The sequence below is a fragment of the Sphaeramia orbicularis genome, chromosome 4 (assembly GCF_902148855.1).
Source record: "Sphaeramia orbicularis chromosome 4, fSphaOr1.1, whole genome shotgun sequence".
NCBI classification, from domain to species: domain Eukaryota; kingdom Metazoa; phylum Chordata; class Actinopteri; order Kurtiformes; family Apogonidae; genus Sphaeramia; species Sphaeramia orbicularis.
Genome location: NC_043960.1, coordinates 33348615 through 33492793, shown reverse-complemented (window position 1 = coordinate 33492793; position 144179 = coordinate 33348615). Strand labels below are relative to the sequence as shown.

The 144179-nt window shown below is 36.5% G+C and overlaps 1 protein-coding gene across 1 annotated transcript; it reads left to right on the top strand.

Annotated features, from left to right (window-relative positions):
* The first annotated feature begins 26607 nt into the window (after positions 1 to 26607).
* Positions 26608 to 134231, top strand: LOC115418706 (uncharacterized). Its single transcript, XM_030133262.1, has 5 exons — positions 26608 to 26869; positions 37089 to 37210; positions 42239 to 42286; positions 124787 to 124992; positions 133763 to 134231. The coding sequence occupies exons 1-5, from the start codon at positions 26812 to 26814 to the stop codon at positions 133992 to 133994; spliced, it is 666 nt and encodes a 221-aa protein (XP_029989122.1). The 5' UTR covers positions 26608 to 26811; the 3' UTR covers positions 133995 to 134231.
* The last annotated feature ends 9948 nt before the right edge of the window (positions 134232 to 144179 follow it).

The window sequence follows — 144179 nt, the reverse complement described above, 5'->3', positions numbered from 1 at the left end:
TCACTTTGTGCAGTAATCTACACCTGGCTTTTCTGCCTCCGTCCAGAATAATATACATTATATGGACAAAATGTCATCTAAAATTAAAGTTTATTTGCAACATTGTACAGCAAATTTTTACATGATCAAAAACAAATTAATTTTAGCAAAAAAAGTCTCCATTTTGATTCTGCGGTCGTCAGAAATTTGTGATGTTAAAATGGAGTCACGAGCCAAAAAAGTTTGGAAACCACAGGATTAGTGCTTCTGAAGATATTTAGCATTTTATGTCAGTAGATGCTTTTGGTCACCGGTGGATGTTTAGGACTGAAGGTTAACAAAACTTAACCTGTTAAACCTTGGGCCATTTGTTTCTAGTGGGAATCATTTCAATGTAACACAAAACAATGGATTAGCTAATAGCAGACATTTCATTCGCATAAAACCAAGTTATGATGAGAAAATAGCAAAGGTAAGACAACATTCATAACCATGGCTTCATAATATGACCTTTATTATTGCTCTTCTTTGTCTCGTTCGGTGAGTTTTAACAGTAGAGACGTTTAATACTTGTACTGTTGGATCTGCTTAGTGTTAGCTTAGCGCTGCAAACTTTATCTCATTGGTCTGTTGTTTTATTAAATGATTCATGACATGCGCTGGTCTCAGACTATTAGCTTGGTTTAGATATTTGTCCATTTAAGTGCTTGTTGTTTGCGTTGTGTTCTGTTTTCTGACAATTAGTTTTGTTGAGCTTTTAACTGATGTTCCTCTGGTTATGTGGATGTATAGCATATATTGCTACAAGCATTGTGTAGCATTACCATGGCAACACAGATGGAACTGTGGCCGCCGGGAGCAGCTGGGTTTTCAGAGGCTACATTTCACTTCTTATCAATTTAAGTTGTTTAATAATTACAAAGAGGTAAAACTGGTGCTTTTTAAGAAACGCTTTCAGTCCATAATGGTAGAAAAAAAAGTTACCGTAGCTGATTTTATTACAATTCTTACACACAAAGCAGAGAGAACACAAAATATAAAGGAGTGATATTTCCGCCTGTTTTGTTCACAGCTGTTGTTTTCACACTCACAGTACTTCTGTTAATGCTAGAAGGCAAACTGTTACAGACAAGTTAAATAAAAGCTGTCTGCATATAGCTTCACTCTTTATTTTACTCTAAATATTACTTTTGCGGTTTCGGAAAAAAAAAAAACATTTGCAGTATTTCAAATATTTATTAAATATTGTACTCTGAATTTATTCTCTTTTAGAAATAAGGATTTGGACATTGTAGAGAGATTGAATACAGATTCTTTAATAATGAACCAGGCTGATAATTGTAGATGGAAGTCAAATTATAATGATGCACATGGGTCAGATCAAGGGAAAGTGAACATGTGCTAATGCTAATGGTTTTAATCCTGCCAAAGACACTGAACCAGTAAACATTCAGTATGTGTTCACTGGAGTTGAGACACCAGCACCATCCTCCTCAACCAGAACCAGTCTACTGAAGTTAACAAGGGCTGATTTCAAGAATGTGCTGCAGAAATTCAGATGTTTATAAGGTTAAAATCATGAGATTGAACATGAACAATTAAAAGCTATGTGAACCGTTCACATGTTGTATGATAAATATTTGAAATGATCAGTAATGCTGTCAGATAAATGTTTGGAACATGAAACATAGTTGGAAGCTTGATGCTTTGTTACTGTATATTGTTTATTATTTTATCAAAATTATGAACAAAATATATTTGTTATTGTTATATTTGCTTTCTATACATAATAAATAAAAGTGATAAAGGATTTGTGAAATTTTATTCAGTATTCAAGTCCTCCATTAAATGTTGGCCATTAGACCTGCAGCTATGTGACCAAAGGGCATTGTGACTACGTACCTGAGTGTTTTCATGCTAATTCATAAGGCAATCAATATTTTACCACAAAAATTGGCAGTCTTGTAGATAAACATATCATCTAAAATACCAATGTCCATTTAGAACAATAGTTGAACAGAAACAGCATGTTATTCACTTGCGTGTAAACCCTAAAAAGTAGATGTACTTTTTCAGCTGCTACGTGACTGAGCAGGTTTTTTTGTAATTTTCAATTAATGAAGCACCCAGGCAAATGATCATACATACCATTTTAAAGTACTTGTTAATACTTACACAGAAATATAAAATAAAGTTATTTGTGTCATGTAGTTAAAAAGTTACAGGTCATTGAACAGCAACTTTGCGCCTACGTGACCGCTTGATCTGACCCATGTGTCCTGGTGAACCTAACTGTACTCAGACTCTCTAAACAGTAGATGACCTTGTGGTCTGAAACTCATGTAGTGATACTATTAAAGAGGTTGTATGTAGAATTGATCTTCCAAACTCTCAACAGCAGGGGAAGTCAGATACCAGAACACATTTGCGGTCACCAAAACCACCAATGAATTAACACTGAATCCACAGACTCACCTCGTAAAGCTCATTGTTTACACACACACACGTGTGTTATGGAATCAATAGTTTTACCTCTTCAAAGTAAAACTCATCTGATAGTTTACATTATATAGCTCTGTTAGCTTAGCTCTGTTTTTAGACAGAAAATCTGCAACTTAGCAATGATAACTAGAAAAGCATTCGGAGAGTGCAGGCCACCGCCAAGGCAGATCAGTCCCCCCCCCGAATCACCACCAAAATTTAATCATTTGTTCCTTGTGCCAGTATCAACATTTCCTGAAAATTCCATCCAAATCTGTCTACAAGTTTTTGAGTTATCTTGCTAACAGACAGACAGAAGGACAGACAGACAGACAGACAAACAGACAAACCCCAATGAAAACATAACCTCCACTGTTCCTTGGTGGAGGTAATAACATTACATAATCTATATTATAAAAGCCAAGTGGCCTCTGTGTGTGTGTATGTGTGTCTAGAGATTCACAAAAAAAACAGAGAGAGCTGACTCCTGCAGTTTGTCATACTTATGTATTTTTCACCACAGAAAAAAATAGCGAAAACAGCAAGTTGATAGGACCAATATTTTTGGAGATATTAGTAATTTTGGAATTAGCCTTACAATCACATTGCTATACCCAGAATGCTTTGGCGGTGACTGCTGGACAAATGCGGTACAGCATGCATGAATACACAACAGCATACAAACTACCAAATCTAGAACCTGTGGATCCCCACAAGTCAACGCACTAGTGCGTTTATACCTTCAAAAGCTTCATAATCAAACTCACCTGTGTAAAAAAAAAAAAAAAGGTGTGATTTCAGCATTAAACTCCATTTTTCATTTAGAGCTGTGTCCAGTGGTGAAAACTACAACAGTGCTTCTACCTTGTATCACATTGTCACTTTCTTCTATTCTAAAAGTTGTTTCTTAGTGGTTCTTATCCCATCTCATCACTTTCTGACTCTTTAGTCTCACCATGGGAGACCGGCAGAGTGACTCACTACTCCCTCTAGTGGTCGCATAAATCTGTTAGTGTAAATACCCTGTTGTACATAAAGTTGGAATTTTTTTTCCAGACATCCCTGTTTTTATTCCGATTTATACAAATCAGTAATAACCTTTGACCAGGTTCAGCGTTTACATACTGAGTCCCAGTTACACTTTATCTATCAAGAATAAATCACATTGTTACAATCACTTCATGAGAAGACAATTTATTCCATATAATTTATTCCAGCTTCATGGCTGCTTTTACTGTATAAAAAATATATTCATTCATGTAGGGATGCACCGATACCACTTTTTTCCAGACCGAGTACGAGTACTTACATTTGAGTACTTGCCGATACCAAGTACCGATACGTGTACTTAATAATCCCATTCCAGTTCTTAGTTCCTTTTGTAAATGTGCTTTATTGTCGTTGTCATTAGTCTGACTGGAAAAAAGTGCTGCTACTGACATTTAATGTGTTGGAATGAGCGTTTCTCAATTAATCCACCAGGGGGCGCCACTCTTTAAATACCCATACTGGACAAATACCACGAAGGAGAGTAAAGTTTTTTGAGAAGAAGAAGAAGAAAGTTAAGTCATAACAAACATGGAGACGACAGAGGCAACACTAATGTGTTACTAATATTGCAGCGTTTTCACTGGTAAGGTTTAACAGCTTAGCTTCAGCAGGAAGAGAAAAGAGAAATGAGTGATAAGTTTCGTTTTCACTTCCGCTTGCGGGGGTCCACACTACTCCATACTCCCGCTGGTATTCTCATTCTGGGTATGCATCTGCCAACACCTGGAAAACGGACGGAATGTATGCAGAGGACAGACAGAACGCTGCGTCCGTATCTGTCTGTGTCTGTAACGTTACTTGCAGTCAGCCTTACTTTTATCACCGTCATTTATTTTGAAAAATCTCCACACTCTTCACACTCCCCACACATTATTCCACCGCTGCATACCTGCTGCACTGAACTGTGAATGTTACACGGCTGTAAGTGGTATCGGTGCATTTGTATCGGATATCTTTTACGAGTACGAGTACACACACTGAGTATCGGAGCCGATACCGATACAAGTATCGGTATCGGCGCATCCCTACATTCATGGCATCTTTGGCATAACTCCAGAGCTCTTTATTCTAAACACTATCATGGTAATTTTAGGCCATTTTTACATTTTAAAATACATTTATACTGTACAAATACTACATATATCCCCTTTTGAAAGTGTTACGCTTAAATTAAAAGATCATAATCAGGGAAAAAAAAATTAAATATTAATTATTTATCCAGGGAAAATGGATAATTTAGCAGGAATTACACTTGTACTGCAATTCTGTGTGACTGGTGCTATAAAAATTCCATCGTTTATTGCATCAGTACTGTCTGCAAAGCCCTGCACAACTCTTTTGCAAATGCTAAATTGTATGTTAAATGAAAGTTCCATATAAAAAGATTTAGTTGGTAGAGGAGGAAAAAAAGCACATGTGAAGTAATTCTGTGACTACTTGGTCAATGGATTACCATTCTGCTCTATTTTTTATGACAGCTAATTAGGCAGGTTTTATAACCAGGTTTACTTAACTCTGTCATATGAGGATAAATTACCATTTTGCACATCTCACTTAATCATTTTAATTACCACAGGCAATTTATCAGGCTGTCTTCAGGGTATGAATAATTGGAAAGATTATTAGTTGAGAGTTTATGCTGTATATATCAGGATATACGGTACATTCTGTATCTAATATTGGATGGTATATTTTGAGGTGACACGAAGGGGAATATGGAGTGTGAGTTTTTATTACAGTACATATCACAGCCCATCATTTCTTGGTTTCATCATTGACAAGAGACTTCAGTTCAATCCAATTCGCAGGGAATGTCCGCTCTTACATAGATGATCAGCGATACAAGGCTATCTGTTATTATGCAGGTTTACACATTTTAATGCTTGTGTGCATTGGGAGTGTGTTTGGGAGGGGGTGGCCCTTTGCTGACTTTGTCTTGACATTCATTCCCACACTATATCAGCAGTGAAAGGGGGATGCATCAGACGCCCCCTCCAAACAGATCAAAGAGGGGTGTGCCACGCTGCTGTGGGCTTACTTGAGAGACTACCAACATGAAAATACCACATCCCAGTCCTCAGTGGGGGGTCGGGCTGTAATTGTGTCTTGTCAGACCTCCAAAGTCCCTCTCACAGCTTCGTACCTGACATTTTCCTCCAACAAATTTATTTTTCATTCTTTGGTATTTTGGCAGCAGGGCCACTTGTGACCAAATTTAGCTCTTTCCACTCACCATGTGCACCGCAAGCCAGTGATAATAGTAAGCAAAAATTGCACTATGGAAAAGAAAACGTTAGCCCTACAAAGAAAAGGTCACATCGAGTCACTGATGAACGAGCAAATGCATCAATGTTATATTTATGATTGAATGGTTGCTGAAAACTATATTCCAAAATACAAGAATTTTCACCTGTACATTTTCACCTGTACTGCACGAATGCATCACGTTTATTCAAAAAGATAATGTGTTTAATGAAAATGGAGATTAAACAGACACCATGTACTGTACTGTCCTTCCAAACACATGCAGTGATTTTTACATTTCTTGTCTGTTTTGTTTTATCAGATTTAACAAAAAGGTGCAACATCCTTTTCTTTGTTCCTTCATTTAGCAAAAGTCATTTATCTACATATTTTATCCTTGTTGAGGTAAAGTCAATGCATTTTACCTGTTGGCATTCTTAAATGGATGCAGGAGATCTCATAGTCAGGACACGGTTCTAGTCTTTATTGACATTTCTCAGCAAGTAATCAGATCACTTTGACATTTTGTACAAACACTCATGAGCTCTAGAGGTTGTATCCCAATGTTTTCACCGCCATTGTCATTATTATCATTTACAATTATGATGCTGATGAGAAAAATGCATTAATTTGACTCAGTAGCAGTAATATTTTAGATGACCCATTAACCCTTTTATCGGGCAAGTGACTATTTTTGGTAATTTCCGCAAACATTAACCCATTAAGACCCAGTGTTACTTTTGTGTCTGTTCCAAAATATTATTTCCTCCGTATTTAACCCTTCCTAAGTGATTTATCACCATTTACTTTAATGTTATCCTCTATATTTTGTATATTTTCTGTTAAAATCAGGTATTTTCTTATATTTAATTTACTGATCATATAAATGTTCATTAAAGTTCAGATTAAAGTTGCAGGTTATTGTATCAGAAACAGAAAAAAATGAAGAAAAAGTGATTTTTTTCAGTAAAATCTACCATTAACTGAACATAAACCCAGTGTGTCCATCCACTGTCACTGATCCAACTCCATGGGTTTTACTGGTGAAGCAATGTTGTAGAAGATGACAGTGTTTCCACTGTAATTACAGAGCCTCTGAATGTCCAAATGGGTCATATTGTTGACCATGAAAAGATGAATAACTGTATTTTACACCAATTATTTGAACATATTTATTGGTTTAGTGGTTCAGAAGTTATTTAACATTTTAGATCAGTAGATGGTTTTGGTTGTCAGTGGCTGTTTGGGCCTTTATGGGTTAAATATGGAGCCAATCCCGTGCCTTAGTGAGGTCAAGAAGCATGTTGGTTTTTATAACACTATACAGAGATTCAGAGAGATTTTATAGAAATTTTGAAGCTGTAAATAGTGAATATGAGTTATTTTTGTCAGTTTATAACCTTATAATAGTTCTTTTATTGCATGTGTTTGCTCTTTAGCAAGTGACTGCTGGGCTGTTTTATGGCAAGTGGAGGGAGACTGTTGTCACGCCAACCGATGAGGAGGTAGATGTCCAATAACCCACAAAGGTTGAAACTTTGAATTTCAGAGTATTTCAATGAGTGCCCTATAAAGGGTTAAGTATTATCACTATAAGGACAAAATTGTACTGTCTTTTCATGTACATTTTACCAAATACCTTTAAAAGTAGTGACATTTTGCTTATTTGTTAATGTTAGCATGCTTACACACAGAACTATGATGCTGGATATTGTAAACATACCTGCTAAATATACCTCTAGCATCACTGTTTCATTGTCCTTTCACAACCTTACAGAACAATTAACATAATTATCAGGTGTTGTTCCACTCTTTTCTATAAATTTGGTGCACCTCATTTATTCATCGCTTCAGTCTGCTAAATCAGGAACTGTTAACACACATGAGATTCACAGCATTACCTCACAGTTTCCATCTCCCATTGTGCAGGAACACTGATCATCCAGAATCCAAGGAAGAAAAGTGCCTTGCGTCCGAAAGTGCAGTTTTTTTCCCTTGTAATACAACCTTGTAATAAGTAAACATGTAAGCAGACATTGATCAGAATATGTATTATTGTCATTGTCCAAGTTAAAGCTGTAATAGATAACATTTCCAAGGTAAATATGTAAAAATTACTAGTATTATGGTTTGACTGAGAGAACCCGAGTTGCAGAAATGCATCAAATATTGTATAATAATAATCATCATCATCAAACTGATTTACATAATAAAACCAAGAATTGACATTGGTTCATGACACTTCCATGGACTACTAACAGTTACAGTTTAAAGGCTGGTTTATGCTTGCCGCATGAACGTGACATGCGGAAAATAGACGCGGGGAGTCGGCACAAGAGTATGCATGGTGCTTTTATACTCTGGGTGGCTCCACGCAGTGTCTGATCCCAGACTGCAGGGGGCAGTGTGCCACAAACGCACATCTATCACAGTAAAAAAACTAGAGAAGAAGAAAACCTCCTCCGAACTTACCTCCTCCAGAGGGAAATTTGTGTCTGTTTCCCTGTGTTTCGTAAAATTCGAGAGCCAGCTCAACTCTCTCAGAATCTGTGGGACGTTTGGGCTCCCCCCTGGGTCTCCACTTCTCCCTTTGGCGGTCTTTTTTGTCTTCACATATCTGTCCTGAATGTTTTTCCAGGGTTTTTTTTGCCCATTCCTCCTCTTTGCTGACTGTAGCAGCAATTTCCCTCCATGAACTGTTCACCACACGGCTGTCACGGTGGTCCTGGTGTGACAAATCATACAAGTGCCTGTACTTCTGTACTTCTACCACCAGGAGCTCCTGAATGTCGGCCATGTTGTTCGCGCATCTCTTACAAATTCTGAATGTCAGCCATGTTGTCTGTGCGTCTCTTACAAATTTTCTGAGTGCGCGAAGCGGAACGTTTCCGCTTAAGATGAGCCGCGCGAAGGGGCGTGGGTGTGAATATGACGTGAATGTCGGCCATGTTGTCCGCACATCTCTTACAAATTTTCTGAGCGCACGAAGCAGAAAGTTTCCGCTTAAGATGAGCTGCACGAAGGGGCGTGGGTGTGAAAATGACATTAATTGGCCGCATGAAGCTGCGCGGAGCTTGCTGACGCAGTAAGCATAAAACAGCCTTAACACAACGGCTAGTATCATACATACATCATCTTCTAGCTCTGCCTTTTCAGTGACATCAAATGATGGCTTGTGATGATTGGATGGAAAACAATGGATAGTCTGCAAGAATTTATGAGTCTACCTCTGCCTGACCTGCTACAGTGACCACTGATACAGACAAATATATCATATGGTCTCAATCTTGCATAAAATGTTAATGAGTCTATAAAGGAGCTGTAAAAAAACTGGGCTGCTTATAATAAACAGTGTCTAGTGTTTAATACTCTATATGACTACACATAAAGAATATACTTCAGAATAACAGAAATCAAGATGTAGATGTGAACAGGCATAAACAAAAGCTGTGCAGACATAATGGTGTCTACAGTGTAGATTATCTGAGACTGCTCTGTACTACACCTCTGACTTAGTGCTCCTTTAAATCTAACCATGCTAACACGCTCTATGTTACGGAGAGAAGTGAAGATTAGCATATGACATGACAGATTACATTAAATCATGTCTGCGCCGTACTTTATGACATTAGCCTCTTAGCCCAGGCATACAGATGCATGCAAATGCTCCCCCAAACCCTCTTATTTAAATCTGCTGCATGACATGGCACCTTTGATATGATTATTAGTCATCTAAGCGACTTGACTTCACCGTCATCAGATAGGAGATGTCAGCGAAGGTGAGAAATGATGGCCACTTTGAACATGAACCTTGACAGGCTGCGCTGAAACACTGAAAAGCAAAGAAAAGGCGACTGACTGAAAATGATATTTAACAAAGGATGGACATATGATTATTTATTTATTTTTAACATTGCATGATTTCCTTAAAAACATTTGGTATTTTTTTAACCAAAAAACTCATTTACTGTCTTGTGAAATATAAAAGAGGAGCGTGGTTGAGGATGCTGTTGTTCTTTTCATGCTGTCCAACTCATTAGTAACAGAAGTCAGTCTGTCTCAGTCATAACTGCCGCCCAGATGGCTCTCCAATCTGCCCCATGTAAAGAGTGAATCATCATAATCACATATAATCTGTTGTTTAACACATGGTTTTTCTTCAATTTTTTAAAATTATACACTACAGTAATACATAAATCACGCTCTTCCTTTTTTAGATCCCGAAGCAAGACAGAGATTGTGAGTTATCACAAGGTCTGAACGACTGTAATGGTCTTGATATTTCAACCTCCTTTCAATTGTCAGTCACATCCAGTGTTTGCATATAGCGGTACCCATGGTTTCCTACTCTTTGGGGAGGTAGGGACTGTAGATACTTCTCTCCAATTATTCCCAGTGTCATCGGAGAAGCCCCCAACACCACTTCAGTGTCTTGTCTGTGCTCTGTGGTCTTTAATCTTAATTATAAAGCTATCATTACAGCATGAACCCTGGGCTGCCAACAGTGGAGCCCTGGGCTCATCTGCTCCAAATCAATCAAACTAAGTTCTGCACTGGAGGACTTTTTCTCTTTTTTCAATCAGGTCATTTTGATTCTCCCTAAACTCATTTTCATAATTATGCTTGTCCTTTTTTCTAATGGAGTAAAAAAAAAAAAGCTCTACCTCCTGAAGCTTTACATGTTCAATTCTGAATATTTAAACTGTGTTGCAACCTTGAACATCTGACCTTGCTTTAAGAACACTGTGACAATAACTGTTTTTATATTTTTAGCATCAAGCAGTGCCTCAGCGAATGATTCGAATGATCAGAATTTGTCTCCTACAGAGCTTGTTAATAAAAGCTTGTTAATAGAGGAGGATGTGACGAGTACAAAATAACTTCAGCAGTTTATTGTTTATGAGAAGGTGTTAGATATGGAATTATGTGTGCGAAACGCCCTCCTTCACACTCAAATTGTCAGCTTCTGCTGTAAATCAAGGCAGTAAAATTGGATGACAGAGAGAAACTTGGCAGCAGCCAATGACAAATTCTCTCTATCTCGAGTGCAGCTGACATCTTAAAGCTGTGATCAAGTGAAATAATCAAAGTCAGTCAGTATTTCATTGAGAAAGTACGTTATGTCTACATGCTGGATGGGGTGAAGGGGGTCAGGTGATTTATCTACAATGATACAAAAAGAGGGGTTTAGAATAGTTTGAAGCCAGCTTGGCTTTGGCCTTTTTGTAGCAGTTGTCACATAAACATCTACCACATTGGCTTTAAGATGCTTCAGTGTGCTGCCTACTCTTCCATAGGCCTGTGTGATGTGAGGGAACTCTCCGATATGTAATAACATTGTCCAGTATTGCAATGATGATATGTAATATAATAAATGGAGCAAATAATGTGCTTATTAGCTATGTATGTCCTATGTCTATACCACTAACCTGCATGTGTATATGTGCAGATTCATTCATTGCATTGTCCTCTGTAATGTGTTCAGCTTTTACATGTTCATGTCACGATGAATGAAAACATGATTTATCAGTCAGCATCAGTATTTACAAGGAACAAAACAAAGCTTGCGTATAATGTAATACTGCTTCAGTGATTTTTAGATCACATTTCAGTGGTTCGTTATCAGAGGTGTGAGCAAAAGTGTTGGCTCCAGAGCAGGGGTCTCAAACTCATTTTCTCCAGCCTTATTTAGAATCATAACAAGTCAGTTAAATAAAAAAACAAACTATCAAACCAGAAGTATGAGCTGAATTAACATCCGCTATCTCAGTTATCACAATTTTCAAATCGAGTTTCAAATCAATCAGACTTTAATAGTGATAAAAACTGATTTGGGGGACCAATGAACAGACAAACAAACCATCCTATAGAGATACATGAACACATTTAACCCCTTGTTGCAAATTTGCATCAAACCATTTCCATTACAGAATCAGCGAGATTGCGTATGTATTCCCCCAATTCCAATTTGGTTATATTCCATACGTATCTAGTCAGGACACTGAAAATAATTTTATGGCATCAGTAAAACCATCTCCATCTCCTGAGATGGTAAATCTGTTTGATTGCATTTTCATTATTGACCATTATGCCTGTTGTTGCAAATTTGCATCATAACCAAATTTATCTATAAATCTATTTTATGTGTTATAGTCAAATTAATGATCTACTTAATTTAGCATCTGGTTGAAAGCAAAAACACACAGACTTTTTTTAAATGGACTTTTACTATCTATCTATCTATCTATCTATCTATCTATCTATCTATCTATCTATCTATCTATCTATCTATCTATCTATCTATCTATCTATCTATCTATCTATCTATCTATCTATCTATCTATCTATCAGCGCTGCCACTAATGATGATTTTAATAATTGAGTAATCTGTAGATTATTTTAATAACTAATCAGATCATTGGATAAACACAGAAGACTCAATTTTCAAAGATCAATATTTAACCCAAAGCACTATAGGCTGCAGACAAGTCACTAATGATTACATCCCCGCAATAGCTTCGGGTTTAGTTAGCGAACACTAGCCCGCTACCTAGACTTGTTATGACTAGAGACTACCAAACTATAGTCTTCAACCAGCTCCGGTTATAGGCTATCAAACTAGCGTTGTATGTATTAGTTCTAGTCAACAACAGGTAATGTTAGTCTGGTGGCCTGATAAACGGAGATGGATGGAAATGTTAGAATTACGGCAATAGTGTCTAACTAGCAGGCTAAAGTAATCACAACATGTAGGTTATCTTAAGCTAGGTTTACATTATGTTACCAGTGGCCACAGCAGCCCCGTTTGCTCGAAACGTAGTGTGCTGTGGGAATTTGGCCATTTTTTTCTCCATATTCAAGTTTTGTTACATAAGTGGTGCACTACGTTTGGGCCAAACGGGGCTGCCCGGCATCCAAAGCCTCAGCCATTCTGCTCTGTGTTTTCCTCTGTTACGCTACACAGCATGCAGCCATACCTCAATACTAACGTGCTCAAGACCCAATGAATTGACTGCTGAATTTGTTGCCAACTGTTAAGAATCGATTTGGATCGATTTAATCGATTCGTTGTTGCAGTACTACTATCTATACATATATATACAGTGGGGCAAAAAAGTATTTAGTCAGCCACTGATTTTACAAGTTCTCCTACTTAGAAAGATGAGAGGTCTGTAATTTTCATCAGAGGTACACTTCAACTATGAGAGACAAAATGAGAAAAAAAAATCCAGGAAATCACATTGTAGGATTTTTAAACAATTTATTTGTAAATTATGGTGAAAAATAAGTATTTGGTCACCCACAAACAAGCAAGATTTCTGGCTCTCACAGACCTGTAACTTCTTCTTTTAGAAGCTCTTCTGTCCTCCACTCGTTACCTGTATTAATGGCACCTGTTTGAACTGGTTATCTGTATAAAAGACACCTGTCCACAGCCTCAAACAGTCAGACTCCAAACTCAACCATGGCCAAGACCAAAGAGCTGTCCAAGGACACCAGGAAGAAAATTGTAGACCTGCACCAGGCTGGGAAGAGTGAATCTACAATAGACAAGCAGGTTGGTGTGAATAAATCAGCTGTGGGAGCAATTGTAAAAAAAATGGAAGACATACAAGACCATTGATAATCTCCCTCGATCTGGGGCCCCACGCAAGATCTCATCCCGTGGGATCAAAATGATCATGAGAACGGTGAGCAAAAATCCCAGAACTACACGGAGGGACCTGATCAATGACCTGCAGAGAGCTGGGACCAAAGTAACAAAGGCTACCATCAGTAACACACTAATCCTGCAGTGCCAGGTGTGTCCCCCTGCTTAAGCCAGTACATGTCCAGGCCCATCTGAAGTTTGCCAGAGAGCATATGGATGATCCAGAAGAGGATTGGGAGAATATCATGTGGTCAGATGAAACCAAAATAGAACTTTCTGGTAAAAACTCAACTCGTCGTGTTTGGAGGAAGAAGAATGCTGAGTTGCATCCCAAGAACACCATACCTACTGTGAAGCATGGGGGTGGAAACCTCATCCTTTGGGGCTGTTTTTCTACAAAGGGGACAGGACGACTGATCCGTGTTGAGGGAAGAATGAATGGGGCCATGTATTGTGAGATTTTAAGCCAAAACCTCCTTCCATCAGTGAGAGCATTTAAGATGGAACATGGCTGGGTCTTCCAGCATGACAATGATCCTAAATACACCGCTCAGGCAATGAAGGAGTGGCTCCGTCAAAAGCATTTCAAGGTCCTGGAGTGGCCTAGCCAGTCTCCAGACCTCAACCCCATAGAAAATTTGTGGAGGGAGTTGAAAGTCCATGTTGCCTAGCGACAGCCCCAAAACATCAATGCTCTAGAGGAGATCTGCATGGAGGAATGGGCCAAAATACCAGCTACAGTGTGTGCAAACCTGGTGAAGACTTACAGGAAACGTTTGACCTCTGTCATTGCCAACAAAGGTTATGTTACAAAGTATTGAGTTGAACTTTTGTTGTTGACCAAATACTTATTTTCCACCATAATTTACAAATAAATTGTTTAAAAATCCTACAATGTGATTTCCTGAATTTTTTTTTCTCATTTTGTCTCTCATAGTTGAAGTGTACCTCTGATGAAAATTACAGACCTCTCTCATCTTTCTAAGTAGGAGAACTTGCAAAATCAGTGGCTGACTAAATACTTTTTTGCCCCACTGTGTGTGTGTATATATATATATATATATATATATATATATATATATATATATATATATATATATATATATATATATATATATGTATGGTTGAATATTTTTTATTAATAATATGGTCACAATCATAAGTTTTCATTTAAATAGTTCATGTTAAGTCACTATCGATCAACAAATGAGTTCATATGATGGTGAATGAGCCTTTGACAATATTATGTGTAAGTTCTTGCATTTACAGTTTTATGAGTTTGGTGTCTGTGGTAACAGTTAGACAAACAGTACCGATGTGTGTTCCATTACTCAGACTGATCTGGACTGACCTCAGTACCCAGTGTGGTACATCAGACTGTTACAGTGCTTCCCACACATAGTCTTTATGTGGCCATATAGGCTTTATTATTAACAAACACTTACTGTGGCCAACATGACTTGGATCCCATCACTCACACCTTTCATTTAAGGGAGTTTTTAGTCTTTGAGTAGTGAATCCCTTCGTTGCCCTGTGATGAGTAGTTCCACTGGTAAATTAACAAACAAGTAACCTAATCAAGACCCGTGGTGCTCTGGTATTGTTGCGTGGAGGAGGGATTCTGATATAGACTTCAGCTCCTCTAGTCGTCTCACCGTAGGAACACTTCGGTTTGGTCCGGTGTAGCTCCAGGAAAGCCACACAAAAGAAAAGAACACCCACAGCAGGCTGTTCTGTTCATACTGAATGAGTGGAAAGAGTCATTCTTTCTGAGTTGAACTTCTATATATGGAATTTTCTTATATATTTTGGATTCCCCTTATTGAACTTGTGTGTGGTCTGCTCTGAAATAGATACAAAGAAATTGCTTGAATGAGGAAGTATATTCAGAACATAAGGGCATAGCTTAATGGCAGGAGAAAAAAAAAACACATTACTGAGTGATGCATCCAGGTCCTTCTCATAAAACCTTCATACACATAAGAGATATGAATGCACTTGAAATGGACTAAAAAAACCTGTACTGAGAACAGGCTGTACACAGATAGACTTTAACTCTGCAGTAATCACTGTAACTACAATGTAGTTTTGATCACAGGTTAAAAAAAACAACAACATACAAGCAGGCACAGTATGACAGACGAATGATGACGTCAAACAAGTTATCTCTGCTAAGAACATGGACTCAAAAAAAAAAAAAATTCACTGATTAAATATAATGGCTAAACTATGGCTAATTCACCAACCAAGTTTTGGTAGAGGAATTACATGACATGTTTGATTAACTTGGTTATTTCTAACTTTGGTTTGGTGATATAAAGAAGACAGCAGATATAAAAGTGTCCATTTTGGTTGATTTTAGATGTTTTTAGTGAATAGTTTTCACAAAATAGTTGCTTATTGAGAGAATGTAACCATTTTCTTCCAAAGGAATCTTTTGTCTTTATGTAGTACATTTTTTTAATTTAACTCAAACACTAAATAAAGAACAGACATGTAAAACACCATCAAAAATGTAAAAGGTACTAACAGTATGCAACAATTTTCCTTAAAAGCATCTCAAAACACAACCCGATTTAATCAATTAGAAAAACAACTACATCAGATTTGTCTTTTTCCCTTTCATTTCGAATGACTTTCAATGTATTTACAGACACCAGCTCCTAGCTAACTTTAAGCTAATGTTGTGCATATTTTAAATAACACAAAGCTGTGATACATTGTGTTATGTAGCTCTACACATATTTTGTTCATAAGAAATGATAGATGCTTATAACATGCATTTAGTGTTGCACAGTTCTACATACAGTAAACATCCAAAACAGCAAAAGGCTTCCTGGGTGTTTATTGGAGTGCTGTTAGCTATCTATACAGCAAGTTCTCAAACACTAGTGAAGACACAGTAGAAGGTTTTTAGTACTCTGGACACAATTTGGATGAAAATACAGAAGTCACTGAATCAGGGTTAAAGCAAGTATATTTATATGCAAAGATATATGGATACAACAGACCACACTTCCATAGACTGCTTGTTGCTGCCTCCTAAATACAGAAATGTGATGGTTTTTAGGCTCTAGGCCAACACCATGAAAGGTCAATTGTTACGTCAGTGGCTGGTTTTACATTTCACTTATGCATGCATTATCTTTTTTTTTACAGTGACGGTATATTGATCTCTACAGGTGATATGTTAAAATGAGAACCTTAACATGTTTCCTTGGCAAAACAGTGTGCTGCATGGGACATCACGTCTCCTTCTACAGATGTGGGTCATTTCAAGACCATAGACAACAACAACCACACAAAATAATCAGAATTAAGCATTAAAACCTGAATGTAGTCTGTAGTTAATCTTGTAACTTGGAGTAACCAAGTGACACTGTCGAAAAGGGCAAAATTATGGCTCATTTTTCTAAAAAAAAAAAAAAAAAAAAAGTCTAATGTTTTTGGTTTAGTATTGAATGAGAAAAAGAGTGGCCTCGGTGGATGTCTGCACTTTCCGTGTGATATTCAACTTTTTCAAAATGCATTATGCATAAATCTGTATCTGCTGTAAAATCCTGATAACTACAGTACCCATAAAAAGGAATACAGTTTAACAGATACTCTGAACTTGTGAACTTTTAGTCTGTGGAGTAGAAACTGAAGGGAACTGCACAAAGACAACCTGTGAGTCACATCATTCATCATTAAATACGATCAAAGAGTAGATGAATTGAGCTTTTCTTCTTCAGAATGTGCAGGTACTGTATTGCTCTTCACTGTCCATGCCATTGAGTCACTGCACAAAAGCAAAAAGAGCCTGACAAGTGAGCAGAAGACACAGAGGATTACCTGGAGTTCATAGGTCAGATTTCTTTAATGCGCAAACCCTCCAAAATACCTTTTATTACTGTCTGGGAGAAAGCGAAAGCCTTTTTTTTTAATGCGATAGAACTGAGCGCCTCATTGGTTTTAAAATATGCAAAGAAGTACATGCTAACATTAACCACTGCCTACATTATTTATCCTCCTGAAAAGTGTTTTATCAGCACTAGGCCTGCTTTACTTTACTTTAACATATTCAAATTAGAGCAGAACTTAAATATCTACTGAGTAAGAAAGCACAGCCTCTTACATTTCGTTTTTAAAAATTAAGTAATTCTCAAATGTTTGGTTAAAAATAGTTGGGTTTCTTGTAAATTCTGTGGAACTGCAATTTTTTAGAGGAAATGCTGCAGGCTTCACTAACCGCAATAATCAATAATACGTTCTTCAGTGCAGCTCAGATACTTTTAAAAACTGATGATTGTTCAACTTCTGTTCGCAGTTTAATGACATGTTCATTTGGATTAAAGCAGAGGGTTCTCAACATTTAGGAACTTAACTTCTCTAATCGTTATTTCTGTCAACCCTTTGGTACAACTGTCTCACAATGGTCCTCTAAATAGTGCAACAGCCCCTGGTTACTGATCTAAAATGTTTAATAACTTCTGAACCACTAATTCTGTCAATACGTGTAAATAATTCAGGTAAAATGTAGTTTCTCGGCTTTTCATGGTCATCAGATGTGACCCATTTGGACGTTCAGAGACTCTGTAGTGAACGTGGAAACACCGTCATCTTCTGCAACATCGATTCACCATTAAAACCTGACAGTTGTTATAGACACTTCTGTTATGTTCAGTTAATGATATATTTTCTTCAGTTTTCTCTTCTTTGATACGATAACCCTTGAATTAACTCTAGTGTTTTCATGAACATCTACATGATCAGTAAATTACATATAGAAAAATACCTTATTTGCACTGAAACATACAAAATGTAGATGGATAATATTGTAATAAATGGCGATAACTCACTTAGAAAAGATTAAATTTAATTTCGGTAACACTTTTTCACTGCCACATGAATAGTTCTAGGTTTAAAAGCTTTAAGAATGTTTGAAATATAGGATGTACTCCGACTAATAGTGAGTGTCACAATGTAACGGCTTCAATGTTCAAGGAAAAAATGACGTTAGTAGTAAGTGCGTCACTGGATCAACCACATAACATGTAGGCGTTTATGAAGGAGTTACACAGTAAAAAACAGACTGTCAATTTAACTCTTAGAGAGTTGAATTTAACTCTTTGTCAGATAACATTTGGTCCCACTCCAAATTAGAGTAAAATTTATTCTATGGGCAGTGTCAAATTTTAATTCTACTCTATTCATTGTAAAAATTAATAATGAAATATGGAAAAATATTTAACACTATGGTGTTTTCACCATGTTAGAGTAATATGATTACACTTTATAGAGCTATTTTTACTCCAAATTTAGTTTAGAAATGACTTCAGAATGTTTTAATATTTATTTCTCTGCAGTGTTATTTTCAACATCAGTTTGCACCTTACGCTAATATTGTAACAATGCAGAATTGCAGGGGTTCTCAAGGTGGGGGTCTCAAAGGGTTAAATTTCATTCCATGGGTTTCAGTCACCCTAAGACAAGTTTTTCCATAATAAAGACAAAGCTGTCTTCAGTAGCAATTCTAAAGTAGCTTCACAGCGACAATCAGTTTCATCATTGTTCTGCCTGCAGGTTTGACTAATGGTGTCACATTAACTAAAAAAAAAAAACATAAAAAGGCCAATAAACATTGTAAAAGTGAAATATCAACTTAAAAGAACATGAACACAACCCCCCCCTTGAACTCCTGCACATAAAATAGAACACAATGCATAAAATGTCCAGTACCCACAATGCAATACGGCAGACTGGCACTAATCATCACTCTGAAGTTGAATTTTACACTGCATCTATGTAAAACTTTACATTGACTTTTAACTCTACTGTTAGAGCTGGTTTACTCTCCATAGAGCTATAAATTCTCCATCTAGGTTAAAACAGCTTGACTCTGAAATATTGACACTGCATTTTGTACTGTGTAGCTGTTCATCAAGCACAGGGATGGAGTACATGAAAACCAGGAAAAGCAAGAAATACTGTCACTAATAAGAATCTCTGGCAATGGTGAAGGCCGACAGTGTCTATTTAGATAATAAATGATTTAATTTTGAACTCTGACTATTGATTATTTGTGACAGCCTCTTTCTTTTCCTATTTTTCAAAACAACATCAATGTTCTGCATAATCATCGCAGTATTATCACTGTAATGACTAACCAACATAATTACCAGATTACTTTGTGCCTCAGTAGCTGTGTTTTGTGTGTAATTCCACTTGAAGCATTCACACCAGGAGTACCAAACTATGAAACGTTTCTATGAACTGAACCCATAATCATCTTGTAAAGGACAAGAAAAGCTCAATGTTGCTTCAAAATGCATTATCAGAGCTCAGAGTCCAACCTGCGAAAAAGGCGTGTTCAGAGTGAGAAAGGTTCACGGACAAAATATGTAACACCATGAGGTCATAAACTAACACATTAATCTTTTACCATTTACTTTGCGTCCATTTCTTAGTCTTTGGTCCTTGATTCTTCCCCCGATGTGGACTTTATTTACATGGCAGGAGATTTTAGAGGGAGAGGGAAAAGCTTTTACTGTGGTTTACATTGGCCATGTATCATTGGGCTTACTAAAAACCAAAGAGCTGTTCCTAGCTTTTTAGCACTCAATCTTTTCCCCCAGCTCTTTATTCACTAACACCCATCACAAATTTGGTCTGGTATGTGACTGCTAATTTATCCTTTCAATGTATGATATCCTGTCATCTCCTCATTTGTCCCTGAGTGTTTCTAATCTGAGATAATCCCAGTAAAATCCTTTGATTGTGTGTTTGGACCTGATCCATCTCTAAAGAAGCAATTTAATGGGCTTCATGGCACTTGGTGTAAAGTCATTTATCTAGTGGATTGGATGTGAATGCTTGTTTTAATAAGTGCTCTTCATGAATAGTAGGAGACGTGCCATTTAATTAGGCAGAGTGTAGACCTATCCCATCCCCACATCTCCAAGGGTTTTTATTTTTTTATGCTTTATTTTGAGGACGTATTGTATCGAAGGTATGGAAATCTCCATATTTTTCGTGTGTATAAAACAGGCTGTTTGATAATTTCATTTCAGAGAATGCATTAGTATTAACTAGGACTGGACAACAGTAATAAAATGAACAAAAATCACAACATTTAATTGAAGGAAAAGCTATTTTGAGCCGGATATGTGACAATCCTGTAGGATCAAAACAGTCTGCTGCACCAAAATAAGCATGGCAGGGTGTGTGGAGTCAGATAAACACCACACAAACTGGATTTTGGTGTAAAATTGTACAGAGAGGGGAGATGTGCATTCCCTCTGTGTAAACCTTTATGTGTTGACACAAGGGAATTAGATCAACAACCGAACAAATCTTAAGTATCGAGGTAACAACACATCAATGGGTCAGAGTTACTTAAAGCTCTGTCTGGACATAAAGGGAATGAGAATCCAGTAACACAACACAGTAGTCGCTTTTCCATTGGACATCTGCGCAAAACTTCACCGATATTTACTAAATGTCAAAAAAACAGAAGTGCGTAATGTCGTTTTTTCCATTAAATCACAGATGCGATGACGTGTGAGGTGAGCTGGGACCCTGTCTGTGGTGAGCTGGGACCCGTTTCGAGGTTAGCAGGGACCCGTTCCAAGGTTAGCTGGGACCCGGTCTGTGGTGAGCTGGGACCCATTCCGAGGTTAGCTGGGACCCGGTCTGAGGGTTAGCAGGGACCCGTTCCAAGGTTAGCTGGGACCCGGTCTGTGGTGAGCTGGGACCCGTTCCGAGGTTAGCTGGGACCCGTTCCAAGGTTAGCTAGGACCCGGTCTGTGGTGAGCTGGGACCTGTTCCGAGGTTAGCTGGGACCCAGTCTGTGGTGAGCTGGGACCCATTCCAAGGTTAGCTGGGACCCGGTCTGTGGTGAGCTGGGACCCGTTCCGAGGTTAGCTAGGACCCGGTCTGTGGTGAGCTGGAACCCTGTTAAAATCACCCAGCATACCTCACAACATTTGAATACGGACAAAAGTGTGCCTGGTAGATAGTCAGGTAATGTTTCTATTCATTTGGTGAGTTTGGCGGCGATCGGGCCTGTGAAGGCTGAGGAAAACCTGTACAAATGCCCTCCTGTGCTGCAACATCGACCGGATGGACAGACAGAACGTGCATTATATAGTAGGATATATTACCCCTCTATCTCGTAATGAATTAAAAAAGGATTGGGTTTCCTGGTGTGTCCACACATACCGCGACATGTTTCTTTTTCTTCTTTGCTTGTTGTAACGTCTGTCAACATCCGTTTTTTTTTAATTCACCTGACTCTAGTCTCGTAAAAATGTCTTTCCATTGCAGTTTTGCATGATATACCATTTGTGCTATGCCTGAAAAACCACCTCTTGCCAGCGTAAAAACTTTTAATCGAAAAATGAGACTTTTGGCGAAATTGTCGTTTTTCCATTAGGTAAATTTTTATCCGCAAGTTATATTTGCGCAATTTGAGGGTCAATGGAAAAGCGACTATTGTGGTGTGATGTGATGTTTACTGATACATCACACATTGCAATAGACGTTTTGTCTGTATTTTATGGTGGCTGACAAGGGCCAAACACATTGCAACGGCCCAATGCATCTCAGTTAGAGATGCAAATTCAAATGCAAATTCACAAACTCAAACACAGTCTAAACGAGGCACAAAAAGAGGAACCTGGTGCAAATGAAAAAATGCGCCGCAAGAAATAAAAACACATGCATAATCATCAAATGCTCTGCAAATAAAGAAACGATCCAAACCAAGAAAATATCTGCAAACGAAAAACGCTGCATAACCGGTCACTACAACGGAAGTGCTCCAAACCTGCATCAGCCAGAGTTTATAGACAACAGACTAGTGTCAAATAGAATCAAATAAAAGTCACATGACTGCGCTACGCCGTAACTTCAATTTGTTCCCACTGTAGTTTGAAACACCGTCAGTCAGCTGTTCTCTGTCTATCTCTCTCCATCCTGTGTGTCTCTGCATTGAGCTGTTCTGCTGACAGCGCCCCCTACAGTTTTGGAACACTTCTGTTGCAGCGACTGGTTATGCAGTGTTTTTCATTTGCAGGTGTTTTCTTGGTTTGAATCATTTCTTTATTTGCAGAACATTTGATGATTATGCATGTGTTTTTGTGTCTTGCAGCGCATTTTTTCATTTGCACCACTTTCCTCTTTTTGTACCTCATTCAGGCTTGTGTTTGAGTTTGTGAATTTGCATTGTTTCTGTACTTGCAGCTGTCGTCTCTAACTGAGACACATTGGGCTACTGCAGTGTGTCTGGCTGGCCCTTGTTGGTCACTGTAGTATTTTTAAGTATCGCATTAGCAAATGTTTAGAAAGTAAAAAAAAAAAAAAAAAGTTAACGTCATCTCACATGACTGATCAGCTGACTGGTCACAACAACAAGTATACAAAGACTAATGAGGAGACTAAATTATTTCTCTTAGAGCCATTTTAGATGCAAAACAGTGACAGAATGCACATTTCTTTTGGTCTCTTTGTTTTTTTTTTCTTCTTTTGTTCATTCTGTCACAGCAGATTAATGTGAACAACTGATGTTGTGTGGATTTGGTACTGGTATTATTTGTTACCGATATTATTTGTGCGAATTTGTTATACGATATTTTGTTCATGCCTTCTTTTCTTAAATTCATCATTTCATAGGTCTTATGTATTTCATTGTTTTTTGTTTTTTTTTTAGTTTTGTTTGTTTTGTTTTTTTTCTCTCTCTCTTCTGCCCAGTTTACTCAGTTCTGGTTGTAGTTATTGTTACCATTATAATTATCACCATGGTTGTTACTGTTTGTATTGTTGATACTTTCTTGTGAGGGTCTTCGCCACCTTCTTCTCTCTTGCCCCCCCCCCCCCCCCCATATCAGGTCGGGCATCAAAATGTGGTTCAACAAAATTCACAATAAACACAGTAGAATATCAAGGGGCGCTTCATATACTTTATGAAGTTACCCTTGGCAAAGCAAATTTGTTCAACACCAAAAGGAGCCAGACTAGCACTCTGCTGTTATGATGCTGGACAAGATAAGTAGGGTAAAAAAAAAAAAAGAAAGTAGCGTGAGATACTCTTTTGGGCTCTTTAACACAGCAGTGTCCCTTAGCCTATTCTATTGTATCCTATTATACACTGTTGCCCAAGAAGTTGAAAGAATTTAGTTTTCAGACATATTCTTCTTTTTATTCCTATTTATACACATTTCTAATCACCTTTGACCAGGTTCAATGATTACATACTGAGTCCCAGTTACAATTTCTCTATTCAGGTTAAGTCATTGTTACAATCATTTCAAGAGAAGAGGTTAAAATATTTTATTCCAACTTCATGGGTAACAGTGCATATTAAAAGTAGATACATCTGTGGTAGGTTAATTCTTCTGACCACAGTTCCAAGTTCCTCAGTGCCTTCAATTGCAGCTCACTGCTCATAATGTATACTAATGCTAATACTAATGCTAGGTGCTGTGTATATTAGGATGAATAAAATGGAGGCAGAATTTCCCTATGCAGTTAATAAAGTGAGGCAACCTTTAACCTTTATTCCAGCCTGTTTCCTTCAACTTCAAACCAGTTTATGGAAAAAACTATAATTTGTATTGTTTTTTTTTTCCATGCTGACAAGTTTGCTTCAAATTTGCTTGACATGACAAATTTCAATGAGTTCATCCTCAACTTTTCACTGACTTGACTCTTGGAAGACTAGTCCAGATGGTACGTGCTAATGGATCTCAACTTTTCTAGTGTCCCTGCATCCACTCATTGTTCACTGTCATTAGGTCCACCTGTCCAAGCAAATGTTAACGCAAATATCCGACAGGTCCATCACATAGCAGGAACTCTGTGCATTCAGGCATGTAGACATGGTGGGGACGATCTATTGACGTTCAGGCTGAGCATTAGAATGAGGAAAACTGATTTAAGTGAGTTTGAATGATCCATTGTTGTTGATGTCAGAGGTCAAAGGAGACGGGCCAGAGACATAGACAGACATCATTAACTCAAATAACTACAACCATGTTATGCAGAAGAGCATCTCGGAAAACACAACACTAGTACTGGTGAGTGTAAACAAGAAGTTTCTGCTGTTTATTACAACCCATTGTTCAGATATCTGGTTAATCGTATCAGACAGCATCAGTGTTTACAGGAAGTGACCCAAAAATATAATAGTTTAGTAGGATAGTAATTATCTATCTATCTATCTATCTATCTATCTATCTATCTATCTATCTATCTATCTATCTATCTATCTATCTATCTATCTATCTATCTATCTATCTATCTATCTATCTATCTATCTATCTATCTAGATACATAGATTTGTCCGTCCATTGCAGTAATAGATCAACATGTTTTCTTAATGCACAACAGAAGCAGAAACAGTGTTCAAACAGGACAAAACTGTGCAGCTTTTTAAAAATAAATGTATTATTTGCAAAATGAAAAGTTTTCCACCTGAAGTGAAAGTTCTGCTCCATTAAAAATTGCAGTAATTGCTTCTAGAATAAATACTTTTTCAGTCACTTGAAATCATTGTTTGTTTCAGTGCTTTGAATTGGGGTTAATATAGTGAGAGTTTATTTTACTAGTACAGATGAGGGTGGTGGGCAGCTGGGGGTGCAGAGGTCTACAGTGTGGGACTCCATAGATCTGCCCCTTAATTCTAACAGAAATGATACACCTAATGTCTATAAATGTAGAGGGATGGTTCCATATATTATTTATGTTATATCATTATTGTTTATATTAATACACTATGTATGTATGTATGTATGTATATTAGTGTGACATTCATAATAAGTGGTGCCAGGCACAACAAACCCCACCCCTCGCACGTGTTGTAGCTTATTTTGGTATCAATCCAGCTGATGTCATCATGTCTGTGCGTGTGCTGATGCCAGCATATCAATTGCCTCTTTCTCTCTCTCTCTCTCTCTCTCTCTCTCTCTCTCTCTCTCTCTATATATATATATATATATATATATACATATATATATTTATATATATTATATATATATATGTGCCAAGTTAGAAGCGAATTGAAACAAAATTTATGTTTTATAGACATGTAAAATTATAGTAAATGGGAGAAAAAAAAAGATTTTGAAAATTCATTAAAAAATTTAACTTAAACCTACTTTTCCCAAAATTTAACCACAACTATTTTGGGTCACTGGCAATCTATAAACCCAATTTGATATAAATTCAGCCAACAGTTTTGCTGCTACAGATATATGAAATTTCGCCCATTGTAAGTTAATGGGATTTTTTTTTTTAAATTCCTAAAGAATGGAAACTTTGACCTACTTTTCCCAAAATGTAGTGACATCTATTCTGGGTCACTGGCAATTTATAAACCAAATTTGGTATGAATTCAACCAATAGTTTTGCTGCTACAGACATTTGAACCCTAACCCATTATAAGTAAATGGGAAAAAAAAAAGATTTTAAAAATACATAAAAAATTTTAACTTTGACCTACTTTTCCCAAAATCTAATCAGATCTATTCTGGGTCACTGGCAATCGATAAACCCAGTTTGGTATGAATTCAACCAATAGTTTTGCTGCTAGAATGTTGACAAATAAACAAACAAACAAACCAAACCAAAAATAATACAGTACTATGTACATTTATTAAAATGTCTTTTGTAAGGGCTAGATGCATGTAAATATATGAAACTGCTCCATTTCTTACAGGTTTTGTACATGGAGTGTATGTACAAACACAAGTAGTGGGACAGTCAAAGCAGATGGTGGTAACAGGGGGACTTGTTGATGTTTCCACTCAGTCAAAATGTGCAAAGATGTGTGGGGAAATTCCTAAACCCGGTTGTCATTTCCCAGCAGTGAGCGTAAATGATAGTTTGTTGCGACATAGTGTTGTTTTTAGAAAGCAGTCTCTTCCATGACATGCTCCTTTTTCACTCTCAATCCTTACAGGATGTATTTTTTTGCTGAATAAAGTCCTGCATGTTGAGCAGATAAACACAATCCACCTCTGTGGTGTTTTCCTGTTCACCATTGTGCACCCACACAACATCTGGTTTCAGACAGTGTTGACAGAGAATGCTCTGCTCTCCCTCTGTAAAGTTTTTTTTTTTTTTTGTCTGCGTTTGGCTTCCTGTCCTGACGTGCCTCTGTCTGCAGTTGTGATTGGCTGCTCACTTTTAAACTTCCTCAAAAACAAAAACAGAGAGAGCGATCAGCTGACGAGGTGTTGTAGTAGAAAGTACAGATCCAGTTCATTTCTACTTTTGACTTTTGGCATTAGTTTTTCTCTTAAATGTTCTTGTAATCCTAGTGAGAAAACAGAGGAATGTTGACAGGAAGTGAGTGAAAGTGCTGGTATTTGGACGTACTCAGTGGTGGATAGAAGTCGTCTCTCAGCCACAACAAAGACTGAAATATGGGCAGTGAGTACCAGCCCCTGAATGCAGCAGACTCATACAGAGCTTTATTCATTGGTATGTATACTGATAGGAAGTGTCATGAGGAAAATGTTGTGTAGTATATACATTTAAATGGATTCACTAGGGTATAAACTGCAAAACTGTCCTTTAAATGTTTATATCATGGGTAAAGCTAATGTGTATGCCACTGCTAATTGCATACTAATAGTACATTTACAGATTATTATTATTAGGTATATGCATGGATATGCTATTATGGATAGGAAACTTCTCATTTAAAGGAGAATAAAAGTGGATTAAGGACAAATACAATATGAGCTGCATATTTTGTGTACACATTGTGCCCTTTTAACCCATAAAGACCCAGTGCTACTGTTGTTGCAGTTCCCAAATGAATTTTTCTCTCTGTATAACATTTCTTAAATAATTCATCATCATTTATTATAATATTACCCTCTGTATTTTGTATTTTTCAGTGTAAATCATGTATTTTCTTGTATTTAATTCAGAGATCATGTCAATGTTCATGAAAACTCAGTGTAATTCAAAGGTTATCACATCAAAACAGAGAAAACTGAAGAAAAAATGACTTTTTCAGCAAAGATATCAATGACTGAATGTAAGAACAAGCGTCTCCAACCATTGTCCTTTGTTAAACTATATGTTTTTTGTTTTTTTTATTATTGAATCAATGTCATAGAAGATGATAGCGTTTCCATGTGCACTACAGAGCCTTTGAACATCCAAATGGGTCATATCTGATGATCATGAAAAGCTAGAAAATGAAGATACTACATTTTCCCCTCAATTATTTATATGTATTCATAGTGGATCAACATTATGTTAAACATTTTAGATAAGTTGATGCTTATTGTCGCTGGTGGCTGTTGGGTCTTTCAGGGTTAATTCCTTATTTAACTACTTCAGGTCTTAGGAAAGAAATTAGTCAGAAGCTAAGAGCTGGATGTTTGCAATGCGATAGATAAAACGCTGTCAAATGACACGTGAAAGAGTAAATCTCCAAAGCTGTTTTTATAAGTCAGTGAATCAAAGTGTTCTGGTGGTTACGGTGTATCAGACTGAAAGGCATATTTTAATCCATGAACAGTTTAATGTCTGCAGATCTGACTGTAATCTCATTTAGTCACTTTGACCACATTATACTTCAAACAAGTAACCGGAAAAATAGAAGTTTTGGTCAGTAGGACACTAATTCTAGCCTCCGTCTAGAGGTGCTCTAGGCCTGCGCTTGGGAAGTCATGGCAGCCAGGGTGTTCGCTTACCAGTCCCCCACCCCCCACCCAACCCCACCCCACCCCCACTGTGTCCAGATGGCTGTCACACAGGCGGGTTCCTCACTCAGACCATGCTGATTTCCCATCATTCTTTTGTTAATGAGGTCGTTAGCAACGCAACGGACAATTAAATTATCTCAATCTGGCACTTTCCTTGTTGGTTTACTGTATGTACTGTATACTAACGCTGGGCACTTTCACAGGATATCAGTATTTATTCAGGTTGATTTATATCATTATTTATGCAATAACCAACCTGGGCTTTACAGTTTTGTGACTTATTCTATTGTCATAAGTAAAATGAATAGAAAAAAATGTTTAATTTTTACAAGCACTATATAGAATGAAGACTTTTATTAGTAATAATGTAGGGTTTTATTGGCCCAGAAAATTATGAAATATGAGAATTTGTCAGTATGGATGAACAAGTTTCAGAATATAAAGAACTTCTGTTGTGTAAACTGTGTAAAACTATTGTGTCGTAATGTCATGAAGTAAAAGCAGAGTTTACGACTTTGCATTGTGAATTAATTGTGAAATTCTGTGCCAGTAACAATGGCAATTTTGATTCTGACGGCATTGTTTAAAGTGGGAATACAGCTGATTATCACGACTGTTGACTCTGACATAGGTCTTTTCCTTGTCCAAACAGTCAACAATAACAAAGCTTAGGTTATATGCTGTTTTTCTATAACTTCTTTCTTGAATGAGGCACTGTTACAGTTCACAAGGGACTAAATTCACTTATTTAACTCATATACAGTGATTAGTGACATTTTCCAGTCACTGTTTACTTAGATTAGATTAGATTAGATTAGATTAGATTAGATTAGATTAGATTAGATTAGATTAGATTAGATTAGATTGCATTACATTACATTAGGTTACATTAGATTAGATTAGGTTAGATTAGATTAGATTAGATTAGATTGCATTACATTACATTAGGCTACATTAGATTAGGTTACATTAGATTAGATTAGGTTAGATTAGATTAGAGTGCATTACATTACATTAGGCTACATTAGATTAGGTCACATTAGATTAGATTAGGTTAGATTGCATTAGATTAGGTTAGGTTAAATTAGGTTAGATTAGATCAGATCAGACTACATTACTTAGATTGTGATTTAAGTGTCTTAAATACTGTTTAAATTCCTGGTTTGTTTCACTTCATGGTCATCTGTGTGTTGACATGAATAATGAATTTATTTTCCATTTGTTAAACTGGACAGAACAGAGAACAGGCTGACAAACAAAAGATGAAGAGTGAATATGTGAAACACCACGTAAAGACCATATTCTGTATGAGGGGAATTCCTAAGGATTCATTTTGGCCGATGCTGTGGGAGTTAGCATGAGTAGGTGCTAATGTTTTTGTCATTCATTTAAGTATTTCAACTTTAATAACACTGGTCTACAATTTTTTAGAAATGATTTGCTTCAGAGATTAAATGTGCTAAATGTTACGTATTTTAATAAGATAAATTGGAAAATAAATGACAGAAGTGCCAGTTTGCTGATGTTTTCAAGGTATATGATTAAGTGTTATTACACATATATATTGGTTTATGTACATTTATATAATAGTTTTAGAAATCTTCCACTAAATAGAACCTGTAAAGTGAATGTATTCTAATGTGCAGACAGTGTTTTGAAGTAGATCTTGTAGCTCTGAGACAAATATTCCTTTTGAGTCAAACCCATTCTCTCGTTAATTCTTGAATTTCACATTTTGACCCAAGGCTGTATCTTGGAAAGTTCAGCCAACCAGCATTTTTGACTTGATTTTTCTTTATCAGTGACTCTCATGTGGTAAAATTTCATTACTTTTATTCTGGAAGCATTTTCCTTGTAGACCAGTGTAATAAAATTCGTCCACTCTATCTGCTCTTTATCATCATATGTACAGTTGTGAAAAAAAATTATTAGACCATCAAAAGTCATCAAAAACAACGGTTATGCAATGAAGTGCTTACTCCTGTGTGTATCATGTGACTAAAACAGACAGAAAAGAAAACCTGGAATGCCTAAAAGCACTGTTTTTGGCAGTACAATGCCATAGATATTGATGTAAGAACTTAAACAATTTTGGTTATTATCGAGAAAACATGGAAAATGGCTAGATATCAGCTCTGAAATTAAACTCTTATGAGCTATTTTTGTTGTTATCATTATATTTATCCAAACAAATGTACCATTAATTGTACCAGGCATTAAAATGAACAAGAAATTGAAGAAAACAAGGTTGGTCTAATAATTTTTTCCACAACTGTAAAGCAGTAGAATGACAACTGGACGTGTTCTATGAACGCAGGGACTCAGTGCTATAGTAGATTGAATACAGAATAATGAAGAGAAGTGGACCCAGAAACAGAAAATGACACTAACAACTAGACATAAGTGATATTTTTTTTCTGATTTTATAGCTATTTATCCCATTTTTTGTGTTGGGCAAATAAAGAATCTTCAGCTTAAGAAAAATAACTGTTATCAGTCCTTTGTGAATGAGTACAAATTCAATTGCGCAGATGTATGTGACCTCAGAATAACCCAACACATAAACACATGTCATGGCAGTCAACAAGGCTGATATGAGTGTTTTGTTAATATATAGGACAAGATATGCCGAGTTTAACTCTGCTTTTCAAAACAAGATATATAAGGTAGTGTGAATGCAGAGTTTTCATCATTACTCTGACCTCATCTGTCTGCGCTGTCTGTAGTATGTAGTAGAATAGTAAGAGGTGAGTTATGTATGGATCATATAGAGCAAAATAAATCCCAACTTAATGATCCAGGACCCAGACATGAAGCTTTACCACTGTTGTTTCAGCTGTTATAGTATAGTGAGCAGTGAAATTTTTATACAGGGAACAAAATTAAGATACATATATCATATCTTGTTTAACCCTTTCATGCACAGTGGTCACTACAGTGGACAGTTATTATACAGCTGTTCTCTTGTATATTCATGGATTTTGTTGTTTTACTTGCATATCAACCAACACAGTGGATACTTATGCACCATCCCATAATACACTGTAATTCATACTGCTACTGTAACATTCCTGTTCTTGATAAACCTGATCCACAGCAACATATTTGAGTGTAAATCAATTGCTAGTTGTTATTAGACTGTAATTAACAATTTGTTTGTTTTTTTAAGTTGTTGTGTTTTGTTGTTTTTTGCGTATTATTTGAGTGAGTAATAACTGCTATTATAGTATGTTAAAATGTGCGAAAACATCAGATTAGCAACATTAAAAAAAAACATTTATTTCATAGTTTTCACACTGTATGACAGTAAATGCATGTTTCTTTGCTTCAAAAATTAAACGCATGGTGTCCAGCTGAGCGGACATTTTTGTAACTCCATGAAAAATAGGTTCATAAAAAAAATAAAATAAAATAAAAAAAAAAAATCAATCACATTGTTTTTTTCATGCCTAAAGAGGAATAAAAACACTCAGGAAAAAAAATCTTGAGTAAGGTTGTCATAATTCATGCATGAAAGGGTTAAGCAGGCATTTTAAATCCAAACTGACTCAGGGCTGCTACAAACTGATTGCACTTCATGTATTTATTGCATTTTAACTGTATTTTAATTGCATTTTAAATTGTATTTTAAACTGTATTTTAATTGTCTTGCACTGTAAAACACTTTGTGACTCCCTGTCTGTGAAAAGTGCGCTATAAATAAAATTGACTTACTTACATACAGGGTGGGGAAGCAAAATTTACAATATTTTGAGGCAGGGATTGAAAGACGGTGTATGACCAGTTAGTTTATTGAAAGTCATGAGAATTTATTTGCCACAAGAAAATTGACATAATAGAAAATGTTTTTATTCTATGAGTCCTCCTTCTTTCTCAATAACTGCCTTCACACGCTTCCTGAAACTTGTGCAAGTGTTCCTCAAATATTTGGGTGACAACTTCTCCCATTCTTCTTTAATAGTATCTTCCAGACTTTCTCGTAATAGTTTTGCTCATAGTCATTCTCTTCTTTCCATTATAAACAGTCTTTATGGACACTCCAACTATTTTTGAAATCTCCTTTGGTGTGACGAGTGCATTCAGCAAATCACACACTCTTTGACGTTTGGTTTCCTGATTGCTCATATGGGCAAAAGTTTCTGAAAAGGTATGGATAATAGTGTTAGGTATGATTATGACATCAATATATGTTTGGTTTCAAAACAATTGACGTAGTGCTTGCTGAGAAAAAACAACTAAATGTTCATTGTAAATTTTGCTTCCCCACCCTGTATACTGGTTCATCTGGGATATTGGCCATAGTTTTTCAGATTCCCCTGCTTATGTTAATATAATGGCAGCGTCTTCCTCTGTCCTGTCATTTTTCCTTGTTATTCATGTGTGAGAAGCTGCGCGACAGTGAATCAAAACCTCATTGACAGACGGCCCCTCTCTAAAGCCATTTTCAGGTAGTCAAGTAGAATAAACAGAGCTTTTGACTGAGCTTGTGTTGCTACATTCTTGTGTGTGATAGCAGAAGATCAGCGCCTGAAAGTGACAAACTTTGTTTTAGTGCATCATTAGTTTGTAAGGAAACAACACAGCCCCAAGCTGCTTCTGCTTCTGCTGCTGCTGCTACTGGTGTAGAGGAAGTTTTGTTAGCTGTTAAAACACGTAGAGAGGGGTGACTTGAGCCAGTTAGTCTAGCACTCACCTTCATGTGAAACGCTGCTCAACACTGACATCGCTGACAGTTAATTATGGGAGTCACAGATCATGCAGACGTGTCAACTCGGCTGCGATTGACACGCTGCATGTTTACATCTCTGTTGTAACGTTGTTTTCTAGTTATTTTTTCAGCCGCACTGCATCCGTTATTTAGTCCCAGGAGTGCCTCGGGGCTTGCTATAATGATCGTAAAAGCAGTACAGATTCGGGGGAATGAAATGTTAAAAAGGACTTGTGGGTATAATTGGTGAACCTGCCATCACAGTAACTTCTGGAAATATTTTCGGTCAGGCTGTTGAAACACGCAGAGTGCCTGTTAGCTACACTGTCATATTCTATAGGTCTGTCTCCGCACAGATCCATTATTTTTTTGTGCATAGTCTTCCTCACATACAAAACTATTTTGACAATGACTGAAACCCAGCTAAACCAAATACACTGTCAGACAGACAGAGTGGGGGAGACGCAGCAAACATATGAATTTTGACACACAGTGGTATCTGGAAAGTGTCTCACAGGGATTATTTCCATTAGACTGTGCACATGGGCCAGGTGGTTGGTTTCAGTAACAGGGAAGTGGCAGCCAGACACCACACATTTCTCTAAAAATGCCAGATTACTGACTTCACCAAAATGAGTGTCGAGGAAAAAAAAGTTTATCTGGGTTCTCTATTTCACAGCTTGTCTCAGAGATATTAATGCACGTTGAGATATATGCCTGGTCAGTAATAAAATCTGCTTACACAGATTCTGATGGGTTACATTAAAAACCCCACCCTTTGATTAAAAGATTTTTCATCTGAGGATAGATTTTCACCTAAAGCCATCCAGTTCAACTAGAGGCCCAAAAGAGACAGGAGCATCTGAGGCAGCAGTTTATCCCCCGTTCAGGCGAGTACACAGATGACAGCTAGCCCTATAGTCTTCCAGTATTTTTATGGGATGAAACCAGCAAATCTGGCTTCCAGCTACTGTCCAATATTTTTGCTTCAAAGCCCCTGTTTCCCTGTTTGGGAATCAACACTGACAAAGATATTGGCAAAGTTTGCTGTTAAATCAAAGATGCTGTGAATGGGCCTTTCTTGTGGCCAACGTAAGCCTTGGGCCAGGACCTGATATCTGCTGGTAACTAGCATGTGATGTATTCCACTGCACGCTTTCATGTCCACTTTTAATTGAACAGATCATTTTACCACAAGATGTAAGGCATGTTTTCAGCTTTTCAGAGTTTGAAGCAGCTGAAGTTGTGAAGGTATCAAACGATTTTTTTTTCCCATTATTGTTAACCCTTTACAACTCCTGATCTTGTTTTTTACTTTGTTACATGAAGCTCTGATTCTGCACTTTTACATTAATCCTACAAGCTAAATATAACACATGTGAAAACACTGTGCAGTATGTGATTGCACTTTCACTGATAGCTAATAACATCCACTGTATGGCTGAGCATTTAGTAATAACACACAGCATGAATGTAATATGTACATGATAAGAAAATAAGAAAATACTTATTTAGAAGACTAGGATCAGTATTGGTTGTTGAGATAAGGACATGATTTACCTCAATTAAATTAAGTATGTATATATGTTGTATATTTAGCAATGATTACATTGAAAAATTTTTGTTTGTTTGTTTTCATGTGGAAACATTGTGTTAATTGGAAATAGGGTAAGGTAAAATAAGTCTTAACTTCATTCAAAACCCTTTCAGTCGCATTGTATATAGAACAATGGATATGTTGTTTTTGTTTGTTGTATGAAGTAATTAATGACCAAATAAACTACTACTACTACTACTACATAATATACACATTTACTGTTTTCTACCATAAATTATTACACATTGCCCGTTACACATTATTTCCTCTGGTGCCTTTAGAGTCTCTGTTATTCTGCATGAGACACAGAGATACAGTCTGTTGGTTCATACCATCAGACCAATCACGTGTGTATATGTGTGTACATACATATATATATATATATATATATATATATATATATATATATATATATATATATATATATATATATATATATACACACACATATATGCAGGTTTTATTCACTGTTTATTTTTTGGTTTTCTAATATTTATAATAAAGATGTGTGTAAGCTCTGACGTACATGAATCTTAAAGCTGCAGGAGCTGAAATCAGAAAGAAAAATGCCAGAACAAACAGACCTTCCTATGAAGATAATTGTATGTCTGCATTATGCAAGTAAAGGGAGTAAAAGGCAAACAAACAAACAAACAAAAAAAATCAAGATTTGAAAACAAAAATAAAGGTTTGAAAAAGGTTAATAAAATTGATTGTGTTCTCATTTTCTTCCATTTCAAATCTGAAACTTGTTTTCAAATCTTGACTTTTTTTGTTTGCCTTTATTCCTTTGCTTGCATAATAAAGACACAAAATTATCTTCGTACCTTCCTTTTCCTCTGAGTGCAAACCAAAAGACTAAATATAAATACTTATGACCTGATGTTGTTTCATAATGTTACAGAATTGAATTGATCCCAGGTCTGACAGAATCTGATCAGCGATTGGCAGTTATTGTCATCAATAATGTATTTAACCCCGTACCTGTGTGAAAACACCTATGATTAGACAGAATCACAGGGTAGTTTTTCCACAACATGAAAACAAAGGCAAGGAGTAGATGCAGAAGGCGTCTTGGACCAACTGAATTACAACATGATGAAAAGTACTGATGGAATTTTTGCCCAGTGGCACCAAAAACTGTCAAGCACTGTGTATGAGTATGTATTTATGTATTTTTTAAAGGTATTTACAACTATTATTGTCTGTATTGTGTAAAGTATTTTTAACAAAAGGTGCTCTTACATTACTTGTACATATAAAAAAGTTATTCTTAATGTAATTTAGCATTTACTGTAATACATAATGCATTTACTGTATATAATGCATTTCAGGTATAAGTAACTAACTGACAATAACTGATAATTTTGTGAGTAAATGTAAAAAAGATGAGACTGAAAACACTCAGAGGACTCTATGCATATATAACACAGATGTGATTATTTTGTGATGTACAAAGCTTTAACTTTACTAACACCATAAATCAGTCATCAGTCCATTTTGGGGGAAAGTTTGTGTCTTTCATCAACTGGTCAAATACTGTAAATATATCTTTAGCCTAAAAAGACATCACAGCGGTCAATGCACAGGTGCACATTCCTAAAGGAGACAGGAGATAGTTTGGGTGAAATATTAGTCTGTTAACCGTGATCTAGAACTTCACGTCTCTTGGGAATAAAGGGGAGAATAGTTAGGGTCTAAATGTATAAATGTATGTATATTTATACATATTCAGAGCTATATATATGTTTGTATATTTAGAGCTTTATATATATATATATATATATATATATATATATATATATATATATATATATATATATATATATATATATATATATATATGTATGTATGTATGTATGTATGTATATACAGGGTGGGGAAGCAAAATTTACAATATTTTGAGGCAGGGATTGAAAGACAGTGTATGTCCAATTAGTTTATTGAAAGTCATGAGAATTTATTTGCCACAAGAAAATTTACATAATAGAAAATGTTTTTATTCTATGTGTCCTCCTTCTTTCTCAATAACTGCCTTCACACACTTCCTGAAACTTGCGCAAGTGTTCCTCAAATATTTGGGTGACATATATTACAATACAATACTTTTTTTTTTTTTTTTTAACTTTATTACAGTTGAATTGAGGAACTGTAACAGCCAATAATTTCCCCCTGGTAGAATCAGAATCAGTATTCTGATTCTGATTCTGAATTTGTTTGATACATTTTGTCAGTTTAGATCTGCGCTGACTTTTGATTTCACATGATGTTATTATATAAAGAAAACAGAACTATTTATTTATTTAACTAAGACAATCCCATTGACATTAAGAACCTCTTTTACAAACAAGTACAAAATACTGTCACAATATTTCACAATTCCATCACAAATAACTTTAACAATAAATGATTAGTAATAATAACATTTACAAGCAGATTAAGAAAAACAAGTGCAAGTATGGAGTCAACTTCAACAACTCTGGGTTTGGGTTTAAAAGCGCTTAATTTACTTTTGAAGGACAAACTGTTGCATTTTCACAAAGTAAAGCTAAACCAAAGCAAAGACATCCTGATCTGCTGTTGAATCTTAAGTCTGCCTTTCAGACAGTGTGAATTCATTGTAATCAGTCATGACTATGACGGGGAGTCCTTGTGTCTTGTGTTTTTCTGCAGAGGTACCGGAGTGCTTCATATGCAGAGATGTTGAACTTGAAGCCAGTGACCCACTGAGGAGTTTCTGTGACTGCAAGAATTTACTTGCCCATCACGTGTGTCTATCCACATGGATCCAGAGGGTAAGAAAGACTTTCCACATAGGAGATGGTGATATCTGAGTGTTTTTCCCTCAGCCTTTTGTCGAAGTGTGAGGGAACATGTCTGTGTTGTACAGTGAATAACTGTGTTTGCCATGTTACCATTCCTTATTGAGACAAAACGCTGCTGTTTGCCTCAAGGTAATGAGCTACCTTTCAAAGAGCAATACCAATTAGTTTTAATGAGGGTTGCTAACAATGATAACACGTCATCGTTATACAGTTGAAACACAGGCTGAAACAGTGAGAAGTGCCTCATAATGTACTGGCAGGAATCCCAAAAGCTATCATGCACCAGACACCTGTCACCTCCTGCAACATAGCTCATTAACATCTGTAGCACTCCTTGAACCAGCTGTTGTACTGATACAGCGGCCACTGCTGCTCTGGTGTTTTTGTACCGCATCCCCAAAAGATCAACTGACACTCTTTGCAGTTACTGAAGTGCACGGTTCTATAGATAGCGTACATTTCTCTTTCTGCTCAGCCATGGTACTTATTGCCACGCTCATGCTAATTGCTCGTCCTTCATTAATTCCCAGCGAACTGCTGGTGCCAGAATTGTAAAAATGCATAATCATGTCCGTGCTTTCAGAGAAATAAAAAGTAAAAACCCACCAAAATAAGTGAAGAGGTGAATTAATGTGAAAATGTAAATTGAGCTGCACATTTTTGCACCTAACCTATGATTTTTCACATTATCTAATAAACATCCACTTGTTTTAGTAGAAATAAAGTGCAAATAAATGACAGATAATATTCTATCTATCAATATTAACAATTTTACATTGTGTCATTATAGTAATAAATTATTATTTTTTAATTGTAAATTCCACTGCAATGTTTCTAATGCGGCATACATTTTACTACAAATTAACACTGCACCAATCAATTGTGTTTGTGTAAATAGCAGTTCAGGTAATCTGATGTAATCTGGTTTACTTGTACATACTGATGCTCCAGTTTGTCTGGTGTCTTACTTACATGAGTTCAAGTCTGTCTTAGGGTCTTAGAGCCTATTCTTTTGGTTTTATGGGGTACAACTTGGTGTTTTTAAATTTTTTTATTTATTTTTTATCATAATACATTGTACAGAGGCATTTTCTGTAGATATAATAACAAAATCAGTATCATTTTTGAGCTTGTTTAGGAGTACTTCCTTCTCAAAATGTTCATATCAGGTTTAACCAGATCATAAATGTCATATAATGTGTACATCTCAGCTCTGTAGAACTCACATTTTATTTTATGTTCTTTGAGAAAATAGACTTCAATGATTTGTCTGCAACTTTACAACAAAAAGTGGAATTTAAGACAAGCCCAGTATTATTTCTAAAGTTCACTATCACATAAAACTAACTTATCTTAATGAGCTGTAAAATATACAGCACCTTCTGATCATTAGTTTCAGCTAAAAAAACAAAAGACAAAACTTACATTGGGAAAAAAAGAGCCACAGAAACGGGATCCATCTTATATGTGCTGTTAATTTGCCTTTATAATACAATACATACAGGAAAATGTACTCTGTATATTTTATACTTGAGTGTATATATAGAATATCGGTGATGTGCACCTTTTCAGTGGACAAAATGTCAAACCTCCAGCATGGAGGCCGGGACAAAATAAACTAAAGATGGCTGAACTCACAGCACAAAAACACTGCAGATTACTTTATCCTGAGTTAATTTAGGTTGTTCTGTTTTACATCTATATTTGGCAAAAACTCTTAAACTTTAATAACTATTGCGTATTTTTAAGTTTATTTCTAAAGAGACATAATCAGCATTATTGATACACATGCACTTTTGTACCATACAGGGTTTTAGAATTATATGTCCTGTCTTTATAAAGAATAAAGTGACACACTTTAAAGGTAATTATTAATTAACTATATTATTATTATCATTATTATTATTATTATTAATAATATTTTTTTTTTTAATCTGTAAAGTGTTCTAGGGTACTAAGCCATCATTATACATACATGCACATAATTCTATCAACATACAAGTTATTTTTATATGCATTTTGTATGTATGTAACTAGAAACCTCAAAATAAAATGAAATAAAAACAAACTTCCTGAAAGTTTTTATGATTTGGCATTTTTTGAAAAGTTGCAAATAAATTCCACCAAACACCTTACTCATTGATCACCTGCCAAAACTTTAGAGAATACAAATATTGAGTTGTTTTTTTTTTGCAGCTGGCAAACAACTACTTCTGCCTCAGATTTTTTATGTCTACTTCTTCTATTCCATTTGTCATGCAGACGGTAGCCTTCTGATAACTGGTTTGTTGAGAATTAATTTGCTACAAACCAGCTGATGTAAACTGACCTAATATGCATTTTCTTATTTTTGTCTTTTTTCCAACATTTAAACACTTTATGAATATATAGAAAAAATGCCTGTTGAATATTGTCCCGAGCCAAAATGTGTGTATGTGTGTGTGTGTGTGTATGTGAGTGTGTGTGTGTGTTGTGGAAACATTTTCTGTCCACTTTCCTGAGCGTTGGGTCTCTTTGGATACTCCACAAGTGGTAGACAACATACTAGAGCAGACCTTTCATCTGCACCACCCAGCTGTCAGACTGAAGAGCCACTTCCATTAAGTGTGTGTTCCACTATGCAATTATATACAGACACACACATGCACGGGCTTCTGAGACAGACGCTCACACACACAGCCCCACTCGCCGCTCAGAGTGTACGCTGATGCTATGACGAGACTACTTTAGTGTTTTTCGTGTGCGGTGAGAGAGTGAAGCAGACAGAGGGGAGAGCGAGAGAGAGCGTGCGACCTTTTAGAGTGCTCAGGGTGGGGAGCCCCTTTCCCTTTTACGGAACAGAAATCAGCAATTGACCTGTCACTTTTGCTCTGATAGCCATCTCTGGAAAGCAGGTCATGCACATATGTCTAAAGTGCCTCTTAACCGCATTTTATGAAGCCAGAAAATGTAATCCAATAACGATTTGACTTGCGAGAGAGAGCCAGCCAGCTTGGAGTGATAGCATACGCCGTTACCACTCCAAAAAGCAGCTTGCTCAAAAAAAAAAAAAAAAAAAAAAAAAAAAAAAATATATATATATATATATATAAAGCAAATTCCACATCCTTATTTAATTTCAGCCACAACAGTATCCCACAGATGTTGTTGCTAAACTGCAGGCAGGCTGAACACACACTGGCATTAATTTGTACAACTGTTGATACATACTTCAGCATGTTTGCAGCAGAGGACTATCTGAATGATTATCATCTGCACTGAGGCAAACCATACGCTATCTTTTTTTAGACCGCCTCATTTGTGCCCCCCCTGTTCAGGTTTCCAAAGACAAATAGCATGGCACAAAACTAATTAGTAACCAGGAACTAGTTAGGAGATGCCCTTTGAAAAACATGTCCTGAGGCAGGATTTAAATATAGGGACAGAGTCAGTGACTGAGTGTGCCGAGGAGATCCCGGCCTCCAGTCGCGGCAGCACTTTGACCTCTGACCCTCATTATAGGGAGTGCATTCCTAGAGGGGTGAAACCCCTCGCAGCACAAAGTACAAGGGCATGGGAGGACTGTATGGCTCGTACCACACCAGCACAGGCCTGGTGTGTCTCACTGCCCAACCCGCCACAAGGTTTTTCTTTTTTTTTTTTTTTTCAAATCAGGGGTTTGAGAAAATACAGAGCAAGGACGGCAGTGTATGCTATTACTTTCCAAAAGCCTGCGTTAAGCCGTTGCAATCACTCTCCCTCCGCTATCCCAACAGATAAATATGTTTTTCATTTTTATATAGACTCCATCTGGTTTCACTCTAATGAAGTTAATGGGAATGGTATTCTGCAAACAATTGCTCTTCAGAATTTGTAATCCTATCCATCTGAAATAAACCGCATAGTAGTTAGAGATGAAAACAAGCAGCGATGGTGGTAAGTCAGATGCAGAAGAGCTTTAATAATGCTAACAACTTGCTCGCTAAATATAGCACTTATTCAATAATGGGGTGGAGGGGAAACATTGACCAAAGTGTGAAAAAGATGAGATGAGCTGAAATGAAGAGTTACACACTGACATGTATTAGGCATGTTTCTCATATGTGTTATATGTGTGTTTATGAGTGCCCTTGACTGTTAGTGTGCACCTCTGTAGCTCACAATAATTGCAAGTTGTGTGAGTTAAGCCCCCCCACACACTCGCACACATGCACACACATGCACACACACACACGCACACTCATACACACACTCGCACACATGCACACACATGCACACACACACACGCACACTCACACACACACACCTACACACACACACACCTACACACACACACACACACACACACACACACACACACACACACACACACACTTCACTCCCCCCCCCCCACCCACCCACTCTCTGTCTCTCTCTCATGGGCTGATAATTCTCATCACTGCAAACAGACTTGGTTTACATTCATTAGCCCAGCACTCAAAGCAATCAGGCCACAGTGCCAGGGGCAATGGTCCTCTTTATAAAATCACATTGCCTAATAGTAGTGTTCTATAATTATATGCCATTAACATCTATCAAAATGTGCTCCTACATGCCATGCATATTAGCCGTGGATTTGGCAGTTGTGTTTGTACAAATGCTTTTCTTGTTATTAGCATCTTCACTTAGTTCGCACCAGCTTGAAGATTATTGCCAGCGTGTTATTTTTGTTTTGAGTTACATCAGAAGTGGAATTGTCAGCATATGCATTAAAACAACATCTACTCTACTGTGTGCCTCACTGTAAGGTACAACTGTTCTTCTAACACTGTAATTAAATTAGCATTATTATGCACAATGCGCCTTTGGGTTAAAAGCGCTTCCTTAAAAACGATCACATTCCAAACAAATGTAATTAGTTTATTGATCAACACACAAACAAATCATTTGTCACTCATGCATGTCGTTGTAGAGTACGTCCAGCTGTTGTTTTTAAGGTTCACTGTCACTAAATTACTTTTCATTATTGTTTCCTTACAGGGGTGTGGAAGTGAAGACAGACTGCGATGCATTGTGTGCAAAGCCAGGGTAAGTGTATTGATGTGTGCGTTTCTGTTTTGTTTAGTTTTTTTCCAATATGGGGCGAAGGCATTATAACAGTTCAGCGAGATTTTTGATGATGTCTCATTCTTTTAATCGTCTTGTGCGAAACGTAGGTACTGAGCATTTAAACAAACACAGTTGAAGTCATTAAACAGTAGCTGCATCTCACAAAACAGATTTAAATAGAGCAGATCTATAATACTAATGAGCAATCAGGTCTTTGTTTTGCTCTGTGATTTAGCTGATATGCCAGCAGTTGTGTTGCTTATGAGCTGTAAGCTGTCTTTTATTCCTTATTATTGCAGCCGCACACTCGCTGTGGAAAAGGAGAAACATTACAATATTTGGCAAAGGATACAAGCCATGTAATGACAAAATCTGTATTCATTTCATGAGCAGAAATTAATCACGCTTTCCTGTGGTACATTTCTAATGCAAATTTCCCCTCGACACATTCTGTCTTGTGTTTGAGTTTATTCGTATGAAATGGTGGAGCTGATGTGTCATCACAGATGGGGTTGCATACTAGATAAGGTGGCCACATTACTAACCATCTTAGATTAGGACATTTGCTGTTGATGTGTTGTATGTATTCATGCTTGTGCTGTGGGTCAAAGCATCACAAGCTGCCTTCTCTGTTTTATTCATTGTTTGTTCCATATCCTGTCGGTCTGTTACTGTTTGTATGTATGGGGGAGATCCTTTCTCCTGATGAAAATGTCACAGCAGCTCTGACAGTGACCTTACATTAAACGTGAAGTACATCATGCATGCACATTCACACAATGATTAACGTTAAATGAAACATTTAGTCTGTCTTTTGGTTATTCACCAAGTAATTATGTTAGGGGCCAAAAGGTCAAAGAGCAACTAATCCCAGACAGATGACCTTTTTTTTCTACACAATAGAATGTATCATGTTGTAACTGAATATATTTAAGGTATAAATGTAATATGGGGAGAAGTCTGGTTAAAATGTTTTCAGGTCTTCGTCTTATTATTATTATTATTATTATTATCATCATCATCATCATCATCATCATCATCATCATCATCATCATCATCATCATTATTATTATTATTATTATTATTATTATTATTATTATTATTATTATTATTATTATTATTATTATCCATGTATTTATTTATTTATGGATGACAGTGGAACTTTTGTTGCTTATTCATGAACAGTGTGTTAAATGGTGTATTCCATTTCAACAAGAAAGTCAGAATGTTAGGGTTCCCAGTAATAAATTTCCTGAAGAACGTTTTTCTAAAACAAAATTCAGGATGGTTTTTCATTTAGTGTGAAGGCTGTATTAACATCCTGTATTTTGAAGTGTGTTTCTGTCCTATTTGAGTTTCATTAATTAAGTCATGCACTCAGTTCTGTCCAGTTTCCAGCTGTGCACATGTTGCTCCAGAGTTTAATTTTGCAGAATACCACATAATGCATTTTTACCATCATTTATGATGAACAGGGGCTAGAAGTAGAATCAGTAACGATGCAATCTTGGTTCTGTAGCTTGTGGAACATAGAACCTGAGGCTGTTCTAGCTTAGTGACAGTATCCTGGATCGTAACAGAAGTGACTGATGTTACTGTTGTTAGCTTTATGATTTGTCTTCTTTTGTCTTTCACAGTGTTTTTGTTTTTTTGTTTTTTTTACAAATATTTGCCTGTTCTTACTCATTGTTCCAGTCCTATACATAGAAGGCTCACTAGTTAGAAGGGCTGCAATGGTGAAGAAGCTTCCTGCTGTGATTTTAGGTTGTCAGTGTGGTGTGATATGCAGACTGTCTGATTACAAATGGCATATCAGCATTAAAGGTTTCAGGTTTAGGTTTATTCAGTCATCTTCCATAATACAGAACAAACAATCAATGAGAGCCAGTCTCTGTGTCTGGGGACTGGGTTGCCGAGCCCCCTGCCATTGACTGCTCTAGGGTGGGGCCCTGGCTGTGCCATACTGGACGACGTCACAGACCTTTTTTGTTTCTTTTCCATGTGGGCTTCTGAACTGCTCTTGGTCTGGCCAGTCACCCAAGACCTGTTTGCCATGGGACACCCTACCAGGGGTGATCCAGGGATCATTCAGGCACTCAAACTCCCCCACCACGGTAAGGTGGGTGTGGAGTTCAGTCACCATGGAGGAGCTCAGAGTAGAGCCGCTGCTCCTCCACATCGAGAGGGGCCAGCTGAGGTGGCTTTGGCATCTGTTTCGGATGCCTCCTGGACACCTCCCTGGGGAGGTGTTACAGGCATGTCCTGCTGGGAGGAGACCTCGGGGAAGACCTAGGATGCGCTGGAGAGTCTATGTCTCTCGGCTGGCCTGGGAACGCCTCGGGATCCCCCCAGAAGAGCTGGAGGAGGTGTCTGGGGAGAGGGAAGTCTGGGCATCCCTGCTTAGACTGTTGACTCCGCGACCTGGTCCAGGATAAGTGGAAGAGGATGGATGGATGGATGGATGGACAATCAGTGAGGTTGATTTTAAGTCAACCGACTGTGAATTCTGTTGAGACTGAATAGGCTTAGGCAGAAGCTAAATGCTTATATATGCCTCACCGACATTCAAATCAAAATCAGTTTTAGGCTACCAAACAATGCAGATGAATACAATAAAGATCTAGAATATAATGTTTTATGTTTTACACCGTTGCTTTGGCAAAGTATCTGCATAAAGTCAAACTTGGTTATCTCTGAGTTACTGCTGAACTGTAATTCAGAGTTCAACAGCCAGTTACTGAAGTTATCATTTCATCAGACATTATTTTTAAGTGCAGTAGCAAAACGTATTAAACAAACTCTACAAGTTACTCTGTAGAATAACTGAACTTAAAGTACAGACTGATACTAAAAATACACCCACTAGCTTAGCAATGTTAGCATGGACAACCCACAATGCAATGCTCTCTGTATTTACTCTAGCACTCTGTCTCTGTGTCGGTTATCATTTTGTTTCTGGACCATAACAGAAAAACTACTCACTACTTTTCCACCAAACTTGCTGTTCCGTCTGTTATCATCCATCTTGTCCGTTTGTGACCATTTGTTTCAGCTGCCATGACATTTAAGTTTCTTATTTGTATTCTTGACTGATACAAGGTGCCATTTTCTGAATCTGCTCAACTCCTCAACTGTCAGTGGGTTAAGTCAATGAAACTAAGATAACATCATTAACATTGAACACTTTGGGATTTTTGTTTGTCACCATCCTCTGAGAGCTCTCGTTTATTCAATGTCACAATGTATGATTCCTGTAAAAGGCAGATCACATGAAAAATTAAGGTAAAAATTCTGTTGAAAACATGCAGCTTGTATAGCCTCATGACAAACAGAACAATTGTTGTCATGTGGTTGTCGCGGTTACTTGCCATAATCCGAGGCTGGCTCGTCAATAGTGCTGTATTACAGTGATGCAGTAACCATGACAACACCATTAGCTAGGCTAACAATTAGAGAGTAGCTTTCTTACATTTACAATGACCTCATAGAAATGACTTATTTGAGCTTTTGTTAACACCCACTGCATTGTTGGCTATCACACACTCAGTTTTGTGTCCATTGTACATTATGCAAACATAAAGCTTGTTAGTTGTGTGTCTAATGGGAACAACAGTGGTGACATATGATCAGACCAAGGAAACTAACAACAATTAGTACAGTAACCTCAGCCCTCTGTTCATTATCCTGTGAGTTCAGTCCCAACATGTAGCTGTTGTATGTACAGTGACACTAACACCAGGACTGGATGAAATTAATAACAGCTAATAGCGTTAACCAAGAACAGTAAATAGTACTGTAAGTATTTAACTGATGTAGTGCTGTAGCAGACTGATGCGTTGTTCACTGTGACATCCCCACAGAATATATATTAACTGAACCTGTGGAAATACTACCCTCAGCTATTATACCAACCCACACCTGAGTCCAATAATGTCACTCAGTGTTGTTTAAATGGAAGTCATCTTCCTTTTTTTCTGTGTCCCTGACAGTATTTGGCCAGGGGCAAACATTTATTAGGTGTTACAAGCATCTCTTACCTATGAGGGGACATTTCTTGCACTTTTGCAGCATCTCCAACTGACTGTTGCACTTGTCTCAGGCCATTGTACCGATGGCATCATCATCAATTATTAATGCCCAGCAGTAAGTGTCTAAGAGACATCCCACTGAGAGACCAAACAGCCATGAACATGGGTTAGTGGCAGGACTGCGTGCGGCAGCTGTGCCATTTAGAGAATGATTGTTGGGAAGCCTCTCTTGTATATTGATATGAACTCTGCAGCAGCAAGTTAATGCATCAGTATAATAACATTTTAATGTCTGCAGCGGTACAGCCATTTAATATTTGTCCACAGAGAGATGTATATGTAGATCAGCAATGACTGTAATGATGATAGTGATAATCATTTGGTCCTGTACTATCACTCTGTAATGCATTACGACAATACCCCTTGGTTAACATTAAGAGGCTTTGGCCATTAAGACATAGAGCAAGCACTGCTCATCATATAGCCTCCTATTCAATGTCCCACTCATTTTTCTTTTCTTTTTTATGCTAGTTTGTATTATATGTTGTTTTTCCTCTTTGCAACTGGCTCTCAAATGTGGGCCATTTGTATGAGTTATGCTAATTTGTTGGGGCAATGAATGCATTAATTTCATTAGCACATGGCCTCAAAGCAATAATTACCAGAGTAGGTGTGTCACAAGCAATCATGTTAAAATTTGCCAGTTAATTATTAAGATTTTGTTCTGAGGGACCTGGATTTGACATGAGTCGCCGAGGGAAAAAAAAAAAAGAGAAGAGAAAGTTAATGCATTCCAGTGGCCGCGGCTAGGTGCTTGTTGTTGAACACAGTGGGGGTGGATGTGGAATTGTGGGCACGATTTTTGCATGTTGACAGCTCACATTCTGGACTAATTACCACAAATAGCAGAGGGTTAGCTGGTGCTCGGTCAGTCCAGGAGGGTGTAATTATAAAGAAGAGGGGTCCAGAGCTGCCTAATGGCCTCTGCTCCTTCTGATTGGAGTCCCGAAGACAAGATATTGGGGAGTTAAAAGGGAAGCAGAGATTCACTGTTCCCATCTTTGGCTCTTATTAGTCCAACACACAGCTGAGGTCAGTAGGACAGACTGTGTGGATCTTCTGATAAACTCTTATTAAGAATATTTACTACGCTGGAGGACTCCCTACCCAACAACAACTGGAGCCTCTTTGTTATGAGGAAATGTTGATGTTTTATCCTGATGGGGAATTTAATTTTACTATTAAGATGCCCATCCCTGAACAGTATTTGTTTGGTGATGGAGTTCAGTGGAGTTTTATTGACAGGACATACTACAGTTATAGTAAAGGGAAAAAATCATGAATGCCAGTGGGTCATGGTGAGAACAAACACAATAATATAAAACATATTCATTTGTCAGAAACAGAAAACTAACTGTATTTGAGTGATTAACTTCTGCTACTTTTATCAGATGTGCGGTTTTTTGTTTTTTTTACTTTGATGTATTTATTATCATCTTTTATAGTCTATGAAAAATGTAATAACTCTGAAAGATCCACAACTATTGTCATAACTTCCTAGTAATTTTTTTGTATTTACCAAGTGATTTATTGTCATTTGTTAGGCTATAGGAGTGGTTCCCAACCTTTTTTAGCTTGTGACCTCATTTTAACATCACAAATTTCTGGGGACCCCAGACATTCAAAATGGGTCATTCTTTTTTTTTGCTAAAATTAATTTGTTTTTGATCATGTCATAGTTTGCTATACTATGTTGCAAATAAGCATTAATTTTAGATGATGATACAATATGTATTATTATGGACAGAGGCAGAAAAGTCAGGTGTAGATTACTGCGCAAAGTGAGAATTTTATTTTCCTTGGTCAGGATATGTACAGTCAGTCCAGCTTGGATTTACAAGGCTGACAATTAATACTGAAAAAAACAATAACTCAAACTATGAATTATGAAAGAGCTGCAGCATCTGAAACTGACCACAATGAACATTTGAAAGATAAACAGTACCACAGTGCTTCAGTTTCAGCTTCACAGTTTGTCATGTCTTTTTTGTATTGTGATTGTCTCTGTCAACTCACCATATATTTTTTTTTATCAGTAATTTATTTATGTTTTTTTTTTTAGCAATTACTAGAAAATCCAGGCCACCCCACATGGGGTTCTGACCCTAAGGCTGTAAAACACTGGGCTATAGTATTATCCTCTGTATTTTGCAGTGAATATCAGGTATTTTCCTATGTTTAATTCACTGATCATGTGGGTGTTCATAAAACATACTTTGGGTTGGCGGTGGATGTTTGGGTCTTTATGGGTTAAAACACTGGTCATGTCTTCAAATTGACAGTACTGAGTATTCAAATAACACATATAAGTGAAATAATCTTCAACATTATTTAACCTGTAAAGGCCCAGTGTTATATTTGTGGCAGTTCCCAAATTGTTTTTTCTCTATTTTTAACTTTTCTTAAGCGATCACCATTTATTCTAGTATTTTGCTCAGTATTTTGCATTCTTAAATGTGGATCAAGTATTTTCCTATATTTAATTCACTGATCATGTAAATGTTCATAAAAGCTCAAATTAAAGTTGAGGGTTATTATATCAAAAAGAGAGAAAACAGAAGAAAAAGTTAATTTTTTAATAAAATATATCATTAACTGAACATGAAATAAGTGTTTCCATCCACTGTCATTGATCCAACTCCATGGGTTTTTACTGGTGAATCAATGTTGTAGAAGATGACGGTGTTTCCACAGTCACTACAGAGCCTCTGAACGTCCAAATGGCTCATATCTGATGACCATGAAAAGATCAATAACTGCATTTTACACCAATAATTTACATAGTTTGATAGGATTAGTCGATTATTTAACCTTTTATATCAATAAGTGGTTTTGGTCGCCAGTGGATGTTTGGGTTTTTATGGGTTAATTACGTAAACAATAGAAATACTATCATTTCAGCCACATGTTAAGTTACTACCATACATGGATGAGCAGTTTTCATATTGTTTTTTCATCATTACTAGACGTCACTGGTAGATGATACATGATTGTTCACTTGGGTGTTCGGAGGTGTGGTTATGACTGTGGCCTTACAGTATTTCCAGACTCCACTGGGTTCATGTGCCTGCAGAGCTTCTGTTTGCCGTCTGAAACTGTGCACAAGTCCCGGGTGTCAGAGTCGGAATGTCTTGAAGCGGTTGTGACTGTTGCCACCTGCCTCGTAGCTACATATTGATTACACAGTGTGTCAGTTGACTTATTTTACAGGCTGGTCTATCAACAGGGTAGGTCAGTTCAGGTCTGCTGCTGATGTTCAGCTAAGAGTAAAGTTGCGGATGCATAGATGAAAACTTCTAACACTACAAACTTGTCACAGAAACTACCATCTAATGATTTTACTCTGTGAATGTCCATACAAGGTTCAAATCAAGCAAAAAACGAATGAAGCAAAACACAAAGAATCAAAGTTTCCGTAAACCTTGGCCCGTCTGGATGCTTAGCTCTAATCGCTTTTCTGTCCGTTTATGTCATTTTCAGTGGCAGCCATTACAAAATAGATTTTGACGTGGATTTAGTGTGGCCTGGCCTCGTGGTTTTCCAGAATGATGTCATTATATGAATTGTGGATTTTCTGCAGCTGGTAAGAGTGTTGTTTTCTCCATGTTGTATGATAACATGAAAGTACCACAGTGTAGATTTAATGTTTTAGAATGATTGCACCAGTACAGGGACATGAATGAATACACGGGTGCAAACTAATATCTAAGAACTTTCAACATCTCACAATCTGTTTTCCATCCTTTAATATCTTCTCTCCTCTTTTGTCATGAATGGAGACTTTATTATGTTATGCCACGATACATCAAATTATGCATTGATTTTACTGCTTGTGTTATTATATTTTCTCCAAGTGACTGACAGACAAATTTTTGCACAGAATTACCTTTTTACATCCACATTAAAAGAGCACAAGGCAACACTATTTTAAGGAAAATTGTGTACTACTTTTAGAAAATAGCTAGAGACCTTCATAATAGCTGTATTTAATTTGTCTCTAACTAAATCAATGCACTGTCTGATTTTGATTAGAAAACTAATCTATTCCAGGCAACAAAAACTCAGGTTAAGTTAAAATGATTTTGTAAAATATACAACTCCTGCTTGTTGGTTGTAAAATAATTGTGTTAAAAGACATAGACAGCTGACAATGAAAGTCTATAAGCTCGCTTGACTCAACAGCTTATTTATTTTACACACTACCTTCTTACAACTTCAATTTTCTCCTGTTTCCGAGCCTTCCCCACCCCTGTGTCTCTCAAGTGTCTCCTTAAAGTGCCAGCGTTTGAACTCCCATCCCCCTCTTTGAGAAAAAAAAAATGTTAATCATCACTTGATTTTATATGGAAAGCAGATTATCCTTTGATTTTGATGAATGCAGCAGCTGCCAGACTCTTCATTTGACTAAAAGCAGGACATTCTGCCGAGGCCTCTCGTATGTCACTAAGCCTCTGTCAGGACAGTACTGTGACAGGAGATGACACATGAAAGGAATTCCTCCTCATGGCTTTCCCAGGACAATGGAATATGGCCCTGAGGTAGTGTGTGTATGTGTGTTTTTGGATGAACGTAAAAAAAAAAAAGCAGCAAGTTGTTTGCTCCGTATATTGCAATTTCTCCTGTTTTTAGCGTCTTTATTCAAGCACAGACACAATTTCCCCAAAAACCTTCCTATAAATAGTCATAGTCTCCACAAATCTAAATAACTGCCCTATTTGATGCAAATTCCACTGTAAATTTTGGCTTAAACTTCTGTCAAGGTTTAAACTGGAGTCACAAGGTCACAGACAACAAATAAAAACTACTGCATCTGCTTTGCCTGGATAAGGTTGCAAACAAGATTTAATTTACGTCATAGCAGGGTCAGTGTGTAGCCATTATTCCCAGCAAAGACTTGGACTCTTGGTAATTTCACCCCTTTTTATTTAACCTCCATGCACTCCTCCTCTCTCCTGCCATCCGTTCCCAAGCAGAATTCATTTGAGTTCCTGTTTCAGGAGGGTCCTGAGGCTGATTCAATTAAGTTCTCCTTTAATTGGCTTTCAGGCATCCAAACTGAAACTGATGGAGAATTAATAACAACTCCAGTTACTCTCTCTGCAGAGTTTGCAACCTAAAAAAAAAAAAAGAAAAGGAAAATAAAACAGTGCCAAAGTCAGTCTTCTCTTTCCACGTGTCTGTTTTGGTGGTTTGATAATACAGCTGGGAGGTAAGTACGGTCATACTGACTGTGTGGTCCCTGCTCTGGGTATGCCGTTCATCTCTTTGTCAACACCCGAGACGTTTAGTGCAAACTTTGTACCCACAAAATGACAGCAGTGGCCAAAGAAAGCCTCCCCTACATAGAACATCCTTACTGTTACTGCTTTTGCTAAAAGGGCAAATGCATTTCAGACTGATTTCTGGTCTCCATGTATCATTTCAGTTGGTGAAATCTAAAAAGCTCATGGATTCTTAAGAGTTTAACCCATAAAGACCCAAACATCCACTCGAAACTAAAAGCATCTACTGATCTAAAATGTTTAATAACTTTAGAGTCACTAATCCCATGTTGAAATAATTGAAGTAAAATACAGTTTGTCATCTTTCCATGCTCACCAGAGATGACCCATTTGGATGTGGTGGAAAATTTACTTTTTATATTTCATATTGTTAGTACATGCTGAGTCATTGTTATGTGTGATGTTTACCACTCTGTAACACCCCCGACCCAGGAACGGAGTTCTTGCCTTGAGTTAAAACCCAAACACCTAAATGTCTGGATGTGCATGGATGGGTGATGGCGCCTGCATGCTAGATATTATTTAAACAAGGTTAGGGGTAAGAGGTCAACATGACCTCTTCCCCCCGGGACGGGAAGGGCTGGTATGGAGTGGTACGATTTACATATGGGGATGTCCACCATTAGGGGGGTTGGATTTTGGGTCTATATAATCTTTAATATTTTCATGTTTAATCAGACTTCACTTACAGAGTTTCTCTGAGATTGACTTCTCAATAAATGCATTTATTTATTTTAACTCTAACTTTCTCTCCTCCTCTTTGTGTGGGTTATCAGTTGAACATTTCCACAACAATGTTCAGGGGCTCCGTAGTGAACGTGTAAAGACCATCATCTTCTACAACACTGATTCACCAGTAAAACCCATGGAGTTGGATCAATGACAGTGGATGGAGACACTTGTTTTTATGTTCCATTAATGATTTATTTTTCTGAAAAAGTCATTTTTTCCTAATTACTCCACCCCCCAAAGAGCAGGCAAGGGTTATTGTTTTTGGTTCAGTTTGTTTGTTTGTTTGTTTGTTTGTTTGTTAACACTTTAGCAGCAAAATTATTCAGTTCATACCAAATTGGGTTTATAGATTCCCAGTGATCCAGAATAGATGTCATTGCATTTGAGGACAGGTAGGTCAAAGTTCAAATTTTTAATGATTTTTAAAAATCTTCCCATTTACTTACAATGGGCGAAATATGTGGTTTTTAATATGGGTTTATTGTGCCTGGCAGCACTTATTTTTGTCTGTTTGTGATATAATAACCCTCAAATGTAATCTCAGCATGATGATTAAAGTACATGATAAGTAAATTAAATGTAGGAAAATGTATGATTTTCACAGAAAAAGCAAAATACAGAGGATAATATTATAATAAATGGGTTAAATACAGATAAAAATTAATTTGGGAACTGCCACAAAACTAACACTGGGTCTTTATGGGTTAATAAATTTTCTTTCTTAATTGATTCACCTCATAGAACTCAAGCCTAAATAACACTAGCATGTAGATCTGGCTCAGTCAGTGCTCAGAGAAAGAGAACTCATTTTCAGATGCATTATTATTTAGGCAGCTTACAAAAGAAGAGCTGTGAAATGGCAGCAAATAATGGCTGCTCAAATTAAGGTTTGTAGTTCACATATCATTAACAGCCATAAAATCAACTTTTCCTCTAACTATACTTTCCCCCCAGAGTCTGCCTTTGTCTTCAAACAGCGCCAAAGCAATCATTACGCTCAGACATAATGCACCATAATGACAGTAATTTCAGTATCAAATTTTCAAATGTTAGGCCTTAATTCATTGTGGTTAAGTAGCTTACTTGTAATTCACATTTTCTCCCCTTCTTAGCAGAGTGCTCAAGGAATGAGGCAGGAACATCTGAAAGGCTGCATCCACTTAGATATCCTCTTAAAAAAACCAGGCCTGTGTAACATTTAGGTACAGCCACATTTTTTATTATTTTTCATCACTGAAACTAAAGACTCACTTTTATATTTATTATGTTTATTTGTCCAACACCCATATATGTATATATAATGTATAAATCATGAGAATGATCTGGAGTATTTTCTTGCCGTAATGAATGAACGTCATATAGAATTAAAAATATACTTGATGCTCTTTTACATATTTCCACTTTCACTTGTTTTCATCACACATCATTACACATGTTTGTTATACATTTCATTTCACATGCAAATGTTTGTCCTCAAAGAATAATGATTATGTCAAAAAAAATTACATTCAAATTATTACTCATGTTAAGACATTATATCTACACTGTTGCCCATGAAGTTGGAATAATTTTGTTTTCAGGCACATTGCTTTTTTTAAAAGTCCTATTTATACACATCAGTAATCACCTTTGATCAGGTTCAGTGATTACATACTGAGTTCCAGTTACACTTTATCTACCTACAATAAATCACATTGTCACAATCATTTCATGAGAAGAAGGAAAACTATTTTATTCTAACTTTATGAGCAAAAGTGTAGAATTATCATTATTTGTCAAACAGTGAATTTCATTTCAAGTGTTTATATTTATCTTTGACTACATTAAAATATGTTGTCGTTGTAGTAGCACTGGTGCAAGCACCACTTTTTGTTCATTTTCTTCCCTGTCCCATGAGCAAAATCAACCATATCTCTGTTTTATTGTCCAGCCTCTGAACAGTAATCACTGCTCAGTCCTGTGTATCTGGCGTTGAGGTTTGTCATTCGAGAATCACTGTTTGTCTTAATTTTGTATTTGGTGACCATTAACAAAAACAATTTGATATAAACCCGACTCTGTGAAATGTCATCGGTTTCAGATACTTAAAAATACATTGCGTATTAACTAGTGCTGTAATGGTACCACTTTACATTGAACGGAAAAATCCTGTATTAAAACCCAAGTTGTCAAATATTTCCAAAGCACAGGTTTTTCTAATTTATCAACAATCACTGATTTTAATTAAATGCACGCTTTTTTAAAGATAAAAAATGAGGTTGCTCTTGTCTCAAAAATGGTAATATTTCCTGTTTTTTCAATCAAAAACTAGCAAGTTTCTCTGTTTTTGGATGATTGGCTACAAAAAATGAACATTTTCAAGGTGCTGCCTTAGTCTTCAATTCTACTTTTTTATTTAATTTTTTTTTATAAATCTGTAACAATCATGACATGTATACCATTAATCATCTGGATCACTAACATACTATTATACACAGCGCAAATAACAGATAATTACTGAAGTAAGACGTCAATCATAAAACAACGGAAGAAAATGTACCTGCCTGGATAGTTTCTGTTTCCATTGTGGGCATTGTTTCTCAAAAAAAAAAAAAAAAACAAAACCCCAAACACATCTATTGTCATCAGTTTGATGTTACTTGCCAGTGCTAATGTTAAGTCATGAAAAGGCTGCACGGACTCTTCAACCTCCCAAAATGTTTCTGAGCAGTTTCTTCTCATTGGACGAACAAACTTATTTGTGGCTTTAGTGCAATAATATGGGATTTGGTTTCATTGTGTTTGCTGTTTGGAATTGGTTTAAATAGGGCATAGGAAATTGACTCCGTTTAATCTGAGCATTGAAATGTAGACCGTGTAATCAGTTCTCGTTCACATCTGGGCCAAGATAAGACTGGTTTTATTTGTGTGTAAATCTATCCTGAGAGGCCTCATTCTTGGCTGTGGCTATAGTAAGCCATGCCTCCGAGCTATAGCGCTGTGTGTGTGTGTGTGTATGTGTGTATGTGTGTGTGTGCGGACATAACTGGTCCTTTGCTCAGGTCCCCACCCTCCGCCTCGGGATCCTTGTGTAATTGAGAGATGATGTGGGCATCACACACAAAGCATGGTCATACTGCCTCAGGAGTCGAGCACAATAATCTTTGTAACTAGGCTCAGGATGCCTTTTTCCTCTCGCATGGCGGAAATAGGGAAATGTAACTCAAGGGGAGATCATTTAATTCCTTAAGTGTATTGTTCAGTAAGAGAAATGGTTCAACAGAGGTTACCTGTAAGGAAAAAAATCTGACATGTATTACACCTCGCAATGACAGCCAGGCCCGTGTACGAACAGCCCGCTCTTTGTTTCTGTGAAAGTTGCAGTGTAATACAATACGTGTATGCACTGTTAATCGTATGCATCCATATTTGTTACCTCAGCTCCGTAGTAGAACAATGCATTACGAGGAAAACTTGATTGTGAGTTGTCACCTGAGCCACATTTCCTTTAATTACAGCCTTCGTGTGGACATATATGCATACAAATAGCTTATTTTAAGAGTGGATGAAAAGGAGTTCATTTGAAAAACCACAACAAAACCATTTGTTCCCACCCAAACAGCACTCGCCGTATGACAAATGATGCTTTAGTCTTATGAATAATTCTCAAATTCTAAGCAATCAAGTTTTAAAGATATCGTAAATCCTGTTTAAATGGCCTCATTCATTACAGCACAGATATGGGAGGGATCCTAATAAAGTGTTACGTCTGAAATTGTCACTTCATGCGTTGCTGGGAGATGCTCGGCGCGGTGCTGATGTATGGTGCGACTGACTGTATGTTGATGGAAATGTCGCTGTGGCCTCGTTAGCATTCTGCTGTAACCCTCAGGCAGGGGTGTCAGATTCTCTCAAAATTTACAGCTCAGTTTGGAACCAAAAAGATTCTGTGTGTAATGGCTGTGGGGTGCCTTATAATGAAAATACTGATCCACACTAGCAAAGGGTTGCTCTGAGGAAAATGTTGATGAATGAAGAGCTACATAGGGGAAAGGTTAGAGATGGTCCACAAAAAAAAAAAAAAATCCTGTTTTTTTCCTCATATGGTGTTTTTCTATCAAAATCTGCCACAGTCATTTAGCTATGTTGGCTGTAGGTCCGCTTCCCAAGAGTAGAGAATTTTATTAAAGCACATCCAGATGCTATTTGTAGTAAATCATTATAATGAGAATATCACCTCAGTGTGTCGCAGCATCTGAGAGTGTACTGCAATGGATGGGATTGATGTTTAAACCTGATTTTGGCTACAGTTGATGAAAAATCAATAGAATTCGTAAATCTCTGGTAATAAAAAAATCTGATACTGGTGTACTTATATAAAAGTAAAAAACTTAAACTGGAAATTTGTTTGATGGAGGCAGCAGAAGATACACACAGAGCCAGGTTAAAGGGTTTAAATCATACAACTCAGAGGGTTAGACCAGTAAAATAATAGAATAATAACCTCTAAATAATATCAACTCCAAACTTTTCTTTGTGTTTTAGAGATAAAAAAGTTGTGTGTGTTTACATCTTCAAACTATCTTTTAAAAAAATTCGATTATAATGAGCAACCTGAAATTTCTCAAGAAAAATAAATGCAGTTTTAACTACTAGCCTATATTATATCTCAACTCGGAGTGAAACTGTGTATTTGTTTGAATTGAACTGTTTCAGTTCAGGGTCTTCAATCCAATACAGAGGTGTACCGAACATATACATGTAGCCTATGTGAAGAACACAAACACTCGCCTTAAGTTTCTACATGAACCTTGAAGTGGAACACACAGTATGAGCAGGGTGGACGCAAGCGGAGCCCATGTGCAATATTTGATCTCCTAAATGGACGTCTAAGCGGTCCACACACCATCCACATGCTGAAGGTGAACCAGCATGGCAGCTCAGAGCAGCGCCACAGGTACAGCCAGAGCTGGAAGACCCTCCATCTTCTCTAAGGTCTTCGATTTAGGAGTACTTCGGATTCCCTGTCACTTATGTCAATGCAGAGAGATAAGTTGACAAAACAGGAGTAGTGTGCTGGCATTGTTTCATGAAGATCGGTTATATTTTAAGTTTGTTTTTTTTTTTATTAAATTGGTCTCCTTCACTGTGCTGAAAATGAATTGAAAATGGATCAAACCGAAGACCCCTGTACTGAAAACGTACCGAACCGAAATGTTTCTGTACCATTACACCCCTAATCTCAAAGTCACAATTTACAGATCATAGTGGATTTACAAACACACAAAACATCCACTGACAGATAGAATTTTGTTAAAATTGCATTTAATTCTCCGAAGACATTTCAGGTTGTTCATATTTGTTCACGTTATCCACATTTTTGTGAAAGGATAGTTTGTGAATGTAATTCTTGTACTTTCACTTTTTTGCACTAAAACAGAGAACATTTTGTCATTATTTATAGGTTATTATACTATTATTTTACTGGTCTGGCCCACTTCAGATCATATTGGTCAGTTTGACACCCTGGTCTGTTAATATCTTCAGTGTCATTTTTGCATTTCACAAATTGGGCCAGATTGGACCCTTTGGTGGACTGGTTTTGGCCCATGGGCCGTATGTTTCACACCCCTGGTTTAAATGGACATCTGCACCTTATAATGGGAAATTCACTGGTGCCCTTAAAGTTGGAATAAAATATTTCTACCTAATCTCATGAAATGAGTGTGACAATGTGATTTCTTCTTGATAGATAAAGTGTAAAAGGGACTGAAGCTGATTTCTGATGTGTGTAAACAGGAATAAAAAGAGGAATGTGTCTGAAAACAGTATTATTCCAACTTTATGGGCACCAGTGTTTGTTAGTAGAGTTTAGGCTCAAAGTGATCTAACAACACCACTGACTCCACAACCAAATATTTGATAATCCAGGTTTTTATTGCAGTGTTTTACTCTGGTGCCAACAATCAGCAGTCCTTAATATACATCTGCCCAGTCTGAGCACACACATGGTTTATTGAGTTTGTAGGCATTTATTTTACTTTGAATGTCTGGGTTTGGACATTTAGTGCTTTTATTCAGTAGTGCATAGATAGATAGATAGATAGATAGATAGATAGATAGATAGATAGATAGATAGATAGATAGATAGATAGATAGATAGATAGATAGATAGATAGATAGATAGATAGATAGATAGATAGATAGATAGATAGATAGATAGATAGATAGATAGATAGATAGATAGATAGATAGATAGACACAATGTTATTTTTAACACATGGTGAAAATAGTTGATTGTTGTAAGGAAATTCAAAATTACCTTTTATTTTTCATAAAGCTGTACTTTTTTTTAATACATTCTGTTGTATTACATTTTACACAACACCCAGATACTTGGCCCTTTTCCCTCAGTAACCTCTGAAGTACTGTCTAGTAATATTAAGAACGAAGGGTGCTGTTAATAAATTGTGATCTCAATGTATTAATTATAATAAAACAACAGCAACAACAATGAACTCCAAGGAACTTCTAAACTATTTAAATTATTTTACTGTCATGGCATGGTCATGTTAAACATTCTAAAACAAACACACAATGAATTTGTACATTTAATATTATACTGTATAAAGAACTATAGAAACTTGCTACAAAATACAGTATATGTAGTGAACAATGCAACAACTGAATGTACAAAACAGAAATAAATCATAGATAAAATTAGTGTGATTTTACAGAGTGTAAGAGTGTAAAAATATAATTAATCAGTCAATCAAATTTTATTGATAGAACGCCAAATCATAACAAAAATGATCTCATGACACTTTACATATAGAGCTGATCAAAACCAGACTCTTTAGCCAATTTACAGAAACCCAACAGAATCCTCCAGGAGCAAACACTTGGTGACAGTGGAAGGAAAAACTACCTTTTAACAGGAAGAAACCTGGAGTAGACCCCGACACCTGGAGGGTGATCGTCTAACAGGACCAGTTGGGGTTAAAGAGAGAGGGTAAAGCAAGAGAAAGAGAGAAAAAGATTGGGGAAAGGGGGGGGGGGGGGGCACGTGAATGCACAGCAAACTGAACTACAACTGTTAAGAAGTCGAACAGCTGGTGTTAGTATAATAAGTAATAACTAGAACTAATGTCCATAACTGTTAATACTACTACTACAAATACAAGTATTAACAGTGGATGTACTACTGCAACTGTTAGTACAAATAATAGAAACCTCTACCATCTATGGAACTATGTAATAAACACTATCGCAGCGCTATATATATATATATATATATATATATATATATATATATATATATATATATATATATATTAGCTTTGCATGGATGTCCTCATAATACCTTGAAAGCTTAAATGAATGAATAAAAACCAGCCTGAATGGTCAGTTCCTCTAAATAAAATCTAACTAAAACCATCTGTGCCCCTTAAGATTAAGCCGAAATTAATGAATTAGTTAGCATTAGCAATACAGTTGAAAAGCCTTTAACCCTGTATTATCCTCATTGTACCACAGTAAAGTCATCATGGTAGTTAAATACATGTAATATTTATCCAGTGCAATATTTTCTTTTTCACTGTCTTATTGTACTTTTAACTGTGAAAGTACTTGATAATTAAGCTTGATTTAGTTGTAGTAAACTGTTGTATTGACCCAGCCTGGTGTTGTGAGCTACTAACTGTAATATTTTTATTCTATTGTTTTATTTGGTATTAGTTTATTGTTCTTCTTTTTATTGTTTTTAATTGTACAGCTTTTTATGTCTTGTATTTTATTCTTAAATCTTTTTAGTTAGTCTTCTGTACAACACTGTTTTTTGGGGGGGATTGGGTTGTACAGTTGTTTTATGTCTTTTAGTCTATTCTTGTATTTCATTCTATTATTTTGGTTTTTATTTATTTCTTCTGTACAGCACTTCGGTCCGCTGTGGTTGTTTTAAAGTGCTTTACAAATAAAGTTGGATTGGATTGTAAACTGTAAATTAATGCAAATTATAACCATTAACACCAGTTTAAAACCTACAGTAAAATTTAACTCTGAATGATATCAGTAATTACCAGTGGTTAAAAAAAAGGAGCCGCACATAACTCGTGGTATTGTTTGTTTACTTTAAGTCTTGATTTTTTAATTGTATTTTCTAAGCCCAGTTTATTGTTCCTGTAACTACTCTCCCACACATATCTTTTAATAGTAAGGAAATGAATGAAACTGTCGATGCAGACGGACTGCTGAAACATTGATAATTAGCTTTTATAGTAATTGGGGTTAAATTAATTTTCTTAGAAATCAATAAGGTTTAGCTATAATTTATTTTGTTTAATTGTATTTGAGCGGGTTATAAAATAAACTTGTGTATGTTTAAAATAAAGGTGGCAGAGTTTAATTAACTGGGCTCTGAGGAATTATTACACAAAAAAACAACAAAAAAAAAAAGAGCTCTTGATTGAATATTGTTCGTTTAAGTCTGCGAATGTGTGTATGTAGGAAACCCATGAGCACTTGCACATGCGTGGGCGTGTTCTAAAATCCCACACAGCCATATTGCAATGCCTCAGCAAAGCTCTTGATTAGTTGTGGTTTTATGTTTGGATGGTCCATTTAATTAGGTTATGTTAGGTAAAGGCCAGCCAAAAGTAATCACAAGGATTATTTACTCTTGTTAATTGAGGTTCAATCTTAACACCACAACTAAAGGTTAATGTTCTCTTGGTGTATTATTTACTGTCCACACTCCAGAGGCTGCATCAGTGTGGGAGGGGGAGGGGAAGGGGAAGGTAGGGGGATGCCACAGGTACGAAGATGGTGGAAAATGATTTGTAGCGTAATATTGACAGTAGTTGAACTTTGGATATCTCACAGTCCCATTCTAAGCTCTATGAAATACTGTTCACCCTTCATTTTAATAATCTGACTTTCTCTCAGGTGTGATGCTGGAGTTTTACCGGAGCTTGAGGCGGGGGGGGGGGGTAGCCCATCTCCCATCGCCCATCCTAATCTCCCCTTTAACTAACCATAGAGTACTAGATAAGTCTCCATGCACATGTAAATCACAGGGCGAGCTTAAAAGTGAATTGAAAGGTAGATTCAAAGTGACACAGTGTGATTAATTCCTCCGCTCCCTAAATGACCCTCAGTTCTGTCTTCATAGGAAAGCTGCTCTAATAGTCTTTCCAATAGTGATTAAAATTACAGAAATGTGAACCTGTAGGTTAATAAAAATGGTAATTTAACTAGTATCTGATTTAATTGACTCTGAAGGAGTACTTAAGCATGTTTGCACTCCGGAAAATGTACATGGCTCAGCGGCAAAGAAATTGGAATATCCGGCTGTCAAGATAATAAATTTGACTATTTCATCACTGTAATCTTCATACAATCTCCCTTTGTACTGGTCTCTGCCGCTCACTGCTAACGTCATAAATCACCCCCGTGTTTGGGATTGTTTCCTGCGTTAGAATAATTGTAATATAGTCGAAAGAACTCAACTGAGGTGATCCACAGCCGGTCTTAACCTTTGGAGATTTAGGATTTGGAAAGTGAGATCAACTTTCCACCTACAGTGCGCTGCTGCAGAGCTGGAACTGAAGGGGGACTTGTCGATTGTAGGTTTAAAGGTGCAGTAAAATGTCACCAGACCTCGTTTCAAGCTTCGGCCCAAAATGTTTTATGATCAGGCCTGGATCTCAAGAATGTTTTACCTAGAAATGAATAAAAAAACAGCCTCGGATCTGTTCATTATTGCTTGTATTAACCCTTTAAAAAGACAGAGGACTGCTTTTGTGGTGACTTCCACATGTGATTTATTGCATTTACTGTTGTATGAAGCAGGTATTTTTCTATATTTAATATATTTATCATGTAGACATAAATGAGTGAATTTAAAGATGATTACATCAAAATGAACAAAACTTAAGAAAAAAAAAAAAAAACTTTTTCTGCAAAATCCAATGATGAAAAAAAGTTTTTGGACAGCCCATGCATTTGTGATGTAAAGTATTAAGAATCACTCATTCCATTCTCCATTATTGTTTTCTTGTCAACAGTAAACAAAAAAACAAAACAAAAAATCATTTGCATTTGTTTGCATCTGATACAGCCACAACACAGAAACACAACAAAGATTTTTCCATGAATATTTCATGATAATATATGAGATTGTGTAAAATTTTGTGGGTGTCCAAAAACTTTTTTCTACTCTTGTTTATCATGAACTGACCATAAACACAAATATCTACAGCCACTGTCAATAGTCAAACCCAATGTTGCAGAAGATGATGGTGTTTCCATGTTCACTACAGAGTCTCTGAACGTCCAAAAAAGACACATCTGATGCCGCTGAAAACCTTACAAACTGCACTTGAAAACACTATATTTTAGGTTGTTTGTGTTTCCCTCAGGCTATCGCTGTTTATTTTAACAGAAGTTTCTATTAAATTGGACTAAATGTTCAGTCAAACTCAGCTGTTCACAACTTACATAAATATCTCTCTCTCTCTCTCTCTCTCTCTCTCTCTATATATATATATATATATATATATATATATATATATATATATATATATATATATATACACTTTTTTTTTTTTTGAACAATCCCAAGTGTCTCATGTAAATTTGAAGTAAGTGTAGCTAATAACACTGTGAATGTGACTCTGATAAACATAAAGTGTACATAAACTGTGTCATATGCTTATGGCTATGATTCTGGATGCACTCGTGCAAACTCGAAAATTCTATCAGGAGTATGATTTTCTGGTTTTTTCTCCATTTTTTATTTATATGATGCCAAAAATATGCTCCCAGGGATATCATTTTTCTGTAGCTGTTTGCAAAACCGGAGAGGTAGGAGGATTTATCTTCTTGACCCATCACACAAAGACAATGAGCTGCAGAATAGCTGTGTCCAACTGGGAGGACTGAGGGTGGGCACACCCACCCATCCTCAGGCCTCCTTCTAAAGACAGAATCATGTTACAGGTGAGAGAGCCATTACCCTCATCTGGATCAACTCTCACTGCCTTTCTAAAAAGCTAGTGCATGCGTGTTGGTTGCAGGGATTACTGTATGTCAGTGTTATATCTTTGGCTTGTTTTGACCAGCGCGGCTTCAGGTTTCTGACAGTACACAGCATTAGATATCCGCCATGGCAGCGACAGGACAAAGCAGCCTGTCCCCGTCTCCGGTAAATACTGTCTACTGTACCCGCCTTTGCATTGACACTTAGTAATAAAATGGTGTTGCAGAGCTCTCCACTTTTTAGCAGCTATTTGGCCCCGGGCTAGGGCTAATGGTTTACTCACTCCCCGACAGGCCCTGGGGCTCCAGGTAGTCTCACATTGTCAAACTGCACTCATTAACTCCTATAACTCCTGGAGAGACAGACATATCAGACAGTCCACACTGGAGGCCTTACATGTGCAAGTGCAATATACTGACAAACACCTTTACCACCCAAACCACACAGTCAAATTAAAGTTTGTCTTCTAGGTTGGAGACAACTTTTTACACACCAATGTTTATTTAAACAGGGAACTTGTGTTTTTATACAGTATGTGTTCATTATAGTCTGGATCTGTGTTCCACAACAGCATTCACATCATTTATTTATGTTAAAGCAGCTTCACTGTGTCAAAACATCCATTTACTAATTAAAAAAATGTCACTTAAATAAAATATATATTAAAAAAAATACATTCAGTGCAAATTTTTTAAATTACAATTAGTTTCACATTCAGGTTAGGGTTAGGATTAATACTGGATTAATACTGTAAACATTAAATCCTTTACATCATGCTTCAAAACTACTGTTGCTAAAAACAATTTAATATTACATTTAAACATAAGTTTTTTTTGTTTTCCATTACACTAAAACTGGATTATACTGAATTATGTTGAACTAAAACTCATCTTTATCAACTTTAAATGTTTCCAGTACTATCTTTAAAAGTGAATTTATAATTTTTTTAGGTATAGACTGAGCAAAATAATGTAGTTTGTTAAAGAAAGTAACATTTTTAGGTGCTCTTATTTGTACATATAATTTCATTTGTGCAGGTTTTTTTCCAAAGGAGGAGAAACTAGATCTAGAACTAGATTTCTAGAAACTAGAAAGATGAAAACATTTTTATTTCAGTTTGGCCAAGAAATGTATTCAATAGTCATTGTTACCATAGTTAATACAATGTTTAACTTTGGTTTGTATTGATTAACATGCATTTACTAAACAGGAATTAGTGTTTGATTCTCCAACAGATGTGAATTTACCCATATTAAACCTAATTTTGTTAAACTATTATTAAGACTATTTGCATTGTTTGCAGCTTGGTTGAATAGCAAAATGTTTTTCAAATGTGTATGTAATTTTTCTTTTGTTCTATGTGATTCTGCAATTTTGTTGCATAACTGGTGTAATTACAACAAAGCTTGTTCTATTCTATTCTATTCTATTCTATTCTATTCTATTCTATTCTATTCTATTCAAATTAAGTGTGTAACCGTATTTTATATACATATGTAATTATTATTTTTATGTTTTATGTATTTTTATGTTATTTGTTAATGTAGAGAAATTATAATTACTAATGTCAGTAATTTGAACTTCTTTACTTCATACCATAATTTTATTAGTGCACTATATGTTTTAAAATTATGTGTGCTGTATATTCAAGTACATTTCAAGTACACAGTGGAATAAAAAAAGACAATTTTAACCTAAAACAGCAGCGAAAAACTCAAATACATATGTACCTCAGAACACATAATTGCTTTTGTTAAATTATTGTTTTTTTTTTTTTTTTTTATTTCAGCAAAATTTTTCTTTCTTTTTTTTTTTTTTTTTACATAAAAAGTATTTAAAAGAGCATGTCTAAACTCTGTTATAAATCAGGCTCCAGTTACTCTCATTCATCAATAATGTTTCAGTTAAATTCATTTTTTAATGTGTTCATTTATATTCCACGTGTTACATTAAACTGTACTCCAAACAGCCATAAGAGTTGGAAGACTTTCTTTGGAGTTTTAAGTCTTTTTCAAAATAAGCAAAAAAAAAAAAACCTCATCATATCTTTTTACCAGGACAATAATGTAATGGCGCATAATTTCACACACATGCTAGTTTAATTAAATCAGACCACGGTTTATTTTCTTTATGTCATCTTGTAAATGTGACATGTGGACACAGAGATCTTTTGTTTCCACTCGTAGACGGTCGTATCACCGGTTCTAAATCAGACCTGGGATCTGCGTACGCTGTTCTCTCACAGTCACCTGTTCAACTCACGCCCTGGTAATCTTGATTAAATATGGCGATGTCTTTGTTTGACAACATCTGAGCTCCTGGACCATCAGTCAGCAGAATATGCACACAGACATACACGACTGAGGGCTGGATTTATAGACTGCTAAGCCAAGGTGTTTTTTCTGAGATATAATCTGAGATAGAGGCAGTCACTTTGTTAATTTAATCATCCATTTTTGTACCTCAGATCCCACCGCCCTGCATGCATTAATTATGTTATATTGCAAATGGATATATGTAGTCCTTTATAAAATGAGACGTGAGAAGAAAAAAAAAGCATCTGGCCTGAACATGAAATCTTCTTGGGATCTGACAAATGCATAAGAACTCTGATCTGGAAACTGGCAAGACTAGACACGGGCGTCTGTGTTGTGTCAAAGATAAAGATGACAAACCCCGAAACAGACAGGAGATGAACACAATGAACACAACACCTGGATAATCTAAATCAATCCAGTAAATAGTCTGACAGTAAAAAATGCACACGTGAGACTGAGTATTGCTGTAATGGGACACGTTATATTGTAAAGTTTGTGTCCAATAATAAGAACAAAACAATAAACTTCAGCAAACTTAATCCCACATGACAACGCTACACGTGTACACATTCTATATGCGATGAAATACCAGTTTGTAATACAAAAGTGGATTTAACTTTAACTAACATTCAACTGCAGCTTTTTATGGACAATTTAAAGCCACCAATTACATATTGGTTGGTTTTATGGACCAGACTAACAGAGTCTAAATGTACTATTACATTATGTCTAGCTTTAATGAAACACCATAAACACAACTTTATAATGTACATAAGGATATGTTTAATTAGGAAATAAGTGAACTAAAATATTCGAGGGACATCACACAATTGAAATAACAATTTAGAAAGAAGAGACGGCCTTAGATGCTGTATTAGGCGTGTCATTTTGTCATATATTTGTACCAATGGGAAAGAAAATAGAAAAAGAATTGTTTTTGCAGTATTGAGTGCAGTATTAAAAATGTAGTATTTATCTCGAACTGTGAGTTACTATGAAAGCTGCTGATGAAGGTAGTTTCTGCAGATCTTTAAAATGTCTAGAATTTTTTAAAATGACCAAAAAACAAAAAAAAAAACCATCACTCAGTGCTTGGATGAAGAAATCAATTTGAAGCCGACTGCACTTAAATTAAGAAGTTTGGACCCAAAAACCATTTTAGTTGCAATTATGAAAACACAGTGCTACCAAAACAGCAACCAGTAAACATCTACAATGTTCTCTTTATTTTAATAGCGTAAGCAAAATCATCAAAGTAAAAATCTGGTTTTCCTTCATAATGTTTGTTCTTTGTATTCTACAGATGTGGAAAAGTTCTTAAATTGCATTTGCAACAGTCTTAAAAAAGTCTGTAATTCAACCTCTTGCAGACACCTGTGTGTAGTTAACCAAGAAGTACTGTGTTGAGTGAAATATGGGACAAAATGCTGTACTGGTTGAATCTCTTATACATTAAGAATTTATCATAAACTGCTGTAACTTAATATATCGACCTTATGTGTTAACAGGCAGGAAATTATACGTATTTTATTGTCCTTCGCCTTGAGCAGTGTGCATTAAGATGGAAGCTGTTTTAACTGTGTTCACTTCTTACTAACAGTTACTACTTTATAACACAACTGTTACTTATAAGGTACAGGCACATTAATTAGGTTTTTCAAGTCAAATATCCAAACCAATTTAACTCAATTAGTTGATTGCAAGTCATCATTACTACTACTACCACTACTACTACTACTACTACTACTACTATTACTACTACTACTACTACGACTACTACTACTACTAATAATAATAATAGTAACAAACCAACCAAGGATTACGTATACTGATTAATTTTTTTATTATTATTTTTTTAACAACATTTTAACACTTTTTCAGACTTTATTCTAACATATGTGGCAGAAACAGCACCATAAAATAGTATTGTAATAATATATCATAGTATACAGAATAGTATTAGTTCTGCATCTGCAAGAAGTAAAACCTAAACCTCCTCTGACCCCAAATAAATGTGACTCAGCTCTTAAAAACAGATACAGTTTTAGACAGATATAGATAGATTATTTGTGCACATTCCTATAATATACTGTCATTAACAATGCAGTGATAGTACAACTTTTACAGTTTTTTCGCTACATATATTCCAAAAAAAGCTCAGTTTCAGATGGATTTATTTTATATTTATTTTTGTTGTGTAAATAGAACCATCATAAAACATTTAATTTTTTGAAGGAATAAAGGTTGATCTTGGTGTGATGTTTCTTTTTGTTACTTTCAACTTCCGATTGTTTACATTCTGTTACTGTTTAATTCACTCTGGGTCTTTCATATATTGTGTAACATTTTGGGAGCATACAAAACCATTTACTAATCAAACCATGATCATACATAATAGCATATAAATATAATTTAGATTTCCATATTGTTACAGCCACTAAAATGACAATGATAATTATCATAATATAAATTAATTTTACTTTGTGGGCCACATACAGCCCAATTTCATCTCAAGTAGGTCAGCCAAGTAAAATAATTGCATAATAACCTATACATAATAACTCCAATTTTTTTTTTCTGTTTTAGTGTAAAAAAGTAAAAGTGGGATTTTAACAACATTATGCCTCAGCTTTTCATTTACAAGTGTACGTTACAACTTACAGATCACAGTGTATCTACAAAGGCACAAAACATTTAATAACAGGCCACAAAATGCTAAAATTGCACTTATTTTTCATGGGAAATTTCAGGTTGTTTAGATTATTCACATTTTTTGTGAACAGATAGTTTGTAAATTTAAACATTCTCATCTTATTTCACACTGAAACAAAGAAAAAGAAAAACATTTGGAGGCATTCTTTATAGGTTATTATTTTCTCCTTGGCTTTTGAAACCATGTAAGATGTTTGAATGTATTATTTTTGATCTATTTTTTTAATTTGGTATTGGTTTATTGTTCTTATTTTTGGTTGTTTTGAAATCGTACAGCTTTTTATGTTTTTTAATCTATTCTTGTATTTTATTCTTTTATTACCTCTGCCAGGAGGTATTGTGATCGCTTTGCTTTGTGTGTGTTTGTTTGTTTGTTTGTTTGTTTGTTAGCAAGATAACTCAAAAATTTATGGACGGATTTTCATGAAATTTTCAGGAAATGTTGATACTGGCACAAGGAAGAAATGATTAAATTTTGGTTGTGATCGGGGGGAGGTGGCGGGACTGATCTCTCTTGGCGGGGGTCTGCGCTCTCTGAGTGCTTTTCTTGTTTATGTTTTATCTATTCTTCTGTACAGCACTTGGGTCCACTGCGGTTGTTTTAAAGTGCTTTACAAATAAAGTTGGATTGGATTATACTATTACTTTACTTATCTAATCGGTCTGTATGTAACCCCTGAACTAAAATGAGTTTGACACCTGTGACTGTTAATTTTTCTAGGGTAATTTTTACAATTTAGGGGCCGGATTGGACCCTTTGGCGGGCCAGTTTTGGTCTGTGTGCCGCATGTTTGACACCAGTGGTTTATGTTGTTTATTTTCAGCTACAACAAAATGAATTCTAAATAAAGGTCTGGTCATATAATGAATTAATATGTAGATGAAATATGGTGATATACAAAGAAACTGAATCATGATACAAATTTTGGATCATATTGCATGAGTATTAATAGTGACAGTAATAGTAGTGGTAGTAGTAATATTCATGATGTCAATCTTAGTTCATGTTTTTACAGCTTCTTAAACCTCCAGAAAGCTGTAATACACTACGTTCACTATTATTTTTAACTGGTCTCAGAGTTTTTCTATAAAGAGAAGGTTTCATTCTCAGTGCAGCCAGTTAAAACATTTTCTTTTTTTTCTTTTTTTTTTTAAATTTTCCACCTATATAACATATTTTTCTCGCTCTCCTTTTTCCCTTTGCCCTGTACTTGTGCTTGTTGAGGTTGAAAAAGATTAGGGGAAAATAGTGCATCATAAACTGGCTGCAGGCCTCAGGGCAATAGTTTCTGCTCTAAAGCTGGATAATCTCATATCAGTGTGGCGTGTTCATTTAGCTTAAAAGATAGGACCGTTTTAGAAGCACCTCCTTAGGTTATTATGAAGCTTTTCATACTCAAGATGATAAACTCATTCTGGCACCTGTGTAATTTACTAATGACACATGATTTTAGCCTGCACTGACTGTGAGTCGGGGAGGAATTACAGCGCACTGCAGAGCCTCTGCAGATATGCCAGCTACTGACACTCAGGCAGAACCTGGTTGGGTTGTGTTTTAACTTCTTTAATTAGGTGTGTTTACTCTGTATTTTATTTGCAGAGATCATGGAAGAGCCTGGGGAAAGGTAGATTTAATTAAGGGACACTGATGAAAGCACACAGCTCGCACAATCTCCAAAGTGTTTCCTCTGATATTGCTGCAAAATATCCTGATGACAGGTGGTGCTGGGGAGGAGTTGACACGGCTGCGAAATAGAACGATTTGGATTCATTCTCACCATGTGTAGGTGGGAACGTGTTAGAGGTCTTCTGTTATATATCACTGAACTCAATTTAACTGCTAAATAAAATCCATTTAAATACACACACTTAGTGATGTAGGAGAGTGGGGTTACACTAGCGGAAACGTAAGAAAAATGGGATTGCACATAAAGGAATTGTGATGGTCGGTGAGATAGTGCAAATGTACGAGCAGCTTTGCAATTAGCAAGTGCAGGCCTGCCACATTGTCAAATGCCCTCACGCTCTGTCTCTGCGATAATTGTCACAGCCCCTCTCTTTTATTACAATCTGTCATAGAGTCAACCATATTCATTATGAATTCTTATCTGCATGTGCTTTAACATTTGCCAGATGGCACGTCGGTATCAAAAGCTAATAATGATGTAGTAAGGAAATTAAGACTTTATCAAAAGCTACTTAATGCCGGAAAAAAGGAAAATCAAAATACATTGATGCATCAGTTGATCCTTGATGATCCCATCTGTGAACGTGTAAAAAGGTGAATCATCCTGTCCTTTAGCCTCGCAGTATGCAAATGGAAGAGCAAAGCCGAAATTAGACTGGGTTGGGCTTAACTAATCTGCTTTCTCTCAATTTGAGTTTAATGCGGAAATAAATCCCATTTCATATACACACAGATCTGATGTGATTTTCCTAATATACAGTACTGAATCCAGTGAAAAGGAATGTAAAGTCCTTTATACAAACAGTTACGTCACGGAGATTTACACCTCTGACATTCTATATAACTACCTGTGAAAGCTGTATATGTACTATTATTTGGTTATAGGTATATTCATTAAAAAGTGTTGTATTAAATATTGTGTTTTTAAAGATAGAGATGGAAATACAAAGGAACATAATTGACAAATTGCATGTATATCAGAAAATAGTCACTAAGGCCGCTGTAGTTTTTTGCCTTCAATGTTCCAGGAGCATTGGTTAAAGAAAAAAGACTAGAAATGCTTAAATGTATGTGCATCAAAGCGCACATAGGACATTACAGCTACATAAGCCACTTATGTACTGTAAATTATAATGTAAGACCACTTTTCTAAAGGTCTGCTCACACCGGAAAAGAAACAGAACACCAAGCTATATGGTTTTATCATTGTGATAAAGGCTGTGTTACAGGCGTGGTGATTGAGGAACATGGAATAAAAGTTGGTGGGAACATGCTTGCACAACTCCCTAATAATAACCTTAAGAACCACTTCTATTTTCTCTGTACTTGGGTGTTTCTGTTGGAATTTAGTTCTTTATTGAAATAGTTTAAAAGTGGCGGAAAGGAGGGGAAGTCGGTTTGACTAACTGGTACATAGCTTATAATTTGTGAGCTCATTTGTTAATTATTAACTGTTACTGAATCATTTGGAATGTACTTTATACCCAAAACAACACAGGAGGAGGATTTTGTATTAAAATTGCAAGAGGGAACAACTATGTTTACATGCACAAAATATTCTGCTTTTGTATTTCCTCTGAAAAAGACACAATTTGTAAAAAAGGTGCTTACATGACTAATAAAATGAACATTAAAGTCCTATTTAAATGCAGTCATGCTTACCTGATTACAAATAGGGTTTATTTTTTCCGTTGGTGGCAGACATTCCACTGTTCCATATTTTATTCCTTCAAACGCCTTCTTAAAATATCAGTGTTTCTATATTTGCACATTTCCAAAAACCTGTTGATATCCTCTTTCATAATGGCTCAAATGAAGTGTTTGTCTTTCCGACCACAAATCTGGGCTTTTCTTTGGAGCGAGCCTCTGTACCAGAGAAGATCTTTGCGTCTCATCCATCTGACTGTAGGCAGGGGCTGAGTGATGCAACCCAAGATGGTTCACTGGAGAATTATTTCCTCTACCAGTGTCACATGAGTTTCCCCACTACCCTGCCCCTTCAGGAGACGAGAAGGATTCAATGCCATTCTCAACAATGGGAGATTTCAAATGATTCTTTTGCCCCAAAGTTAGATCCATTTTTCAAAAACCACATATTTTTGTGACATTAAAACGACCTTTCTCAGATGCACAAATCATGAGAAAAGCTGTCTTTGTTTGAAGTCTACCTCTCAGTATGTTTACATGCATAGCTTACTTAGACTGTTCAGTTAAAGTGTATTAGACTGTAATCAATTTATTGTTGAGATCGTGCTGCCTTGGTTACAAAAGGTGAAAATATGCACTCTTTTAGCTTTTAACCTACACTGTCACAGACCACAAGAGTTAATAGTGAGCTAGCAAGTCAGCAATCCAGAGGTAAACTGGGACAAAAAAAAATTTCAACCTAGCATACTTTCTGTCCTCTCTACTTTTTCTATGAGATGCATGATGTTCTACTACCAGGCCAGGATTTCATGTAGAACTCTAGCCCATGTGCAGAACACCTTGTCCAGTTCCAGTCCGACTGGTCTGTTTACATGCAGGACTAGATTCACTTTCAGTCATTATCTAGGTGTTAGTCCAACTATTAGAACTTCAATTTCAGTCACTATAATGCGTTTACATGTACCTTTAAAGGGGTCATATTTTGCAAAACCTACTTTTATTAGTCTTCAGTACATTTACTTGCGTATTTGAACCCTAATACTTAAAAAAAGTTTGAATTTGAACCCTCCAGGTGCTGCAAAGCTATCTTTATATTCATTTTGGAAAAAATCAAGTGGATTTCTACAACCTGTTTTAATTCCTGCTTAATTTGTTACATCTATAACTAGTTACGTGATGACATTTGCACATATAAGGTCAAGACTTCCAATGAACATTTCTCCGAGTACGCCATAATTGTTTATCAGCAGCAGTGGTTGTAGTCCATACTGAAAATATGTCCAAACTTGGAGCCAATTACCTAAAATGGGACAGAGCAGCACAGCCAACTACTGGTAGGGGGTGGGGTGTATTTATTTATTTATTTAGAACATGCAAAGAAACACAATAAAACAAAATAAAACATTTACATGGACAGAATCTATCTTCAAGCACATACAAGTAGGAAGAAGTATAAACTTATTTAATCCTCCCCCTCAGTGCTTTTACACCTTTATCACTAACTTAATATAAGACTCAAACAATACTATTTTCCTAACTTTAGCATCGAACCACAACAAATACATAATGCAGCAATTGAATTATACACAACAAAATGTTCATGTCAGTTCAGTCTTACAAACAGACTCAACAATTCAACCATTTTCTTCAATAATTACAGCATATTTATTAGTACAACATCATCCACAAACAAACAGGCCTCATTGTCATTATTAAATACTGTACCTCTCAAGAATCAAGTGTGAAGTGGCTAATGTGCATTTAAAAAAAAGTGGCCTATTTGCATTTAAAGGGCCAGCACTCAAAATGACCTTTCTGGTGTCATGACTCAGAAAAAGGGTTGAAGATGGACCTGTGAAGTTGAATTAATGAAGAATTCAGACCCAAACATAGCATTTATCGTTTATGTAGACCACAGGGAAATGTTTTAAAATGCGTAATTCCATTTAAAAAAGCAAAATATCACTCCTTTAAAGTCCAGTTTTAGTCGAAGTAACACAATAATTCTTTTAAGTATCATGTAAACCCACTGTCCGTCTCAGCACTGAACTCTTGTGAGATTTCCCACCCACGTGTCAACTGACAAAGGAAAACAATGATCAGAAAAATAAAGTGGTTGATAATAATGCTAGCTTTAGTTACTTGTAAAAATCATGAAATTAATAAATTATATATCCCGTCTGACTCCACCCACTCAGAAAACAGGAAGTCAAACGTGTCCAATCACTGCATCATCTTTGTAAACAGATGATCTTTGGTGCGACACATACTCTGAACGTGTTATAAACATGTCAGAGAAACCCTCATAAAAGCAGAATGATACTGGCATATCTGTCATGAAATAGCTGGAAGATGATTCAACCAGTAAAAGGTGCTGCTGCTGTAATGTTGGAGTATTGTAGCGTTATAATTTGTTAACACAGGTTCCAAAATAAGAATCGAGAGGTATTGTAACCACGACACATGTGTGAGATAGGCGATGCGTTCAAGGTATCAAGAGGACTCTCATGTGAATGTAGATAAAAAGAGTGAAAGATGTTCTGCTCAGTGTTTAAAATTAAGACTGTGTGTGAAAGAGAGAGTGACACAATATTTTTGGTTCATTGTGAGACTCTAGCAATACATAGTAGGCTGTGTGTGTGTCGGGGGGTGCTACTGTATACACACAACTAATGGGAAACACTGAGGATCATGGTAAAATCACTACCATGTTTTTTTCAGAATTATTGTTTCATTGTTGTTCATAATTTATTCATAGTTAACTCCAGTTGCTTCTAGTTTGAACATTTCTCTCAGTTATTTCAGATTATAGGCCACAAATTAACGGATTTGTCTGATGAAATGCTAGAGGGCTTTAAATGTGATCAGTGTGAGAAGTATTTTCACTGGTCAAAAATTACAAGAGCAAAAACAATAAAAATTAAGGCAAGTGTGATAACATAATAATAAACAAGTCTCTTGAACATTGAGTATGTGATGACTGTTTAGATGTGAAACGTCACTGAATTCAACAAAGCTGCAGATAAAAAAGCTTCAAGTTTGCATTAGAACAAATTAAAATGCACACAGATCAGCAATCAGGAAGACGTCTACTAAGGTATAATAAGACTGGACAACTTATAAATAAAGGCCTCAGTAATAATGTTTGAGAATTTATAGTTGATGAGACAAAAAGAAGAACTTTTTCACAACTCATACAAATTTTGCCAGATATGTCTGATGATTCATACTTGTATAATGCTGCCATTATTCTTATCTAAAATACAAGTAAACTCTGTTGTTAATACGTCTTTTCTCTTGAAAACTAGGCCCAGGATAGAGGCAGAGTTTCTCCCATTGCACAATAAATAGCTGAGAAAATGAGGCTCTGGGGAATGAAAAGTACGGCCCTAGATTTTCCACCCCCAATGACATCTTGAATAGTTCAGGAGTTATGTGCAAAAGTTGTGGAAGATAATGTCTGGTGACATAGAATTGTTGTCACATTTTTCACCCACTTACTATCCAGTCTCATTACATTCTGATCACACACTATTTTCTCAGGATTAATGTCCCAATTTCTACATCCTCCAACACATCACAGTTAATGACCTTGATTTAAATCACAAGAAGGTATGTGGGAACTCATATTACTTCTAAACAAGAAAATAGATCAGCCTCTAGGTGTTGTTTTTGTCTGGCCCTGTGCTGTGTAACTTTTGCCCTGCAGCTATCAAAAGATCTCCTCCTGGGCTGATTGATGTAGTGCTCTTTCACCAAGCACCGTGCTTGTATATATGCTGCTTCGTATTTCCTGACTATTTCTCTTAGATTTTTAGTCAAACACATCCCTCATTTGTAGTTTGACGAGTCAAAGCTTAAAGTCTGACAGTAAAAATCATGTAGGTTACATGTCTTTACAGAAGTGAAAGGTGTGATAAGCTCGTAGAATGAATTAGTGCGACTTTAAAGCTTGCCACATGTTTTCAAAATTTCTAATGCCGGTAATTCCAACATTTAGGCTAAGCTGATGACAACATCGCATATAAACGACAAAAAGACACAAGCCAACCTGCATATAGGCCTCCGAGGGGGTGAGTCCTGAAATGTGTGACACCCCATCACACACACACACACACACACACACACACACACACACACACACCTCCCCCTCAGAATGTACTGACTCTCTCTTGTCTCTTTTCCTCTTTCACACACACTCTGAGACATATACACAAATGTTTCCTTTGATAATTCCTTGCAGTTATTTCAACTGACATGATATTTTGCTTCAAAGTACTTTAATCCCCAGAATACTTCAAAACAAACATGAGTTCTGGGAGTGAAAATGTAATTCAAGACTGACAGCGTACTAATTACACTTTAGTTTATGGTGCAGGTAGCAAATTATGAAAAGGTAAGAAATTATTATTTCACTGCAATGTCCTTGAAGTGGTCTGAATTACAAAGTCTATTAAATATCATTTAATGCAGCTCCCTCTCTACATCTCAGACAGTTCAATAGTAGTATCAATTAAATGTAGAGTCATAGGGGCATCGAAAACCAGAGCCCATTGTGTTCCAGGTTTAAATCTGTACATGCCCTGATTTTATTCACATTAAATTCACTTTATGTTTTGTTTTGCTTTGAATAAACTTTTATTCCACCTCCTCTTTTGATATTACACCTCTGCAGAAGACACACAGTTTTGATTTTAGGTTCCTCTATGTTGTCGATAGATATCTGTACATTTTTTCATTTCATGTACATAGAGGGTTCATTTTCTGATTCTGATCTTCAAATGGACACAGGATATGAGAGATGTGTAGTTAAAAGTAAGTATATCACAAAATGTAGCATATAGCATGCAAGTGTAGTGGTTAGCACTTCACCTCATAACAAGAAGCCTTTCTGTTTTGAGCTTACCTGTTCTCTCTACATTGCGCAGGTTTCCTCCAGGATTAAAAACACGTATACACGGGTTAATTCTCCTGTTAGTACCCCTGAACGTGTTTCAGTTGAAGATGTGAAGTTGATCCCCGAGTACCTTTTCAATGGCAGCTCACTGCTTCTAATGTGCTACATGCTAATGCTAATGCTAGGTGCTGTATGTATTAGGATGGGTAAAATGCAGAGACTAAATTTCCCTATGGAGATAATAAAGAAAATTAACCTCGAAAAAATCCATAAAGCCACCAGCAGTAGCATTTCCCAGTTGAACCAGCAGATGGTTAGCTCCTTAGCTACAGTAGCAGCATCAACTCATTTGCATGGGGTTGCTTCATCATCAAGGTTCTTACAACATCTATTATGTGCAGGTGAATTTGGATCGTTTTCTGGTTTGACTGGACTGTTATAGAACTGAAATACCACTTTTTTGAGATTGCATTGCGGTAATAGGACATTTTCTACCTTAATCCAGTAGCAGAGTAGTGGGCCTTTCACATACAATGCACTGACATGACTTATTATAGACACACTGTGTTGCAGAGGTGTGACCAGAATGTCATGTGTGGGTGGGCATGTTACTTATTTTAGGGGGCAGAAAAATAATGTCGGAAAGAGGGTGGCTTAGCCAGGGGGGCCAGAGCTTGTCCTCCAGCCCCCCCCCCCCCGGCCACACCCCTGCTGTGTTGTATATCAAGTACAACACAGGTTTCATAGAGACATTGGGGGAAAAGCTCTGTCTTCCATATAAGTGTGTTTTAACATCAGACAGCTTATTGTAGGTAGGGATGGGAATCGTTAAGAATTTAACAATTCCGATTCCATAATCGATTTTGCTTATCGATCCGATTCCTTATCAATTCTCTTATCGATTCTCATTGGGTGAGGGAATAAAAGAGTAGAAACAGGTGTGTTTGCATTAACTGTCTTTTATATTTCCATCTCTGCACAGAAAATGTAACATATACAGTATGTACAAATAATAATAATAGATGACGCGTGGCCCGGTTTGGGGGGGTGGGGGGCAGGGGTGGCGGCATGCAGTGAAAGCGACACTTAAGATGCTTTACTAATTCCTCTATTGCCGCATTTCTACTACGTGGAACCGGTTCGACTCGGCTCGTCTCCCGTTGTTGTCCACCTCATTTCCCTTCCCCTACCTTCGGAAACTTGTATTTGGGTACGACGTTTGTTGCCCGCACCGGAACCGGAACTGGGCAACTGGGAAAGGGGTCATATTTTGCTAAACCCACTTTTATTAGTCTTTGGTACATTTATTTGTGTATTTGGACCCTAATAGTTCATAAAGTTTGAATTTGAACCTTCCAGGTGCTGCAAAGCTATCTTTATATTCATTTTAGCAAAAATCAAGTGGATTTTTACAACCTATTTAATTCCTTCTTAATTTGTTTCGTCTATAACTAGTTACATCACACCATTGGCACAAGACTTCCAATGACCATTTCTCCGAGTACGACAAAATTGTTTGTCAGCAGCAGCGGTTGTAGTCCATACTGAAAATATGTCTAAACTTGGAGTCGATTACCTGAAATGTTCAATTGCTGGTTGTATTAACGAACACAAGTGGCTGAATGGGACAGAGCAGCAGAGCCAACAACTTGGAGGGGGTGGCATGTAAAGTGGCTCATTTGCATTTAAAGGGCCAGCGCTCAAAATTACCTTTCTGGTGTCATTACTCAGAAATAGGGTTGAAGATGAACCTGTGGAGTTGAATTAATGAAGAATTCAGACCCAAGTATAGCATTTATAGTTTATGTAGACCACAGAGAAATGTTTTAAAATGCATAATTCCATTTAAAAAAGCAAAATATCACTCCTTTAGAGTAGTGCTGCTGCTTACAGCCACTAGGAGTAGCTCCAGTTGACTGCAATAAACCCTCACTTCCATAGACTTACCCTGAAGTTCTCTCTAAAAATACCAGTACTTTTTTTTCCATTCTGCTCTCATTCATTATATTTGGACCCTAATATTTGATATGGCTGCCAAAATTGAATGTCATGGTAAGTAGAGGCTTTGGTGTCTGCCATGTTGAGCTTTGATTGACAGGTCTGTATGATGTCCCGCTCACCTGCCGAGTGGGACTTTTGGAGTTTCAGTTCATAATTTAAAACACGATTTTCCCTGACAGACTGCTTGACTGTAGTTGCGGTTAATACGTTACTGTTTCATCATGTCAGTAAACAAGTGCTTAACGTTAGCTCACCTCTGACCCCTGCTTAGTTTTGCCTATTTTATCCAAATATGACTCCTGCTGCTGACAAAAGGACAATATGGGTGTGACCAAATCTCAAACTACTGGATTTATAAGAGCAGTGGATGCGTCACAGTTCCTCCGTCCTCTAATTACATACAGTCTATGGTGTAAACATCAGCTCTACAGAACAATTAAAGTTTATTAACTGGGGGATCATTTTTGCAGAGAACGTGCTATTTATACAGAAACCATAACGAAGTAGTCCTACTTTTTGCTCTGTCTTCTATTTCTCAGAGACAGTGGTGGCTGGTCTCTTCACTGGATCCATAGCACTGATTCTTACTTTACTCCCCGTAAGGAAAAGTAATGCAATAATCAATGGTTTTGTAGATGTGTGGTGTTGTAAAGTGTCCCAGTGAAAACCCAGTCCACCATTTAATAGACTGAAGAGTGTATTTTGAGTGGCATCTGTTGAAGACCACCTGAAACTGGTGTTCATCTCAGCTCATCTACAGAACAATTTAGTCAAACAAATGATGTCTATGAACTTACAACGCAAGAGGATGTTTAAAGGGAGTAATTTTGTGTCTGTGAGAGAGTAGTTTCCATGGAGTTGTGATGGCACTTGCTTAATCTATGAAAAACATTTGCCTTTGAGTGTTGAGCAGTGGAGGAGGATAAGAAGTACAGAGACTCACCGTCTAAGTCAGGGATATCAAACTCATTTTCTTTCAGGGGCCACATTCAGCCAATTTGATGTCAACTGGCCCAGACCAGTAAAATAATAACATAATAACCAATAAATGATGACGACTCCAAATTTTTCTCATTGTTGTAGTGCAAAAAAAATAACAATACATTATGAAAACATTTACATTTAGAAACTATCCAAACAAAAAATTATGTGAATAATAATAAATAAAAAAAATTATAAATAAATAAATAAATAAAAAATACATCGGTTTTATATCGCACTTTTCTAGGTACTCAAAGACGCTTAGAATAAACTGGGAAAAAATGAAATTTATTTAGAAAAATAAGTGCAATTTTAACAGTATTATGCCTCAACTTATCATTTACACATGTGCCGTACAGATTGGATCCATAAAGGTACAAAACATATAGTAAAAGTTATAATATTGTTAAAATTGCACTTAATTTTATTCTTTTGTTTTGTTCATATTTGTTCAGGTTATTCACATTGTATTCTTAAAGGTTGCTAATCTAAACATTTTCATAATTTAATGTTATTTTTTTGCACTAAAACAAAGAAAAATTTGGAGTTGTCATTATTTATAGGCACAACGTAATGTTATTTTTTTCACATTAAACCAAGACAAAATTTGGAGTCTTTACTTATAGGTTATTATGCAATTTTTTATTTTTTTTTTTAATTTGAGATTACAGTTGGTCTGTATGTGGCCCCTAAAATAAAACGAGTTTGACATTCTTGACCTTTAAATATCTTAAGTGTAATTTTTACACTTTGCAAATTCATTCCACAAATTGGAATCTTTGGCGGTCTGGTTTTGGCCCACAGGTCACATGTTTGACACCCTTGATCAAAGACAAGCATCTGAATTGGAGACTGGACTGTAAAAAAAACCAAAAAAATCAGTTAATTCCTGTTGAGTGAAAGACATTTTAATGCAAAATTTCTTTTTTCATACATCATGGCCTGTTTAACAAAATGAAATACAGGACTTAGAACCATTAGAATGGAAAAGCCATGCTGTGTATGCGGAGTGAAGTGTTCCAAAACACAGCAGGTTGCAGTGACGCATGTGTGACGAAGGTGGCTTTAATTAAACAAGACCATTTATGTCCACGAGACAAATGACTAACCAACATGAGTCACTTATGGTGTAAATAATTGGCATGTTTGTGATACAGTAGAAAAACCACATCTGATTTTATGTTGATTAGATTCATTTCCGATTCAGGGGTCATCTTTCCTATTGTTCTAAAAGAAATGTTATCTTTAAAATCCTTTTAGCCTTCGTTATTTCATGTTTTGAGACCTCGTATTGTAAACTTCACTGTGATAAAGTAATATGCTGACATTAGTCCATTTATCTAATTAGCATTTAATCTATAAATAAAACAACTGCTACACAACACCACTTATTAACAGCTCAGATATGCAGACGTATAGAGTTTTTTTTTTTTTTTTTTTCTGTGAAGATCTCCTAGCTGTGAACAAACAGAGACATCTGGATTTGATCTGCATAAGGCCTGAGGAGTTGGTCTAATCACCAGAGTAACCCAAGTAAACTATTACAGATGTGAGATAATTGCAGGGACCAGCTCTCCAAATAACTTCATTTACAATTTGCAGAAGTTACTCTGTCAAAACAAGGCATGATGGGCAATTGGCCTATAACATTTTCCTACTTCTTCTCAGTGCAACATGACCTGCCACAGCCTGTAAAGGGATAGGCTATTAGAGACTTATCATGCAGCCTGAATGTACGCTCAGAGCTCTGTGTTCATGTTCTAATTTAATTTAACACACTTTAAAACTGGGTCTTTGTTGTTGTTAGCACTTGGTGGAGAATATCCTCTGACATACATGCAGGAGATTTTGAAAGACAAACTCCCAGCAACAAGAATAGAGCTTGGACTTTAAGACGTAAGCTGCAAAGTATCCTCATTAATTGTGTAAAATAGGTTTCTCTCCAAAGAAGTGACAGAAATGGTGTAATGTCGGGCTTCATGGGTAGATACGCTGGCTAATTGGCTCTTTAAAAGAAGGTTAAGGCATTTTAAAGGCCTCAAATTGGTCTTTTCTCCTTCAGAGCAAGTTTTGAGTGCCAAAAATAATTAGGGCGATGCTGATTGTTATGTACCCCATATCACACAAAGGCAAAACAGACAGCAGGGAGGATTCTGAGGAAAGCTTTATGAGTCTCATTTGAGGTAAGTTGAACCAACGCTCATTATAAACTGTATGAGTTGGATGAAGGATAGTCAGCAATACAGATTAGATAACTGTCTGGAGCTTTAAAACAGCTATTGTGCAGTTTGTATAGTCATTATTAGTGGCGCTAAATGTTCTTATGGCAACGTTTATTTAATTTTCTACAAGATGATATCTGCCAAAAACCTCTGTAGAGCTAAAGTGAAGCACAATCTCTGTGGGTTTAACACAATGAGCCATCGCTTTATCAAGTCATTGACTGATGTCGGTATTGATTAGTCTATATTATATGTATACTTTCATTCATTTTATATGTTACATGGTGCTTCTATAAACCAAGAATTTTATTTTGAATATAGATAAGATTACATAATGCCATTCATCGGCACATTTGATATTTTTTTTTTTTTTTTTGCACACAAACTACACTCTAACTGCACTCTACTGTTTACTGCACTGTACATACTGTTTTTACATTTATTTTCTATATACAGTACAATGTACAAAGTCTTGATATACATGTTCTTGAGTGTTTTTGTTTTTTTTTCATCTATCCAAGAACTACCTAAAAGTAAAATTTTGTTATATGCACATAAACACAAGACAAAACATTCTTGAATCTTGAATAAGATAAGATAAGATAAGATAAGATAATTCTGTATTAGTCCCACAGTGGGGAAATTTGCAGTGTTACAGCAGCGTAGGGTTAGTAAGAAATGTAAAAATATATTAAAAAAAAAAAAAAAAAAGGATCATTTAGACACAGCAATATGTACAGAAAAAAAGGTATGTATAAGGTACATGGTACGAAGAGTTACAGTTGCACATTGTAATAGAAGATTGCAGTCACAAAGAAAAAACTATTATATGTATATCTGCATTTTCTATAATTAGACCTGAAATTAGCCTTGAGAATGTATGTTCTGTTACATAACAAAATGAAATGGGGATCATTCTAGAATCCATAAAACACCACATCTTTGTTAAACAGTGATGTAGAATGTCTGTTGTGCATTTTTGGTGGATCTTGACCAGAATATGGCACCGGACATGGACAATGATCTCCCTTGAAGTTCAGACGACCTGTTCTCATGGAACCAAAATTCTTTGCCGGGATTATGTAAAAAATAATTACCACCACCCACTGGTACAGAGTGTGTCAGTGGCCGCAAGCCTTGGAGCCGCTCAGCTTAAGTGTTTTTTCCATTACCTTGCACACCTGTACGGGCTGTTTCTAGACGCTGACATATTCAGAGGCGCCCAGTGTTAGTGTAAACACAACACCCACATCTCATCGTAGGAACAACTGAGTGATGCTTTTTTTAAATTTTATTTTATTTATTTTTTAACATTTAAGCACCAAACAACTAAAGAGCCATGATTAGAAGAGTGCAATCAATTAGAAGGTGACTGGACAATCAGTCTCAGATGTATCTGATGCTGTGCAGGTCCACTTCGGTCAGTACATGATTGATGGATTATTCCACATGCACAGTGACACTTACTATCATGTCACAGACGCACGTATGCCAGAATCAAGCAAGAGAAACATTTTTTAGCAGTGACTTGCCAAGTGAAATGAATGTCATGTATCCCTGCAGTGGCAATGCCAGGCAGCTAAAATCCATCAGGGGTCCCTCATCTGCTACTGCTATGGTATCGACATAGCGGGCTCGTAGAATGGGGCATCTACATGTTCGCCAAGTCCACTAATTTATCATCACCAAATTTTTAAAATGTAGTTTTTGCTTTTTTTCTGGATCATCCTTGGCTCATACCTTACATCATCTTGGTAGTTTCTGCTAATTTTGCAGATCAACAGACAACATAAACAAATACGCCCTAAATTAGATCTGTGTTTATAAGACAAGGTGTAGAATTATAGAAATATACCATGTGCTGCAATTATCGCATTATCAGATTCACACTAATCCAGATATTTTCTAAAAGTATTTTTTTCCTCCATTTAAAAAAAAAAAAACAACTCCCTGACCTTCATTTGTAAAATTTGATATCTTTGATAAAAACAATTACAAACCAGTACACGTGTTCAGACAAACTATTCTTCCTGTTTAATCTATGGACACTGTGGATAATATTGGACACAGCAGATGTCGAGGCACTAATCTGTCATTAAAGTGAGCAGCAACAACATGGCAAGTTATAAACTTAAGTGAGTGCATTCTCATACATATATGTATGTTAGAGGTCTTACTTGTCAACGTACACACCTGTATGACCTATTTTTAATGTTTCAGTTCCACAGTGATTACACAAATCGACAATAATGATGATAAATGTATTTCTAAAGCGTTGTCCATCTAAGTGCTGTAAAACCAATAGAATAAAGAGTTAAGAGAAGGTTATGATTATTGTAAAATTACAAGAACAAGTGTTGCCAGGCACAACAAACCCCGCCCCTTGCATGTATTGTATCTTATTTTGGCATCGATCCAGCTGATGTCATCATGTCTTTGCATGTGCTGATGTCAGCATATCAATTGCCTCTATGTATGTGCCAAGTTTGAAGTAAATTGAAACAAAATTGATGTTTTTAAAGACATTTGAAATTTCACCCATTATAATTAAATGGGAGAATTTTCTTTTAATTCATAAAAAATGTTAACGTTGACCTACTTTTCCTAAAATGTAACCACATCTATTCTGGGTCACTGGCAATCTATTAAAGCAATTTGGTATGAATTCAACCAATAGTTTTGCTGTTACAGACTTTTGAAATTTTGCCCATTATAAGTAAATGAAAAAAAAAAAAAGATTTAAAAAATACAGAAAATTTTTTTAACTTTGACCTACTTTTCCCAAAATGTAATCAGATCTGTTCTTAGTCACTGGTAATTTATAAACCAAATTTGGTATGAATTCATCCAATAGTTTTGCTGCTAAAGTGTTAACAAATAAAGAAACAAACAAACCAAACTAAAAACAGTACCCCTTGCCTCCCCTCAGGGGGGCAGAGTAATAAAACACAAATCAGGACTTTTATGTAGGAATAACCAAGCTTGTCTTCAGCTTTGCTTTAAATACCTCAGTGGAACAAAAGAAAACAAAAGAAAAACTTGTTCATCAGTCTTTTCCTGGACCTTGGGAACACACAAAAGACCAGATTGTTGAACATGCAGGCACATGTAGCTTCACTAAGTCAGATCAATAAAAAGGCGCTTTGCCATTGACAATTATAGAGGTGAGAAGCAACACCTTAGAATCAGCGCTGACCTGCACTGGGAGCCAATGAAGAGACGCCGACATCAGAGGATTATGATCATGTGTTTATCTGTCTGTCCAGCTGTCATCTGTCAAGTGTTAAACTGTGGTTGCAGGTTTGAAATAAACACGTGAATGAATGAATGAATGAATGAATGAATCAGACCTTGGATGCTCTTCTTTGATAAACCAGATAAAAGGGCATTAAAACAATCCAGTCATGATGTCACAAATGAATGGATTAGGATCGTCCCATTCTTAAATGACAAGGCAGGTCTGATCTTATTTATTTCCTCCATTATGTTTTCATTGGGGTTTGTCTGTCTGTCTGTCTGTTTGCTTGTTTGTCTGTTAGCAAGATAACTCAAAAAGTTATGGATGGATTTTCATGAAATTTTCAGGAAATGTTGATACTGGCACAAGGAACAAATGATTAAATTTTGGTGGTGATCGGGGGGGACTGACCTGCGTTGGCGGAGGTCTGTGCTCTCCGAGTGCTTCTCTAGTTTATCTTATATTTATTAGGTGGAAATAGACTTTAGACATGCTTGAACTGGGTGTAGGATGTCATCATGTTCAACCCTCTAAATTGTCCTTGTCCACATGGATACACACAAAATCATAGAGAAACATAATGTAACTTTATTGATGCATAGGTAAAATTCATTTGTCCCACAGCTCAAGAAAAACAAAACAACACAAAACAAAACAAAAAAAACACAAAAATCCAATCTCAGATGAATTTATTTTGTACAAAATGGTCTGTAACCTGGAGTGCTTTATTTAGAGATGTGTTAAACTAGAGTGAGAAATAGTCCTGTAACTTATGGACAAAAGTTTAGAATTTACTTGAACATACAATTGAATTTTCAATGAAAGAAAAGTTACAAAAATGTTTGTTTATGCTGTCGTTTATAGCTTTTAGACAGAATGAAAATTTTTAATCAATAATCAAAATCGGCTAAAAACAATTGGTGCATCTCTACTGCTGACACTGATATTGATGCACTTTAAATGCTCCCCTTGGACACATTCTCGAGGCAATCTGTTGGTTGAGGAGGGGGTCTCTGCCCTGTTTGGCCTTGGAAATGCCCTCTGCTGTGAGGCTGTACTGGGCTTTTCACATGTCAAGTGTGTACAGTGTGATGACATTGACTTTTCTTCCAAAAAAAAAAAAAAAAAAAAAGAATCTGTACCTGTATTTAGTATTCTTACTGCCTTTATACAGTACATTAAGGACTTTTTAATTATAGCATCCACATTGCACACACATGCATCATCAGAACCAGCCCCTTCTCTATCCTTTGGCAATGACAAAGATCAAACATTAATCGTCAAATACCCCTCCGAGCACCCGTTCTTCTGTTGCAGCTGTTTGGGGATTTCACATTGTGAGAATCCGAAACGCTGACATGGAAGCGTGGTGAGCGGCTGGATGTCCTAGTAGCCTCATTCTCCCTGCTAGCAGTGCATGTCCCAACTGTTGTCAATTTATCAATGTATCGTGCACTAGTGGGCACAGTTTGAGCCACCATTAGGACAGGTGCCACCATCCATCATGGCCAAGTCACTTATTCCACCTTGTCAGGGAAAACTAAATGGAGCTTTTGAAGAAATGTAAACAACTCTCAGTGGACAATCAGAGGAGCTATCTCAACACTCCGACTGAGGAGCTGAGAGGAGATAGAGTTCAGTCTACCATTAACATCCAAGGCCTCCTGCACTCACACTGTTTTACCATATGTCCTACAATTGTACACACACACACACACACACACACACACACACTCATACACAGCATATGAGTCGCCTTTTGTCAGGACTGGATGTGAATGATGCATTATCTACATCAGTCTTATTCTGTTTTATAAGTGTGATCGTCCTCTGTCTATGGTTAGAATGCTCTATCTAAAAAATATCACATTTTCATAAAGAATAATAACCTAAAGATAAGTTTTACATGAAAAAAAATCTAGTTTGGATTTTTTATTTTTAACAAATCCCTGTAAATTATAAAATAAAGTAGCAAAATATGATCTTCAAGACAGAGTGGCACTTAATGATTTAAGCTTTAACTATAAAATATCACATTTTCAAAAAGAATAACCTAAAGCTTAGTTTTATATGAAAAAAAAAATCTAGTTTGGATTTTTTATTTTTAACAAATCCCTGTAAATTATAAAATAAAGTAACAAAATATGATCTTCAAGACAGAGGGGCAGTTATGATTTAATAATAGGAATTAATAATACAACCGTAATAAAATATTTTCTGTATGTATTCACTGTACAAGGCTCTAAATCTAAATCATGTTTGAAAATGAGTTTCACTGAAGCTTGTTTAGCAGAGTTTCATCTTGACAATTATAATCTTATGGGGAGTACTCTCACCCCCTAGGCTGCACTTCATTCATTTTGGTTAAACTGCTGCACAATACAGCCAGAGGTGAAGGGAACCGGGTTTTAATTAAAAGACAAAGAAGAAATTAGAAGTTGGGGGATGCACAAAGCTGTTAATCAATCCCCACCTATCAGCCCGGATGATGGCACCACGGTTCCAAACAGCACAAGGAGAATAGAGAGCAGACAGATTCATGACTGTTCCTTTTGTTTGTTATTAAATCAGTGTTTGCAGTCATAATGAAAGCTTTATGCCCACTAAATTTGCACTGCGAAGAATATTATGCACCCACACATGCACCACAGAATATATGTCTTTACACTACCCACCACCACATTATTAAAAAGAAAAGAAAAAAAGACCAATAAGTGTGAAATGTCACTGCAGTTTGTGTGTTTTGCACTGATCTTAATAGAATATTATCTGTGTAACTACTTTGTACAGGGTGGGGAAGCAAAATTTACAATATTTTGAGGCAGGGATTGAAAGACAGTGTATGACCAATTAGTTTATTGAAAGTTATGAGAAATTATTTGCCACACGAAAATTGACATAATAGAAAATGTTTTTATTCTATGTGTCCTCCTTCTTTCTCAATAACTGCCTTCACACGCTTCCTGAAACTTGCGCAAGTATTCCTCAAATATTCGGGTGACAACTTCTCCCATTCTTCTTTAATAGTATCTTTAAGAAAGTCGACATTGCTGTGTGATGTTCTATTGGTAGCATGTTCTAAAACGCCCCAAATAGCAGAATCCAGAGGGTTTAGATCTGGGCTAGAAGGCAACCATAAACATGATTCCCAAAAATTGCTAAAGTTGGATTTGTTGCTGTTGTCAACAAGTGTTTTGGTGTTCTTGTGTAAGATTTTAACTTCAAATCATATTTTACTGCATTTCTAATGGTCTTGTTGTCTACCTCAAGTTCAATTGCCATTTTTCTCATGGATTTGGTTGGATCCTTTAGGATTTTGGATTTGACAGCTTTAATAAAAGCTTTGGTACGTTTTTTTGTTGCTTCCTCCACTTCCAGACTTTCTCGTAATAGTTTTGCTCATAGTCATTCTCTTCTTTACATTATAAACAGTCTTTATGGACACTCCAACTATTTTTGAAATCTCCTTTGGTGTGACGAGTGCATTCAGCAAATCACACACTCTTTGACGTTTGCTTTCCTGATTACTCATATGGGCAAAACTTTCTGAAAAGGTATGGATAATAGTGTTAGGTATGATTATGACATCAGTATATGTTTGGTTTCAAAACAATTGACGTAGTGCTTGCTGAGAAAAAACAACTAAATGTTCATTGTAAATTTTGCTTCCTCACCCTGTAATTAGCCATAGTTGGAAATAGTTCCCCACATTTTACCTTTGTCGGAGAAACCTTTCCTGAAATATTGCTGATGAAAGTTTATCTATTGAAGTTTAGTCAGCCTTTTTTTATCAGTGAAACCATATATTTTGACACGTTTTTAAAGATTACAGCAAAGTTTGAGACTGGTGTCAGAGACAGGGTCAGAAAGGTTAAAAAATACTAATGTACTGTGGCCTTTTCACAGGGTTTATTAAGTTAGAAAGAAAATACCTGCCTTATCCTGTAATGCTGTTGTAGACATTAAACCTAATATTGAGTGTGGAACATTATTTATAGTGAAAATGTTCTATATAAAGACAAAGCGGTGAATGACTCTCATCACTAATTTTTCTTCAAATTTGTAAAACCAAGATGATCGCCTAATTATCACTAATCCATAGGTCATCCCTTACAGTGAACAACCTCGAAGTGTACTCAATCATAAGCAGTCTGTTAACATGCCAAACCGATATGTCACCTTGGGCTTTTTTTGGAAATTTTGCTGCAAAATGCATTGTGGGAATGGGAATTCCACGCAACCACACCAGCAACAAACATGGAAAGGGCTTCATTGCAATTGCTTCTTGCTGCTGCGGCTGCATCGATTTCTGAAAAGGCCCGAGTGACGTTTGGTTTAGTTTATAAACAAACAGCTTGCGACGGAGGACACTTCAAAGTTGTTCACCATGAGGGAGGTGATTTAGGTGTGTTAGCATGGAAAGACTTATGGATTAGAGATAAGGAGGCTATCACTTGGCTTTTACAAATTTGAACAAAAATTAGTGATGAAAGTCATGCGCCACTTTAAGGTTAAAAAGAGTTATCTTTGCAAAACTTTATTTATCAGCATTTTACTGATTCTATAAAAAGGTAAATGATGCAGACAAAAAGCAAGCTAACAGCTAGGCTAACTGACTGACTGCTATGCTAACAGTTATGTTGCGTTTCCACTACGTGGTACCGGCTCGACTTGACTCGACTCGGCCTTTTTGTGTTTCCATTACGAAAAGGACCTGGAATCTGGTACCCGTGGACCTGCTCTGGTACTAGTTTTTGGTATCACCTCTGCTGAGGTTCCAGGACTGGGGAACGGAACTAAAATGTGACGTATAAGCACTGCAGACCACTGATTGGTCAGTGAGTTGACTCTGTGAGCCAACATTTTACAAAAAAATAGTTGCGGAAGTTGACAGTAAATGTAGTGGTAGGTTAATCCACATGATGACAGCCCACAAAACTACACCATGGTCGGTCCAGGAGATTCAGTGGTGGCTGATGTAATAATTTAGCATGAACTTGACGAGACAACACACAACGAGTGAGTTTATCAGCAACTGTCTGAGCAGACGACACGGAAGTAACGCGCTGCATCGCTATGACGACCAGGTACTGTAAAGTCGGTAGTATCCTGTAATGGAAACGGTCTCTTAGATACCACAACACTGTATTTAACTTAATTTTAGACCAAGTACTGATAAAAGTCTGATTATCAGAGAAACATTTTGTCGTTTAAAGCAGCCAGGAAGTCAAAATTGATATTTAGAAGATTACTATAACATACACTATTACTTGCTGCTAGCATTTAGCCAGCTAGCATCCAATGTAGCACTGTAGCTAATGAATAAAACACATATGAATAAAGATTTGTGGGATGTCTATTCATGCCTAAGAGATTAATTTAAACTCTGCAGCCCTGGTGTAATTCTTTAAAAGGCCAAACACAACAACTGAAGAAGGAAAATTAACTAAAATATTGTTTAGCCTTTGGTGGTAGTTAGCATAGGTGGATGGTACGTGGGAATTCTGATGTACATGTAAATGGATTGAATGAATGAATGAATGAATTAATTTATTTTTGTTTGTACATCAATCATGCACTTAGTACAATAATCGTAATAAACATAAAAACCAAAGTAGGAATAGGCTAGAAGCAAAAACTTATTTTTTTTGCCTATCCTTTTCACCTGATACACTGCTTACATCATCTTAAATGTGAACAGCATCGAGCATTCACAACATACAACAAAAACATATCAACCATCTCAGTTCAATATTCTTAAATAATTTTAAACTTGAGCAAAGAGACATAAAAGTAAACTCAACTAGAAGCACTCGGAGAGCGCAGACCTCCGCCAAGGCTGATCAGTGGCCCCCCCGTGGGTCCCCCCATCCCCGATCACCACCAAAATTTAATCATTTCTTCCTTATCCCATTTCCAACAAACCCTGAAAATTTCATCCAAATCTGTCCATAACTTTTTGAGTTATGTTGCACACTAACGGACAGACAAACAAACAAACAAACAAACAAACAAACAAACAAACCCTGGCAAAAACATAACCTCCTTGGCGGAGGTAACTACAACAAGAAAAGCACTCGGAGAGCGCAGACCTCCGCCAAGACCGCCAGACACCCCCCCCCCACACACACACACTCACCACCAAAATTTAATTATTTCTTCCTTGTGCCAGTATCAACATTTCCTGAAAATTTGGTGAAAATCCATCCATAAATTTTTGAGTTATCTTGCTAACAAACAAACAAACAAACACGCAAACAAACAAACACGCACGCAAACACACAAAGCAAAGTGATCACAATACCTCTAATAAGAGGTAATGAACTAAACTGTTTACCGTCATATTATGCCCTGTATCAACACACTGGGAGGTGCTCTACTGTCAGAAGGCCTGTTAGTCAGAAAAGGGTTACGGCTAGGGTTAGATTTATCAACTAAATCCAAACAAATTTTCTGACTAACAGGCCTTCTGACAATAAGGTGGGCATCCAACACACTACCCAAGTGTTCTTGATGCTCAATAGGAACAAGACAAGTGTTCAAGCAAAATTAAACCTTGCAGCTCTATGATTATGATTATAATGAGCAGAAGAATTATTAAATCACTTTATGTCAATTTATTGTTTCAATGTTTTGAGAAGCTTGTGAATGTAGTAGTGGTTTGTTTTTTCATAAATACTGTTTTAAGTACTCAAAAGTAGGGGGTCAGACAGGGGGCAGAGGTCTGCAGGACCCTCTGTGTGTGGCCCCCCTGTGGATCTGCCCCTGGTTTTCCAATCAAAACCGAGACCTTTCCAAATGTAGAGACTATGTAAACTGGTAGAATGTAATTCAACGCTGCCACATGTGTTACAGTGAGAGAAAATATTAGGCGACGTTCAGACTGCAGGCAAATGTGGCTCAAATCTGATTTTTTTATCCATATGTGACCTGTATCCAATCTGTTGAAGACAATTTGAACAGCTTTTCAGATTTTTTTCAAATCTGAACCAGGCCACTTTCATATGCAGTCCTAAATCCAAAACATATTCGATATTTTGCTATGTGACTTCAGTTTGAACGACCAGGTTGCATTTCCATCATTGAAATATGACAAACATCACAATTCTTCGTCCCAGGAGAAGGAGCTGTGAGAAAATTTCCATAAAAACAGTGCGTGTCTGCATGGTCACATTTTACGTCAGGACCTCTTTTGTGCATGTGGGTCACTTCAGGGTCACATTCAGTTCATACTCAAAACTGATAGAAGTCCCATTTAATGTGTAATATGAACAAGCACACCAAAAAATTGGATTTCACTGAAAAATCTTAATTGCGCGTTAAGACCGACTGTCTGAATGTAGCCTTTGATTGCAGTAAATTTTGTCAGACTGCATGAAGAGCACTAGTATTGATTAGCTCAGAAACTCTAAAACAGGTGATGAAACCAGCACACAGTGTTTTTCTTGTATTTTTTTTTCTCTAGTCATCTAAATTGATCTGATTATCTAATTATCTTTCCCTTTTGTAAAAGGCATGTTGATCAGGGTGCTGCAATCATAAAAAAAAACAAAAAAAAAAACAAAAAAAAACAAGCTGCAACATATTTAGGGGAGGTGGAGGGGGGGTCACACTTTTAATCCAGACGTGTTTCACCTGATTCTGATATATTGTTATAATGTGAATTCAATTGGACATGATCGTAATTATATCTATTATATTCAGACAAAATGTTGTAAACCTTTGGTCATGCTAATCACATCTTTTCTTCCAAGTGAAGACTCCAGTTGGCTGTTTCTTTCCTTTCATATTTTTTATGCTTATTATCTAATTTTCTTTTGAAGGCCTTGATTATTCCAAGTCTGAAAATGAACAATAATTGCTGCCCTACTGCTTACAAAGTCTGCGGAACCGAAGAATAAAAATGTAGTCTTTTCAATGGTCAATCAACAAAGAAGCACATTAATCATTATCTTACATTACAGTTTCTTGTTTTGTGCATGAAATGTGGTCCTGGAAGAATTAAAATGTTTTTTACCCCCCCAATTATGCATGAGATTTGTATGGTTACTCTGAAACATAATATGAACAACAACCATAAAATAGAATTTGCAAAGAGGAGAGAGCTTTGATCACATACTGTATGCCTTGAGGAGTCTTGCCTGAGAGTCTTTGATGTGAATCAGTGCATGAAAGACAGGTCCAATTGGCCTGGGGTGACCCTCAAATTTGCACTCTTTAATCATGTGTTCCATGTCAGGTGTATAAAAAATGGTCTCTCGTGATTTATCATTTTTTATACCATTATAGCATGAGGCAAATTTCCTGACAGAAGAGTGTGAAACAATTTGCTGCTTCTGACTGTGGTTTTAGTTATCACACAAAAACACTACTGCACGCTATTAAAGATATAAGACAAATTATGTAAGACAAAAGACAGAGTTGGAGGGAAAGCCAGCAGTTGTGTTAATACTGTAACAGACATGGGTTGAACAGGAGACGAACCTCTAATGCAGGGTTTTTCAACCTTGACGTTGGGATCCCACATAGGGTCGCCTGGAATTCAACTGGAGTCGCCTGAAATTTCTAGTAATAGATAAAAAAAAAAAAGAAAAAAGAAAAAAAGCTTACTAATAAAAAATACATGGTGAGTTGAGAGAGACAATGAATGAATGAATGAAATCTTTATTTCAAACATGCAGACAATAAAATAAAAACAAAAATCAACCAGCAAAATATAAGTACTGGTACATAAATGATTGATAAGCAAACAAACCACAAAAATAAATACATAAATAATAATATTAATAATTAATAATAATAATAATAATAATAATAATAATATGAAGAAAATAAAGGAAATTTAATTATACATGCTCGAAAAGGAGTAGGAAGAAGTAAAAACTTATATACTCCTACCCCCAGTTACTATTCCTTATGATCACTATATAGCGATTATTATTTTGCATGAATATAATAATAATAATAATAATGATAATAGTAACAACAACAATAACAATAATAACAATAATAATAGTAGTATAACAATATCATACATCCTTTTTCCTATATATACTAATATAATAATACCCATTTACAATGTATCCTTCCAGATATGAATAAAAACTTTGAAACAAAAACAAAACAAACAAAAACACATATACGTATATAATATAATACATATAATATTCTATATATGTCATATACAATAATATACGATCACAATAATATACAATCACAACATATAAAAGACATGACAAACTCTGAAGCTGAAACTGAAGCACTGTGGTACTGTTTATTTTTCAAATGTTCTTTGTGGTCAGTTACAGATGCTGCAGCTCTTTCATAATTCATAGTTTGAGTTATTGTTTGTTCAGTATTAATTGTCAGCCCCGTAAATCCAAGCTGGACTGACTGTACATATCCTGACCAAGGAAAATCAAATTCTACCTTCGTGTAGTAATCTACACCTGGCTTTTCTGCCTCCGTCCATAATAATATACATTATATAGACTAAATTTCATGTAAAATTAATGATTATTTGCAACATAGTATAGCAAACTATTACATGATCAAAAAAATTAATTTTAGCAAAAAAAAAAAAAAAAAGTCTCTGTTTTGAATGTCTGAGGTCGCCAGAAATGTGTGCTGTTAAAATGGGGTCATGAGCCAAAAAAAAGCTGGAAACCGCTGCACTAATGCTACTTTTACTTTGCCTTTGCCAAGAACTAATGCACTCAAAAACACATTTATATACTGAGTCATTTCATTTTGGAATATGTTATCTCCAGAAATGACATTAATAAGTAATCATGTTGTTTTTAAAACAAATCTTGATAAATCTGTAATCAGTAATGAAACAATACTAAATTAATGTATCTGTGTTTTTTTCTGTCTTTGTGTTTTGTAAATGTATAAATTGTAATACTTTTATATTGAGAATGGACCCCAGGATGAACAGTCTCTGCTATGGTACAGACTAATGGGTATCCTTAAATAAAGAAGAAAGAAAGAAATGCTTTTGTGAATACACCAGGATTGGTGCAACTAATTACAATCAGTGAGACGCAATGGAAATGTCAAAAAGAGCCTATTTTAGCAAAGTTACCAGGGTGGTTCAGGGGATTTTGTCATACAAGTGCAATGTTTTTTTGTTTGTTTGTTTGTTTTTTTTACTTTTTTTTTTTTTTTTTTTTTTAAATTAGAACAGTGACAACATAAAAAGGTCATGTACAGTATCCAACATATGTGATGTCAGAACAGTAACCCAGACCCAGAATAAATGTCATTATATTTTGGGAAAAGTAGGTCAAAGTTCAAATTTTTTAATGAATTTTTTAAATATTTTTTTTTCCTCCCATTTAGTTTTAGTAGGTTAAATTTCAAATGTCTATAAAAACAATTTTGTTTCAGTTTACTTTAAACCTGGCACATATATAGAGGCAAATGATATACTGACATCAGCACACGCACAGACATGATGACATCAACTGGATCGGTGCCAAAATAAGCTACAATACGTGCGAGGGGCGGGGCTTGTTGTGCCTGGTACCACTTGTTTTTTTTTTGTTAATAATTAACAAAAAATCATTTGCATTTATTTGTGTCTGTCTGATGCACCCACACCTTTTGAAACACAAAAGAAACAATTTTTCAGCAAATATTTCATGATAATGATAATTTTAAAGGTGTCCAAAACCTTTTTTCCAGTACTGTGTGTATTATACATGTGATTGTAAACTGTTGTTGTCACTAGATCACAGACACATGAGATCTGTGCAGTGTTCTGGAATGGGAACGTGAGAGTCATTCTGCTGTCCAGGGTTTACTAAAAATGAGCTCAAGGTTAGGTGGTGTATCGTTCTCAACTTGTTTCGGTAATGATAATGATATCTGACCATTATCATTATCTTGACATTCCAGCCAGAGTTCCAGAGCCTTATGCTATGACACTGATACATTCTTCTAAAATTGTCCTCTGAAAGTATGATAAAGGCTACAAGGCTTCTTCAAGTTACACTGGAGATAATTCAGTCATTTTTTTTTCTTTTTAATATACTGTATCATTTTTTTTTTTCTTTCACTTCAGCAGTACTTCAGCCCTCCTGAAAGAAATGAATAAGGCTCATATGAGCCCTCAGTAAGGGGCCAAAAAGCACAGATTGTTTCAACACAGCCACTATGTCCTGAAACTGTAAAAGAACTACACTTTAGAACGGGGACTCCTGTATCCCCTCCTGGGCGCCTTTTTTTTTTTTATACATATTTGCATTCACTTGATGAACAGAAGGATATGAGGCATCATATATCCATGTCAAACTAACATCTGTTTTTTTGTTTTTGACAGCAGTCAGCATTAATTCCCAGATCAAGTGACTCTGCATAATCCCAGGTATTTCTCAGCTCCAGGTCTAATCTGCAATGATATTGAACACCCTCTATTTTCATAAATGACAGCCAACGCATCCTCATTTCTAATAGAACAACAATGGAATAATCAATTCGTAACCACGCCCCAAATGACAATATGCACACATTTGCAACCACAAAGTACCACAGAAAACATTAAAACGCTCCTCAAGTATTGCATATGATGATGCCACAGTTTGATCAGGTTTAGACATTAAAACACTTTGTTACAATAAGAAATTTGCACAAAAACACATTTTGATTTCTTTGCATTGTTGAACTATTTTTTTTGATTATTTCCAAATTAATTTTCTCTACATTTAACCTTTCCAAAGTGATTTATTACTATTTATTATAACATTATTCTCTCCATTTTGTATTTTCATCAGTAAAAAGCAGATATTTTCCTGTATTTAGTTTACTGACCATGTAGATGTTCATAAGAGCTCTGAGTAAATTTCAAAGGTTTCTATGTGAAAACAGAAAACTGAAGAAAAAGTAACTTTTTCAGCAAAATATATCATCAACAAGCGTCTATAACCACTGTTATTTGTCAAATTACATGGGTTTTATTGGTGAATCAGTATTGCAGAGGATGGGGGTGTTACCACGTTGACTTTGGAGCCTCTGAACGTCCAAAAATGACACATTTGGTGCTACTGTAAAAGCTGAGAAACTGCATTTTGCCTGATTTATTTCAATTTATACTCAGGACATTTCAGTGCTGCTTTTGGTTGACAGTAGCTGTTTAGGTCTTTGAGGGTTAAGTTTTCTCAAACTTCATTCACCTTTGTTTTATCAGTGGTAATTTGTGAGCCATGTCAGTCTTTTTCTGACATATTTGGTAATACATAGTCAGTGTAACCTAAAAACTGGTGAAGCCTGACTTTTTATAGGAAATAGGAGGGTCTCTGGTTACTGAGGAGTGGAAGTTTTTAATGGCCAGGAGAGAAAAATGAACCCAAGGCATGGGACATTAACAGCACTAACTGAAAATAAATGGATCACAAGTTTATCCTTTCCAATATCTCTCCTGGAAGGAATTTTAGAAGACTTTTGGCTAGTTTTTAATGAGAAACTTACATATGTTTCCTTAATCTTGACGTGGCAAATGCAAATTTTCTGTCCATAAACTAACTCCATTTCTCCCGCCTGTGGACATTCCTGTGTGATTTAATAGGCTCTTCTTATTTCTATATGGAGATAGAATTGGAAGACAAATAGGATTTAAGGAAACATATTACCTCTTGTCCCTCTCTGAATACAAAGGGCAGACCTTAGTGCTATCACAAAGAAAACAGCTTAGCAGCAGTGCATTTGTTTTCCATTCAGAGAGAGAGGCACTTTGTCTTTCCAATCGTTACCTGTCTGTGAATCAGTTGCTCCATTAAGGAGGGCCTAAAGAGGGAGGTGCTGTCTAGGGCTAAATTGCAATTAGTCGGCCTGCAAGTGAGGCTGGCACCAGTTAACTTGGGATATTGGAGTGCAAGGGCCCCATAATCAGGCTTTGGTCATGTAGAACAATGCATAAAATTAAATTGACATTAATGAATAATTGTGTAATGAAAATGGAGGAGTAGAGTTAATTGCATGTTACAGTGAGTGTAATGCCCAGATAACCTTGTGTCTAATGCTATTCTTAGTCTGACTGCCAAGGCTCTCACTGTGGCTTCTCTTAGCGGGAAGTCATTAAAGCTCGGGAGTAGATAATGCCAGTGTGCTGAAACCCGGAGTAGCTACAATCTTGCAAAGACTTTTCTTTCACAGGCGTTTTTTTTCCCTAAGTGGGCTATGCTGGAGTCATTTGTACACAGTCTGAATGAAATTAAAGGTCACCAGAGCCACGCATCTATGTCTGCATGGGCTTTTAGAGTAGGGCCCACTCACCTACAGGGGCTGTCACACGCTACAATGAACACCTTAAGCTGACTGGAGGCTAGGATATTTGAGTGAGAGCTGCTCCGACTAATTAATAAATGTAACCCGTGTTCAACCACACCCCCCATGTAAGAATTATTCCAACACTTAGACGCTTTGTTCACATTTTCACTTTGAGACGCAGTTCTTTTTCAAAATGTCACCGACTGCTTTTTCAACATTAGGTGTATAATATATGTGAACAATATGTGACCGGTGGTTCTCAACCTAAGACGTGAGACCCATCAAAGGAGTCGCAAGATGATTAACAGGACATTAAAGCAGAAAAAAACACCTAATGCTGCAGAGTAAAATAAATAAAATCAGTAAAATATTTTTGCAGATGTTTGTATACTTTTTCAAGCACAGTTGAAAATAAAAATGTTCAATTTGTAATGCCCACCTACAAAATTGAATTTATTTATTATAAGAAAACCAAAATGGTGTCAGTCATTAGATAAATAAATTAAATAATTATTAAAAAAAAAAAACATTTTCTCATGTCAGTATTAAACAAAGAAATTGTTAGACGTCGAAGTCTGAAGACCAGGATTTTTTTTTTTTACCTATACTCCAAAATAGTAAGAATAAGAACAATATATTTTATTTACGGGCACCTTTCTCAAGGTCAACGTACAGATAAAAAATCAAAATCATTACAAAAAATAAGAGGAACAATATGAATATGTCATCTCTGCACTCAAGGCTAAGCTTCTCCAAAGCTCAAGCTAGTACAGTATTTTTCACATTTGCAGACTTGTGCATCGCTTTGCTTGTGAATTTTACAAATTAAACAACTTTAACTTTGATTAAACAGGTTAGTTTAGCTGAATTAGGCTCACCAATAACGCAATGATATAATAATAATAATATTAATAATGATGCAAACTTTACTATAAAGTTGATGTAAACCATCATCATGCACTGACATTTACAGTTGTCATGTAATTATCTGGTGAAAGTCTGATTTTAACATCACCTCGGGTGTTAATTTAATGTATTTTCACAGGCAGTTGTAGAATCTGTGCAATTTTGTTATTTCAAACAGAACTCATAGGGGCGGTCATGGCTCAGGTGGTAGAGCGGGTCGTCCAATAACCGAAGGGTTGGCGGTTCGAATCCCACTCTATCCTAGTCAGTCCTAGTTCACTCTCTTTGCCTCCAGTGCCACTCACACTGGTGTATGAATGTTTGGTGGTGGTCAGAGGGGCTGTAGGCGCGAGTTGGCAGCCACACTTGTCAGTCTGCCCCAGGGCAACTGTGGCTACATATGTAGTTTACCACCACCAGAGGGAGAATGTGAGAGCAAATGAATAATGGATCAATAATGTAAAGCACTTTGGGTGTCAAGAAAAGCGCTATATAAAATCTAATCCATTATTTTTATTAAAATGTGGAATGAAATGATGTTCAATAGGATCTAAGGAGAACAGTTATTGTAATTAAACAATAGTAAAAACAGAACCAAATAAATGTTATAAAATAGCAATAAAGGAACTTGATTTTTCTTAATTATTAGGAAACATTATCCACACGATACATGTATACTTCTTAACATGATGTATTAATTAGTAAATGTTATTAGTGTGAACATTTTTACTACACATTAGACATCAATACCTGTAAATTTTTCATTCGTTTTTCCTGAAAATGACAGAAAGACCCAAGAGGCAAAAATAAAATGCTTCAGACCCATCAGCAGCAGCAGCAGCAGCAGCCTCCCAATGGGAAATTCTGTGAAAAGAAGAGCAATGTATCCATTTACAAGCTAATTTACCATTGTCTCAGCTCATTAAGCGGGAATGCACCACTAACATCACATTATCACAGTAACATGCAATAAATAAAAATAAGGAACCAACACTATAGTAATTTAAGCAATCCTTTTAATAAGTGATTGGTAATCACTTATTTCTTTGTGTATTGCAGTTTGCTCTTAATGACTGAATGCACGTTGTCTAATCATCTAATAATTGGACCCTAGGAGGAAAGATAATGATGAAACAGTAGGTAAAGTAGTTCATTCCACTCACACGATCCTGTGTGTCAGATTGGAAGTAACAGTCCTGTAATTATATCACCAGTATGTGCAGGAAGCTGGAAAAATTCCACTAATGCTGGTGTCAAGAATCATTTTAAAAGCCAAAGAAACAGGCATTAAGTGCTATCAATAAGCATGATGTCATTGTATTTAGTTTCACGTCTCCACGCTGTTCAGGACTTCTATATCTACTGTCAGCTGTGGCCTAGATAGACTTATCCCAGATATGCCAATCTTATCCATTTTTATAGTTTTACATTTCACTGAAATGGCTCATACCGTGTGTTAGAAGAGATTAAAAATGATACAGGAAACTTGCTTAGGTTCAGTTACAGAGATTAGCCTCCATGTTGATACCACACCAATGTAATATCTTCCATCATTTTTTTTTTTTTTTCATGTTTGAATCCATTACATTGGATAGTGTTTACTTTGGACAAGCCCCATCATGTACGGTTTGCTGTTATTTTATCTCCTCAGTGACAGAAGCATCATGTCACACCAAAGTAGGCCAATTAATCTACGGTTCCCCAGTACGTGCTTCATTATTATCCACTAACCAGGGGTTTCCCAAAGCGTCGTCTCTAGAAACTTTCTAGTGGGTTGATAAGATGCATGAGAGTTTCAGTTTTAATGTTGTCAAATCCAACCAAATTAAATGGGGACATTATTTAACAGTTTCAATACATTCCCTCAAACATGCTCAGCTGACTTAACCCTTTATAGAGCATGATTGTTATAATCTGGTATTTTTACAGCTGCAATTGTTGGAGATGTTCATGGATATGCACTGTCCCTAATAGATAAATAAATAAAATCAAAATAAATTACTTTTGTGAAATTTTCCAAATTTTTTTATTGTTGTGTAGAAAATCAAGGTCAGTGAAGTTACTGTATTTTGTTTGTTTGTTTTATTTGTTTTATTTATTTCTAATATAACATTAAAACCAAAACAACAAGAATATTGTATATAAAAAGAAAAGAAAACATATTCGAAAGGGAGCGGGATGAACTTTAACTCATATACTCCTGCCCCCTTACCCCATCCCTCTACCCACCCTAAATTCCCATGTCAGATCTCAACAAATCCTACATGTCAGACTAAATTCAGACTAAGCACAAACACAAAAATGCTATACATATCAAAAATAGACTGTCCATTTTGCAACAGCTTTACACATCAAAATAAACTCTGTCCCTTTCATAACAAGAATACACATAAAAAATAAACTGTATTTGGTTCTTTACCTGTAAGTAGAAAAAAATAAAAATTGAAAAACCAAGAAGTATGTATAAAAATACAAGAAGTGCACATGTAATATCAAAGGAACGTATATTTTAGACCATTAGAATGTCACTTTTATAAAATTAGACCAACATACAGTCACGAAAAAAATTATTCGACCACCCCTTGTTTTCTTCAATTTCTTGTTCATTTTAATGCCTGGTACAACTAAAGGTACATTTGTTTGCACAAATATAATGATAACAACAAAAATAATTCTCAGAAGAGTTTAATTTCAGAGCTGATATCTATCCATTCTCCATGTTTTCTTGATAATAACCAAAATCACCTCAGTTCTTACATCAGTAGCTATGGCATTGCACTGACAAAAACAGTGCTTTTAGGAATTCCATGTTTTCTTTTCTGTCTGTTTTAGTCACATGATACACACAGGAGTGATTGCATAGCCATTGTTTTTGATGACTTTTGATGGTCTAGTCATTTTTTCCGCGACTGTAAATGCTGATCCATTATCCCTCTGAACATCATTCCTTACATTAGTACCATTACTTCATGCAGAGGTGGACCTTACAGACCCTGTAGACCACATTGGACCTGAGATTGGTGACTCAATGTCCTCACTGGAACTGTTGCTGTCACTGTCTTGTAATGAATGCAGAAATTACCAAAAATAGTCACTTGCCTGGTAAAGGTGGATTTTCTACAAAGATTTCATACATTGTGACACAAAAAAGGAACCACAAGATGGATCCTACGGCTTCTCCTTTTTGGGAAGTTTTGATTTATTGCGGGTTTTACGTCCTGTTGTTGCTTGCATGTTGATTAGACTGTGTATACTTATATTTAGTGTCCTCACAATACTAAACATAGGCCTCCATGAAAAGCCTAGTACAGACTGCAGAGAGAGTGTGAGGGCCAGGTCTGAGTCAAAGCTAAGCAGTAGTAAATCTGAACTGTTTTTATAACCTGAGTGTGACAGCTACACATGTGCATGGGCGATATTTTCATAACAAGTTGGAAGGAATAAAATTAACCTACATTCTGATGTATGGGGTTTCCTTTTAGCAGCAGGCCTTTCTACTCAAAATTCAAACATATACAATGTGAACGTGTTGGTCAAACACTCCGGTGTTGTATTTCATCCATTTTTGGAGCTGTTATCATACAGACATCAAAGCGGCCCACTAGTGGTCTGTAGATTGACTGCCTGCTGGTGTCCACGTTGTTTTTAATAGAGTGTTCACAGCAGGCTGCACTACTACTATCTGTGTTTCTGTGCCCTTCTCACTGCTACCTCATTTCCCTTTCTTTAACTAATACCAGAACAGATGGGTGTTCCTTCACACTATTGAGGGCACATGTATGAGTAAACAGGAGATGTGTACATGTCTTGTTAAAAACATTTTGTACAACTTTTATTGTTTTTCAGTGCAACGACTTGACAGTGGTTCACAAATCATGACAAGATTGTGTCCACCCTATATTTAATTACTAATGCAAACAATAAGAAAGAAAGAAAGAGTTGCCCGTACTGCAATTATCTGGTAGATTTTTTTGCATTTCAGGCAGAATTTTTAGCACATTGTGCATGTGTGAAAAGTACTTCCTGTTTTATTTTGTGTTTGTGTAAACATATGGCCTAGAATTAATTTTAATAGATGACTTAACATATGCTGATCTACATAAATAGGTAAACTAAAGTCTTCATAAGCCATAAAAAAAAGAAAAACTTTGTACAGTTGTGTGGCACATTGACGCTCCGGGCTGTGCTGACTTACCTGACTGAAAAGGAGCAATGAATAATTTGATCACATTTTTCATTTGACTCGAGTGCTGAACAAACAGGAATCTGTGATTAACAGTTTTAATTAGGATTCTAACTTGACAAATTCTTACAGCCTAGCTACGTGCCTAAGATGAATAAATCACTGGCCTGGGATCATCAAGCTGCCTCCTAAGTGACTGTGCACAAGATTACTTTGTGATTCAACAAACTGTGAGGCAGCCAACGCTCAGTGTGTTTAACTAATCCTTTTCCTTTCCTACTTCACACTACATGTCAGGTGTGTTCCTCACACAGGATGTTTATGTTCGCTCACTGAGCTGACTACACCACTCAGGTATTGGACCCACAACCTCTCAGGGACTTTTGAAAGCTTGATGTCAAAACTGAGTGGAGCAAAAGTTAGTCAGACATCAGCTAAGGGCATTATTTATAAATGATACCAAAACATGGACTCTTCTTTTGATTCTTCTTTAAAGATGTATAGCTTTGGGATGTGTATGAGTTCATTGTAAAGTACAGGCAACATATATATATATATATATATATATATATATATATATATGTATATATTTATACATACGTTTTAGTTTTTACTGTTTATTTGTACCTTGTTTGTCACCTTGCCAGCAGTTGCTCTTAGATAAAAACAAGTCACAGTTCAAGGTTCCTCAAAAACATCCTATCTCGCAATGTTGGAAAAAGTGGGAAAAAAACTACCAGCATTCCAGACTCTGACCTTCTGCAGGATCTGCATCAAATTGTAGTGTATGTGTCCTTAGCCCAAGCATCACCCTTCAATTACATTTCATGAAAATGCTGACGAATCAACCAAAAATCTGACAAACACTAACAAAAATAAACAAAAACAAATAAACTTTATTATCTAGACTGGACTCCAAATGATCAACTTTTCAATGAATTGTCATCTCATGCACATTATGATCATGAATAAACAGTGTTAAACTCCCACAGTTAAAACACACAACTCACTGATCACTTTAAAGGCCAAACTAGAGTCTATACCTCCACAAAAACTCCACAGCTCTGTCATTCAGTTCAACAAACCGTCCTCAATATTAGACAAAGACATTATTACAAATCCCGGGCTCCCCCCCCTTTTTATAGACCTGCTGAAAAATGTAAAGGTTTCTTTTGCAGACGCCCATGAAAATGTTCAATTTAATGAAAAATAATGGTGCAGTTTTTAACTAATCCCACAGAGACACAGATGTGACAGATAGATGTGAACAGTCACGTAACATCCTTGACGTGGGTAAAAATAGAAAAAAGAAATGGTCCCAAACTGGTTCCCTGTGGAGAGTGGGGTGGGGGTGGGGGGCATCATAACAGACCATTCAGATCATTCCGCTAACAGCAGAAATAGTCAAACTATCAGCAGCGTGTTTCATCAGCCTATCATTTATCTAGTTGCCTATTAAATCAAGTGACCCAGTTTTTGTGTTGTGTCAAATCAGAGTAGCAGCAGTCATCTTATTCCAGGTGGTGACAGTCAACTAATGAGCCAAATAAAACACTGTTGAGGTAGTAACATGATCTTTTGGCTGAAAAACTGAAGGTTATCATTTTAAGAATAATTTAATAAGAAATATTAAGGGAAAAAAAAGGTTATCATATAGGTTCTGGTATTCAGTAGTATGAATTCTATATAACTGTTTACCTTCACCTTTGAGTCACTCATCAAGGCTGTTCTTACTGTATTACTCTATTACAATAAAAGGTGCTGCTGTGTATTTTTTTTTTTTTTTTTTTTTTTGCAACAGCAGTGCAGATAGAGCTGCAGATGGAGATACACACCACCCCTGAGCCTCTCTGACCTCCCCTTATATACCAAATTTAAACATCACTTATGTGCACTGGGGTCTGAAATTCCATTGTGAAATGTTAAGTTAAAATCCTGATGATATGCATCATAACTATTGTAATCAGACATCCTAAGCTTCGCCTCCATTATTAATTGTCCAAAGCATAATGATTTATTGTAGTCCTGCAGAATGATTATTAATTTTCTGGTTGATTATACCTGTGGGCGGCTACAACACTGTTCTGCATATAAGCATCTGCTAAATGAAAAAAGAGCTCTTCACATGAAAAGATGTCCTTGGAGAAACAACACCTCATTTTTGCTTTAATCAAACATATGTAAAAGTGCTCTTGATTAAAGGTACTGTGGTATGCATTCAGTGGGGAAATATGTAATGAACATTAACTGATGAGACAAAGTTGAAACCACAAAGAAACTGTATTCATGCAGTTAATTCCAAGTAACTGTCGCAATGTTAAATCATTTGCACATTGTAATTTGGCAGTGGTTCTTTTGTGCTGCACCCAAACTGCACCTGCACTGCAACAACAACATGCAGCCTTAGTATATCACGCTGGTGTGACACTGGTGGTTTACATTCCAACGGAACAGCGGAGAGTGACAGGAGTGTGTGTACAATACAAGCTGCTTTCAGCCAGGCAAGTCTGGGTACGCCTGAACCGCAAACAGCAGGCCAAGTTCAGGATTCAGCTTAGGAATTGCCAGGATCTCAACACTTAGAGGAATGCACAGGTGCAGACACTCGGCAGCAGACAATTCCTGCTAACACTTGATCAATTTGACACTTTGCAGGGCTGAGGCCAATGGTACGTTCCTGTGGGACTGTGATTGGGCCTCATGCAACAAAAGGAAGAAGTCCACTGAGCTGTTTTTTTTTTTTTTTTCTCCCCTACTTCCACTCCTGCAGTATCGTACCGATGGTGAATTTGTCCACACTGCGTGTTCTTTCCTGCTGCTCATTTACAAAATCACAGCAGATGGTTGTGTAATAACACCTTTACTCTGATAATCTGTGCATGCTTATCCAGTGCTGTATTAATCTATCCATGTCCAATTAATCAATGCTGGATCACATGCTGCTGCTCATAACTGTGGGCTTCTGCTTGCATTTGATACTAGATGACATTAGTTAAACATGTTGTATCACCCCTCTCATATCATACAGCACATTGTTGCATGGATTTCCATATATTTCTAAAATTCTACATAGTCATTTGTTCTTGTGAATCCATTATATTCTGAACAGAGCAGCTTATTGTTGAAAACCTTCAGGAGCAATAGCCATGTTTCCATAAAATGTCAAGTGAATCTGATGCAAACTTTAAGAAGTCATTAAAAAAAGACAAAAATGGAAATTGTATACTATATGTATTTCCTTAAAGGAGTAATATTTAGCTTTAAAAAAAAAAAAAAGAAATTATGCATTTTAAAACATTTCCCTGTGGTCTACGTAAACTGTAAATACTATGCTTGGGTCTGAATTCTTCATTAATTCAACTCCACAGGTCCATCTTCAACCCTATTTCTGAGTAATGACACCAGAAAGGTCATTTTGAGCGCTGGCCCTTTAAATGCAAATGAGCCACTTAACACCCCACCCCCTCCAGGTGTTTGCCTGTGCTTCTCTGTCCAGTTCAACCAACAACTGAACATTTTAGGTTACCATCTCGAAGTTTGGACATATTTTCAGTGTGGACTACAGCCGCTGCTGCTGACAAACAATTATGTCACACTTGGAGAAATGTTCGTCTGAAGTCTTGATCCTATATGTGCAAACATCGTGGTGTAGCTAGTTAAAGACGTAACAAATTAAGAAGGATTTAAAATGGGTTGTAGAAATCCACTTGATTTTTACCAAAATGAATATAAAGATAGCTTTGCAGCACCTGGAGGGTTCAAATTCAAACTTTTTGAACTATTAGGGTTCAAATACACAAATAAATGTACCAAAGACTAATAAATATGACCCCTTTAAACAGCTGCATAGTTTTGTCAGAGAATTGCATTATTTTGTAATCATGACTGATAAGCAAAGTAGAAGAAATAGAATGTTCTGTCACTGTTTTCCATCTAAAATACTGTAAAGATACTTGTGAATGATATACCATCATGTTTCACCACTCAGGGATCAGTCATTGGAATAAGTCATGTGAGTTAAATGCTTATTATATCAAAATCTAGTTTTCTATTTCCTACTAAGAGCAGGAATTATTTTCATATACATGCAGTGAGTGCGAAGTGAGTGGGCAAACTTGTCAAAGTTTTTCCAATTTCACTGTTTCCATAAGTATGTTTAATGCTGCGTTTCAAAATGAGTATAAAGTAGATTCATGGGAGGAAAAAAATCTATGAAGAGAGCAAAAAAAAAACCCCAACTCTTTTTGCAGTTTAACTCATCACAGGAAGTATTACCATCCTTCAAACCAAATTACTCAGGACTTTCATTTACTAAATCACATTAAATTTCCAATTAACGAGATGCATTAATAAAATTAAAAGAAGCGCATAATGTAGTATTCTAATGATACTGATTAGTATTAGGCTGTGTAACCTTTCCATGTGACACTTCGGCGCTCAGGAGAGAAGACAGCGCTCTGTTCACCCCGTCGTCTCCGGCCACTAAGACGGAGAGGCAGATTAATTAACAGACCTTTGCAGCCAATGAAGACAGGTGGCAATAATCCTGACAAGAGACAGATCTGAAGCCTCTCATACAAAACCAATTTCAACTGCACTCCATTTTTCAAAAGCTCATCAGGGTGAAGAACGAGAGAGTTGAACCCGCGTGGCTGCTGAATTTGTTTCTCTATGATTGCCTTGTCAGGATATCTTATCCGATGGCAGATGACCAAAACCCCACCCTTCACAGACAAACTCGCCCTCGTTCACTCCGGCTGACACACAAACTGCTTCACACAATGCATTCTCTGTCTTTCTCGCTCACATGCACTCATCCTCTTACACAGTTACGATCCCCATGCCCCCACGACACAACACTTTATTCCACTTTCCTCATTAGCAGTATCTCTGGTTATTCCTTTAACGGTTATGTAAATTTTCTGCATTCTTTTGAGCTTACGTGAAGTTAGTGTTGGAGTCTTTGTTGTACTGCCAGCTGGTTGTTTGTTGATGTTAGCTGACTCATTTCTAAGCTAATGGTGGCTAGTTTTGTACAAACTTGCGGAAACAAAAGCACTGACGAAGCTTTTTCATTCACAAAAGAATAAAAAACACAAAACAGATTCCGGCTACAACTTCCTGCCAGCATATCTACATGCATGGATATACACGTTGAAGCTTTAAACTGCATTGTTGTAGCCCCTAGTAATGTGTTTTCTGTTTCTTTTCTATTAATATCTCTGCCAAAAAGAACACAACAATCAGTTCACATTGTTGTGTTGTTGTGTAGAGGGTCCCTGAAGGCAGCATGCCCCCCCCCCCCCCCCCTTCCCTTTTTTCTCTGAGTCTCCATTGGTTAGAGCTTTCCCCAAAAAAAAAAAAAAAAGGTACAAAACATCAATTTCACTCAAAATACCAAATCAATCTTTAATCTCCAACTTTCCATTTGCACACAGTAAAGGTGTGTTTTCTCAAGTTATTTTACTTTTTTTTTTTTTGTTTTTAATCGGAATTCTCATTTTTCAGCTTCAGGCCCCAATATTTTCATCCCAGTCTTCCAGTACAGATGAGTCTTTATGCTCCTGATAGCTGAGGATGTTCTGTACATTTTCATATGCAACACATGAGGTATCAGGTTCTACGAAGTGCCTAAAACGGTGATTATAAGCAGGTATGGCAAAAGTGGACATTTACATTACAGACTCCTAAGGGTTCATAGGTCAAATCAATCCACTTCAAAGCCTCACAGACATTTTTAATTTACCCAAAACAGAACTTAGGAGAAACCTGCTGCAGCACGAGCTAAATTGTTTCTCCAAAGCACATTGATTCTATTTATCTTGGTTATTGTCTTTGGTACAATTAGGTTATTTATCTGACTAGAATGGACCTCTCTTGGTTTACAACGATGCAATCACCAACACATTATAGTGATGCTGCTCTCCACTGGCAATTAGTACATAATAATGTGCTGCACTTACATTAATGTGATTGAGCACGTCTGTGTAGGGGATATGCATATGTAACATTCTTCCCTTTCCTTTTTTGCCACTCCAGCTAACCCTCCTCAAGAGAGCCTCAGTGGTCGATGATAGAATCCACCCTGACTGTCCAAACACCACTCCCTCAGGGACATTAATTTATAAGCAGTCCTATGAGTGAGTCACAAGAGAGAACGCTCCCTGAGCATGAAGAGCAGGGAGTGGAAACCACACATCTCCATAAAAAAAATAAATAAATAAAAATCTCCTTTTTCTTCAGGAAATATAATGGCAAATTAATTTCTCTGAGATTAATGTACAAGGTAAATATTTTAGTGCAAGTACTTATCTTCTAAAAAGTCTGAGGATGGACACTTCCCCTACTCCCCCCCACCCCCCACCGCCTCGCTTTCCCGGTGTATGTTGAAACAGCTTAGATGCATAAGGAGTCTAATGAGAGGAGAGATTCCAAGCCGCCTGATGGCTCTCATCAATCACCTTTCTCCTTTGGAGGTGTGATGCCGGTCGGGGGAAGGGGCCTCAGAGGGGCAGGTGGGAGGGAAGGCATCAGGCTTTTAATCTCAATAAGTTAATAGACTTTCTAGTCTGGTCCTGCTAAGTAGAACTTTATCCCTGTTGTTAGCAAACCGGCAGCATGTGCACAGGAGACTGCTGGCATTTCCACATTACACAGTTAATTTGTCTTGCACCTGAAATTAGGAGGTCTAACTCGAGTTTGTCAATACACCGATAACAGCCAGTAAAAGGTTACTAAGTACTGAGCCAGTTGAAGAAAAAAGATAGCCTAGGTCTCCACTGCAGCAGGTGGACTTCATGGGTGTATACGTGGGTAATTATAGCAGATGATGGCCTATGATTCACGTAGCTGAAGGCAAATACAGCCGTCATCAGAGTGTCCAAAACCACATGGGAAACAACACCCAACATCCTAAAGCATGAGGCACGTGCAGATGTAACTTCATACCGATGTCTGAACGAGGAGTAGACAGTAAACTGAACGTCCACGTCACAGCTTAGCAACCAGGCAATACGTTGGTCTGCCAAGTTCTGCATGATTCTAAAAATCTGTGTAACTGTATGAGTCTGAGGGCGACATGGTGGTGCAGTGGTTAGCACTCGTTCCTCACAGTAAGAATGTCCTGGGTTCAATTCCAACACCAGTCGATGGGGGTGGGGTGTGGAGTTTCCATGTTCTCCCTGCGTCTGTGTGGGTTCTCTTCCTCCCACCATCCAAAGACATGCACTGATATGATAATGTGAATGTGAGAGTGATTGTTTGTCTCTATATGTCAGCCCTGCGATGAACTGGCGACATGTCCAGGGTGTACCCCGCCTTCGCCCATAAGTAGTGGGGATAGGCTCCAAGCGACCCCCGTGACCCTAGTGAGGATAAAGCGGGTTCAGAAAATGAATGAATGAATGTATGAGTCTGTAACGGTAACATTTGTATATGATGCAGTCAATCTGTGCTGGAAGAGATCCCTCCTCTGCGACTCTTCATTTTTAAACCACAAAGACCCAAATTATGGATCAATGTGTTTAAATAACACTGGGTTACAAAAAAATGTTTTTTGCAAGTTGTCTAGGTTTTTTCAACTGAATTAGGACCATTTTGCACCGCTAAATCCAAAAATGACATCTGTTTTTCTCAATCAGGTCAGGTTTTTTTGCTAATTTGATTTTGAAAAATTTGATCTTCTCACAAAATTGATTCCATTTTTGTGACTTTATCAGTTGATTTTTTAGATAGTTCTCACCCAAAATAGGTTTTAAGAGAGAAAAAAAATCATTTTCTAACAGGATGTATTTATTATTTATTATGTATTCACCGCAGATGTAGCAGAATACGTCAGGCTTATTTTTGCAAGATCTTCTAGTCGAAGCCATTTCAGTCACCTGTAATATTAAAAAAAACATTAATCATAAATTGGCAAAAGTAAAATCTTCAGAACTCGTTTATTGCAAGAAATATGAAAGAATTTTGTATCATATGATGTGAAGATGCCTATAAATGTAAGCAAAAATGTTAAAAAGCCAATATGTAGCATAGTTCAGAAAGTTGACCTGATTGAGCAAAATTAATGTGATTTTTGGATTCAGCACACCTAAATTATCCTAAATCAGCTCAAAAAACTTAAACAATAAATTTGCTGTTGACCAGTGTAATAGAAGATTAAACTTTATTATTTTGCTCAGTGCATCTGAAAAAGCCAGTCAAACCTCCTCAAATGTGAGTTTAAGAGTTAAATTTGATCGCATTTAACCAATAAATACCCAAATATCCACCTGCGGCCAAAACCACCTACTGATCTAAACCGTTTAATACCTGTTGATCCACTAATCCTATCAATACATGTAAACAATCAGTGTAAAATGCAGTTTGTCATCTTTTCATGTTCATCAGATATGACCCATTTGGACTAGCCTGGCCAGCCATCCGGCTTTCTTTTTGAGAAATCTGTCTGGAATCGCGGGGCATGAATCCAAATATGAAGGTGGGACTAACAGGCGCCGAGCAAACCAATCACAGATAAGACAGATATGATGCTTTTGTCAGAGAAATTTGAGAATACAGGGTGTAATGTGTAATTCAGTCCTTATTTTTGAATCAAAACAACCGACAACAGTTGTAAAGAGATTTGCGGATTTGGAACTGACTTTGACTCACGACAAAAAGAACCATTAGGTCAATGGGATTCTGCATCTGGATTGTTTTAAGTGAAATGTGTTTTTGTCTTAGAGGTGAAAAGCCACAGCAGAAAACCAACTACAGTATGAATCACATAGCAGATATGCACATGTATGACGCCCCAGACTTGTGATTGGTTCGGTATAGAATAGATCATGCATATTTCTTTTTTTTTTTTTTTTTTTTTTTGTAATTATCTTTTTTTTTCAGTCATAATCTTATCAGCATTTTACATCATCTATATAACTTCTATATATGTAAAAAAACAAAACAAAACAAAAAAAACCTACTCATACAGAGGAGCATTGACAGAAATAGTAAAAAATATACACAGTAATCTAAAATAGAGTTGAATGGAAATAACAAGTATATTTCCCATTCCACTCTTTCCTTTCAGAAACCCTTTTCCCCTGTATTAGATGAACGCCGAATATTTAAAGTGTGTAGAATGAACTAAAGGTTCACATGGGTCTATAAGCACATTACTCTTACCAAGTAAATCCGCTCTTATTAGCGTTATAAAAATCAACCCAGTTTTTCCAATAATTGGTGAATTTATCTGAATCAAGTCTGACAGAGAAAGTCAATTTATCCATCCTGTAGATGTCACCTATAACCTCTGCCCAGTCCTCCATTTTTGGAACATCCTTTTTTAGACACTTCCTGGCGATGGCTTTTTTACCTGCCACCAACAATATTAGATTGTGCATATTTCACAGTGACTAGCCCAATTCTGGACTGTTTTCTCAGTGTTGAATACACTGAGAAAACCGGATGGCTGTTCGGGCTACATTTGGATGTTCAAAGGCTTCGTAGTTACCGTGGAAACATCGTCATCTTCTACAACATTGATTCATCAGTAAAGCCCATGGAGTTTGATCAATGACAGTGGATGGACACGCTGGGTTTATGTTCAGTTAATGATAGATTTTACTGAAAAAGTCACTTTTTCTTCAGTTTTCTCTGTTTTTGATATAATAATCCTCAACTTTGCTCAAGGCTTATATGAACATATACATTGTCAATAAATTAAATATGGGGAAAAAAAACATGATTTTTACTTTTAAAAAAAAGGAAATACAGAGGATAATATTATAATAAATGGTGATATATCACTTATGAAAGGTTAAATAGAGAGAAAAATTCATTTGAGAACTGCTGTTGAAGTAGCACTGGGTCATTATGGGTTAAACCATTTTTCCTCACTGAAATTGGGTCAAAGGTCGGAGTATGTTGTATATTGTGCAGATTATGAACCCCTTTGTGGTGACTGGTTTGCTATATTTGGATTTGTAAGTTACTGCACTGAACATGAAAAGTCTGACAGGCCATGCTTAAAATTAACAATGCAAAAAAAAAAAAACCCAAAAGTGTTTGGACTGGATTGAACAATGGTCTAACATTTATCTTCTTTAAGAAAAACTAACAATAGACTGCTTGGATAATGCTCATTATCAGGACTCAGCACAAGCCCAGTTTTACAAACCCACACCTACAGAGCTCAATACCAGATGGGAATCAAGAACCAGGTCCAATTCAGAACAATTCCAAATTATTCAATCCATTTGAATCTTATTTTAAGGTCGTATCAGTTCATTTTATTTATACTGGCACATTTTTCTGACACATTGCAAAACAGTTCTATCAAACTCGTCAACTTGCAGCGAGATGTGTGTCTTTTTCTGCGCCGTGTTCAGACTCAGAGATGATAAATAGCCTGTAAAATATACTTTTACGCAGAAAATCTATAAAGAAATTGACAAAGAATCAGACCAATAAGCAGAACTGATAATGGCAGCGGTATCAATAAAATCTTATCAATCCAATCCCTAATACCAGACCTGACCCATTTATATAAGACCCACAACCCAAACTGTACCAATAATTAAACAGATAAGCTACGGCGGATAACTTAATCTCTGTGTGATCACTGACATCCTATTACTTGGACATATTGAACTACTCCACCCCCTCCCATCTCTTCCAACAACTGTTCAGGAAAACACTCTGTGAAGAAGTCGTCAGGATGCTCATTATCATGGCAAAGTAAGAAACATTTACATGAAAAACATCCCAGAATGCACCTTGTTATAGCAGCACTCAATCATTTCCACAGAATAACAACGGATGTTACACATGCCTGTTCCTCTTCATGTGGTATCATTTGGTGTTTGGGCCAATAGAGTATTTTCTGTTCTGTTTTTTTCCATCTCATGTCATCCACAGATTTATTTATTTATTTATTTTTTACCTGTTTACAAGATAATGTAGTTTGTTCTTTTGAAGAAGTGAAGCACTGGAGAAGAATATTCAGCATTAGCCTCTTAAAGCATAAAATGACTATGAGGTTGATGTAGTATTTGCATTAGTCATGTGATTCTTTGGGCTTCTTTGTTGTGTTGTTTTGCATCTTTACAGAACTGCTTTGGCATGACATTTTATTTAGTATGTTATGTATATTTGGGTGCTTCTATGAAACTGGTTCCTAAAAACAGGACAGAGGGGCTAAAATTCAAACCAGATGTAGACTAATGTTATGAAGCAAGTTTGGAAGCACTTTGGGTCTGTTTTAAAAATAAATATTTACTGAGATAAAAGAGAAACTATTTTTCAGATAAAACACATTTTTATAATATTTTTATACAAAAATCTGTATGTAACACGGTAAAAAGGACACAAAAAGTACACGCTACTATTTTTTTGGAATATCTTTTTATTCTCTCACAGGCACATTTTGAGAACTAATTGTGCAAGGCAGAGTGTTTCACAAAAATGGCCGCTGTTACAAAATCACTCGCGATTTGTGTTCAAATGGGCAGGTTCCGCATGTAACACACGTGGACACGATGGGTTACACACAAAACCTGGAATGAGACTGAGATTCATGAAAAACCCACATGTCTGAATTAGAAAAACCACTAGAATCATCACATTTAACACAGTGTCTTTATTTACAGCGGTATATCAGACCATTTACAGCCATGTTTTCCAGATCAAATGCACTGACACCTAGGTAGCTTTTCCTGTTCCAATTTTGGTCCTATTTTTGGCCCCAATATTTCATTAAGAATTCATTAATTTTGGGATGGCTCAGAGCAAGAGTATAATTTTTTTGCATTTATCTGAGGTCATCATTAGGTACATCCTGGGGGGAAATATGTCTAAATTTCTCTTTTATTATTGGGTCTAAAAAAGCAGTTTCATAGAAGCACCCATATCCATAAGAAAGTTTATTTTGACAAAGATAAATTTGCTGATTACCAGAATGAAAATCAATAACTTAGGTATAATCAAATTTGAGTTAACATTTATTAGCTACGAAATTATATGATATAGGCCGGTTAATTAAAAAAAAAAAAAAAAAAAAAAAAAAAAAAAAAAAAAAAATATATATATATATATATATATATATATATATATATATATATATATATATATATATATATATACATATATATATACATATATATATATATATATACATACATATATATATATATACATACATATATATATACATATATATATATATATATATATATATATATATATATATATATATATATATATATATATATATATATACCTGCTACAGGAGGAAAAACATCTAATCTTGACTAAATCAGACATGATGTTTGCAAATCTGGAGTCAGAATTTCTCCAGTGCATCAAAAGAAAAACAAAAAACAAATTTACTAATCATGCACAAACACATTTTTCTCTGTGTGTGTGTGTGTGTGTGTGTGTGTGTGTGTGTGTGTGGGTTCTGATATTGTGATATTGAATCATTTTGACTCTAAATTGTTCTAAAGTTTCCTGTTGTAGGAGCCAACAGTATTCACCATTATGTTTGGGTTGAAGCCCTGTTGGTACCTGGTTTCAATTTCAGAAATATCTGGATGAAATCATTCATCAGCTCATCACTTCCATCACTCAAACTGGGTGGAAAAAAAAATAACGATGCAAGTTGGGGGAATTCATTTTGAGCCAGGTTCTGCAGCCCATTCATTCACATACTTTTATCATGTCCTCAGCTAGTTGATCAGAATTTGCAGCTTCATGGTTTACCAGACATTTCTGCGCTTTTTGCACAAATGAACTGCCAGCTGTTAATTCTAGAGTTAGTGTTCTCTGATCTGAGGTCAAATGACAATTTCAGTTTTGCATCACTTTGGACTTCAAACACATTTTTCTTTCACGTATTGAAATTATGTGTATTTTAATCACTTAGAATTTACAGAACTAAAACACTGGTATGATATACTGCTAATATGATATTTTTGACTTGTATATCTCAAAATCCTGATGTGTAGATGTGATATTCCAGCTGTTTTTCTCCCTCCGACAGCTATAATCATCATCTAAAAACTGAATCCCGCTATTATCACATGTCAGGATTCACTCTTTCCAAAATGAATTATTATAAATTGCTTATTTTGTGTCACAATCGGATGAAGTTGTGGATTATATCCTTATGTCATAGTATTGATTTTGTAATATGGTTGTATATGGCATTTAATGTTAGATCAGAGTGCATTTTCATGGTGGTATCAACATATCTGAGCATGACTTAAAAGGATAATATCGTATTTGTCTCTTTATCCCCTTCGCTGTACAGCAGCTCTGGTTGGTTTAATGAATTCCCTTCTCACTGGAGTCACTGGTTGAAGTTCTAGAGGCAGAGGGAGTAATGTGGAAAATATGCAGAAAATGTATTTGGGTTGACCGTCCATTATTAATAATGATTGTGTTTGAGTAAATAGTGCCCTACTTTCCGAATCCATGGATCTAAATATTCCCAATAGGCTGCTCCCCTCATGTATTGATTGATTGGTATAGTGTTTAAAGGTCATAGTCATAAAACATCAGGATGTAATTAACACACTGTGATTTTTAACCAGTGGTTAATGTATTGCATGTTGACTTTTTAACTTATAGCTTCCTTCACAGTGTTGTGTTTTGACTCCCCATGTTATACTTGAACTGAAGAAAATGCACCTTCATACAAGTCAGTGTTGGTCACCAAATAGGAAAAGGTAGGTTTTCCACATCTGCGATATACATCCTGATATAGATAGTCTTTAATTAGGTCTTCTTCAAGGAATAGATGGAGCGGTGTGTCTTATTTTTCCACTGTCACAAGTCTTAAAATACTAAAAATGTGCCTAACATTTCACAAAGAGTCCCATGGAGACGAGAGATGTCATGTTCTCTTATGGGCACCTTACTCAGCTTCTTCACAGATAATTAATTTTACTGGGGGAATACAATAAACATATTGAGCTGCTTTTAACCTGATTCAGACTGGCTTGGCCTTGATATGACTAAAAGCTTAAGGTCCTGCTAATGGATGTGACGCCAACAGCTTCAATTAAATGTGCCTTTTCAGGATCGTCACTAAAATGTATTCAATTGCTTTCAGTCGCCCCCAAAAACGTAAGCACTGATACCATAATAGCTCCCGTTATCAGTTTTAATTCCTAAGTAACAAAAGAGAGTCTCCTCTTTGTGGCAACACATTTGCTCTATTGTTACCTTGGGAGTTGAGCCTATTCATGTTTCCTCGAAAATTGAAAACACATGTTTTGGTTTGTGAAGACATTTATCTGAATGTCTGGGCTTTCTTTGGCAAAAGGGATGGAATAAGCTTTTTTCACTCTCTGTCTAATAGAGTTTGCACCAGCAGAAACACTGGGATGTAGACGAAAGTGGTTTGCATTATGAAGCCAAAAGCAATAAGATTCAGGATTTCAATTCAGAAGCTTTTAATTCCTCTATTATTAATACAAAAAATAATTTGAAACAAATGTAATTTTAAACTTGTAATCTTATCTAGAATTATTACTTTTCATGGTCAAAATAAGGTGAAATTGTATTTTATTTTATTTTTTTTTCTTTTAATGACTGGCTATGGCTGGTCAAGGATAAAGTCAAATATCACCCAGAATGTTAAAAATGTTTTTATTTCACAGCTTGGATTCACAATTCCGATTCTATCTTTATTTTATGTTCAGTTCAATGTATTTATAAGCAGACATACAGAAGAAAAGAACATGTTACTGTTTTTTTTTTTTTTTTTTTTTATGCACAATTGATGCTAGGGCTTATTACTAATTGATCCAATAAGTAAAGGTGGAATATGCCCTATATTCACACGCTGAGTGACTTGTAATGTTTAGTTCACAACCCCCCTGTGGTGCAGTAGTAAAAGAAGCAAGTAATCTAAGAGCAAAAAGAGGTGTTTGGTTTTCGTTTGGCTGCACCACTGTTCCACACAGAGATGGAAAAATGACCACAAAAGAACCTGATATGAGTAGAAACCACAACCCAGTAATTTAATCAGAGCGACTAAAATCAAAGGAGGCAAAAGTTCAGGATCTGAATGCAATGAAATATATCAGTTCCTTTAGAACCTCCTGACATAGCTCACTTGTGGAGGAGCAAGCCTAGACAGAAAGGGCTGAGTAATGAAGATGGATGCATTCTGTTATCAGGCAGCCACTTACTGGGGCCTGATGTAACCTTAAACATTGAGGATAGCTCAGTTGCACAAAGAATCTAATTAATGAATAGCAGCCATGAAAGAGGACAAGGCAAGTGTGCATTTGCAGATGAATTCCAGACACTAATCAAACGCTGTTCAAGGGCTTTGGTTTGTCTCCAGAGCGAGGCAATATTTGGCCAGGATTTAAGGCAATGTTTGCATGCTGGTTTGATGACCGCATGCATGCCTCTGTGTTTTTATGTATGTGCCTGTCCGCATGTGTGTGTGTGTGTGTGTGTGTGTGTGTGTGTACGTGTGTCTGTGTGTGTGTGTCCATCTGAATTAGTGTCTATATGTCTGTTTAAGTGTGTTTTTTAGTGTTTGATGTGCCAAGCTGTGTGTGTGAAAAAGACTGAATGTACAGAAGAGGTGTAAGATTACATTTCTGTCTTTATTCCTACAATAGAGGTTTGTTTATCCTTAATACCAGACCATTAATATCATTAATATGGTAAGTTATTTAAAAAAGATTATGTTTTATGTGTTTTACCCTTTGGTTCTGAAGCTCTCTTCACAATTTACAAGGAAACTGCACTGATTTGGGTATGATTTTTTTTTTTTTTTTTTAACAGAAAAACTATTATTTGCAGTGAAAAAATTACAACACCCAAGCATCTTTGAGTACTCAGAAAAGCCCTATATAAAACTGATTTATTGTTGTTATTATTATTATTATTATTATTATTATTATTATTATTATTATTATTATTATTATTATTAACACCCACCAAAAGTGAAAATTGAATGCACACAGTCCTGATTTATGGTTAAAATCCAAAAACACTGTGCAAAGTAAAGATACACATATTAATACAAAATTTTAAAAAAGACAAAATAGTGTGTGATTTTGGATGCAGTATGTAGTAATAGTTCCAGCTTATATGAATCCTCCCATGAAACACATATCTAAGTACTATCTTTTTTTTTTTTTTTTTTTGGTATGATTATTTTTAAGATTCATCATTTATTTATTTGTTTTGAGCAAAAGAAAAAACAAAACTTTTATGTGTGCAAAGAACTAATAGCAGAGCAAACACATTAATAATAGAGGTGATCAAGACAATATAATGATTGCCACGTACACTAGTAATAACAAAATAAATTCAATAAGTATTGCTCGAAAAGGAGTGGGAAGAAGATTACATTGTTTCTGCTCTGTTCTAACCAGCAATACTACTGAATGTCAGTATTATGTCACATAAAGGTCAAGTCAGTGGATCTGTGAGAAACTATTATTAAGATGAAAGTCTGGACAGGTTTGTCATTTACAGTATGTGAGTCATTCCACTGGTTTATGAATAAACCCCGTGTACTTGAACATTTAAAGTTTAGTACTCTTTAAACTTATAAATTTATACAGAATTATCCAGATTTATCTTCAGGTAAAAGAAGAAATATTTTTGTTGTGGTGTGATAATATAATTAGCATGAATCATGAAGGATAGTCGTGCTATGTTTTTTTCCCAACTGCTCATGAATACAGTCTACAGATGTGGTAGTACAGGACACTGATATGTACAGTGTTGATAATTACAGCTGGTTTGTTAAGCTTGGCTAATTGATTTCTTTCTTTCTTTCTTTCTTTTTTTTTTTTTTAATCTTTTTTTGTGCGTTTTTTGTACCTTTTCTAAAAATAAAAATGGACAATGAAGTGACAAATGGAAACAAGGCTACAGGGATGGGAAACAGCAGCTCTTCACAAATGTATAGATCACACCAAGTCACTTGAATTAAATATTTTTAGTCCGTATCATAAGCCAAAATGGTCTTCTGTCTTACCTACATCACACTTGCATATTATCATTGACACAAATACTTACAACTGGCCTTATTTGCATCATTATGGATGTATTTAGGTATATAAAGGGGCAAGTTCAAGTTAGAATAGAATAGAATAGAATAGAATAGAATAGAATAGAATAGAATAGAATAGAATAGAATAGAATAGAATAGAATAGAATAGAATAGAATAAACTTTATTGTCATTGTACTCCATGTTACAATGAAATTGTGCAGCCCCCCCCCCCAGTGCAATTCAGCATAAACAAGATAAAAACACAATAGTATATAAATAAGACTTAAAAAAAATATAGTGATAATAAAAATCTTAAAATAAATATTTAGACAAGACAGTTAAAAACTTAAAGGCTTTAAAAGTTTTAAAAAAGTAGTACCCCAAGTTTACTTATTTAAAAGCCTATTTATATGTTGCACATCCATGTCAAACTATAGTCCTCTTACCCTCAGCCACTGAACCAACCAAAGAAATGACCTGAAAAAATCTACCTTATTTAATATGAAGAAACATTTTTTCAGAATTTTGCTGGATGAACATGACACTGATCCTGGCCTTTTTAGTTTTACACAGCTATAACCATGTAGCAAGGACACTAAAATAGCTGTCTTTGTGCCACTTGTGCTAAATGAGTGGAGGCTGGTTATTATACAAACAATAATTGACATATGAAATTAATAAACAGTAAAAGTCTTAGACTATCTTTAATTTTAACTATTCATTTCTCAAGTGAACTGACTCCTTAAAGCACAGGTGTCAAACATGCGGCCCGGGGGCCAAATCTGGCCCGCCAAAGGGTCCAGTCCGGCCCTTGGGATGAATTTGTGAAATGCAAAAATTACACTAAAATATTTACAATCCTTTTAGTTCAGGTTCCACATTCAGACTAATTCAATCTCAAGCGGGCAGGACCAGTAAAATACTATCATAATAACATAGAAATAATGACAACTCTAAATTTTTCTCTTTGTAAATGTAAATATTTTCATGTATTTACACTAAAACAAAGTATAATTTCACAAAAAATGTGAATAACTTGAACAAATATGAACAACCTGAAATGTCTTAAGAAAAGTAAGTACAATTTTAACAAGATTCTGCCTGTTTCTAAATGTTTTGAGTGTTTGTAGATCCACTGTGATCTGTAAGTTATAATGTACATGTGGAAATGATAAACTGAGGCTGAATATTGTTAAAATTACACATATATTTTCAGTTTGTTCATGTTATTCACATTGTTTGAAAGGATAGTTTGTAGATGCAAACCTTTTCATAAAGTAAATTAACTTTTTTCGCTCTAAAACATAGAGAAAAGTTTGGAGTTGACATTATTTATCTATTATTATGTTATTATTTTACTGGTTCGGCCCACTGCAGATCAAATTGAGCTGAATGTGGCCCCGGAACTAAAATGAGTTTGACACCCCTGCCTTAAAGGATCAATGTGTAATATTTAGGGGGATCTAATTGCAGACATGAAATACATCATTGAAAGCTATGATTTCCTTTATGTATATTCATCTAAAAATACTGAAAGAGGAGTTGTTTTTTGTCACCATGGAATGAGCTTTTCATGCCCAAAGACAGACCAGGTACATGTCATGTATAAGTGCAATATCTCACAGTGAATTACTGGTTCTTCTTTTTAATGAACAATAATAACACTGGTCAGCAATAAATTTATAAAGTTTACAAAGTTTTTTGAGCTGATTTAGGATAATTTTGGTGTGCTGAATCCAAAAATCACATTAATTTTGCTCAATCAGGTCAACTTTCTGAACTATGCTACATATTGGCTTTTTAACATTTTTGCTTACATTTATGGGCATTTTCACATCATATGATACAAAATTCTTTCATATTTCTTGCAATAAACGAGTTCTGAAGATTTTACTTTTTGCCAATTTATGATTAATGATTTTTTTAATATTACAGGTGAATGAAATGGCTTCGACTAGAAGATCTTGCAAAAATAAGCCTGACGTATTCTGCTACATCTGCGGTGAATACACCATTGTACCTAACAGGAATCCTGTTAGAAAATGATTTTTTTTTCTCTTAAAACCTATTTTGGGTGAGAACTATATAAAAAAATCAACTGATAAAGTCACAAAAATGTCATCAATTTTGTGAAAAGATCAAATTTTTCAAAATCAAATTAGCAAAAAAACCTGACCTGATTGAGAAAAACAGATGTCATTTTTGGATTTAGCGGTGCAAAATGGTCCTAATTCAGTTGAAAAAACCTAGACAACTTGCAAAAAACATTTTTTTGTAACCCAGTGTAATAATATTAATATGTGACTGATGGAAGAACCAATCCACGCCTCCGACCACCACCAAACATCAACAGCACATGATAAAGACAGAGCGGGATTCAAACCACCAACCCTCAGTTATTGGACGACCCACACTACTTCCTGAGCCACGGCTGCCCACAATACCTATTACCTAATAATATACTAACAACTGCCAGAACCACCAACAAATCAACACTATGTATCCACAGACTGGAACATACACCGAGTATAAAGCTCATTATTTACACATAATACACAATATACATCAGAGGGCTTTAAACACTCAAATGATTATTTTTGGTCATTTTTTTAGTATTTAAAAATAAAAATACTGCATATAGTTCTTTAGCCATCACTGGGGAGTTTGAGCTGAGGGTAACCAGTAGGTTTCAGTTATCAGCTTCACTACAAAATGTCCTATAATATTACAGATTGAACCTTTAACGTAAGTAAATTGATCAGAAACACTCCTGTATGACACATAATTACAGCTGTAAATGCTCTGGTTACACTTGAAACAACTGAAAGAAACAAACAATCAGTAAAATAAAGAAAATGGTTTAGTGCACAGGTGTCAAACATGCGGCCCAGGGGCCAAATCTGGCCCGCCAAAGGGTCCAGTCTGGCCCCTGGGATGAATTTGTGAAATGCAAAAATTACACTGAAGATATTAATCATTTTAGTTCAGGCACCACAAAAAGACCAATTTAATTTCCAGTGGGTCAGATCAGTAAAATTCTATCATAATAGCCTATAAATACTCACAATTCCATATTTTTCCCTTTGTAAATGTAAATATTTTCATGTCATTTTACTGTATTTACACTAAAACAAACTAACTTTTCACAAAAACACAAATAACCTCAACAAATATGAACATTTGGAAATGTCTGAAGTGTAATTTTAACAATATTCTGCTTGTTATTAGTTGTTTTGCGTATTTGTAGATCCACTGTGATCTGTATGTTCTAGTTCTAATGTACATATTTAAATGATAAACTGACAGAATATTGTTAAAACTGCACTTAGTTTCCTTAAGACATTTCCGTTTATTCATGTTATTCACATTGTTTTAAAGAATAGTTGGTAAATGTAAACATTTTCATTGCAAAATTTTACTTTTTCTTGCTCTAAAACATCGAAGAAAGTTTGGAATTGTCATTATTTATATATTATTATGTAATTATTTTACTGGTTTGGCCCACTGCAGATCAAATTTGGCTTAATGTGGCCCCTGAACCAAAATGAGTTTGACACCCCTGGTTTAGTGAGCTAGTTGACTCTTAAGTTGAGCACTGAAGTATTATGGATTCATGGATTTGCAATATAATTCCACATCTGAAAGGCATTTCAGTGAACTATAGACTTTTTGATCACTGGTCTACAAGTAAAATACATCTGGAACAAAAGTAGTGAAACTCAACCAAGTTTGAATCAGAATTGCTGGTTGACTGTAGTGTCCAAAATATAGTCTTGGGTTAAAATGTCCCATTGTGAGACTTAATGAGAAAATGAGTTTGACTCCAAAGGAATGTTTGTGTCAGAGCTACCAGATCTGCTTCAAAACACTGTCTGCACATTAAAATACTTTCACTTTACAGGTTCTTTCTTGTGGCAGATTTATAAATCTATTGTGTTAATATAAATAAACTAATTGGTGTGTGCCCTGCGATGAACTGGCGACTTGTCCAGGGTGTACCCCGCCTTCGCCCCTATGTAGCTGGGATACGCTCCAAGCAACCCCCGTGACCCTAGTGAGGATAAAGCGGGTTCAGATAATGAATGAATAATAGGTGTGTAATAAGACTTTATCATATACTTTTAAAACATCAGCTCACCAACACTGTTGTCATTTGTTTTCCAATTCATCTTATTAAAGTATGTAAGATTTAGTACATTTAATCTCAGAGGAAAATGATTAAAAAAACCCTCTAGACCAGTGTATGTGATGGTGTCTGATAGTTGTTTCTCCGTTTGTCTGTTCCAGTACCAGCTCCAGAGGACTTCTCCGTGGCGGTCGTTGAGTTTCCAGTGGCAGACGTGGCTGGTTCTGATCATTACCGTTGCTTTGTTGGGACTGGTGCCTTACGTTGTTCACTGCATGATGACAGCCTTTGACAACCCTCCTCCTCCCAGCACCTTTAAAGTGGCAGCAGCCTCGTTTGGTCTGCTTACGGAGATTCTCCTGATCAAGTGAGTGTTTTTTTGTGTTTCTACACAGGATTTATCAAACGTCCTGTCTGCACTTTTTAGAGCTTGAAGTGCCCTTGGTCTGAACCCGTCCGTAGCATGCTGTGCACAGTCAGAATATTAATAATTAAAATTGTCTAAGGTGCTTTTTCATCTGCCAAATGCAGACAATATTTTCTAGTAACATTTGGATTTTATGTGAGCTTCAAAACAAGTAGCGGTGAGCTCATGTCATCCAAATAATAATCTGCAAAAAAACATGTTGTCTGACCCCTATCCCCTCCCCTGCCCACCCCCTCTCTTGTTTTCACTTAGTCTTCTTTCCCATTTTGATATTGCTAATTGGAACGATGCCTGCGGTACTGTAAACCATTAGTAAATGAACAGTCTGTTTTTATTAACATCTAACTTGTAAATAATGCATTAGATTCCTGGCATAAACAATATCTATTCTGTAAATAGAAAGCAACATATGGTGAATACAGTAATCAGATTACAATTGCACGTTATGTAATCTGTGCATTTTTGAAAAAATAAAAATAAAAAAATACTACTACTAAAGTACTAAACAAGGTGACGTAGATAGTAGTCTGCAGCGGTAGACAGCTGAACATCTGTCCAGTGCTCCTAGGATGAACGCTACTGTTTAGACGAACATCAACAAAATAAAACCGATCATTATAAAACATTATAGTAGTGTAATAAGTGACGTGACCCTGCATTTTGTGTCAGTCTTAGACTTTAACCTCTATGTTCTACATCTGCTCTGTTTTTATCTTAACTTCAACAAAAAGCCTGTTTGTAATTAACTCAACAAGCCTTGTAACTTTTTTCCCCATTAGCTCTCTTTGCAAGGAATGCGGCTGGTGAACTGGTAATTAATAAATATGGTTGCACTGGTAATGTGCTTCTGCATCATTATGTTGTTTAAGCTCTTATCTACGCTGGTAACGAGCTGTAATTTTATGACAGGAAATTGGTTTGTTTACCACACGTTCTGCAGCTTCAACAGCGTTATGCTCTCGGCAGATCTCGGCTGCAGGTATTTACTCGTCTTTGGAGTTGAAGGAGCTCATTATATGCTGTCATGCTAACTGTTAAAATACTAGCATTTTATTAATCTCCATAAATCCTTTAAAATACATTTTTATGGCATGTTTGTTATTTTTAAGCTTAGATGCGGTGGAACCCTTCCAGACATTATATGCTATGTTATATGTAGCGTTCCATCATCGTATACATACAGTCCATCTGTCTGCATGCTTTCTGACATGAGAGGCCCCCCCTTTACTACGCTAAATACATGTGATGGCAACTGATGCTCACATTATTACTGGTACAATAGGAAGGTTGGTGGGTGCTCTTATTAGGATCAGGGGCCTCACAGACCCATGCCCCATGGTGCTTGTGCTGCCTGGGACGTGCCAGCCTCCTGCTGCCCCCTGTCAGGGTGCATCTCACTCACTTTTCACCCCCAGGGCTGAAGTCCTCGTAAGCAGCAACCCCTTGTCTCTCGTCAGCCGCCCGTCTTCAAAACAAGGCTCTGAGACGAAAATAAACAAGTGAACATCTCGTAATGACCTTTTATTGTTGTGTACTCATGTGCTGATTTACACCGACTCCTGATGAACTGATAACATGCGCCTGTCTAATGGCGGGGGGTAAAGAGTTTAGATCCTCTCCCACTGACTTTGTTACCTCTTGTCCGTTACCATGGTGACGACGCTTCAGGTACAACTTCAGTTTGGCAGAGAATCAAATTGCAGCACCTTAATTAATGTGTCTTATTCCACAACAGGAAATAGTCCCCAACAAATGTACTCTCATGGATGGATTTAGGGCTGAGTGTCAGAGACCGAACAGGGAGGCTGGAATTTATAGAAAGACTAGGACGCTGATTTAGGATCTTCCTTTTATGTTGGTTTAAAAAAAACAAAAACATAGATTGTCATGTTGGCCCTAGATTGAGTCTGGTTCTCTAAAACTAATTTTAAAATGGGTAAATCCAGATTAAAATGACGCAGATCTGCATAATTAAAAATAAATACATCTTTAGATAATCCAAATTGATAAAAAGTTGACCCAGTAAATATACAAAAGGGGGAAACTGTTTAAAAAAAACAAAACAAAACAAAAAAAACAGGTAATTATTATAGAGTCAGAGATGCTCTAATTTCTCCTCATTTGAGAAAACTTAATTGTCTTAAATTATGGATCAATGTGTTTAAGTAATAGAAGGTTTAAGTTTATTATTTTGCTCAGTGCATTTGAAGAAGCCAGTCGAACCTCCTCAAGTGTGAGTTTAAGAGTAAAATTTGATCACATTTAACCCATAAAGACCCAAATATATACTGGTGACCAAAATCATCTAGTGATCTAAAGTGGTCAGTAGTTGTTGATCCACTAATCCTGTCAATGCATGTACATAATTGGTGTAAAATACAGTTTGTCATCTTTTCATGGTCATCAGATATGATCCATTTGGACGTTCAGAGGCCTCATAGTGAACATGTAAACACTGTCATCTTCTACAACATTGATTCACCAGTAAAAACCATGGAGTTGGATCAGTGACAGTGGATGGACACACTTGTTTTATGTTCAATTATTAATTTTTTTTTTTTTTTTTTTCAGATTTTTATTTAGAAATATTGAGAAAAATTCAACATACATTTAAATTACATTGTGGTCACATAACAAGTATGTGACCAATGACCAATCTTTCCATTCTCAACATTTCAGTTTTTCTTTTTTTTTTTTTTTGTTAATAAACAAAACAATTGAACAGTGAACAATGGATGCATTGTTGCATAAAGAAAACACATACGAAAGACCAAGAGACTTTGACCTCCTCTCTCTAAAGAAAAAAATAAATAAATAAAATATAAAAAATAGAATTAATTAAATAGACAAAAAACAAGACAATTCCAGATACATTGTCATTATTTTGTCATTTCTTGTACACTTAGGGTTCCAACAGATTGTGTTTGGTAAGTGTAAACAAAAAATACCCACTTTGACCATAGATTTGAAAATTTGTTCATTTGTAACCGAAGGGAGAAGGTTAGTCTTTCCATCTGGTAAATTTCATTCACAATATCTACCCATTTTTCCAGATTAGGTGGTTCAGGTTGGTGCCAGTGCCTGGTCACAGCCTTTTTGCCAGCAGTTATTAAAATTCTATACAAGTAGCCATTGTTCACTAAAATTTCAGTTTTTCCCATAATTAAGGTGGCAAATTCAAACGGTAAGGTGACATTAAGTATATATTCTATATTTTTGTGTAAAAGTCCCCTTTTTTATTGAGTTTTTTCTGTTTTTGATATAAAAATCTTCAACTTTAATCTGAGCTTTTATGAACATCTATATGATCAGTAAATTAAATCTAGGAAAATACCTGATTTTCAGTGAAAAAAATGCAAAAAAAAGAGGATAATATTACAACAAATGTGATAAAAAGGTTAAAATAAAGACACAAATAAATTTGGGAAGTGCCACAAAGGTAGCACTGGGTCTTTATGGCTTAAATTGGAGTTGATTATAATTTAATGTGGTTCACAAATGAGTCCTTGTATGTTTAACCCAGGTTTATCCCTTAATGGTAACCACTGTAGCTCTGGTTTTACTCTGTTTTCTGTGCTCAAGCTGTTGAAACACCTTCTCAACACCAGACACTGGATGTAGGAAAACCAACCTAATGTAAAACTAAAAGCCTCAAAACTTTTCTCTAAGTTTCCTCATTTTCATCTCTGCCTTCATTTCCACGTAAAAAGAACCTCCAAAATATTATGTACTGCTGCAGGTCCATTAATGGACACATTCACAAAGTCACATGACATTTGTCAGGCTTGAGCTGCCTTTCAGAAGGCTGTCACACAATATGCGCCCTCTCCTTCCTTTACTGTCATGGCAGAGTTGCGGCGTCGAGACAGTGCCCTGACCATGAAGCTCTGCACTGTGAATTTTTATATGCCATTGCCTGGAGGTTAGAAACTCTCATTATGCCGTGTTAGATTTATTAAAATAGATTATGGAAATGTTAATTAAGTCATTAATTACATTATTTAAGCAGCATTGACAGATAAGAGAGTGTGTGTGTGTATGTGTGTGTGATGGGGGGAGGGTGTCGAGCTCCCTGGGTGGTTTAAGAGGATGTGATTGGTGACAAGGGACACTGTGGAGATCGCGTCTAACTGCTAGCGCTGACATGATACAAAGTGGCCTACCCTGCTCTCTCACCTCACGCTACTGTCTACAGCAGTTTGCAGAGCTGCCTGAGGACGAGAGGCTCATCGCCCTTTTGCAGCTATAAGTGTACACAAGGGTACAAATGCGCAGTCTGAAGTAACAGCTAGGCTACAACATGCATAAGTGAAGAGAATTTGGTGCATACTGAGCACAGCGTTTAAAGACTATACGCTCTGCATTCTGCTTTACATTTTTGTACATGTGAACATTTGGCCGAAACATTTGCTGTGGCATTTGAGTAAAGGCCTCAAACCATATTTCCAAGCTGTTCCAAAACACAACAGCACAATAGTAAGATGAATTACCCATGAGTTGATACTATGGACTCTCTTATCTGTTGACAGTTTAGTTACCACAAAGCACAAGAAATGTGTTTTCCAATTCTCACAGAATTGAGCTTTTCTTTGCCGCATCAAACCTATATTAAGGGAGGGAAAATTGCTCTGATCAAAGTTGATAAGTACAAATGATAGATGTTGTAAACAAGCAAAAGGCTTCAATCCTGATCTGAAGCATTGATTTGCCTCCGCGGCCAATTACTATCTGGACCAAGGTTATGCATTCAGTCAATCTACAGGGAGAGTGAGGTTTGTGTTGTTTGGTTTTTTCTTCCTTCTATTTTATGTTGTACTAAGGTGCTTTTAAAAATGCAAAGTGCAGAACGTTTTTTTTTTGTTTTTTTTTAATTTTAAATGCATTATAACATCAGCTAAATGTGCCTCAAATAAAACAGATTGAGTCTCTAATTCTCAGGCGTCCATCTGGTCAGTAGGCAGGACTGAAAGGCTGCAGGCCTCAGTATTTTAAGTGGCAACTGATTGTATAAAATGACAGCGCATGAGGCTGTCAAAGCACCTTGCAGTCAGGCGGTTGTGATTAGCTCCAGCATCAGTCAGATTATCTTCAGCAGCCACCAACTCACTGACATGAGCAGTAATGCACACAGAGGTGAAGGATCCTGTGGCAAACACTGACCACTGGACCAAGGCAGGTAATTCCACACCACCAATGTTTATTGGTTACAGAAGAATAAAAAATGTACATACTGTTCAGACGTTTAGGACAGTGAATCCAGGTCCCTAAGCTGTGGAACACTTCGGTAAAGCTTGTCTGTTATACATATTATTATATTCAACTTTTTTCAATTCAATTAAACTTTATTTATAGAGCACATTTCATGCACAAGGCTGACTCAATGCGCTTCACAACAGGTACACAGCATAAAAATACTAAAAACAAAACAAAACAAAAAAAAAAAAAAAAAAACCACATGGCTTTACAGCATTAGTTGGATATGAAAACAAACAACAGTCAAATAAACAGTAGAAGAAGGGAATGGATTGATGTCCTGGGCCTCCCCCATCCTTAGACCCTCCTATACCCTCCAAGACATAAAATTAACTGGCATCACTGAAAAGGTGTTATTTACTAGTACTATTTTCTCCTCATCTTCACATCTCTAGGTTTCAAATTTTGATTCACTTCACTAGTTTTAACAGCTGCAGGTTTAAAGCATCAATCCCTGAAGTTACTCTGTTTTACGTCTATACTAGTCCAACACAATAATAGTGTTTCCGTCATGCAATGGCAGAATGTCAGTTTCCTTCCCCCTATCTGTGCATTATTGCTTTTGAAAGAACGACCTCTGAGCGGCAACTACATCCTGAAAATGGCTTTCACAAATACACACGTCTTTTTATGTGCTGTTTTCTTTTGTAGGGATTTAGTCATTTTGCCATGATGCATTCTCATGTGCACATGTTCCACCAAAACATCTTGTCATTTGACATTATTTTGGAAATGGATTGTTGCAGCATCCTGCATTCAGCCCTGCCTAGGAATTAGCGAAATAAGTGGTGCCAGGCACAACAAACTCGCACGTTCTGCAGCTTATTTTGGCATCAGTCCAGCTGATGTCATCATGTCTATGCATATGCTGATGTCATCATATCAATTGCCTCTATATATGTTTCAAGTTTGAAGTAGATTGAAACAAAATTGATGTTTTTATAGACATTTCAAATTTTGTTCATTGTAAGTAAATGGGAGGTAAAAAAGATTTTAAAAATTCATAAAAAATCTGAACTTTGACCTACTTTTCCCAAAATGTAACCGCATCTATTTTGGGTCACTGGGAATCTATAAACCCAATTTGGTATAAATTCAACCTATAGTTTTGTTGCTACAGACATGTGACATTTCGCCCGTCATAAGTAAATGGAGAAAAAAAACAGTTAAAAAAATTCATTAAAAATTGAAACTTTGACCTACTTTTCCCAAGATGTAATGACATCTATTGTGGGTCACTGACAATCTATAAACCCAATTCGGTATCAATCCAACCATTTTTTTTTGCTGCTACAGACATTTGAAATTCCACCCATTATAATTAAATGGAAAAAAAAAAAGATTTTAAAAATTCATAAAAAATCTGAGCTTTGACCTATTTTCTCCAAAATGTAATTAGGTCTATTTTAGGTCACTAGCAATCCATAAACCCAATTTGGTATGAATTCAACCAATAGTTTTGCTGCTAGAGAGTTAAAAAAAACAAAGAAACAAACAAATCAAACCAAAAACAACACCCCTTGCCTCTCCTTCGGGGGGCGGGGTAATAACCTAAACAACTTTTACCCCTAGTCCTGCATGATAGTCAAATTCAGTGGGGAGATATGTTTGATTATGGAAGACCACCTCTATATAGCAATTGCTCACATTGTTGTCCCTTGCAATTGTGTAAGAAAATACTCTACTGTATATTCTTGTACTGTTTAAGTGGTCAGAAGCATCTTGTTACCTCACATTTAAGAGTGACTGTCTCTTCTACATACATATTTACAATATAAAAGGAGTCAAGATATAACATATAAATCCATATTAATATGACATATATCATACTCCTGCTAAACTCTTTAACCCATAAAGACCCAAATATGCACTGGTGACCAAAACCATCTGCAGATCCACTAATCCTATCAATCCATTTACATAATTGGTGTAAAATGCAGTTTGTCATCTTTTCATGGTCATCAGATATGACCCATTTGGACGTTCATAGGCTCCATAGTGAATGTGGAAACACCGTCATCTTCTACAACATTGATTCACCAGTAAAACCTATAGAGTTGGATCAGTGACAGTGGATGGAGACACTTGGTTTATGTTCAGTTAATGATATATTTACTGAGAAAGTCACTTTTTGTTCCGTTTTCTCTGTTTTGATATAACCCTCAAATGTAATCTCAGCATGATGATTAAAGTACACGATCAGTCAATTAAATGTAGGAAAATACCTGATTTCCACTGAAAAAATGCAAAATATAGAGCATAATATTATGATAAATGGTGATAAATCACTTGAGAAAAGTTAAATAGGAAGAAAAAATAATTTGGAAGCTGCCATAAAAGTAGCACTGGGTCTTTATGGGTTAATATACACCATATGGACAAAAGTATTGGGACACGTTGAATTCAGGTGTTTCTTTTCTAACAGCGGTCTGGGATACAAAACAATAATAACAAATGTCAGAATATAGCAGAATATAGTTTTATATTGGGATAAATATCATTGCAACGCATTGGCTAGTTTTGTTTTAATTGTTACCTCCACCAGGAGGTATTGTGATCACTGTGCTGTGTGTGTTTGTGTGTTTGCGTGTTTGTTTGTTTGTTAGCAAGATAACTCAAAAAGTTATGGATGGATTTTCAGGAAATTTTCAGGAAATGTTGATACTGGCACAAGGAAGAAATGATTAAATTTTGGTGGTGATGGGGGGGGGGGGGGGGGGGGCAGCAGATCTTTCTTGGCGGAGGTCTGCGCTCTCTAAGTGCTTTTCTTGTTATCTTTGCTTTCAAAATGCCCCAGAGATAGTTTTTGCTTAATTTCTCCCAACGTTGATGTTTTTTTTTTTTTAATTTCTAAATCCATGACTATGATTTTAAATGTTCTACCTATAAATTTCTCGAATATTTTTTGTGCTCTGACTGTAAATAATAATTTTCTACTTTTTCTACATCTCACTTAGGAAGAAAAATCTCCCATTAAACCTTAAGGAAATATTGATGTTTCTATCTCAAACCAGCATGAACAGGACATCTTATGAGCCGTAGCCATGATGTGTCCCAATACTTTTAGCCATATAGATCATAAAGATCAATATTTTCTTTTATAGTGCATATGGACAGTGCATGAATGTAATTCAGGCAATATTACATTTTTAACAGCATTTACACCAAAAATTAGATCAAATTGATGGTTACACTCGCTAAAAACGAACATGGACTGTGTCATAGGCCAGACAGTACTTTGGATTGCTCAACAGTTTCTCTCATACACTAAAGGCTCTGTTAATGGGAGGAGCAGGACTTAATAAAAAGATTAGGATTATGTTATTATGCTAGAAAGTTATTTGGGATGAGCCAATTTATGAAAGTAGCTAAGTGGAATAATACAGCAGAAATATGCCAGACTGTGAGTCATTTTCCATGTGTCCCTGATGTTCGTACCTCCGTGGTGTTTTCTCAGGTGTCTGTCCAGCTACCTCAGCGGTCGGTACCGCCAGGCTGAGCAGAGTGCTTTCATAGTCCGGGCCCGACGCTTTGAAGAGGATGGCGGCGGCTCGAACCACTGGGAAGGACCCGAGGCCGCCTCAGCAGCAGCGGCAGGTCATGCTTCATCAGTGGCTTCATCCAGTCAAGTGGAGGAGAGGAAAGTGGATATAGTGAAGAGTGGATGTCTCAGCTTTTTACATGTGTAGCAGAGGGAGTTTACAGAACACACAGAGAGAGGAAATCATCTGGGAATATAACAGCCAGTTCAAATATCAGTTTATCAGCGTAGCATTTACACTAAAAACCAGCTCTAGAGATGTCACATAGTCCTGTATTCCTCTATGTCAGACCTGGATATATTCTCACATGTTGCAAATTGATGGTAAGGACGAGAATGCACGCATCTCGCCATGAGTGTGTTCAGATTCAAAGAGAGAGAGAGAGAGAGAGAGAGAGAAAAAAGCGTCTGAAATCACTCTCTTTCCTTAATGATGCCCACACAGAGACAATGGGGCGCCGTTCTGATTAGTGTCACCTGTCCTTGTGCATCTCATCAGCTCCATTATGGCTCCATCTCCCATGCTTCTCCTGCTAATTGAATAGCCTGTGAAGTGGTGACGAGGACGGGGGCGAGAGCAACGTCTGTCCCGCTGCTGCTTTAGAAATGAGAGTAAAGCTTCCCAGTGAGACAGTGGTCCTTAAAACATAAACCATTATCATACAGATAGAAATGCTGCTAACGAGTAGCCCTCATGTTACAGTACAATCACATCATCTGCAGATTATGTCTGTTTAGAACTGCTTTACATTAATGTGTTCATTTTAGTGGGGATGGATGCAGTTTTACATACAGTTATCCATGGGTTTAAATGTTTATTCATACAATAGCACATGGGAAATGAAGGACGGATTAAAGTAAACAGCAGCATGCTAATCTGATTTTATATTACTGCTAATGATTAAATTGGTCACAAATACAGCTTGGCACTGTTATTTTCTTTGTTGTTATCCAGTATGACAGCATATGTTACTCAAAATAACACAGTTTTATTAAATGCAACTCTAACCACTAAAATGTTGCCATGTACATTTCTGAGAATCACGAGTACATACAATGTCAGCATTTATGTAACAAAAATATGTTTCATATAAATTTTATTTACTTTAAAATATAGTTATAATGACTTCCTCAATAAGCAGCAAGCGTTTGGGTTATATGTTGGATATACAAAGTCCAGGACTTAGTCACCAAAAGTCCAAAGTCCTGTAAATTTCTAAGTTTTGCTCAAATCGGGTATTCAGATAACTGTTCTGGTCTGGTTTAATATTAACAAATACAATGGGATTTTTTTTTTTTTTTTATCAAATCTCTTCAGACTTTTTCTGTATTCATCCAAGTCCTGGGTTCTTTTTCTTCACTGAACCAAGTGCTGCCAGTGCCTAAACCTACTGTTAAGAAATGTGAGAAGTTTATTGAGTTTGACAAACATGATTGTTATTCCAACCCCATTCTATTCTCTCAAAATGCCACAAATGCCAAGAGTGTACAATAATGATATGCAAATATTTAGAAATATTGATGTGAAATATATTTTTGGTTTAAAACTGTTAAAACTGTAGGTGTCACACAAAGGTCCAAGGGTAACATTTTATTCAGGTGAATGAGTTGCCCACATCCCAGAAAGAATTCTAAAATGTTTTCCTTAGTATTTTTATACTCCAAATGGTTGGATCCTTCATTTCCCATAATGCAACCAGAATCATTTCTACATCATTGGTGTGACTTCATCTTAACAAAGCTCCTCCAGAGCTGCACAGACACTGCCTATTGCATAATGGTTTAGTTTACATGTACTGAAAATAAACACTGTCCTGTCAGTATATTTTATAGCAGATTGACTTGTAAATGAACTGTTTCATTGATTGTCTGATTATTGTTATTTAACCATGTTGTGCAAAAGTTGTAATATGTGGACACAAATAAAAACTGAGGCAGGCCTCTATCTGCTGGTCACATTGAATTATGTAAAATCTTTATTCATTCAGGCAAAGTATAAACAAATGAGATATTATTTAGATCTACAAAAAAGAACTTGCAAGTCTTTTATTTTGTTTGAATAAACATTGCCAGCTGTGATGCAGGGCTGTAATGTTGGTGCTGCTCCTGCCAGGCAGGAGCTCTGCTGTTATCTGCATGTGCCTGAGGCACAGCTAATGTAAAAAGATCCTCCTCACTCTGCTCCGCTCTGCTCGGCTAGCAGTGAGCTCTGCAGGCTTATCCTGCTCAGTCCCTCTCCGTTTCACCTCTTGGTCACAGCCAAGTGACTCTCAGCTGTGCACCGCCTCAGCTCGGGCCTTTCTCTGGGCAGAATAGAAGAAGTACAGCAGTATCTCACTTCCTCGTATCTGCTAAATGCCACAACAACAGGACTGCAGAGGCTTCCCAGTGTCCCCATGCCTGTATGGTTCCAGGGCTTAATGTGTGCGTGTGGGGCCAGATGGACACTTTCATGAGTGTATGAGTGTGGATTATTCTGCCGGCTACATCTGGGGCTCCACATGGTAGAGCAGACTGCGGTAAGAGAGGCAGGTGGGCACAGGGGGAGGGCACTCCTTCAGTGAGCTCTCTTACATCTATACCCACCGACAGGGCATCGCCACAAACGGCACACTGAAAGGTTACAACATGATCCTGCCAGACAAATGCCTCTGTGAGTTCTGGTGAGCAGCGTGTGCTCTTTAATCCATACCTTCCTGTCTGATGGCTACAGCCGCCTTTCTTTACAATGCACTGATTTTACAGACGCTTGTACCAAAAGATATTCCTCCCTGTGTGCACATATTGGGAGCAGTTTGGGGTGCGGTGTCTTGCTCAAGGACACTTGGAAATATGGACAAGAGGAGCTGGTGATTGGACCATCAATCCTGTGATTAATAGACTCCTCTTCTCTGCCACCTGAGCTACAACTGCTCACAATCACAACATTTTGATGTTCTGTTCTGATCAGGTGTCGATGACGGCTACAAATAAGCTGATAGAAGATGAGGCATTGTAGTAAAAAGAACATAGAATAAAAGGATTCATATAACATCACTTAAATAAGGTTAATATTCACCATATGGTGACATTCAGTACATTCACATGCACACTAATATTCTACTGTGACACTAAATATGATAATACAAGTCATGTGAAATAAATATTACATTGATTAGGCCTTTTTTCCCCCAAATGTGGTATTATCCATGTAAAGATACAGTAAGATTATAATTAAGACATTAACTCCCACTGTAAACAGACTGGGGCAGAAATTTAGGTTAGTGTGCACTGCCAAACTTGTGTAAATCTGACATTTTGGTGATGTCACTTTAAGTCTATACTGTATGCCTCACTTTACTGTCAGTCAGTCTCAATGGAAATCACTGAATCCCAGAAGCACTTTTCAAATCCACAAGATTCTCCTGATTAATAACATTGTTTTACGTCGGATAACGTATCCACTACTTTCTAAGCTGGTTTGTTTGTGTTAGTGTGTAGCTTTACAGGTGTGTTTTAACAGGTTAGTCTGGATCCAAACCAACAAACACCCAAGTTCTGTGACACTAGATCACCTTTTAATCAAATATTGTATAAAAAAAGTGGAACATCTTTGACATTACTCAGCTGATATTAAGTTATTTGAATGTTTTAACAAAGAAATATTACAAATTGCACCTTTAAGATACACTGAACAAAAATATAAACGCACCACTTTTGTTTTTGCTCCCATTTTTCATGTGCTGAACTCAAAGATCTAAAACTTTTTCTGTGTACACACAAGGTTTATTTCTCTCAAATATTGTTCACAAATCTGTCTAAATTTGTGTTAGTGAACACTTCTTCTTTGCTGAGATAATCCATCCACCTCACAGGTGTGGCATATCAAGATGCTGATTAGACAGCAGGATTTTTGCACCGGTGTGCCTTAGGCTGGCCACAATAAAAGGCCACTCCAAAATGTGCAGTTTTATCACACAGCACAATACCACAGATGTCACAAGTTTTGACTGTGCGAGGAAAATGGTGGTCACACCAAATACTGACTGGTTTTCTGACCCCCCTGGACCACCCAATACAGTAAAACTGCACATTTTAGAGTGGCCTTTTATTGTGGCCAGCCTAAATCACACCTGTGCAATAATCCTGCTGTCTAATCAGCATCTTGATCTGCCACACCTGTGAGGTGGATGGATTACCTCAGCAAAGGACAAAGGAGAAGTGCTCACTAACACAGATTTAGACAAATTTATGAACAATATTTGAGAGAAATAGGCCTTTTGTGTACATAGAAAAAGTTTTAGATCTTTGAGTTCAGCTCATGAAAAATGGGAGCAAAAACAAAAGTGGTGCGTTTATATTTTTGTTCAGTGTATATGTGACATGTCCATTATATTTGTTTTTTTGGAACATTTTTTCAACATGTTTACAGCACATTTGGAATACACAACTCACTTGGGTTTCTGTCCACACATTATCTCTTACCTGTTTCCAGTCAGATCTGTGTGTTGTACACAAACTAACCGGCCAATGGTGTTTGGGGTGAGGTAGAGTTTCATGGCTGAAAGAAAAGCTCACATTTCTGGTCCGAAGGTGAAACACAACTACGTATAAACATCATGACAGGCCTGGATATTTATGTCCAAATATCATAAGGAGGTTGAAGGAATGAAAAAGGGAGGCTGTGCTCACATGGTTAAACAGGCTCACCATCTTTGAAAATGTAATAAAGGGAAGCAAAATGGTGCCACTTTTCATTATTTTGGTGTGACAAACAACATGATAGGCCATTGTTGATCTGAGTATGCACTAATGCTTGTAAACTGGAATGTGAGTAGAATATAAATTTTTCTTTAGGCAAAAAGAAAAAAAAACGGTCAACAGTGTAATTATACTATGTAAATATACTATAATACAGCAGGTCTGAGCATGCTCACAAAACTCAGCACTAACTTGTTAATGGCGTCCACTCATGATAGATTGAATTCAAGCCAAGGCCTTTGTGATATCAGAGCTCATTAGACGAGTCCACCTCATAATGAGTGTCCAGATCCATCAGGAGAGATAAAGCTCCTGCTCTGTGCTGACTGAGATCCAGTCAAACACACCCACAGCGCTCCAGACCACATGTGAACAAGATATTCACTTTGAAGCACCAACACACAGATCTGAATCGGTGTGTCACAGAGCCAAATATCCTAGGTTGTGAGTGACAGGGGATTCGCTTTAGAGTTGGCTACCTGTTGAGGAGGATTAAACAAATTACAGATGGTGTTTACACATGAAAACAAACAAAGGCCATCTCTATTCAGACGGTGGCTGAAATGGTTTTCAACTGAGGTCATATTTTAAGAGGAGACACATTAGTTGTTTAGGTATAGTACATTGCAGATCATATTTGATTATCTATTCTTAATTCTACCTTTTTCAGCCTCTGTAAGTCAAGGCTTTACTCATGATTCCAGGAGATTTACATTAAAGTAAAAGAAATCGCATTGTATGTAACGCAAGTTCTTATGGCATTTGGTGTGCTATATGTACGCATTTTAGTCCTTTCGTGTGTTATTCAACGCCATTTCGTCACGTGTCAATTTACGCTGTTGTGGAAATGTTCAACTGATAACCCACACAAAGAAGAAGAGAGAAAGTTAGAGTTAAAATAATAAATGCATTTATTGAGAAGTCAATCACAGAGAAACTCTGTAAGTGAAGTCTGATTAAACATGAGAATATTAAAGATTATATAGACCCAAAATCCAACCCCCCCAATGGTGACACCCAGATGACATCCCCACATGTAAATCGTACCACTCCATACCAACCCTTCCCGTTCTGGGGGGAAGAGGTCATATTGACCTCTTACACCTAACCTTGTTTAAATTATATCTAGCGTGCAGGCGCCATCACCTATCTGCACATCCAGACATTTAGGTGTTTGGGTTTTAACTCAAGGCAAGAACTCCGTCCCTGGGTCGGGGTGCTACAGAGAGGTAAACATTACACATAATCATATGACATGAACAATGACTCAGCATTAAAAGAAGATGTACTAACAGTATAAAATATAAAGAGTATAAAAAGTGTAAATTTTCCACCACAACGCCAAGATCTCCGTTTCACACAACCATAACCCCTAACCCCGTGTTTTTCAACCTTGGGGTCGAGACCCCATGTAAGGTCACCTGGAATTCAAATGGGGTCGCCTGAAATTTCTAGTAATTGATAAATATTGAAAAAAAATGTACTAATGAAAAATATATGGTGTTTATCTTTCAAATGTTCGTTGTGGTCAGTTTCAGATGCTGCAGCTCTTTCATAATTCATAGTTACAGTTCTTGTTTGTTCAGTATTAATTGTCAGCCTTGTAAATCCAAGCTGGACTGACTGTACATATCCTGACCAAGAAAATAAAACTCTCACTTTGTGCAGTAATCTACACCTGGGTTTTCTGCCTCCGTCCATAATAATATACATTATATAGCCCAAATATCATCTAAAATTAATGATTATTTCCAACATAGTATAGCAAACTATTACGTGATCAAAAACAAATTAATTTTAGCAAAAAAAATGTCTCCATTTAGAATGTCTGGGGTCGCCAGAAATTTGTGATGTTAAAATATGGTCATGAGCCAAAAAAAGTTGGGAACCACTGCCCTAACTGTAACCCTAACCCTCAGTGTGTGGTATTTGATGCTGCCGGAACATACGTGTGGAAAGCTTATAATGCGTACAGATAACATGCCAATTAACACCAATTAAAAGTGGTGAGTATATTTACACGATTTCATGATATCATGTTGAGAGTAGAATCTTTATTGTCACATTGTACAACAAAATGTAAAATAAAAAGCATACACATACAGATGAGAGTATACAAATTAAGCAGAAATTATAATAAAAAAAAACAAAGTGAAAAACCCCACAAAAACAAAATGTGTGTGTGCGTGTGTGCGCTGTCAGCTAATGCTAATGCTACGTACTGTGTGTATTAGGATTGCTGAAATACAGGAACCAAACTTCCCAACGTATGAGCAAGTTAACATTTACCTTTAAAGTAAAATCTTAACAGCTTTTAGGACTGTACCTGCCTTTAGATAAAAGTTATTTTTATCTCTGTTTGTTTACATTTTTATTGTCTTGAAACACCTGGCTGAAATCAGCAGTTCAACACTAAAACGTTCATATCTGCAGGTCTGTTTTCAGTCAGAATCAAACTGTTTAGTCCAAAAGTCTAAGTTAAATGAGCTACATGTGAATGAGTCTTAAAGCTAAATAGATATGATCACCTCTGGCTCCAGGTCCAGGTCCTTTTAGGGTACTCTGGCTTCCTACCACCAAAGACATGCATTTAATAGGTTAACTGGTGAGTCTGGATCACCCATAGGTGTGAATGTGACAGTGAATGGTTGTGTGTATGAACGTGTCAGCCCTGTGATGAACTAGTGACATGCTCAGAGTACACCCCACCTTCACCCACTGGCCCCTAAACAACCCTTACAAGGAGTAAGCAGTTTGGAAAATGGATGAAAAAAAGGTACCAATGGCCAAAATGGCAAACTCAAGCATTTAGATTGTTGGCATTAGTTGCTTTTCTATTGGACATCTGCACAAAACTTTACCGATATTTACTAAATGTCAAAAAAACAGAAGTGCGTAATGTCGGTTTTTCCAGTAAATCACAAATGTGATCATTTGTTTATTTATTATAGTGAGATGACACAAGAAGTCATTCCATAAACATGGCGACGAACGTACATATGGTGTTGATTTACAGATATATTCATTATTATTATATATTACCCCTCTATCTCGTACTAAATAAAAAAATGATTGGGTTTCCTGGTGTGTCCACACATACCGTGATATGTTTCTTCGTCTTCTTCTTCATTTGTTGTAATGTACGTCAACATCTGGTTTTTTAATTCACCTTACTCTAGTTGCAAAAAAGGTCTTTCCATTGCGGTTTTGTGCTACGCCCGAAAAACCACCTCTTGCCAGCGCAAAAACTTTTAATCGAAAATGAGATTTTTTGGCGAAATTGTTGTTTTCCATTAGGTAAATTTTTATCCATAAGTTATATTTGCACAATTTGAGGGTCAATGGAAAAGTGACTACTGATAGAACCAATGGGGCAGTGGTTCCATCCATTTGTAACAGAAACTACTCTTAATTTACAATGGTTAGAGACATAAGAAATTGCAGATATTTGTGCTAAAACAGAGGTGGAGAAAATAAAAAGCTGTCAGAAAAATTAATTTACACCTGAGAACTAACTTTAAATGCATCTATATTTCCCAACTCTTGCTTTGACACTCACTACTTCAGCTGTAAATCTTTAGTATCTGTATTGCACTGAAAGTTGAGACCCGTTGTTGAACAGCTTTTCCACATATTAAATGTTCTGGCACATCAAATGCATACCTCTGTGCTGCAGATAGGAAGTCATGAATGATGTTTTTCTGGCCTGTGACAGAATCACACATGACCCTGAGATCACCTCTGAAGGACAAAGGCTGCTGAGTGTCCAGCTGCGGATTCTTACCGTCAACGCGACACGAGCCCAGTGCGGCGCTCTGTGATCCACCACGGGTCGAGTTGAATAAATTAAATGAATTACCAGCTGCCTTGTGCAAGCTCCCGGGATGCAGGGTGGCATGAGCACACCATTACAACAATGATAAGGATATCTGCATGGCCTTGTGTTAAAGGAATTACACATAGCAACCAGAGCCTTTAAGAGAGTCTGGCAGTTTTGCGCACACTGGCAACTTAGTATGACATGAAAATGTGTGTGGCTGCAGAACGGCTGGCCTGCCTTGGCTCGAGTCAGGGGCACGGAGCGGCTGGCTTGCTGAGATGTCAAAAAAAGAGGAGTGCGGAGACTTATTGTGATGCAAATGGACACGGTATTGTGCTTAAACAATGCATTAATATGTCCCTCTTGAGTAGATAACATCACGAAATGCACAATAACACAAAATGATGTCCTCTGAGGTTATTTAAAGCGATATGACATCAAATCCTGACATTGCAAGAAGTGCTTACGGCCTGTCCGACTGGTTTTGTCTCCAGCTTTGATAAAAACAGATGAAGGATAGAAGGCTGCTTTTGAGTCCTAGCCGCTATATAAGGACAAGGCTATTTACATAATTTTATGTATATTGTATTCCACATGTTTGAATGCAAACTGAATTTGTGTTACGCCTTTATGGACAGGAAGAAGCACAGGAAGAGGTGTTGTAGCTTAAACGCAAGACACGTGGCAAGGTGTCCGATAACTTTGTCTTCTACCTGTAATCTGATACTGTGCGGAGAGGAGGGATCGGCCTCACTTCCCCGGGGTGATTTATGATTGAGGACATGTTAATAAAAATATCAAAACAATCTGAGCTCTGGTGGGGAAGATACCAGTCCGCTACGTACATCATACTCGACAGGCCAGTGCAGGGAATCGCCTCCTCGGTGATATTATGCTCGTATGGATGCCCCGTTGCCCTGCTCTTGAATAGAATATGCATCTGTTTTTTTTTTTGTTGTTTTTTTTATTTTTTTATTTTTTTGGAGGGTCGGTGGGGGTAGCACTACTCACACAAGGTGACATTTGCATGTGCATGTGCTTCCTGCCTATTAGGTGAACCATCGTGTAATCTCAGCCTAAACAGGAGCGCTACTTCCTCTTTAAAATCCACACCAAAGCTTACATTTACCTATCAGTTCATTGGAAGACGTTTTAATATGCCATATGGGTCTGCCCTTTCAAGAGAGCATCCATATGATACCCATTGAAGAGCAGGCTGCCACCGGTGAATAAACACCCCATCTTGTTGTAAAGGATGCATTTTTGAACACAGTAGAGAGAGAAAACAGTTAATTAAATGCAGAAAACGCCTGAATGAAAATATATAGCTCTGTGTTCACTTCTCTCAAAGATTTTTTTTTTTTTTACTCCTCTCGCCTTTGATGGATTTATATCGAGTATGGGCGTGGACGCCGAGTAATTTAGTATGTGTTAAAAGCCGCTGCAGGGATGTAGCCTGTAATACTCACTCAATTCCACTTCCAATATCGCTGTTCCTGAAATCTCAATGATTTTCTGTCTCCATGTCTTGCCTGAACACAAAATCATCACCAAGTACACTGTCAAAAAAAAAAAAAAAAAAAAAAAAGAAAAGGAAAATGTTCTGAAATTCTGAATCGACTCCAAACATACATTGAAACTGTCGTCGGGGCACACAGTGTGCTGATGCTCCTCTTGTTAAAGTGTTGCACTAATGCAGCGTTGACGCTCGTGTGAAAAGCTTTTACATTTTGGTGGGCTTTTAAGATGTCGACTACAAGTGAATCAAACAAA

Coding starts and splice junctions, on each gene's coding strand:
- LOC115418706 (XM_030133262.1), top strand. CDS start 26,812: ATGGGCAGTGAGTACCAGCCCCTGAATGCAGCAGACTCATACAGAGCT. Junction 37,211..42,238: donor TATCCACATGGATCCAGAGG/GTAAGAAAGACT, acceptor GTTTCCTTACAG/GGGTGTGGAAGTGAAGACAG. Junction 124,993..133,762: donor ACGGAGATTCTCCTGATCAA/GTGAGTGTTTTT, acceptor GTGTTTTCTCAG/GTGTCTGTCCAGCTACCTCA.